The following is a 144,179-nucleotide window of genomic DNA, read 5'->3' as shown; positions in this document are numbered from 1 at the left end:
ACTATTCCATTTTCACCCATATGTTTATCTAATGACCATTTAAATGTCCTTAAAGTTGGTGAGTCTACTCCTGTTGCAGGCAGTGTGTTCCATGTCCTGACTACTCTCTGAGTAAAGACACTACCCCTGACATCTTTTCTACACCCATCACCCATCAATTTAAAGCTATGTCCCCTCATATCAGCCCATCACCATCCAAGGAAAAAGGCTCTTACTGTCCAACCTCTGATTATTTTGTATGTCTCGATTAAGTCACCTCTCAACCTCCTTCTCTCTAATGAAAACAGCCTCAAGACCCTCAGCCTTTCCTCATAAGACCTTCCTTCCATACCAGGCAAAGTCCTAGTAAATCTCCCCTGAACCCTTTCCAAAGCTTCCACATCCTTCCTATAACGTAATGACCAGAATTGTACACAATACTCCAAGTGCGGCCGCACCAGAGTTTTGTACAGCTGTGGCATGATCTCATGGTTCCTAAACTCAATCCCTCTACCAATAGTGTCATCCGCAAATTTACAAACTCATCCTTCTATGACCTCATTCAGGTCGTTTATAAAAATGACAAACAGCAGTGGCCCTAAAACAGATCCTTGCAGTACACCAGTAGTAACTGAACTCCAGGATAAACACTTCCCATCAAACACCACCCTCCGTGTTCTTTCAGCTAGCCAATTTCTGATCCAAACCATTAAATCACCCTCAATCCCATGTCTCTGTATTTTCTGCAACAGCCTACCATGGGGAATCTTATCAAACACCTTACTGAAATCCATATACACCACAACAACCGCTTTACCCTCATCTACCTGTTTGGTCACCTTCTCAAAGAACTCAATAAGGTTTGTGAGGCACAACCTACCCTTCACAAAACAGTGTTGACTATCCCAAATCAAATTATTCCTTTCTAGATTATTATAAATCCTCTTATAACCTTTTCCAACACCTCACCCACAACCAAAGTAAGGCTCACTGGTCTCTAATTACCTGGGTTGTCTCTACTCCTCTTCTTGAACAAGGGAACCACATTTGCTATCCTCCAGTCTTCTGGTGCAATTCCTGTAGACAATGGTGACACAGAGATCAAAGCAAAAGGTTTGGCAATCTCCTCCCTGGCTTCCCAGAGAATCTAAGGATAAATCCCCATCCAGGAGAAAGTGAGGACTGCAGATGCTGGAGATCAGAGCTGAAAATGTGTTGCTGGAAAAGCGCAGCAGGTCAGGCAGCATCCAAGGAGCAGGAGAATCGACGTTTTGGGCATAAGCCCTTCTTCAGGAATTCCTCAGTAGACGTATCCTCAAACGTCCTTTCTGCTACCGTAATACCGCCCTTGAGTAGCAATGCCTCACCTCCTCCTCTTTTACCACCTTCTCTGTTCTTACTGAAACATCTAAATCCCGGAACCTGCAACAACCATTCCTGTCCTTGCTCTATCTATGTCTCCGGAATAGCCACAAAATCGAAGTCCCAGGTATCAACCCATGATGTAAATTCCCCACCTTATTCCGGAAGCTCCTGGCATTAAAGTAGACACACGTCAATCCACCCTCCTGCTTGCTGCCGAACTCCTGCGACCTTGAGACCTTATTTCTGAACTCACTACTCACAATCTCCTGTGTACTCGAACTACCATTTAGGTTCCCATCCCCCTGCTGAATTAGTTTAACCCACCCCCCCAAAAGAGCATTAGCAAAATTTCCCCCCAGGATATTGATATTCCCTCCGTTTGTAGAGGTCCCACATATCCCAGGTATCCGAAAGCCTCCCTTCTGCACTTTCCCTGTAGCCACCTGTTCAACTCCTCTCTCTCCCTCTCCCTCGCCTCGCTAGCACATGGCACAGGTAACAACTCTGTTCGTCCTAGCACTAAGCTTCCATCCTAGCTCCCTGAATTTCAGCCTTAAATCCCATCTGTCTTCCTACCTATGTCGTTGGTGCTTATGTGGACCTCGACTTGGGGCTGCTCCCCCTCCCCCTTAAGGATCCCAAAAACACGATCAGCGACATCACAAACCCTGGCACCTGGGAGGCAACACATCAACTGTGAGTCTCTCTCGTTCCCACAGAACCTCCTATCTGTGCCCCGAACTTTGGAGTCCCCAATGACTAAACCTCTGCTCCCGCTCCCCCATTTCCCCTGAGTCACAGGGACAGACTTTGTGCCAGAGACCTTTAACCCACTGCTTTCCCCTTGTAAGACATCCCCCCCAACAGTATCCAAATGGTATACTTGTTATTGAGGGGAATGGCCACAGGGGATCCCCTCACTGCCTGCCGGTTCCCTTTCTATCCCCTGACTGTAACCCATCTGCCTTTTTCTTGTACTTGAGGAGTGACTACCTCCCTGTAACCCCTCTCAGTAACCCCCTCCGCCTCCCAAATGATCCGAAGTTCATCCAGCTCCAGTTCCAGTTCCCTAATGCGTCGGTATTCACCCAGGAGGAGGGTATAGAGGATAGTGAGATTTGTGTGGAACATGCTGATATGCTAGGCCATTTTGAGATCAAGAAGGAACTGCTGTTGGATCTCTTGAAGAACATTAATGTGGAGAAGTCCCTGGGGCCCAATAGTATCTACCCCAGGTTACTGAGTTGGGCAAGAGAGAAGACTGCTGGGGCCTTGACAAAGATCTTTGTAACCTCGCTAGGCATTGGAGAGGTCCCAGAGGACTAGCGAGTAGGTCATGTTGTTCCTCTGTTGAAGAAAGGAAATAGGAATAATCCAGGAAGCTATAGAACAGTGCGTCTCACCTCGGTGGTTGGGAAGCTAGTGGACAGAATTCCTAGGGATAGGATTTACGCACATTTGCAAGGGACAGTCTCTGCATGGCCTTGTGTGGGGTAGGTCGTGTCTTACTAACCTAATAACAAAAGTGATCGATGAGGGGGATAGAGCAGTGAATGTTGTTTACATGGATTTTAGTAAAACTTTCGACAAGATCCTCATGTTTGGCTCATCCAGAAGATGAAGATGCATGGGATCCAGGGTGACTTGGCCACGTGGGTTCAGAATTGGCTTGCCCATAGAAGACAGAGGGTGGTGGTGGAAGGTTGTTTCTCAGGCTGGGGTTCCATGACTAGTTCCACAGGGATTGGGACCTCTGCTGTTTGATACATATAAATAACTTGGATGAAAATATAGATGGATACATTTGCAGATGATACAAAGATCGGTGGAGGTGTAGAAAGTGTAGAAGGTTGTCAAAGGATACAGCGGGATATGGATCAATTGCAGATATGGGCAGAGAAATGGCAGTTGGAGTTTAATCTGGGTAAGTCTGATGTGTTGTACGGTTAACAGAACGACCCTGAGCAGCACTGATGTGCAGAGGGATCTTGAGGTTCAAGTCCATTGTTCCCTGATAGTGAGCATGCAAATAGATATGGTGGTAAAGAAGGCATATGACAAGCTTACCTTTATTGGTCAGGGAGTTGAGTACAAGAGTCAGGATGTCATGTTGCAGCTTTATAAGACTTTGGTTAGGCTGCACTAAGAGTATTGCATTCACCTCTGGTCGCCCATTACAGGAAGGATGTGGAGGCTTTGGGTCAGGTGCAGAAAAGGTTTACCAGGATGCTGCCTGGATTAGAGGGTATGAGCGATAAGGAGAGGCTAGAAAACCTCAGGTTATTTCCCCTGAAGCAGCGGAGGCTCAGGGGAGACCTGATAGAAGTTTGTAAAATTGTGAGATGCAGAGATAGGGTTGACAGTCAGAATCTTTTTCCTAGAGTTGAAATGTCTAAAACTAGGGGGCATACATTTAAGGTGAGAGGGGGAAAGTTCAAAAGAGATAGAGTCACAGAGTCATAGAGATGTACAGCAGGGAAACAGACCCTTCGGTCCAACCTGTCCATACCAACCAGATATCCCAACCCAATCTAGTCCCACCTGCTAGCACCCAGCCCATATCCCTCCAAACTCTTCCTATTCATATACCCATCCAGATGCCTTTCAAATGTTGCAATTGTACCAGCCTCCACCACTTCCTCTGGCAGCTCGTTCCATACACGTACCACCCTCTGTGTGAAAACGTTGCACCTTAGATCTCTTTTATACCTTTCCCCTCTCACCCTAAACCTATGCCCTCTAGTTCAGGACTCTCCAACCCCAGCGAAAAGACTTTGTCTATTTATCCTATCCATGCCCCTCATGACTTTGTAAAACTCCATAAGGTCATCCCTCAGTCTCCAATGCTCAGGGAAAAACAGCCCCAGCCTATTTAACCTCTTCCTATAGCTAAAATCCTCCAACCCTGGCAACATCCTTGTAAATCTTTTCTGAATCCTTTCAAGTTTCACAACATCTTTCTGATAGGAATATTCCAACAGTGGCCTAATCAATGTCCTGTACAACCGCAACATGACCTCCCAACTCCTGTACTCAATACTCTGACCAATAAAGAAAAGCATACCAAAAGCCTTCTTCACTATCCTATCTACCCGCAACTCCACCTTCAAGGAGCTATGAACCTGCACTCCAAGGTCTCTTTGTTCAGCAACACTCCCTAGGACCTTACCATTAAGTGTATAAGTTCTGCTAAATTTGCTTTCCCAAAATGCAGCACCTCACATTTATCTGAATTAAACTCCATCTGCCACTTCTCAGCCCATTGGCCCATGGGGTCAAGGTCCCATTATAATCTGAGGAAACCCTCTTTGCTGTCCACTACATCTCCAATTTTGGTGTCATCTGCAAACTTACCAACTATACCTCTTACGCTCACATCCCAATTATTTATGTAAATGACAAAAAGTAGAGGACCCAGCACCGATCCTTGTGGCACTCCACTGGTCCCAGGCCTCCAGTCTGAAAAACAACCCTCCACCACTACCCTCTGTCTTCTACCTTTGAGCCAGTTCTGTATCCAAATGGCTAGTTCTCCCTGTATTCCATGAGATCTAACCTTGCTAATCAGTCTCCCATGGGGAACCTTGTTGAATGCCTTACTGAAGTCCATATAGATCACGTCCACCAATCTACCCTCATCAATCCTCTTTGTTACTCCTTCAAAAAACTCAATCAAGTTTGTGAGACATGATTTCCCACGCACAAAGCTATGTTGACTATCCCTAATCAGTCCTTGCCTTTCCAAATACATGAACATCGTGTCCCTCAGGATTCCCTCCAAAACCTTGCCCACCACCGGCATCAGGCTAACTGGTCTATAGTTCCCTGGCTTGTCCTTGCCACCCTTCTTAAACAGTGGCACCACATTAGCCAACCTCCAGTCTTCCGGCACCTCACCTGTGACTATTGATGATACAAATATCTCAGCAAGAGGCCCAGCAATCACTTCTCTAGCTTCCCACATTGTTCGAGGGTTCACCTGATCAGGTTCTGGGGATATATCCACTTTTATGTGTTTCAAGATATCCAGCACTTCCTCCTCTGTAACATGGATATTTTTCATGATGTCACCAACTATTTCCCTACATTCTATATCTTCCATATCCTTTTCCACAGTAAATACTGATGCAAAATATTCGTTTAGTATCTCCTGCGGCTCTACACAAAGGCCGCCTTGCTGATCTTTGAGGGGCCCTATTCTCTCCCTAGTTACCCTTTTGTCCTTAACATATTTGTAAAAACCCTTTGGATTCTCCTGAACTCTATTTGCCAAAGCTATCTCATGTCCCCTTTTTGCCCTCCTGATTTCCTTCTTAAGTATACTCCTACTTCATTTATACTCTTCTAAGGATTCACTCAATCTATCCTGTCTATACCTGACATATGCTTCCTTCTTTTTAACCAAACCCTCAATCTCTTTAGTCATCCAGCATTCCCTATACCTACCAGCCCTTCTTTTCACCCTGACAGGAATACACTTTCTCTGGAATCTTGTTATCTCATTTCTGAAGGCTTCCCATTTTCCAGTCATCTCTTTACCTGCGAACATCTGCCCCCAATCAGGTTTTGAAAGTTCTTGCTTAATACCGTCAAAATTAGCCTTCCTCCAATTTCGAACTTCAACTTTTAGATCTGGTCTATTCTTTTCCATCACTATTTTGAAACTAATAGAATTATGGTCACTGGCCCCAAAGTGCTGACACCTCAGTCACCTGCCCTGCCTTACTTCCCAAGAGTAGGTCAAGTTTTGCACATTCTCTAGTCGGTACATCCACATACTGAATCAGAAAATTTTCTTGTACACACTTAAAAAATTCCTCTCCATCTAAATCCTTAACACTATGGCAGTCCCAGTCTATATTTGGAAAGTTAAAATCTCCTACCATAACCACCCTATTATTCTTCTTATTATTATGAGAGCTCCTTACAAATTTGTTTATCAATTTCCCTCTGACTATTGGGGGGTCTATAATACAATCCCAATAAGGTGATCATCCCTTTCTTATTTCTCAGTTCCACCCAAATAACCTCCCTGAATATATTTCCGGGAATATCCTCCCTCAGTGCAGCTGTAATGCTATCTCTTATTAAAAGCGCCACACCCTCTCCTCTCTTGCCTCCCTGTTTGTCCTTGTAGCATTTGTATCCTGGAACATTAAGCTGCCAGTCCTGCCCATCCCTGAGCCATGTTTCTATAATTGCTATGATACCCCAGTCCCATGTTTCTAACCATGCCTTGAGTTCATCTGCCTTCCCTGTTAGGCCCCTTGCATTGAAATAAATGCAGTTTAATTTATTACTCCTACCTTGTCCCTGCCTGCCCTGACTGTTTGACTGGCCTTTTTTCTCAACTGTACCAGTCTCAGATTGATCTCTTTCCCCACTATCTCCCTGGGTCCCACCCACCCACCTTACTAGCTAAGTCCTCCCGAGCAGCTCTAGCAAATTTCCCTGGAGTATATCAGTCCCCTTTTTTATTCAGGTGCAATCTGTCCCATTTGTACAGGTCACCTCTACCTCAAAACAGCTTCCAATGATCCAAAAATGTGAATCCTTCTCCCTTGCACCAACTCCTCAGCCATGCATTCAGCTGCTCTATCCTCCTATTCCTGCCCTCACTAGCTTGTAGCACCTGGAGTAATCCAGATATTACGACTCTCGAGGACCTCTTTTTAAAATTCCTGCCTAACTCTCTGTAATCTTCCTTCAGAATCGCATCCTTTTCCCTTCCTATGTCTTTGGTTCCAATGTGTACAATGACCTCTGGCTGGCCCCTCTCCCCCGTGAGAACATTCTGCACCCTCTCTGAGACATCCTTGATCCTGGCACCAGGGAAGCAACACACCATTCTGATTTCTCACAGCTGACCACAGAAACATCTGTCTGTACTTCTGACTAGAGAGTTCCCTAGCACAATCGATCGCTTGGAACCTGACTTACCCTTCGTTGCATTAGAGCCAGTCTCAATACCAGAAACTTGGCTGTTCGTGCTATGTTCCCCTGAGAATCCATCACCCCCTACATTTTCCAAAGCAGCATACCTGTTTGAAATGGGGATAGCCACAGAAGACTCCTGCACTACCTGCCTACTTCTCTTACCTTTCCTGGAGTTAACCCATCTATGTGACAGTATCTGAGACTTTTCTCCCTTCCTATAACTGCCATCCGTCATATCCCCTTGCTCTTGTAAATTCCTCATTGTCTCTGTCTGCCTCTCCAATTGATCCATTCGATCTGATACGATTCACAGACAATGACATTTATTGCAGATATAATCCTCAGTAATCCGTAAACTCTCCCTAAACTCCCACATCCGACAAGAAGAGCATATCACTCTCCTAAGGGCCATTTTTGTTTCTTGCTATCTACAGACCCAGAAAATAGCACCGTCTTATTCCTGTACAAAACACTGTTCCCAAGGTTAAATTAATACTTGTGGCTTACATTTTAAGTTTAATCAAGAGACATAGCTCAACAAAACATATAATCAAGAAATAACCCACTCTACTCACTAATGCAGACTTATTTTAAGGCCATGCTTAAAACATTCACTTATCTGTTTCTGTGCTGTGACCTCTCCCAAACAGGTTCTTCCAAGGTCAGTTGTGAATTTCACTGTTTTTGACTTTTCCCAGACACACTCTGATGTCCAGCGATACATCAATTCAAACAACAAAGGTGGTAATTGCACAGGTTCACTGTTCTGTCAGTTAGCAGTGTGGGTTTCCCCCTCTGTCTCTCTCTCTCTCTCTCCTGCAATGACCTCACTATGTGCTTCCTTTGTAGGGCTGTTCAAGGGGCTTTTAGAGAAGCACATGAATATACAAGGAATGGAGGGATATGGGCCAAGGGCAGGCAGAAGGGATTAGTTTAATTTGGCGTCGTCTTCAGCACAGCATGGTGGGCCGAAGGGCGCTTTCCTCTGCTGTACTCTCCTGTGTTCTCTGTATATTCTCTCATGCCATGTAAATGTTGGTTTTCCCGTTGACATGCTGTTCTTGCAATGTGTCCTGATCGATGCAAGACTAAAAGCTTCCACAAATTGTGCTCATTTTCAGCAACACTGAAACTGAATTTAAGTTATCCACCTTTCCATGCTGGGATTTGAAACATAGAAATATTGAAAACAGATGCAGGAGTCAGCCATTCGGCCCTTCGAGCCTGCTTCACCATTCAATATGATCATGGCTGATTGTGCAATCTAGTATCCCATTCCCACTCTCTCCTCATAACCTGTTAATCCCTTTAGCTGCAACGACCAGGTCTAGCTCCCCCTTGAATATATCTAATGAACTGGCCCCAGTAGCGTCCTGTGGAACACAATTCCACAGGTTCACAGCTCTCTGAGTGAAGACATTCTTCCTCATCTCAGTACGGAATGGCTTCTCCCTTATTAGACTGTGACACCTGGTTCTGGTCTTCCTCAATATCGGGAATGGTAATTGCGAGTCCGGTGGTGTTACTGGATGTTACTGCCTCTTGAGTAGTTTCACTCAAAAACAATCCAATTGTTTTCATGGAACCACCTCCTGATTACCTGCAGGTGAAAACGTGGAGGATGAACCTCTTCACCGTGATCCAGCTGCTCTGCATCGTTGTTCTTTGGGTGATCAAGTCCACCATTATCTCCCTAGCATTCCCGTTTTTCCTAATCCTGACGGTGCCTACACGGCGATACCTGCTGCCGAAAATTTTCAAAGAGCGGGAACTGATGGTGGTGAGTAATCTTCGTGAGTGAGTGTGTATTGTGAGGGAGTGTGTATTGTGAGGGAGTGTTTATTGTGAGGGAGTGTTTAATGTGAGGGAGTGTGTATTGTGAGGGAGTGTGTATTGTGAGGGAGTGTGTATTGTGAGGGAGTGTTTATTGTGAGGGAGTGTTTAATGTGAGGGAGTGTTTATTGTGAGGGAGTGTTTATTGTGAGGGAGTGTTTAATGTGAGGGAGTGTTTATTGTGAGTGAGTGTTTAATGTGAGGGAGTGTTTATTGTGAGGGAGTGTTTATTGTGAGTGAGTGTTTATTGTGAGGGAGTGTTTATTGTGAGGGAGTGTTTATTGTGAGGGAGTGTTTATTGTGAGGGAGTGTTTAATGTGAGGGAGTGTTTATTGTGAGGGAGTGTTTAATGTGAGGGAGTGTTTATTGTGAGTGAGTGTTTAATGTGAGGGAGTGTTTATTGTGAGGGAGTGTTTATTGTGAGTGAGTGTTTATTGTGAGGGAGTGTTTATTGTGAGGGAGTGTTTATTGTGAGGGAGTGTGTATTGTGAGGGAGTGTTTAATGTGAGGGAGTGTTTGTTGTGAGGGAGTGTTTATTGTGAGGGAGTGTTTATTGTGAGGGAGTGTTTATTGTGAGGGAGTGTTTATTGTGAGTGAGTGTTTAATGTGAGGGAGTGTATAATGTGAGGGAGTGTTTAATGTGAGGGAGTGTTTATTGTGAGGGAGTGTTTATTGTGAGGGAGTGTGTATTGTGAGGGAGTGTTTATTGTGAGTGAGTGTTTATTGTGAGTGAGTGTTTAATGTGAGGGAGTGTATAATGTGAGGGAGTGTTTATTGTGAGGGAGTGTTTATTGTGAGGGAGTGTTTATTGTGAGCGAGTGTTTATTGTGAGGGAGTGTTTATTGTGAGGGAGTGTTTAATGTGAGGGAGTGTTTATTTTGAGGGAGTGTTTATTGTGAGTGTTTAATGTGAGTGAGTGTTTATTGTGAGTGAGTGTTTATTGTGAGGGAGTGTTTAATGTGAGGGAGTGTTTATTGTGAGGGAGTGTATAATGTGAGTGTGTGTTTAATGTGAGGGAGTGTTTATTGTGAGGGAGTGTTTATTGTGAGGGAGTGTTTAATGTGAGGGAGTGTTTATTGTGAGGGAGTGTTTAATGTGAGGGAGTGTTTATTGTGAGGGAGTGTTTATTGTGAGGGAGTGTTTATTGTGAGGGAGTGTTTAATGTGAGGGAGTGTTTAATGTGAGGGAGTGTTTATTGTGAGGGAGTGTATAATGTGAGTGTGTGTTTATTGTGAGGGAGTGTTTATTGTGAGGGAGTGTTTATTGTGAGTGAGGGTTTATTGTGAGGGAGTGTTTATTGTGAGGGAGTGTTTAATGTGAGTGAGTGTTTATTGTGAGGGAGTGTGTATTGTGAGGGAGTGTTTAATGTGAGGGAGTGTTTATTGTGAGGGAGTGTTTATTGTGAGTGAGTGTTTATTGTGAGGGAGTGTTTATTGTGAGGGAGTGTTTAATGTGAGGGAGTGTTTAATGTGAGGGAGTGTTTATTGTGAGGGAGTGTTTAATGTGAGGGAGTGTTTATTGTGAGGGAGTGTTTATTGTGAGTGTTTAATGTGAGTGAGGGTTTATTGTGAGGGAGTGTTTATTGTGAGGGAGTGTTTAATGTGAGGGAGTGTTTATTGTGAGTGAGTGTTTAATGTGAGGGAGTGTTTATTGTGAGGGAGTGTTTATTGTGAGGGAGTGTTTAATGTGAGGGAGTGTTTATTGTGAGGGAGTGTTTATTGTGAGTGAGTGTTTATTGTGAGTGAGGGTTTATTGTGAGGGAGTGTTTAATGTGAGGGAGTGTTTATTGTGAGGGAGTGTTTATTGTGAGTGAGTGTTTATTGTGAGTGAGGGTTTATTGTGAGGGAGTGTTTAATGTGAGGGAGTGTTTATTGTGAGGGAGTGTTTAATGTGAGGGAGTGTTTAATGTGAGGGAGTGTTTATTGTGAGGGAGTGTTTAATGTGAGGGAGTGTTTATTGTGAGTGTTTAATGTGAGTGAGTGTATAATGTGAGGGAGTGTTTATTGTGAGGGAGTGTTTATTGTGAGGGAGTGTATAATGTGAGGGAGTGTTTATTGTGAGGGAGTGTTTATTGTGAGGGAGTGTTTAATGTGAGTGAGTGTTTATTGTGAGGGAGTGTTTATTGTGAGTGAGTGTTTATTGTGAGGGAGTGTTTATTGTGAGGGAGTGTGTATTGTGAGGGAGTGTTTATTGTGAGGGAGTGTTTATTGTGAGGGAGTGTTTAATGTGAGTGAGTGTATCATGAGAGTGTTTATTGTGAGGGAGTGTTTATTGTGAGTGAGTGTTTATTGTGAGGGAGTGTTTAATGTGAGGGAGTGTTTATTGTGAGGGAGTGTTCATTGTGAGGGAGTGTTTAATGTGAGTGAGTGTATCATGAGAGTGTTTATTGTGAGGGAGTGTTTAATGTGAGTGAGTGTTTATTGTGAGGGAGTGTTTATTGTGAGGGAGTGTTTAATGTGAGTGAGTGTATCATGAGAGTGTTTATTGTGAGGGAGTGTTTATTGTGAGTGAGTGTTTATTGTGAGGGAGTGTTTATTGTGAGTGAGTGTATCATGAGAGTGTTTAATGTGAGGGAGTGTTTATTGTGAGTGAGTGTTTATTGTGAGTGAGTGTTTAATTTGAGTGAGTGTTTAATGTGAGTGAGTGTTTATTGTGAGTGAGTGTTTATTGTGAGTCAGTGTTTAATGTGAGTGAGTGTTTATTGTGAGTGTTTATTGTGAGTGAGTGTTTATTGTGAGTGAGTGTTTAATGTGAGTGAGTGTTTATTGTGAGTGAGTGTTTATTGTGAGTGAGTGTTTAATGTGAGTGTTTATTGTGAGTGAGTGTTTATTGTGAGTATTTATTGTGAGTGAGTGTTTAATGTGAGTGAGTGTATCATGAGAGTGTTTAATGTGAGTGAGTGTTTATTGTGAGTGAGTATTTATTGTGAGTGAGTGTTTAATATGAGCGAGTGTTTATTGTGAGTGAATGTTTAATGTGAGTGAGTGTTTAATGTGAGTGAGTGTTGAATGTGAGTATTTATTGTGAGTGAGTGTTTAATGTAAGTGTTTATTGTGAGTGAGTGTTTATTGTGAGTGAGTGTTAAATGTGAGTGTGTTTATTGTGAGTGAGTTTTTAATGTGAGTGAGTGTTTAATGTGAGTGAGTGTTTAATGTGAGTGAGTGTTTATTGTGAGTGAGTGTTTAATGTGAGTGTGTGTTTATTGTGAGTGAGTGCTTATTGTGAGTGAGTGTTTCATGTGAGTGAGTGTTTATTGTGAGTGAGTGTTTAATGTGAGAGTGTTTTTTGTGAGTGAGTGTTTAATGTGAGTGTGTGTTTAATGTGAGTGAGTGTTTAATGTGAATGAGTGTTTAACGTGAGTGAGTGTTTATTGTGAGTGATTGTTTCATGTGAGTGAGTGTCTATTGTGAGTGAGGTTTTAATGTGAGTGTTTATTGTGAGGGAGTGTTTATTGTGAGTGAGTGTTTATTGTGAGTGAGGGCTTATTGTGAGGGAGTGTTTAATGTGAGGGAGTGTTTATTGTGAGGGAGTGTTTATTGTGAGTGAGTGTTTATTGTGAGTGAGGGTTTATTGTGAGGGAGTGTTTAATGTGAGGGAGTGTTTATTGTGAGGGAGTGTTTATTGTGAGGGAGTGTTTAATGTGAGGGAGTGTTTATTGTGAGGGAGTGTTTAATGTGAGGGAGTGTTTATTGTGAGGGAGTGTTTAATGTGAGTGAGTGTATAATGTGAGGGAGTGTTTATTGTGAGGGAGTGTTTATTGTGAGGGAGTGTTTATTGTGAGGGAGTGTATAATGTGAGGGAGTGTTTATTGTGAGGGAGTGTTTAATGTGAGTGAGTGTTTATTGTGAGGGAGTGTTTATTGTGAGTGAGTGTTTATTGTGAGGGAGTGTTTATTGTGAGGGAGTGTTTAATGTGAGGGAGTGTTTATTGTGAGGGAGTGTTTAATGTGAGTGAGTGTATCATGAGAGTGTTTATTGTGAGGGAGTGTTTATTGTGAGTGAGTGTTTATTGTGAGGGAGTGTTTATTGTGAGGGAGTGTTTAATGTGAGGGAGTGTTTATTGTGAGGGAGTGTTTATTGTGAGTGAGTGTTTAATGTGAGTGAGTGTATCATGAGAGTGTTTATTGTGAGGGAGTGTTTAATGTGAGTGAGTGTATCATGAGAGTGTTTATTGTGAGTGAGTGTTTATTGTGAGGGAGTGTTTATTGTGAGTGAGTGTATCATGAGAGTGTTTAATGTGAGGGAGTGTTTATTGTGAGTGAGTGTTTATTGTGAGTGAGTGTTTAATTTGAGTGAGTGTTTAATGTGAGTGTGTATTGTGAGTGAGTGTTTAATGTGAGTGAGTGTTTAATGTGAGTGTTTAATGTGAGTGTTTAATGTGAGTGAGTGTTTAATGTGAGTGAGTGTTTAATGTGAGTGTTTATTGTGAGTGAGTGTTTATTGTGAGTATTTATTGTGAGTGAGTGTTTAATGTGAGTGAGTGTATCATGAGAGTGTTTAATGTGAGTGAGTGTTTATTGTGAGTGAGTATTTATTGTGAGTGAGTGTTTAATATGAGCGAGTGTTTATTGTGAGTGAGTGTTTAATGTGAGTGTGTGTTTAATGTGAGTGTTTATTGTGAGTGAGTGTTTATTGTGAGTGAGTGTTTAATGTGAGTGAGTGTTGAATGTGAGTATTTATTGTGAGTGAGTGCTTAATGTAAGTGTTTTTTGTGAGTGAGTGTTTATTGTGAGTGAGTGTTAAATGTGAGTGTGTTTATTGTGAGTGAGTTTTTAATGTGAGTGAGTGTTTAATGTGAGTGAGTGTTTAATGTGAGTGAGTGTTTATTGTGAGTGAGTGTTTAATGTGAGTGAGAGTTTATTGTGAGTGAGTGTTTAATGTGAGGGAGTGTTTATTGTGAGGGAGTGTTTATTGTGAGTGAGTGTTTATTGTGAGTGAGGGTTTATTGTGAGGGAGTGTTTAATGTGAGGGAGTGTTTATTGTGAGGGAGTGTTTAATGTGAGGGAGTGTTTAATGTGAGGGAGTGTTTATTGTGAGGGAGTGTTTAATGTGAGGGAGTGTTTATTGTGAGTGTTTAATGTGAGTGAGTGTATAATGTGAGGGAGTGTTTATTGTGAGGGAGTGTTTATTGTGAGGGAGTGTATAATGTGAGGGAGTGTTTATTGTGAGGGAGTGTTTATTGTGAGGGAGTGTTTAATGTGAGTGAGTGTTTATTGTGAGGGAGTGTTTATTGTGAGTGAGTGTTTATTGTGAGGGAGTGTTTATTGTGAGGGAGTGTGTATTGTGAGGGAGTGTTTATTGTGAGGGAGTGTTTAATGTGAGTGAGTGTATCATGAGAGTGTTTATTGTGAGGGAGTGTTTATTGTGAGTGAGTGTTTATTGTGAGGGAGTGTTTAATGTGAGGGAGTGTTTATTGTGAGGGAGTGTTCATTGTGAGGGAGTGTTTAATGTGAGTGAGTGTATCATGAGAGTGTTTATTGTGAGGGAGTGTTTAATGTGAGTGAGTGTTTATTGTGAGGGAGTGTTTATTGTGAGGGAGTGTTTAATGTGAGTGAGTGTATCATGAGAGTGTTTATTGTGAGGGAGTGTTTATTGTGAGTGAGTGTTTATTGTGAGGGAGTGTTTATTGTGAGTGAGTGTATCATGAGAGTGTTTAATGTGAGGGAGTGTTTATTGTGAGTGAGTGTTTATTGTGAGTGAGTGTTTAATGTGAGTGAGTGTTTAATGTGAGTGAGTGTTTATTGTGAGTGAGTGTTTATTGTGAGTCAGTGTTTAATGTGAGTGAGTGTTTATTGTGAGTGTTTATTGTGAGTGAGTGTTTATTGTGAGTGAGTGTTTAATGTGAGTGAGTGTTTATTGTGAGTGAGTGTTTAATGTGAGTGTTTATTGTGAGTGAGTGTTTATTGTGAGTATTTATTGTGAGTGAGTGTTTAATGTGAGTGAGTGTATCATGAGAGTGTTTAATGTGAGTGAGTGTTTATTGTGAGTGAGTATTTATTGTGAGTGAGTGTTTAATATGAGCGAGTGTTTATTGTGAGTGAATGTTTAATGTGAGTGAGTGTTTAATGTGAGTGAGTGTTGAATGTGAGTATTTATTGTGAGTGAGTGTTTAATGTAAGTGTTTATTGTGAGTGAGTGTTTATTGTGAGTGAGTGTTAAATGTGAGTGTGTTTATTGTGAGTGAGTGTTTAATGTGAGTGAGTGTTTAATGTGAGTGAGTGTTTATTGTGAGTGAGTGTTTAATGTGAGTGTGTGTTTATTGTGAGTGAGTGCTTATTGTGAGTGAGTGTTTCATGTGAGTGAGTGTTTATTGTGAGTGAGTGTTTAATGTGAGAGTGTTTTTTGTGAGTGAGTGTTTAATGTGAGTGTGTGTTTAATGTGAGTGAGTGTTTAATGTGAGTGAGTGTTTAACGTGAGTGAGTGTTTATTGTGAGTGATTGTTTCATGTGAGTGAGTGTCTATTGTGAGTGAGGGTTTAATGTGAGTGTTTATTGTGAGGGAGTGTTTATTGTGAGTGAGTGTTTATTGTGAGTGAGGGCTTATTGTGAGGGAGTGTTTAATGTGAGGGAGTGTTTATTGTGAGGGAGTGTTTATTGTGAGTGAGTGTTTATTGTGAGTGAGGGTTTATTGTGAGGGAGTGTTTAATGTGAGGGAGTGTTTAATGTGAGGGAGTGTTTATTGTGAGGGAGTGTTTATTGTGAGGGAGTGTTTAATGTGAGGGAGTGTTTATTGTGAGGGAGTGTTTAATGTGAGGGAGTGTTTATTGTGAGGGAGTGTTTAATGTGAGTGAGTGTATAATGTGAGGGAGTGTTTATTGTGAGGGAGTGTTTATTGTGAGGGAGTGTTTATTGTGAGGGAGTGTATAATGTGAGGGAGTGTTTATTGTGAGGGAGTGTTTAATGTGAGTGAGTGTTTATTGTGAGGGAGTGTTTATTGTGAGTGAGTGTTTATTGTGAGGGAGTGTTTATTGTGAGGGAGTGTTTAATGTGAGGGAGTGTTTATTGTGAGGGAGTGTTTAATGTGAGTGAGTGTATCATGAGAGTGTTTATTGTGAGGGAGTGTTTATTGTGAGTGAGTGTTTATTGTGAGGGAGTGTTTATTGTGAGGGAGTGTTTAATGTGAGGGAGTGTTTATTGTGAGGGAGTGTTTATTGTGAGTGAGTGTTTAATGTGAGTGAGTGTATCATGAGAGTGTTTATTGTGAGGGAGTGTTTAATGTGAGTGAGTGTATCATGAGAGTGTTTATTGTGAGGGAGTGTTTATTGTGAGTGAGTGTTTATTGTGAGGGAGTGTTTATTGTGAGTGAGTGTATCATGAGAGTGTTTAATGTGAGGGAGTGTTTATTGTGAGTGAGTGTTTATTGTGAGTGAGTGTTTATTGTGAGTGAGTGTTTAATTTGAGTGAGTGTTTAATGTGAGTGTGTATTGTGAGTGAGTGTTTAATGTGAGTGAGTGTTTAATGTGAGTGTTTAATGTGAGTGTTTAATGTGAGTGAGTGTTTAATGTGAGTGAGTGTTTAATGTGAGTGTTTATTGTGAGTGAGTGTTTATTGTGAGTATTTATTGTGAGTGAGTGTTTAATGTGAGTGAGTGTATCATGAGAGTGTTTAATGTGAGTGAGTGTTTATTGTGAGTGAGTATTTATTGTGAGTGAGTGTTTAATATGAGCGAGTGTTTATTGTGAGTGAGTGTTTAATGTGAGTGTGTGTTTAATGTGAGTGTTTATTGTGAGTGAGTGTTTATTGTGAGTGAGTGTTTAATGTGAGTGAGTGTTTAATGTGAGTGTTTATTGTGAGTGAGTGTTTAATGTGAGTGAGTGTTTAATGTGAGTGAGTGTTGAATGTGAGTATTTATTGTGAGTGAGTGCTTAATGTAAGTGTTTATTGTGAGTGAGTGTTTATTGTGAGTGAGTGTTAAATGTGAGTGTGTTTATTGTGAGTGAGTTTTTAATGTGAGTGAGTGTTTAATGTGAGTGAGTGTTTAATGTGAGTGAGTGTTTATTGTGAGTGAGTGTTTAATGTGAGTGAGTGCTTATTGTGAGTGAGTGTTTCATGTGAGTGAGTGTTTATTGTGAGTGAGTGTTTAATGTGAGAGTGTTTTTTGTGAGTGAGTGTTAAATGTGAGTGTGTTTATTGTGAGTGAGTTTTTAATGTGAGTGAGTGTTTAATGTGAGTGAGTGTTTAATGTGAGTGAGTGTTTATTGTGAGTGAGTGTTTAATGTGAGTGAGAGTTTATTGTGAGTGAGTGTTTATTGTGAGTGAGTGCTTATTGTGAGTGAGTGTTTCATGTGAGTGAGTGTTTATTGTGAGTGAGTGTTCAATGTGAGAGTGTTTTTTGTGAGTGAGTGTTTTTTGTGAGTGAGTGTTTCATGTGAGTGAGTGTTTAATGTGAGTGAGTGTTTATTGTGAGTGAGTGTTTAATGTGAGTGTGTGTTTAATGTGAGTGTGTGTTTAATGTGAGTGAGTGTTTAATGTGAGTGATTGTTTCATGTGAGTGAGTGTCTATTGTGAGTGAGGGTTTAATGTGAGCGTTTATTGTGAGTGAGGGTTTAATGTGAGTGAATGTTTATTGTGAGTGAGCGTTTAGTGTGAGTGAGCGTTTATTTTGAGTCAGTATTTAGTGTGAGTGAGTGTTTATTGTGAGTGAGGGTTAATGTGAGTGAGTGTTTATTCTCAGTGAGCGTTTAATGAGAGTGAGTGTTTATTGTGAGTGAGTGTTTAATGCGAGTGAGCGTTTAGTGTGAGTGAGCGTTTATTTTGAGTCAGTATTTAGTGTGAGTGAGTGTTTATTGTGAGTGAGCGTTTAATGAGAGTGAGCGTTTAATAAGAGTGAGTGTTTATTGTGAGTGAGTGTTTATTGTGAGTGAGTGTTTAATGCGAGTGAGCGTTTAGTGTGAGTGAGCGTTTAATGCGAGTGATTGTTTATTCTGAGTGAGCGTTTAATGAGAGTGTTTATTGTGAGTGATTGTTTAATGCAAGTGAGTGTTTATTGTGTGAGTGTTTATTTTCAGTGAGTGTTTAATGCGAGTGATTGTTTAATGCAAGTGAGTGTTTATTGTGTGAGTGTTTATTGTGAGTGCGTGTTTAATGTGAGTGAGTGTTTATTGTGAGTGAGTGTTTAATGTGAGTGTTTATTGTGAGTGAGTGTTTAATGTGAGTGAGTGTTTATTGTGAGTGAGTGTTTATTGTGAGTGAGTGTTTATTGTGAGTGTGTTTAATGTGAGTGAGTTTTTAATGTGAGTATTTATTGTGAGTGAGTGTTTAATGTGAGTGAGTGTTTAATGTGAATGTTTAATGTGAGTGAGTGTTTATTGTGAGTGAGTGTTTATTGTGAGTGAGTGTTTATTGTGAGTGAGTGTTAAATGTGAGAGTGTTTAATGTGAGTGAGTTTTTAATGTGAGTGAGTGTTTAATGTGAGTGAGTGTTTAATGTGAGTGAGTGTTTATTGTGAGTGAGTGTTTCATGTGAGTGAGTGTTTCTTGTGAGTGAGTGTTTAATGTGAGAGTGTTTATTGTGAGTGAGTGTTTATTGTGAGTGAGTGTTTATTGTGAGTGAGTGTTTAATGTGAGTGTGTGTTTATTGTGAGTGAGGGTTTCATGTGAGTGAGTGTTTATTGTGAGTGAGCGTTTATTGTGAGTGAGCGTTTATTTTGAGTCAGTATTTAGTGTGAGTGAGTGTTTATTGTGAGTGAGGGTTTAATGTGAGTGAGTGTTTAATGTCAGTGAGTGTTTAATGCGAGTGAGCGTTTAGTGTGAGTGAGCATTTATTTTGAGTCAGTATTTAGTGTGAGTGAGTGTTTATTGTGAGTGAGTGTTTATTGTGAGTGAGTGTTTAATAAGAGTGAGTGTTTATTGTGAGTGAGTGTTTATTGTGACTGAGTGTTTGTTGTGAGTGAGTGTTTAATGTGAGTGAGTGTTTAATGTGAGTGAGTGTTTATTGTGAGTGAGTGTTTGTTGTGAGTGAGTGTTTAATGTTAGTGAGTGTTTATTGTGAGTGAGTGTTTATTGTGAGTGAGTGTTTATTGTGAGTGAGTGTTTATTGTGAGGGAGTGTTTAATGTGAGGGAGTGTTTATTGTGAGGGAGTGTTTAATGTGAGGGAGTGTTTATTGTGAGTGAGTGTTTAATGTGAGGGAGTGTTTATTGTGAGGGAGTGTTTATTGTGAGTGAGTGTTTATTGTGAGGGAGTGTTTATTGTGAGGGAGTGTTTATTGTGAGGGAGTGTGTATTGTGAGGGAGTGTTTAATGTGAGGGAGTGTTTGTTGTGAGGGAGTGTTTATTGTGAGGGAGTGTTTATTGTGAGGGAGTGTTTATTGTGAGGGAGTGTTTATTGTGAGTGAGTGTTTAATGTGAGGGAGTGTATAATGTGAGGGAGTGTTTAATGTGAGGGAGTGTTTATTGTGAGGGAGTGTTTATTGTGAGGGAGTGTGTATTGTGAGGGAGTGTTTATTGTGAGTGAGTGTTTATTGTGAGTGAGTGTTTAATGTGAGGGAGTGTATAATGTGAGGGAGTGTTTATTGTGAGGGAGTGTTTATTGTGAGGGAGTGTTTATTGTGAGCGAGTGTTTATTGTGAGGGAGTGTTTATTGTGAGGGAGTGTTTAATGTGAGGGAGTGTTTATTTTGAGGGAGTGTTTATTGTGAGTGTTTAATGTGAGTGAGTGTTTATTGTGAGTGAGTGTTTATTGTGAGGGAGTGTTTAATGTGAGGGAGTGTTTATTGTGAGGGAGTGTATAATGTGAGTGTGTGTTTAATGTGAGGGAGTGTTTATTGTGAGGGAGTGTTTATTGTGAGGGAGTGTTTAATGTGAGGGAGTGTTTATTGTGAGGGAGTGTTTAATGTGAGGGAGTGTTTATTGTGAGGGAGTGTTTATTGTGAGGGAGTGTTTATTGTGAGGGAGTGTTTAATGTGAGGGAGTGTTTATTGTGAGGGAGTGTATAATGTGAGTGTGTGTTTATTGTGAGGGAGTGTTTATTGTGAGGGAGTGTTTATTGTGAGTGAGGGTTTATTGTGAGGGAGTGTTTATTGTGAGGGAGTGTTTAATGTGAGTGAGTGTTTATTGTGAGGGAGTGTGTATTGTGAGGGAGTGTTTAATGTGAGGGAGTGTTTATTGTGAGGGAGTGTTTATTGTGAGTGAGTGTTTATTGTGAGGGAGTGTTTATTGTGAGGGAGTGTTTAATGTGAGGGAGTGTTTAATGTGAGGGAGTGTTTATTGTGAGGGAGTGTTTAATGTGAGGGAGTGTTTATTGTGAGGGAGTGTTTATTGTGAGTGTTTAATGTGAGTGAGGGTTTATTGTGAGGGAGTGTTTATTGTGAGGGAGTGTTTAATGTGAGGGAGTGTTTATTGTGAGTGAGTGTTTAATGTGAGGGAGTGTTTATTGTGAGGGAGTGTTTATTGTGAGGGAGTGTTTAATGTGAGGGAGTGTTTATTGTGAGGGAGTGTTTATTGTGAGTGAGTGTTTATTGTGAGTGAGGGTTTATTGTGAGGGAGTGTTTAATGTGAGGGAGTGTTTATTGTGAGGGAGTGTTTATTGTGAGTGAGTGTTTATTGTGAGTGAGGGTTTATTGTGAGGGAGTGTTTAATGTGAGGGAGTGTTTATTGTGAGGGAGTGTTTAATGTGAGGGAGTGTTTAATGTGAGGGAGTGTTTATTGTGAGGGAGTGTTTAATGTGAGGGAGTGTTTATTGTGAGTGTTTAATGTGAGTGAGTGTATAATGTGAGGGAGTGTTTATTGTGAGGGAGTGTTTATTGTGAGGGAGTGTATAATGTGAGGGAGTGTTTATTGTGAGGGAGTGTTTATTGTGAGGGAGTGTTTAATGTGAGTGAGTGTTTATTGTGAGGGAGTGTTTATTGTGAGTGAGTGTTTATTGTGAGGGAGTGTTTATTGTGAGGGAGTGTGTATTGTGAGGGAGTGTTTATTGTGAGGGAGTGTTTATTGTGAGGGAGTGTTTAATGTGAGTGAGTGTATCATGAGAGTGTTTATTGTGAGGGAGTGTTTATTGTGAGTGAGTGTTTATTGTGAGGGAGTGTTTAATGTGAGGGAGTGTTTATTGTGAGGGAGTGTTCATTGTGAGGGAGTGTTTAATGTGAGTGAGTGTATCATGAGAGTGTTTATTGTGAGGGAGTGTTTAATGTGAGTGAGTGTTTATTGTGAGGGAGTGTTTATTGTGAGGGAGTGTTTAATGTGAGTGAGTGTATCATGAGAGTGTTTATTGTGAGGGAGTGTTTATTGTGAGTGAGTGTTTATTGTGAGGGAGTGTTTATTGTGAGTGAGTGTATCATGAGAGTGTTTAATGTGAGGGAGTGTTTATTGTGAGTGAGTGTTTATTGTGAGTGAGTGTTTAATTTGAGTGAGTGTTTAATGTGAGTGAGTGTTTATTGTGAGTGAGTGTTTATTGTGAGTCAGTGTTTAATGTGAGTGAGTGTTTATTGTGAGTGTTTATTGTGAGTGAGTGTTTATTGTGAGTGAGTGTTTAATGTGAGTGAGTGTTTATTGTGAGTGAGTGTTTATTGTGAGTGAGTGTTTAATGTGAGTGTTTATTGTGAGTGAGTGTTTATTGTGAGTATTTATTGTGAGTGAGTGTTTAATGTGAGTGAGTGTATCATGAGAGTGTTTAATGTGAGTGAGTGTTTATTGTGAGTGAGTATTTATTGTGAGTGAGTGTTTAATATGAGCGAGTGTTTATTGTGAGTGAATGTTTAATGTGAGTGAGTGTTTAATGTGAGTGAGTGTTGAATGTGAGTATTTATTGTGAGTGAGTGTTTAATGTAAGTGTTTATTGTGAGTGAGTGTTTATTGTGAGTGAGTGTTAAATGTGAGTGTGTTTATTGTGAGTGAGTTTTTAATGTGAGTGAGTGTTTAATGTGAGTGAGTGTTTAATGTGAGTGAGTGTTTATTGTGAGTGAGTGTTTAATGTGAGTGTGTGTTTATTGTGAGTGAGTGCTTATTGTGAGTGAGTGTTTCATGTGAGTGAGTGTTTATTGTGAGTGAGTGTTTAATGTGAGAGTGTTTTTTGTGAGTGAGTGTTTAATGTGAGTGTGTGTTTAATGTGAGTGAGTGTTTAATGTGAATGAGTGTTTAACGTGAGTGAGTGTTTATTGTGAGTGATTGTTTCATGTGAGTGAGTGTCTATTGTGAGTGAGGGTTTAATGTGAGTGTTTATTGTGAGGGAGTGTTTATTGTGAGTGAGTGTTTATTGTGAGTGAGGGCTTATTGTGAGGGAGTGTTTAATGTGAGGGAGTGTTTATTGTGAGGGAGTGTTTATTGTGAGTGAGTGTTTATTGTGAGTGAGGGTTTATTGTGAGGGAGTGTTTAATGTGAGGGAGTGTTTATTGTGAGGGAGTGTTTATTGTGAGGGAGTGTTTAATGTGAGGGAGTGTTTATTGTGAGGGAGTGTTTAATGTGAGGGAGTGTTTATTGTGAGGGAGTGTTTAATGTGAGTGAGTGTATAATGTGAGGGAGTGTTTATTGTGAGGGAGTGTTTATTGTGAGGGAGTGTTTATTGTGAGGGAGTGTATAATGTGAGGGAGTGTTTATTGTGAGGGAGTGTTTAATGTGAGTGAGTGTTTATTGTGAGGGAGTGTTTATTGTGAGTGAGTGTTTATTGTGAGGGAGTGTTTATTGTGAGGGAGTGTTTAATGTGAGGGAGTGTTTATTGTGAGGGAGTGTTTAATGTGAGTGAGTGTATCATGAGAGTGTTTATTGTGAGGGAGTGTTTATTGTGAGTGAGTGTTTATTGTGAGGGAGTGTTTATTGTGAGGGAGTGTTTAATGTGAGGGAGTGTTTATTGTGAGGGAGTGTTTATTGTGAGTGAGTGTTTAATGTGAGTGAGTGTATCATGAGAGTGTTTATTGTGAGGGAGTGTTTAATGTGAGTGAGTGTATCATGAGAGTGTTTATTGTGAGTGAGTGTTTATTGTGAGGGAGTGTTTATTGTGAGTGAGTGTATCATGAGAGTGTTTAATGTGAGGGAGTGTTTATTGTGAGTGAGTGTTTATTGTGAGTGAGTGTTTAATTTGAGTGAGTGTTTAATGTGAGTGTGTATTGTGAGTGAGTGTTTAATGTGAGTGAGTGTTTAATGTGAGTGTTTAATGTGAGTGTTTAATGTGAGTGAGTGTTTAATGTGAGTGAGTGTTTAATGTGAGTGTTTATTGTGAGTGAGTGTTTATTGTGAGTATTTATTGTGAGTGAGTGTTTAATGTGAGTGAGTGTATCATGAGAGTGTTTAATGTGAGTGAGTGTTTATTGTGAGTGAGTATTTATTGTGAGTGAGTGTTTAATATGAGCGAGTGTTTATTGTGAGTGAGTGTTTAATGTGAGTGAGTGTATCATGAGAGTGTTTAATGTGAGTGAGTGTTTATTGTGAGTGAGTATTTATTGTGAGTGAGTGTTTATTGTGAGTGAGTGTTTATTGTGAGGGAGTGTTTAATGTGAGGGAGTGTTTATTGTGAGGGAGTGTATAATGTGAGTGTGTGTTTAATGTGAGGGAGTGTTTATTGTGAGGGAGTGTTTATTGTGAGGGAGTGTTTAATGTGAGGGAGTGTTTATTGTGAGGGAGTGTTTAATGTGAGGGAGTGTTTATTGTGAGGGAGTGTTTATTGTGAGGGAGTGTTTATTGTGAGGGAGTGTTTAATGTGAGGGAGTGTTTAATGTGAGGGAGTGTTTATTGTGAGGGAGTGTATAATGTGAGTGTGTGTTTATTGTGAGGGAGTGTTTATTGTGAGGGAGTGTTTATTGTGAGTGAGGGTTTATTGTGAGGGAGTGTTTATTGTGAGGGAGTGTTTAATGTGAGTGAGTGTTTATTGTGAGGGAGTGTGTATTGTGAGGGAGTGTTTAATGTGAGGGAGTGTTTATTGTGAGGGAGTGTTTATTGTGAGTGAGTGTTTATTGTGAGGGAGTGTTTATTGTGAGGGAGTGTTTAATGTGAGGGAGTGTTTAATGTGAGGGAGTGTTTATTGTGAGGGAGTGTTTAATGTGAGGGAGTGTTTATTGTGAGGGAGTGTTTATTGTGAGTGTTTAATGTGAGTGAGGGTTTATTGTGAGGGAGTGTTTATTGTGAGGGAGTGTTTAATGTGAGGGAGTGTTTATTGTGAGTGAGTGTTTAATGTGAGGGAGTGTTTATTGTGAGGGAGTGTTTATTGTGAGGGAGTGTTTAATGTGAGGGAGTGTTTATTGTGAGGGAGTGTTTATTGTGAGTGAGTGTTTATTGTGAGTGAGGGTTTATTGTGAGGGAGTGTTTAATGTGAGGGAGTGTTTATTGTGAGGGAGTGTTTATTGTGAGTGAGTGTTTATTGTGAGTGAGGGTTTATTGTGAGGGAGTGTTTAATGTGAGGGAGTGTTTATTGTGAGGGAGTGTTTAATGTGAGGGAGTGTTTAATGTGAGGGAGTGTTTATTGTGAGGGAGTGTTTAATGTGAGGGAGTGTTTATTGTGAGTGTTTAATGTGAGTGAGTGTATAATGTGAGGGAGTGTTTATTGTGAGGGAGTGTTTATTGTGAGGGAGTGTATAATGTGAGGGAGTGTTTATTGTGAGGGAGTGTTTATTGTGAGGGAGTGTTTAATGTGAGTGAGTGTTTATTGTGAGGGAGTGTTTATTGTGAGTGAGTGTTTATTGTGAGGGAGTGTTTATTGTGAGGGAGTGTGTATTGTGAGGGAGTGTTTATTGTGAGGGAGTGTTTATTGTGAGGGAGTGTTTAATGTGAGTGAGTGTATCATGAGAGTGTTTATTGTGAGGGAGTGTTTATTGTGAGTGAGTGTTTATTGTGAGGGAGTGTTTAATGTGAGGGAGTGTTTATTGTGAGGGAGTGTTCATTGTGAGGGAGTGTTTAATGTGAGTGAGTGTATCATGAGAGTGTTTATTGTGAGGGAGTGTTTAATGTGAGTGAGTGTTTATTGTGAGGGAGTGTTTATTGTGAGGGAGTGTTTAATGTGAGTGAGTGTATCATGAGAGTGTTTATTGTGAGGGAGTGTTTATTGTGAGTGAGTGTTTATTGTGAGGGAGTGTTTATTGTGAGTGAGTGTATCATGAGAGTGTTTAATGTGAGGGAGTGTTTATTGTGAGTGAGTGTTTATTGTGAGTGAGTGTTTAATTTGAGTGAGTGTTTAATGTGAGTGAGTGTTTATTGTGAGTGAGTGTTTATTGTGAGTCAGTGTTTAATGTGAGTGAGTGTTTATTGTGAGTGTTTATTGTGAGTGAGTGTTTATTGTGAGTGAGTGTTTAATGTGAGTGAGTGTTTATTGTGAGTGAGTGTTTATTGTGAGTGAGTGTTTAATGTGAGTGTTTATTGTGAGTGAGTGTTTATTGTGAGTATTTATTGTGAGTGAGTGTTTAATGTGAGTGAGTGTATCATGAGAGTGTTTAATGTGAGTGAGTGTTTATTGTGAGTGAGTATTTATTGTGAGTGAGTGTTTAATATGAGCGAGTGTTTATTGTGAGTGAATGTTTAATGTGAGTGAGTGTTTAATGTGAGTGAGTGTTGAATGTGAGTATTTATTGTGAGTGAGTGTTTAATGTAAGTGTTTATTGTGAGTGAGTGTTTATTGTGAGTGAGTGTTAAATGTGAGTGTGTTTATTGTGAGTGAGTTTTTAATGTGAGTGAGTGTTTAATGTGAGTGAGTGTTTAATGTGAGTGAGTGTTTATTGTGAGTGAGTGTTTAATGTGAGTGTGTGTTTATTGTGAGTGAGTGCTTATTGTGAGTGAGTGTTTCATGTGAGTGAGTGTTTATTGTGAGTGAGTGTTTAATGTGAGAGTGTTTTTTGTGAGTGAGTGTTTAATGTGAGTGTGTGTTTAATGTGAGTGAGTGTTTAATGTGAATGAGTGTTTAACGTGAGTGAGTGTTTATTGTGAGTGATTGTTTCATGTGAGTGAGTGTCTATTGTGAGTGAGGGTTTAATGTGAGTGTTTATTGTGAGGGAGTGTTTATTGTGAGTGAGTGTTTATTGTGAGTGAGGGCTTATTGTGAGGGAGTGTTTAATGTGAGGGAGTGTTTATTGTGAGGGAGTGTTTATTGTGAGTGAGTGTTTATTGTGAGTGAGGGTTTATTGTGAGGGAGTGTTTAATGTGAGGGAGTGTTTATTGTGAGGGAGTGTTTATTGTGAGGGAGTGTTTAATGTGAGGGAGTGTTTATTGTGAGGGAGTGTTTAATGTGAGGGAGTGTTTATTGTGAGGGAGTGTTTAATGTGAGTGAGTGTATAATGTGAGGGAGTGTTTATTGTGAGGGAGTGTTTATTGTGAGGGAGTGTTTATTGTGAGGGAGTGTATAATGTGAGGGAGTGTTTATTGTGAGGGAGTGTTTAATGTGAGTGAGTGTTTATTGTGAGGGAGTGTTTATTGTGAGTGAGTGTTTATTGTGAGGGAGTGTTTATTGTGAGGGAGTGTTTAATGTGAGGGAGTGTTTATTGTGAGGGAGTGTTTAATGTGAGTGAGTGTATCATGAGAGTGTTTATTGTGAGGGAGTGTTTATTGTGAGTGAGTGTTTATTGTGAGGGAGTGTTTATTGTGAGGGAGTGTTTAATGTGAGGGAGTGTTTATTGTGAGGGAGTGTTTATTGTGAGTGAGTGTTTAATGTGAGTGAGTGTATCATGAGAGTGTTTATTGTGAGGGAGTGTTTAATGTGAGTGAGTGTATCATGAGAGTGTTTATTGTGAGTGAGTGTTTATTGTGAGGGAGTGTTTATTGTGAGTGAGTGTATCATGAGAGTGTTTAATGTGAGGGAGTGTTTATTGTGAGTGAGTGTTTATTGTGAGTGAGTGTTTAATTTGAGTGAGTGTTTAATGTGAGTGTGTATTGTGAGTGAGTGTTTAATGTGAGTGAGTGTTTAATGTGAGTGTTTAATGTGAGTGTTTAATGTGAGTGAGTGTTTAATGTGAGTGAGTGTTTAATGTGAGTGTTTATTGTGAGTGAGTGTTTATTGTGAGTATTTATTGTGAGTGAGTGTTTAATGTGAGTGAGTGTATCATGAGAGTGTTTAATGTGAGTGAGTGTTTATTGTGAGTGAGTATTTATTGTGAGTGAGTGTTTAATATGAGCGAGTGTTTATTGTGAGTGAGTGTTTAATGTGAGTGTGTGTTTAATGTGAGTGTTTATTGTGAGTGAGTGTTTATTGTGAGTGAGTGTTTAATGTGAGTGAGTGTTGAATGTGAGTATTTATTGTGAGTGAGTGCTTAATGTAAGTGTTTTTTGTGAGTGAGTGTTTATTGTGAGTGAGTGTTAAATGTGAGTGTGTTTATTGTGAGTGAGTTTTTAATGTGAGTGAGTGTTTAATGTGAGTGAGTGTTTAATGTGAGTGAGTGTTTATTGTGAGTGAGTGTTTAATGTGAGTGAGAGTTTATTGTGAGTGAGTGTTTAATGTGAGGGAGTGTTTATTGTGAGGGAGTGTTTATTGTGAGTGAGTGTTTATTGTGAGTGAGGGTTTATTGTGAGGGAGTGTTTAATGTGAGGGAGTGTTTATTGTGAGGGAGTGTTTAATGTGAGGGAGTGTTTAATGTGAGGGAGTGTTTATTGTGAGGGAGTGTTTAATGTGAGGGAGTGTTTATTGTGAGTGTTTAATGTGAGTGAGTGTATAATGTGAGGGAGTGTTTATTGTGAGGGAGTGTTTATTGTGAGGGAGTGTATAATGTGAGGGAGTGTTTATTGTGAGGGAGTGTTTATTGTGAGGGAGTGTTTAATGTGAGTGAGTGTTTATTGTGAGGGAGTGTTTATTGTGAGTGAGTGTTTATTGTGAGGGAGTGTTTATTGTGAGGGAGTGTGTATTGTGAGGGAGTGTTTATTGTGAGGGAGTGTTTAATGTGAGTGAGTGTATCATGAGAGTGTTTATTGTGAGGGAGTGTTTATTGTGAGTGAGTGTTTATTGTGAGGGAGTGTTTAATGTGAGGGAGTGTTTATTGTGAGGGAGTGTTCATTGTGAGGGAGTGTTTAATGTGAGTGAGTGTATCATGAGAGTGTTTATTGTGAGGGAGTGTTTAATGTGAGTGAGTGTTTATTGTGAGGGAGTGTTTATTGTGAGGGAGTGTTTAATGTGAGTGAGTGTATCATGAGAGTGTTTATTGTGAGGGAGTGTTTATTGTGAGTGAGTGTTTATTGTGAGGGAGTGTTTATTGTGAGTGAGTGTATCATGAGAGTGTTTAATGTGAGGGAGTGTTTATTGTGAGTGAGTGTTTATTGTGAGTGAGTGTTTAATGTGAGTGAGTGTTTAATGTGAGTGAGTGTTTATTGTGAGTGAGTGTTTATTGTGAGTCAGTGTTTAATGTGAGTGAGTGTTTATTGTGAGTGTTTATTGTGAGTGAGTGTTTATTGTGAGTGAGTGTTTAATGTGAGTGAGTGTTTATTGTGAGTGAGTGTTTAATGTGAGTGTTTATTGTGAGTGAGTGTTTATTGTGAGTATTTATTGTGAGTGAGTGTTTAATGTGAGTGAGTGTATCATGAGAGTGTTTAATGTGAGTGAGTGTTTATTGTGAGTGAGTATTTATTGTGAGTGAGTGTTTAATATGAGCGAGTGTTTATTGTGAGTGAATGTTTAATGTGAGTGAGTGTTTAATGTGAGTGAGTGTTGAATGTGAGTATTTATTGTGAGTGAGTGTTTAATGTAAGTGTTTATTGTGAGTGAGTGTTTATTGTGAGTGAGTGTTAAATGTGAGTGTGTTTATTGTGAGTGAGTGTTTAATGTGAGTGAGTGTTTAATGTGAGTGAGTGTTTATTGTGAGTGAGTGTTTAATGTGAGTGTGTGTTTATTGTGAGTGAGTGCTTATTGTGAGTGAGTGTTTCATGTGAGTGAGTGTTTATTGTGAGTGAGTGTTTAATGTGAGAGTGTTTTTTGTGAGTGAGTGTTTAATGTGAGTGTGTGTTTAATGTGAGTGAGTGTTTAATGTGAGTGAGTGTTTAACGTGAGTGAGTGTTTATTGTGAGTGATTGTTTCATGTGAGTGAGTGTCTATTGTGAGTGAGGGTTTAATGTGAGTGTTTATTGTGAGGGAGTGTTTATTGTGAGTGAGTGTTTATTGTGAGTGAGGGCTTATTGTGAGGGAGTGTTTAATGTGAGGGAGTGTTTATTGTGAGGGAGTGTTTATTGTGAGTGAGTGTTTATTGTGAGTGAGGGTTTATTGTGAGGGAGTGTTTAATGTGAGGGAGTGTTTAATGTGAGGGAGTGTTTATTGTGAGGGAGTGTTTATTGTGAGGGAGTGTTTAATGTGAGGGAGTGTTTATTGTGAGGGAGTGTTTAATGTGAGGGGAGTGTTTATTGTGAGGGAGTGTTTAATGTGAGTGAGTGTATAATGTGAGGGAGTGTTTATTGTGAGGGAGTGTTTATTGTGAGGGAGTGTTTATTGTGAGGGAGTGTATAATGTGAGGGAGTGTTTATTGTGAGGGAGTGTTTAATGTGAGTGAGTGTTTATTGTGAGGGAGTGTTTATTGTGAGTGAGTGTTTATTGTGAGGGAGTGTTTATTGTGAGGGAGTGTTTAATGTGAGGGAGTGTTTATTGTGAGGGAGTGTTTAATGTGAGTGAGTGTATCATGAGAGTGTTTATTGTGAGGGAGTGTTTATTGTGAGTGAGTGTTTATTGTGAGGGAGTGTTTATTGTGAGGGAGTGTTTAATGTGAGGGAGTGTTTATTGTGAGGGAGTGTTTATTGTGAGTGAGTGTTTAATGTGAGTGAGTGTATCATGAGAGTGTTTATTGTGAGGGAGTGTTTAATGTGAGTGAGTGTATCATGAGAGTGTTTATTGTGAGGGAGTGTTTATTGTGAGTGAGTGTTTATTGTGAGGGAGTGTTTATTGTGAGTGAGTGTATCATGAGAGTGTTTAATGTGAGGGAGTGTTTATTGTGAGTGAGTGTTTATTGTGAGTGAGTGTTTATTGTGAGTGAGTGTTTAATTTGAGTGAGTGTTTAATGTGAGTGTGTATTGTGAGTGAGTGTTTAATGTGAGTGAGTGTTTAATGTGAGTGTTTAATGTGAGTGTTTAATGTGAGTGAGTGTTTAATGTGAGTGAGTGTTTAATGTGAGTGTTTATTGTGAGTGAGTGTTTATTGTGAGTATTTATTGTGAGTGAGTGTTTAATGTGAGTGAGTGTATCATGAGAGTGTTTAATGTGAGTGAGTGTTTATTGTGAGTGAGTATTTATTGTGAGTGAGTGTTTAATATGAGCGAGTGTTTATTGTGAGTGAGTGTTTAATGTGAGTGTGTGTTTAATGTGAGTGTTTATTGTGAGTGAGTGTTTATTGTGAGTGAGTGTTTAATGTGAGTGAGTGTTTAATGTGAGTGTTTATTGTGAGTGAGTGTTTAATGTGAGTGAGTGTTTAATGTGAGTGAGTGTTGAATGTGAGTATTTATTGTGAGTGAGTGCTTAATGTAAGTGTTTATTGTGAGTGAGTGTTTATTGTGAGTGAGTGTTAAATGTGAGTGTGTTTATTGTGAGTGAGTTTTTAATGTGAGTGAGTGTTTAATGTGAGTGAGTGTTTAATGTGAGTGAGTGTTTATTGTGAGTGAGTGTTTAATGTGAGTGAGTGCTTATTGTGAGTGAGTGTTTCATGTGAGTGAGTGTTTATTGTGAGTGAGTGTTTAATGTGAGAGTGTTTTTTGTGAGTGAGTGTTAAATGTGAGTGTGTTTATTGTGAGTGAGTTTTTAATGTGAGTGAGTGTTTAATGTGAGTGAGTGTTTAATGTGAGTGAGTGTTTATTGTGAGTGAGTGTTTAATGTGAGTGAGAGTTTATTGTGAGTGAGTGTTTATTGTGAGTGAGTGCTTATTGTGAGTGAGTGTTTCATGTGAGTGAGTGTTTATTGTGAGTGAGTGTTCAATGTGAGAGTGTTTTTTGTGAGTGAGTGTTTTTTGTGAGTGAGTGTTTCATGTGAGTGAGTGTTTAATGTGAGTGAGTGTTTATTGTGAGTGAGTGTTTAATGTGAGTGTGTGTTTAATGTGAGTGTGTGTTTAATGTGAGTGAGTGTTTAATGTGAGTGATTGTTTCATGTGAGTGAGTGTCTATTGTGAGTGAGGGTTTAATGTGAGCGTTTATTGTGAGTGAGGGTTTAATGTGAGTGAATGTTTATTGTGAGTGAGCGTTTAGTGTGAGTGAGCGTTTATTTTGAGTCAGTATTTAGTGTGAGTGAGTGTTTATTGTGAGTGAGGGTTAATGTGAGTGAGTGTTTATTCTCAGTGAGCGTTTAATGAGAGTGAGTGTTTATTGTGAGTGAGTGTTTAATGCGAGTGAGCGTTTAGTGTGAGTGAGCGTTTATTTTGAGTCAGTATTTAGTGTGAGTGAGTGTTTATTGTGAGTGAGCGTTTAATGAGAGTGAGCGTTTAATAAGAGTGAGTGTTTATTGTGAGTGAGTGTTTATTGTGAGTGAGTGTTTAATGCGAGTGAGCGTTTAGTGTGAGTGAGCGTTTAATGCGAGTGATTGTTTATTCTGAGTGAGCGTTTAATGAGAGTGTTTATTGTGAGTGATTGTTTAATGCAAGTGAGTGTTTATTGTGTGAGTGTTTATTTTCAGTGAGTGTTTAATGCGAGTGATTGTTTAATGCAAGTGAGTGTTTATTGTGTGAGTGTTTATTGTGAGTGCGTGTTTAATGTGAGTGAGTGTTTATTGTGAGTGAGTGTTTAATGTGAGTGTTTATTGTGAGTGAGTGTTTAATGTGAGTGAGTGTTTATTGTGAGTGTGTTTAATGTGAGTGAGTTTTTAATGTGAGTATTTATTGTGAGTGAGTGTTTAATGTGAGTGAGTGTTTAATGTGAATGTTTAATGTGAGTGAGTGTTTATTGTGAGTGAGTGTTTATTGTGAGTGAGTGTTTATTGTGAGTGAGTGTTAAATGTGAGAGTGTTTAATGTGAGTGAGTTTTTAATGTGAGTGAGTGTTTAATGTGAGTGAGTGTTTAATGTGAGTGAGTGTTTATTGTGAGTGAGTGTTTCATGTGAGTGAGTGTTTCTTGTGAGTGAGTGTTTAATGTGAGAGTGTTTATTGTGAGTGAGTGTTTATTGTGAGTGAGTGTTTATTGTGAGTGAGTGTTTAATGTGAGTGTGTGTTTATTGTGAGTGAGGGTTTCATGTGAGTGAGTGTTTATTGTGAGTGAGCGTTTATTGTGAGTGAGCGTTTATTTTGAGTCAGTATTTAGTGTGAGTGAGTGTTTATTGTGAGTGAGGGTTTAATGTGAGTGAGTGTTTAATGTCAGTGAGTGTTTAATGCGAGTGAGCGTTTAGTGTGAGTGAGCATTTATTTTGAGTCAGTATTTAGTGTGAGTGAGTGTTTATTGTGAGTGAGTGTTTATTGTGAGTGAGTGTTTAATAAGAGTGAGTGTTTATTGTGAGTGAGTGTTTATTGTGACTGAGTGTTTGTTGTGAGTGAGTGTTTAATGTGAGTGAGTGTTTAATGTGAGTGAGTGTTTATTGTGAGTGAGTGTTTGTTGTGAGTGAGTGTTTAATGTTAGTGAGTGTTTATTGTGAGTGAGTGTTTATTGTGAGTGAGTGTTTATTGTGAGTGAGTGTTAAATGTGAGTGTGTTTAATGTGTGAGTTTTTAATGTGAGTATTTATTGTGAGTGAGTGTTTAATGTGAGTGAGTGTTTAATGTGAATGTTTAATGTGAGTGAGTGTTTATTGTGAGTGAGTGTTTATTGTGAGTGAGTGTTTATTGTGAGTGAGTGTTAAATGTGAGTGTGTTTAATGTGAGTGAGTATTTAATGTGAGTGAGTGTTTAATGTGAGTGTGTGTTTATTGTGAGTGAGTGTTTCATGTGAGTGAGTGTTTATTGTGAGTGAGTGTTTAATGTGAGAGTGTTTATTGTGAGTGAGTGTTTATTGTGAGTGAGTGTTTATTGTGAGTGAGTGTTTAATGTGAGTGTGTGTTTATTGTGAGTGAGGGTTTCATGTGAGTGTGTGTTTATTGTGAGTGAGCGTTTATTGTGAGTGAGCGTTTATTTTGAGTCAGTATTTAGTGTGAGTGAGGGTTTAATGTGAGTGAGTGTTTAATGTCAGTGAGTGTTTAATGCGAGTGAGCGTTTAGTGTGAGTGAGCATTTATTTTGAGTCAGTATTTAGTGTGAGTGAGTGTTTATTGTGAGTGAGTGTTTATTCTGAGTGAGCGTTTAATAAGAGTGAGTGTTTATTGTGAGTGAGTGTTTATTGTGAGTGAGTGTTTGTTGTGAGTGAGTGTTTAATGTGAGTGAGTGTTTATTGTGAGTGAGTGTTTATTGTGAGTGAGTGTTTAATGTTAGTGAGTGTTTATTGTGAGCGAGTGTTTATTGTGAGCGAGTGTTTATTGTGAGTGAGTGTTTATTGTGAGTGAGTGTTTAATGTGAGTGAGTGTTTAATGTGAGTGAGCGTTTAGTGTGAGTGAGCATTTATTTTGAGTCAGTATTTAGTGTGAGTGAGTGTTTATTGTGAGTGAGTGTTTATTCTGAGTGTGCGTTTAATAAGAGTGAGTGTTTATTGTGAGTGAGTGTTTATTGTGAGTGAGTGATTATTGTGAGTGAGTGATTATTGTGAGTGAGTGTTTGTTGTGAGTGAGTGTTTAATGTGAGTGAGTGTTTATTGTGAGTGAGTGTTTATTGTGAGGGAGTGTTTATTGTGAGGGAGTGTTTAATGTGAGTGAGTGTTTATTGTGAGGGAGTGTTTATTGTGAGTGAGTGTTTATTGTGAGGGAGTGTTTATTGTGAGGGAGTGTGTATTGTGAGGGAGTGTTTATTGTGAGGGAGTGTTTATTGTGAGGGAGTGTTTAATGTGAGTGAGTGTATCATGAGAGTGTTTATTGTGAGGGAGTGTTTATTGTGAGTGAGTGTTTATTGTGAGGGAGTGTTTAATGTGAGGGAGTGTTTATTGTGAGGGAGTGTTCATTGTGAGGGAGTGTTTAATGTGAGTGAGTGTATCATGAGAGTGTTTATTGTGAGGGAGTGTTTAATGTGAGTGAGTGTTTATTGTGAGGGAGTGTTTATTGTGAGGGAGTGTTTAATGTGAGTGAGTGTATCATGAGAGTGTTTATTGTGAGGGAGTGTTTATTGTGAGTGAGTGTTTATTGTGAGGGAGTGTTTATTGTGAGTGAGTGTATCATGAGAGTGTTTAATGTGAGGGAGTGTTTATTGTGAGTGAGTGTTTATTGTGAGTGAGTGTTTAATGTGAGTGAGTGTTTATTGTGAGTGAGTGTTTATTGTGAGTCAGTGTTTAATGTGAGTGAGTGTTTATTGTGAGTGTTTATTGTGAGTGAGTGTTTATTGTGAGTGAGTGTTTAATGTGAGTGAGTGTTTATTGTGAGTGAGTGTTTATTGTGAGTGAGTGTTTAATGTGAGTGTTTATTGTGAGTGAGTGTTTATTGTGAGTATTTATTGTGAGTGAGTGTTTAATGTGAGTGAGTGTATCATGAGAGTGTTTAATGTGAGTGAGTGTTTATTGTGAGTGAGTATTTATTGTGAGTGAGTGTTTAATATGAGCGAGTGTTTATTGTGAGTGAATGTTTAATGTGAGTGAGTGTTTAATGTGAGTGAGTGTTGAATGTGAGTATTTATTGTGAGTGAGTGTTTAATGTAAGTGTTTATTGTGAGTGAGTGTTTATTGTGAGTGAGTGTTAAATGTGAGTGTGTTTATTGTGAGTGAGTTTTTAATGTGAGTGAGTGTTTAATGTGAGTGAGTGTTTAATGTGAGTGAGTGTTTAATGTGAGTGTGTGTTTATTGTGAGTGAGTGCTTATTGTGAGTGAGTGTTTCATGTGAGTGAGTGTTTATTGTGAGTGAGTGTTTAATGTGAGAGTGTTTTTTGTGAGTGAGTGTTTAATGTGAGTGTGTGTTTAATGTGAGTGAGTGTTTAATGTGAGTGAGTGTTTTACGTGAGTGAGTGTTTATTGTGAGTGATTGTTTCATGTGAGTGAGTGTCTATTGTGAGTGAGGGTTTAATGTGAGTGTTTATTGTGAGGGAGTGTTTATTGTGAGTGAGTGTTTATTGTGAGTGAGGGCTTATTGTGAGGGAGTGTTTAATGTGAGGGAGTGTTTATTGTGAGGGAGTGTTTATTGTGAGTGAGTGTTTATTGTGAGTGAGGGTTTATTGTGAGGGAGTGTTTAATGTGAGGGAGTGTTTAATGTGAGGGAGTGTTTATTGTGAGGGAGTGTTTATTGTGAGGGAGTGTTTAATGTGAGGGAGTGTTTATTGTGAGGGAGTGTTTAATGTGAGGGAGTGTTTATTGTGAGGGAGTGTTTAATGTGAGTGAGTGTATAATGTGAGGGAGTGTTTATTGTGAGGGAGTGTTTATTGTGAGGGAGTGTTTATTGTGAGGGAGTGTATAATGTGAGGGAGTGTTTATTGTGAGGGAGTGTTTAATGTGAGTGAGTGTTTATTGTGAGGGAGTGTTTATTGTGAGTGAGTGTTTATTGTGAGGGAGTGTTTATTGTGAGGGAGTGTTTAATGTGAGGGAGTGTTTATTGTGAGGGAGTGTTTAATGTGAGTGAGTGTATCATGAGAGTGTTTATTGTGAGGGAGTGTTTATTGTGAGTGAGTGTTTATTGTGAGGGAGTGTTTATTGTGAGGGAGTGTTTATTGTGAGTGAGTGTATCATGAGAGTGTTTATTGTGAGGGAGTGTTTAATGTGAGTGAGTGTATCATGAGAGTGTTTATTGTGAGGGAGTGTTTATTGTGAGTGAGTGTTTATTGTGAGGGAGTGTTTATTGTGAGTGAGTGTATCATGAGAGTGTTTATTGTGAGTGAGTGTTTATTGTGAGTGAGTGTTTATTGTGAGTGAGTGTTTAATTTGAGTGAGTGTTTAATGTGAGTGTGTATTGTGAGTGAGTGTTTAATGTGAGTGAGTGTTTAATGTGAGTGTTTAATGTGAGTGTTTAATGTGAGTGAGTGTTTAATGTGAGTGAGTGTTTATTGTGAGTGAGTGTTTATTGTGAGTCAGTGTTTAATGTGAGTGAGTGTTTATTGTGAGTGTTTATTGTGAGTGAGTGTTTATTGTGAGTGAGTGTTTAATGTGAGTGAGTGTTTAATGTGAGTGTTTATTGTGAGTGAGTGTTTATTGTGAGTATTTATTGTGAGTGAGTGTTTAATGTGAGTGAGTGTATCATGAGAGTGTTTAATGTGAGTGAGTGTTTATTGTGAGTGAGTATTTATTGTGAGTGAGTGTTTAATATGAGCGAGTGTTTATTGTGAGTGAGTGTTTAATGTGAGTGTGTGTTTAATGTGAGTGTTTATTGTGAGTGAGTGTTTATTGTGAGTGAGTGTTTAATGTGAGTGAGTGTTTAATGTGAGTGAGTGTTGAATGTGAGTATTTATTGTGAGTGAGTGCTTAATGTAAGTGTTTATTGTGAGTGAGTGTTTATTGTGAGTGAGTGTTAAATGTGAGTGTGTTTATTGTGAGTGAGTTTTTAATGTGAGTGAGTGTTTAATGTGAGTGAGTGTTTAATGTGAGTGAGTGTTTATTGTGAGTGAGTGTTTAATGTGAGTGAGAGTTTATTGTGAGTGAGTGTTTAATGTGAGTGTGTGTTTATTGTGAGTGAGTGCTTATTGTGAGTGAGTGTTTCATGTGAGTGAGTGTTTATTGTGAGTGAGTGTTTAATGTGAGAGTGTTTTTTGTGAGTGAGTGTTTTTTGTGAGTGAGTGTTTAATGTGAGTGAGTGTTTATTGTGAGTGAGTGTTTAATGTGAGTGTGTGTTTAATGTGAGTGTGTGTTTAATGTGAGTGAGTGTTTAATGTGAGTGAGTGTTTAACGTGAGTGAGTGTTTATTGTGAGTGATTGTTTCATGTGAGTGAGTGTCTATTGTGAGTGAGGGTTTAATGTGAGTGTTTATTGTGAGTGAGGGTTTAATGTGAGTGAATGTTTATTGTGAGTGAGCGTTTAGTGTGAGTGAGCGTTTATTTTGAGTCAGTATTTAGTGTGAGTGAGTGTTTATTGTGAGTGAGGGTTAATGTGAGTGAGTGTTTATTCTCAGTGAGCGTTTAATGAGAGTGAGTGTTTATTGTGAGTGAGTGTTTAATGCGAGTGAGCGTTTAGTGTGAGTGAGCGTTTATTTTGAGTCAGTATTTAGTGTGAGTGAGTGTTTATTGTGAGTGAGCGTTTAATGAGAGTGAGCGTTTAATATGAGTGAGTGTTTATTGTGAGTGAGTGTTTATTGTGAGTGAGTGTTTAATGCGAGTGAGCGTTTAGTGTGAGTGAGCGTTTAATGCGAGTGATTGTTTATTCTGAGTGAGCGTTTAATGAGAGTGTTTATTGTGAGTGATTGTTTAATGCAAGTGAGTGTTTATTGTGTGAGTGTTTATTTTCAGTGAGTGTTTAATGCGAGTGATTGTTTAATGCAAGTGAGTGTTTATTGTGTGAGTGTTTATTGTGAGTGAGTGTTTAATGTGAGTGAGTGTTTATTGTGAGTGAGTGTTTAATGTGAGTGTTTATTGTGAGTGAGTGTTTAATGTGAGTGAGTGTTTATTGTGAGTGAGTGTTTATTGTGAGTGAGTGTTTATTGTGAGTGAGTGTTTATTGTGAGTGTGTTTAATGTGAGTGAGTTTTTAATGTGAGTATTTATTGTGAGTGAGTGTTTAATGTGAGTGAATGTTTAATGTGAATGTTTAATGTGAGTGAGTGTTTATTGTGAGTGAGTGTTTATTGTGAGTGAGTGTTTATTGTGAGTGAGTGTTAAATGTGAGAGTGTTTAATGTGAGTGAGTTTTTAATGTGAGTGAGTGTTTAATGTGAGTGAGTGTTTAATGTGAGTGAGTGTTTATTGTGAGTGAGTGTTTCATGTGAGTGAGTGTTTCTTGTGAGTGAGTGTTTAATGTGAGAGTGTTTATTGTGAGTGAGTGTTTATTGTGAGTGAGTGTTTATTGTGAGTGAGTGTTTAATGTGAGTGTGTGTTTATTGTGAGTGAGGGTTTCATGTGAGTGAGTGTTTATTGTGAGTGAGCGTTTATTGTGAGTGAGCGTTTATTTTGAGTCAGTATTTAGTGTGAGTGAGTGTTTATTGTGAGTGAGGGTTTAATGTGAGTGAGTGTTTAATGTCAGTGAGTGTTTAATGCGAGTGAGCGTTTAGTGTGAGTGAGCATTTATTTTGAGTCAGTATTTAGTGTGAGTGAGTGTTTATTGTGAGTGAGTGTTTATTGTGAGTGAGTGTTTAATAAGAGTGAGTGTTTATTGTGAGTGAGTGTTTATTGTGAGTGAGTGTTTGTTGTGAGTGAGTGTTTAATGTGAGTGAGTGTTTAATGTGAGTGAGTGTTTATTGTGAGTGAGTGTTTGTTGTGAGTGAGTGTTTAATGTTAGTGAGTGTTTATTGTGAGTGAGTGTTTATTGTGAGTGAGTGTTTATTGTGAGTGAGTGTTAAATGTGAGTGTGTTTAATGTGTGAGTTTTTAATGTGAGTATTTATTGTGAGTGAGTGTTTAATGTGAGTGAGTGTTTAATGTGAATGTTTAATGTGAGTGAGTGTTTATTGTGAGTGAGTGTTTATTGTGAGTGAGTGTTTATTGTGAGTGAGTGTTAAATGTGAGTGTGTTTAATGTGAGTGAGTGTTTAATGTGAGTGAGTGTTTAATGTGAGTGTGTGTTTATTGTGAGTGAGTGTTTCATGTGAGTGAGTGTTTATTGTGAGTGAGTGTTTAATGTGAGAGTGTTTATTGTGAGTGAGTGTTTATTGTGAGTGAGTGTTTATTGTGAGTGAGTGTTTAATGTGAGTGTGTGTTTATTGTGAGTGAGGGTTTCATGTGAGTGTGTGTTTATTGTGAGTGAGCGTTTATTGTGAGTGAGCGTTTATTTTGAGTCAGTATTTAGTGTGAGTGAGGGTTTAATGTGAGTGAGTGTTTAATGTCAGTGAGTGTTTAATGCGAGTGAGCGTTTAGTGTGAGTGAGCATTTATTTTGAGTCAGTATTTAGTGTGAGTGAGTGTTTATTGTGAGTGAGTGTTTATTCTGAGTGAGCGTTTAATAAGAGTGAGTGTTTATTGTGAGTGAGTGTTTATTGTGAGTGAGTGTTTGTTGTGAGTGAGTGTTTAATGTGAGTGAGTGTTTATTGTGAGTGAGTGTTTATTGTGAGTGAGTGTTTAATGTTAGCGAGTGTTTATTGTGAGCGAGTGTTTATTGTGAGCGAGTGTTTATTGTGAGCGAGTGTTTATTGTGAGTGAGTGTTTAATGTGAGTGAGTGTTTAATGTGAGTGAGCGTTTAGTGTGAGTGAGCATTTATTTTGAGTCAGTATTTAGTGTGAGTGAGTGTTTATTGTGAGTGAGTGTTTATTCTGAGTGAGCGTTTAATAAGAGTGAGTGTTTATTGTGAGTGAGTGTTTATTGTGAGTGAGTGATTATTGTGAGTGAGTGATTATTGTGAGTGAGTGTTTGTTGTGAGTGAGTGTTTAATGTGAGTGAGTGTTTATTGTGAGTGAGTGTTTATTGTGAGTGAGTGTTTGTTGTGAGTGAGTGTTTCATGTTAGTGAGTGTTTATTGTGAGTGAGTGCTTATTGTGAGTGAGTGTTTATTGTGAGTGAGTGTTTATTGTGAGTGATTGTTTATTGTGAGTGAGTGTTTAATGTGAGTGAGTGTTTAATGTGAGTGAGCTTTTAGTGTGAGTGAGCATTTATTTTGAGTCAGTATTTAGTGTGAGTGTTTATTGTGAGTGAGCGTTTATTCTGAGTGAGCGTTTAATGAGAGTGAGTGTTTATTGTGAGTGAGTGTTTATTGTGAGTGAGTGTTTATTGTGAGTGAGTGTTTATTGCGAGTGAGCGTTTAATGCGAGTGAGTGTTTGTTGTGAGTGAGTATTTAATGTGAGTGAGTGTTTATTTTGAGTGAGTGTTTAGTGTGAGTGAGCGTTTATTGTGAGTGAGTGTTTATTGTGAGTGAGTGTTTAATGCGAGTGAGTGTTTAATGCGAGTGAGTGTTTAATGCGAGTGAGTGTTTAATGTGAGTGAGTGTTTAATGCAAGTGAGCGTTTAGTGTGAGTGAGCATTTATTTTGAGTCAGTATTTAGTGTGAGTGAGTGTTTATTTTGAGTCAGTGTTTAATGCAAGTGAGAATTTATTGTGTGAGTGTTTATTGTGAGTGAGGGTTTATTGTGAGTGAGGGTTTATTGTGAGTGAGGGTTTAATGTGAGTGAATGTTTAACGTGAGTGAGTGTTTAACGCGAGTGAGCATTTAGTGTGAGTGAGGGTTTAATGTGAGTGAGTGTTTATTGTGAGCGAGTGTTTATTGTGAGCGAGTGTTTATTGTGAGTGAGTGTTTTATGTTAGCGAGTGTTTAATGCGAGTGAGTGTTTATTGTGAATGAGTGTTTAATGTGAGTGAGTGTTTATTGTTAAGTGAGTGTTTATTGTGAGTGAGTGTTTAATGCAAGTGAGGATTTATTGTTAAGTGAGTGTTTATTGTGAGCGTGTGTTTAATGCGAGTGAGTGTTTGCGAGTGAGTTTTGATGCAAGTGAGTGTTTGATGTGAGTGAGTCTTTTATGTGGGTGAGTGTTTAATGTGAGTGAGTGTTTCATGTGATTGAGTGCTTATCGTGATTGAGTGCTTCATGTGAGTGTTTATTGTGAGTAAGTGTTTAATGTGAGTATGTTTAATGTGTGCGTGTGTTTAATGTGAGTGAGTGTTTGATGTGAGTGAGTGTTTATTGTAAGTGTTTATTGTGAGTGAGTGTTTAATGTGAGTGAGTGTTTATTGTGAGTGTTCATTGTGAGTGAGTGTTTATTGTGAGTGAGTGTTTAATGTGAGTGAGTGTTCATTGTGAGTGAGTGTTTAGTGTGAGTGAGTGTTTAATGTGAGTGAGTGATTAATGTGACTGAGTGTTTAGTGTGAGTGAGTGTTTAATGTGAGTGAGTGATGAATGTGACTGAGTGTTTATTGTGTGAGTGAGTGTTTATTGTGTGAGTGAGTGTTTATTGTGAGTGAGTGTTTATTGTGAGTGAGTGTTTATTGTGAATGAGCATTTAATGTGAGTGAGTGTTTATTGTGAGCGAATGTTTATTGTGAGTGAGTGTTTATTGTGAATGAGCGTTTAATGTGAGTGAGTGTTTATTGTGAGTGAATGTTTAATGTGAGTGAGCGTTTAATGTGAGTGAGCGCGTAATGCAAGTGAGCATTTAATGCGACTGAATGTTTATTGTGAGTGGGTGTTTAATGTGACTCAGTGTTTAATGCGAGTGAGTGTTTCATGTAAGTGATTAATGTGAGTTAGAGTTTAATGTGATTGTGTGTTTATTGTGAGTGACTGTTTAATGTGAGTGAGTATTTATTGTGAGTGTTTAATGTGAGAGTGTTTAATTTGAGTGAGTGTTTATTGTGAGTGAGTATTTATTATGAGCGAGTGTTTATTGTGAGTGAGTGTTTAATGCAGATCAGTTTTTAATATCAGCAATTTTGTGCGTGAGTGTTTAACGTGAGTGAGTGTTTAACGTGAGTGAGTGTTTGATGTGAGTGAGTGTTTTATGTGAGTAAGTGTTTAATGCGACTGAGTGTTTATTGTGTGAGTGAGCATTTAATGTGCGTGAGTGTTTATTGTGAGTGAGTGTTTAATGTGAGTGAGCGTTTAATGTGAGTGAGTGTTTAATGTGAGTGAACGTTTAATATGAGTGAGCATTTAATGCGAGTGAGCGTTTAATGTGAGTGAGCGTTTAATGTGAGTGAGCGTTTAATGTGAGTGTGTTTAAAGCGAGTGAGTGTTTAAAGCGAGTGAGTGTTTAATGTGAGTGAGCGTTTAATTTGAGTCAGTGTTTAATGCGACTGAGTGTTTAATGCGACTGAGAGTTTATTGTGAGTGAGTGTTTAATGTGAGTGAGTGTTTATTGTGAGTGAGTGTTTGTTGTGAGTGAGTGTTTATTGTGAGTGAGCATTTAATGCGAGTGAGCATTTAATGCGACTGAGTGTTTATTGTGAGTGGGTGTTTAATGTGAATCAGTGTTTAATGTGAGTGAGCGTTTAAAGCGACTGAGTGTTTATTGTGTGAGTGTTTAATGTGAGTGTGTTTAATGTGAGTGAGCGTTTATCACGAGTGAGTGTTTGATGCGAGTGTGTGTTTAATGCGAGTGAGTGTTTAATGTGAGTCAGTGTTTAATGTGAGTGAGCGTTTAATGCGAGTGTGTGTTAAATGTGAGTGAGTGTTTGATGTGGGTGTTTAATGCGAGTCAGTTTTTAATGTAAGTTTTGTGAGTGAGTGTTTAACGTGAGTGAGTGTTCAATGTGAGTGAGCGTTTAACATGAGTGTTTAATGTGAGTGTTTAATGTGAGTGTTTTTGATGTAACTCAGCGTTTAATGTGAGTGTGTGTTTAATGCGAGTGAGTGTTTCATGTAAGTGATTAATGTGAGTTAGAGTTTAATGTGATTGAGTGTTTATTGTGAGTGACTGTTTAATGTGAGTGAGTATTTATTGTGAGTGAGTGTTTAATGTGAGAGTGTTTAATTTGAGTGAGTGTTTAATGTGAGTATTTATTGTGAGCGAGTGTTTATTGTGAGTGAGGGTTTAATGCAGATCAGTTTTTAATATCAGCAATTTTGTGAGTGAGTGTTTAACGTGAGTGAGTGTTTAACGTGAGTGAGTGTTTAATGCGACTGAGTGTTTATTGTGTGAGTGAGCATTTATTGTGAGTGAGTGTTTAATGTGAGTGAGCGTTTAATGTGAGTGAGCGTTTAATGTGAGTGAGTGTTTAATGTGAGTGAACGTTTAATATGAGTGTGTGTTTATTGTGAGTGAATGTTTAATGTGAGTGAGTGTTTAATATGAGTGAGCATTTAATGCGAGTGAGCGTTTAATGTGAGTGAGCGTTTAATGTGAGTGAGCGTTTAATATGAGTGAGTGTTTAAAGCGAGTGAGTGTTTAAAGCGAGTGAGTGTTTAAAGCGAGTGAGTGTTTAATTTGAGTCAGTGTTTAATGCGACTGAGTGTTTAATGCGACTGAGTGTTTATTGTGAGTGAGTGTTTAATGTGAGTGAGTGTTTATTGTGAGTGAGTGTTTGTTGTGAGTAAGCGTTTATTGTGAGTGAGCGTTTAATGCGAGTGAGCATTTAATGCGACTGAGTGTTTATTGTGAGTGGGTGTTTAATGTGAATCAGTGTTTAATGTGAGTGAGCGTTTAATGCGAGTGAGTGTTTAATGTGAGTGTGTGTTAAATGTGAATCAGTGTTTAATGTGAGTGAGCGTTTAATGCGAGTGAGTGTTTAATGTGAGTGTGTGTTAAATGTGAGTGAGTGTTTGATGTGGGTGTTTAATGCGAGTCAGTTTTTAATGTAAGTTTTGTGAGTGAGTGTTTAACGTGAGTGAGTGTTCAATGTGAGTGAGCGTTTAACGTGAGTGAGTGTTTAATGTGAGTGTTTAATGTGAGTGTTTATGATGTAACTCAGCGTTTAATGTGAGTGTGTGTTTAATGTGAGTGAGTGTTTATTGTGAATGTTTAATGTGAGTCAGTTTTTAATGTGAGTAAGTTATGTGCGTGTTTAACGTGAGTGAGCATTTATTGTGAGTGTTTAATGCGAATCAGTGTTTAATGGGAGTAAGTTTTGTGAATGAGTGTTTAACACGAGTGAGCTTTTAACGCGAGTGAGTGTTTAATGTGAGTGAGTGTTTGATGTGAGTGAGTGTGTAATGCGAGTCAGTGTTTAACGCGAATCAGTGTTTAACGCGAATCAGTATTTAACGCGAGTCAGTGTTTAACGCTAGTCAGTGTTTAACCTGAGTCAGTGTTTTACGTGAGTGTGTTTAATGCGAGTGAGTGTTTATCCCGAGTGAGTGTTTTACACGAGTGTTTAACATTTGCTGGGTGTGCCCTCACTGGGAAGGATGATCCGATCACTGGGTTTGAACTGGACTGGTAACTATGGTCCCAGGAGCCAGGACCTTTCACCTGGGCCAGAGCTGCAGAGTCAGAGATCACGGTCTGTCCTCAAAGGAAGGGGAATTCAGACTAATCTATGGGAATATATGTGAGAGGGACAAAATGGAAGCAGGACTCGGCCACTTGGCCCCTCGAGCCTACCCCAGCATTTAAAAGCTTGGTCTGTTTTTGGGCACGACACCATTTTCCATGTCATTTTCCATGGTGCTGCTTTTGAGGGAACTGGAAACAGGAGGGGGCGTCTGTGGCTATGGGAATGTTTGTATCTCCTTGACAGAATTTCTCTCTCTCTCTCTCTCTCTCTGATTGTACCTGCCCACCTCCCCCCCCAGCTGGATTCTGAAGAAACACACCCCAACCTCGATGAGGATGGACATGACGAATACAGTGAGCTGCATATGCCCCTGTGACATGGAGCATGAGATGGAACATCCAACTCTCCTCTTCCCCCACACCTCCCCCTCCTCCCCCACACCTCCCCCTCCTCCCCCACACCTCCCCCTCCTCCCCCACACCTCCCCCTCTCCCCCACACCTCCCCCTCCTCCCCCACACCTCTCCCTCCTCCCCCACACCTCCCCCTCCTCCCCCACACCTCCCCCTCCTCCCCCACACCTCCCCCTCCTCCCCCACACCTCCCCCTCTTCCCCCACACCTCCCCCTCCTCCCCCACACCTCCCCCTCCTCCCCCACACCTCCCCCTCCTCCCCCACACCTCCCCCTCTTCCCCCACACCTCCCCCTCCTCCCCCACACCTCCCCCTCCTCATCTCTCTCCACCTCCTACATCTCTCTGTTTCTCCTCTTCCCCACCCATCCTCCTGTGTTTCCCTCACTGCTGCCCCCTCCCCCTCCTACTCCCCCCTCCTTCACGTACTGTCGTTCCTCTTCTGACTCTGCCCTTTCTGCCCCCCCAAACAAGCCCCTACCTTGCCCCACTATTCCTCCTTCTCAATTCCTCCCTCCCTCTTCCTACTGCTCCCTCCCCTGCTGATCCTTCCCAACACCCACCCATGGGTGCTAACCCAGTGGTGGAGGGTGGCTGCAGGAGCTTTGGGGTGTCCTTCTCCCTTGCCCCTGGGATGGGAGAAAGGGGGCGAAGAGTTTGAGAGGGAGGGAGTGAGGAACCTGCCAGTGCTGAGCAGTAGTCACCCCCAGAGGCAGTCTGTCCCGGTATGAGAAAGGATCAGGAAGATACCGAAACAATAGCCAAGACAGATTGCAGTTGTGTTTTCCAAACGTGGCCATTGGGTTATTTTATATTAAGTACACAATCAACAAAACCGAACAAATTTTACTTGATATAAAAATATAACTGAATGTCTTTTACAATTAACAGTCATGTCTGTTCAGGTCAGTCCTGTGGGGGGAATGGGGTCTGACAGCTGGTAGGTGGGGGAGCAGTGAGGGTGAGATGTAGGTGGGTGTGCGGTGTTGGGGGGGGTTGTGGGTGTGAGAGGTTGATGGGATGGGGTGGGGTGGTGTGGGTGAGTGTTGCTGTAGGTGGGTGGGGGTGGGGATGTGGTGTGGGCAGGGGGGCAGTGTGGTATGAGGGTGGGGATGGGGTCTGTCAGGGGGTGCAATGTGGGTGGGGGTGAGGGAGAGGTGCACTGGGGTTAGGGGGTGGGTGTAGGTGGGGTGAGGTGTGATGGGGTGTGGTGTGTGACTGTTGGTATATGTGGGCGGGAATGTGGTTTGGGTGGGGGTGCAGTAGGTGGGATGGGGTAAGGGTGTAGCTGGGAAGTGGGGGAGGGGTCACTGACTGAGGTGTTACCCAATTCAGTGGAAAAACTCTGATTTTCCAACAAAACCTGCCCTTACTCAACAACCTTTGATAAGTCAGCCGATCAGAGGGTTCCACACTGACAAGGACTGGCTATTGGCTCTGTGTCTGTACTGAACAGGACAAGGCCCTGGGACAGAATCCAATAAGTACTGAGGATACTGAGACCAGGAATTGACCAAACAGCAGCTACTGACAAATCAGGTTAAATTTGATCCTGGAAACATCCCCGAAACAATAATTCAGAGCAAAATAAACAGCCACTTGGAAGAAGACAGGTTAATGAAGGAGAGCCAGCATAGATTTCTCAAAGACAAAAAACATGTTTTACTACTTTACTGGAGCTTTTTGATGAGGTAACTGCGAAGCCCTTTATACCTCATGTGTAACAGGAATGATCAACCACATTCTGTTCATTATCTGTGTCCTTGAGACGCTTTACTCTTGAAAAAGACATTTATTAAAGGGGTGTGATAGTTTGTCATGTGACGATTCCAGTGTTCCCCTGGTTGGTCTTTGATTTTGCACTCTGTAAATTTGAACACATCCCAAACTCTGTCGCCTTTAGCCCAACTTGCACTGAGACCCATTCGGCCCATCGAGTCTGTTCTGTCATTCAATATGGTTGTGGTTGGTCTAATCATCCTCCGCTCCACCTTCCTGCCTTTTCCTCATAACCTTCGATTCCCTTGAGAACGTACAACGTAGAACAGTACACGCCCTCTGGCCCACCATGTGGTGTTGAGCATTTACCTTAATCTAAGATCAGCCTAACCTACACACCCCTCAATTTACTGCCATCCATGTGCTTCTCCAGCAGTTGCTTAAATGCCCCTATTACCACCACTGGCAGTGCATTCTGATTAAAATCTCTCTCAGCTTTGAACACTCTTAATGACCCAGCCTCGACAACCCTCTGTAGTAAAGAATTCCACAGATTCACTCCCCTCTGAGAGAAGAAATTCCTCCCCATCTCTATTTAAAATGGGTCACCCCCACATGCTTTCCTGTCCTAGACTTTTGTACAAGGGGGAAACAACTTCTCCATATTTTCCCTGTCAAATCTCCTCAGATGTGTGTTTATTTCCATGAGGCCACCTCTCATTCTAATGAGTAATAGAATGAGTAATAGAATGAGTAATAGAATTGGACTCTCTCTCCAATGAGTAAAGGCCTAACCGACTCAACGTCTCCTCAGAAGAGAGGCCCTTTGGATCAGCCGAGTGAACCCTCTCTGGACTGGCCCCAATGTCAGTCTACCTTTCCCCAGATAAGGAGTATAAAAGGTTAGGTGTGGTTAGAAAATGCTTCTAAACCTTTGGTAGAGGAGGCAAAAAGGTTGAACTAGTGCATGGGCGCTGTGCAAAAAGACAGAGGAGGAGGTAAAAGAGAGAAAAGTGAAATGGGTGTAAATTAAAGTGTGGAAAGGAGAGAACGAGTTCTCTGCACTCAGCCCAAAGTAACCAAGGCAGAAACAAGGTAAGATTGCAGGGGTGGAGTTTGATGACTGCAAACTAAATGGAGGACAGACATCAGGCAGCCAGTTTCTGGAGTTATCTCTTATCTGTCTGTCCACAGATGCTGCCAGACCCTCAGCTTCTCCAGCATTCTCTGTGTTTGCATTATAAACTCGTTGTGACCATCTGGGTGACATGTAGAGCACAAGCAGCCAGCATTGACCATTGGGCTGAATGGCCTGTCTCCATGCTGGTGTAATCTTAATTAGTCGGATCAATGGGCTGAGGAGTGGCAGATGGAGCTTAATTTGGATAAATGCCAGGTTCTGCGTTTTGGTAAAACAAACAATTGCAGGACTTATACAGTTAATGGTAGGGCCTTGGGGGGTGTTGAGAGCGTGTTGCTGGAAAAGCACAGCAGGTCAGGCAGCATCCGAGGAGCAAGAGAATCAGCGTTTCAGGCCGGAACCTTTCATCAGGAAATTCCTGATTCCTGATGAAGGGCTCTGGACTGAAATGTCGCTTTTCCTGCTCCTCGGATGCTGCCTGACCTGCTGTGCTTTTCCAGCCCCACTCTACTCTTGACTCTAATCTCCAGCATCTGCAGTACCCACTCTCGCCTGGTTAAGAAAGTGTTTAGCACACCTGTGTTCATTGCTCAGACCATTGAGAACAGGAGTTGGGACATTCATGTTGAGCTTGTACAGGTAACTTTTGGAATATTGTTGGTTGCCCTGCTTTTGGAAGGATGTTATCAAACTGGAAAGTGTTCTGAAATGATTTACCAGGATGTAGCTGGGACTGGAGTGTTTGAGTTATAACAACAGACTGGAAAGGCCGGGACATTTTTCATTGGAGCGTAGGAGGCTGAGGGATGACTGACCTTATTGAAGTTTATCAAATCATGAGAGGCATACATAAGGTGACTGACAAGATCTTTTCCCTCGGGTGAGGGAGTTCAAAACTAGAGGTCATCTTTTTAAGATGAGAGGAGAAAGATTTGAAAAGACATGAGGGGCAACACTTTTACACAGCAGGTGGTTCGTGTGTGGAATGAACATCCAGAGAATGTGGTGGATGCAGGTTCAGTTACAACGTTTAAAAGACATTTGGATGAGTACATGAATAGGAAAGGTTTGGAGGGATATGGGCCAAGCGCAGGGAGGTGGGACTGGTGTAGTTTGGGAACAAGGTCTGCATAGACTGGGTGGACTGAAGGGTCTGTTTCTGTGCTGTATGACTCTATGACTCTAATGGATATCATTTCAGTCCGGCGAAAATAAAGGCTGTTCAAGGACAGATGACGACATTTAATCGCAAAGCCTGCCACAAATCACTGTACAAACTGATAGGAAGTGCCCCATCTATACCCCAGGCCAGCAGCCTCCACATCCACACTGTCACCAATGAATAGAGCAGTGTCCCTTAGCCAACCGGGGTACCAGGCAGCATTACAGAACGGGTGGGCGTTACAGCTGGTTCCTTGGTTCATTGACAGGGCGAGGGTCGATAGTTGGCTCAGCAGGGGTATGGGGGCTGAGGGTGAACATTAACAACGGCTGATGAAACAAACAGGACAGAATTAATCCCACGCTCCTGAGAACATTGAACAGTATAGCAACAGGCCCTTCGGCCCACTGTGTCTGTGCTGACCATAACACCGTACTAATCCCATCTGCCTGCAGATGGTCCATATCCCTCCATTCCATGCCCGTTCCTAAATGCCTCTTAAAAGTTGCTGTTGTATCTGCTTCGACCAATTCCCAGGCACCTACCATTGTTTGCATAAAAGAATTACCTCGCACATCTCCTTTAAAAGTTACACACTCAACTTTAACCTACACTCCCTAATATTTGACATCTCCACCCTGGGAAAATGACTCCGACCATCCACCCTGTCCGTGCCACTCATAATTTTATAAACTTCTATCAGGATGCCCCTTAGCCCCTGACTCTAGTGAAGACAATCCAAGTTTGCCCAACCTCTCCTTCCAGCTAATACACTGTATTCCAGGCAACATCCTGGTAAACCTCTTCTGCACCCTCTTGAAAGCCTGCACATTCCTTCCTGCAATGTGGGGACCAGAACTGCACTCAATATTCCAAATATACCTGTGTATGACTGGATGAAATCTTAGCTGAGACGGGAAGGAGGGGAACCTTGCAATTTTATTGCAAACTAATTGTTCTATTTTTTGATAAATGGTTCACTAGAGTTCTCGATAATTACAGGAGTATCATTCCCTCTAATTGCTCAGAACCCTGCACCCTGCTTGCTGCACTGCGTGGCCCCTTTAAGACAGCTGTGTTATCAAGCTTGGGTGCATCTTCGAACCAATGAATACTCTGAAGAAGAGCAGAGGTAGTCCATTCGGTCGGCCCCTTGAGCTTGCTCTGTTATTTTATAAGATCCTGACTGACCTATTTGTGTTTTGAATTCCCTACTCCACTTTACCCTTCTCTGCCCAATAATCATAGACTTTTCCCAAACACGTTATCTCCATTGTTTTCAGGAAATTCCAACATCACGTGAACCCTCCGAGAGGAAAGGTTTCTCCCCCCACTCCCGTCTCTGTCTTAAAGGGGTGACTGCTCATTTTAAGAAGGTGCCCTGTCATTTTGGACTATCCCACAACAAGAAACGTCATTTCCCCCTCGAACCTTGTCAAGCTCATTCAGGATCTGATACACTTCAAACACATTGTCCCTCGAGGCATTGTGAGCTGTTGGGGCTTGCTCCCTCCTTGTGGATAGTCTTAATGAACCTGTTCAGTGGGTCACCTCTGGAGCAGGTAGGACTTGAACCCATGCCTCCTGGTCCAGAGATAGGGGCACCACCACAAGAACCCCAGGTTAGCTCCATGTGCAGTACATTGCAAAACCTTATAGGGATTGATAAAATCATGAGAGGCATGGATAAGGTAGATAGCCAACAGCGTTTCCCGAGGATAGGGGAGCCGAAAACTAGAGGGGATAGGTTAAGGTGAGAGGGAAGACATACAAAAGGAGTTGGGGGGGGAAACAAAAGATATACAGGACGGGCAATTTTTTTGGGTGGCGAGTATTTGGAATGGGATACCAGAGATAGTGCTGGAAGCAATTTTGTCATTTAAGAAACATTTGTACAGGTACATGGATGGGATAAGTATGGAGGAATATGGGCCAAACACAGGAAAATGTTGTACATCTTTACAACTCTGACTCTAAATGGGACTAGATTAATTGTGAAAATAGGCTAGCATGGACAAGTTGGGCCGAAGGGCCTGTTTGCATGCTGCAAATCTCTATCACTCTATGACTGTAAATGCTGTGCAGTTAGGGAAGGTTACTGAACGGGGCTTGCTATTCCCTATGATCAGAGGCTGCTGATACACTGGACTAGATGGGGAGGTGGAGGGGTCTGTGAGAGGGAGAAGGCCCGAGAAGAGGGGAGGTGAGTGAGTCAGATTGTGCATTTCAGACCTCGGACACCCGGGATTTTTTTTACCTTACCCGCTCGGTGGTCTCTGTTTTGTAACCTGTTAAAATCATCTGCCTTTGTGTTTCGAATCTTGCACTTTGCACTGTGTACGGTAACAGACTTTTTTATATCCCCTGCTCCCACAGCTGCCTGGGGGACGGGTGTCGGGGTTTTATGTATATGAATATACATTTATAAATTATTTTATTGAGAATTAATGTAATAATTTAAAAAGTGAAGCAAAAATAAAAAAAATATTGATAAGATGTTCCCTGGCAAATTTGAATTGCAAGGAACGAGATATATGAAAGTGACCTTCTTGCATCAATAATTTTACAGTTTTCTGATCCCTCTGTATGTTAAGCTGTGTCATTCAGTGTGAGCTGTCTGCTTTATATTCTAACTACAAGAAGTGTTCCTTTTTTTCCACTCTGATCCAGCACATTCAACTTTAATAAAATTTAATGTGTTACAATTTCTGGCTCCCTGGGATCTCATTTTAATAATTACAACAAGGATATCTTGCTGCAATTAGAAATCACACAACACCAGGTTATAGTCCAACAGGTTTATTTGGAAGCACTAGCTTTCGGAGTGCTGCTCTTTCATCAGGTGGTTGTGGGGTATAAGATTTAAGACACAGAATTTATAGCAAAACTTTTGCTATAAATTCTGTGTCTTACAATCTTATTCTCCACTATCACCTAATGAAGGAGCAGCGCTCCGAAAGCTAGTGCTTCCAAATAAACCTGTTGGACTTTAACCTGGTGTTGTGTGATTTTTAAATTTGTCCACCCCAATCCAACACCGGTGTCTCCAAATCATTGCCGCAATTATGCAGGGCATTGGTGAGACCCACAGCAGGAGTAGTGCACAGTGTTGGTCTCCCGGACTGAGGAGGGACGTTCTGGTGATGGAGGGAGTGCAGCGAACATTTCCCAGAGTGAACCCTGGGATGGCAAGCCTGACGTATGAGGAGAGATTGAGTTGGTTAGTATTATATTCAGTGGGGCTTAGAAGATCAAAGGGAGGGATCTCATTAGAAGCTATAAAATTCTACTGGATGGGTTAAGTGGAGGAAGGACATTCCTGCTGATCATGGAGTCTGGAACCAGGGGGGTCATAGTTGAAGGGTAAGGGGCAAATCTTTTAAGACTGAGCTGAGGAGAAATGTCTCCGTCCAGAGAGTGGGGAGAATGTGGAATTCACTAGCACAGAAAGTGATTAAGGCCAAAACATAATGCATTTTCAAGAGGGAGGTAAGTATAGCTCTTGTGGCTGAAGGGATTGGGGGAGGAGGATGGGGTTAGGGTATTGAGCTCAATGATCAGCCATGATCATATTGACTGTGGAGCAGGCTGAGGGGCCGAATGACCTACTCCTGCTCCTATTTTCCATGTTCTCTTGGATATATATTTGAACATGATGAATTTACAGGGCAATGGAGAGTGGGAGTGGATGGGTACAGCCACAATGGGCTGAATGGCCTCTTTCTGTCCTGTAAAATTCAGTGATTTCTATGTTTCTATGACTTGCGTTCAACATGAATGTGTTCACCCATAGGGATGGCCCCCCTCAATGCAGTGCCTGAGCTGCTCGTGTTTCCTCTGCATTGTCCTTTACTTACACATGGCACCAGGGACTCACTGGCAAGGCCTGCATTTGTCACTGATCACTAATTGCCTTTGATCCGAGCTCATTAGAGTCAACCCCATTACTGTGGGTCTAGAGTCACGTGTAGGTCAGACCAGGTAAGGATGACAATCTCCTTCCCTAAAGGACATTAATGAATCAGATGGGGTTTTCCCAACAATCGATGATGGCTTTTCATGATTTGAATTCTTCTGCTGGTATGATAATAATCTGTTTGCTTCCCTCGATGTTAGCCATTGTAACATCTATCATAAAAACTGGGTTCTGTTTGAGACAGATCTTGAAGTTGATTAGCAACGCAATCTATTCACAGTGTTAGAAAATCTCAGATCTACATATAGCCTAGTTCTTGTGTCACTGATGTTATAGCTACATTACGTGACTGTAAGACTACACAATGCATTGAATCCAGTGCACTGTGATTGTAGAAGGGGAGGGGAGGACCACTATGTTGAATATCGCATGTCATGATGGCATCCAATTTCTTAAAAGTAACTGCCTTTCTGGAATGCATGCAATAATACAACAGCCATGATCATCATGAGCAGCACGGTGGCACAGTGGTTAGCACTGCTGCCTCACAGCGCCAGAGACCTGGGTTCAATTCCTGCCTCAGGCAACTGTCTGTGTGGTGTTTGCACATTCTCCCCGTGTCTGCGTGGGTTTCCTCCGGGTGCTCCGGTTTCCTCCCACACTCCAAAGACGTGCAGGTCAGGTGAATTGGCCATGCTAAATTGCCCGTAGTGTTAGGTGAAGGGATAGCTGTTGGGGAATGGGTCGGTGTGGACTTGTTGGGCTGAAGGGCCTGTTTCCACACTGTAAGTAATCTAATCAAATTACTGAGACCATCTGTCTATTCTAGGCTTAGTAACTGCAGTCAAACTTACAGCAGAGTGGGATGGCACCCAGGAGCTGTGACAGTGAGGTTCAAAGGAGCAGCGAGAGCAAAGAGCTGCCAGAAACAGAGAGGCTGGTGGGAGACCTGTGGGAATGGGAAGGTTAAAAGCAGAAGCAAGAGTGGAGCATTCCCAGATGCAGACAGACTGGAGGTCGATCAGTACAGAACTCAGGAGCAGGCACTGAGACGTTTATCGGAGCAGTGAGAGAGGAGAGCTCCCAGACTCAGATGGAATGGCATTTGAGTTGTTTCAACAATATTTCACTCGATAGAGTTCAGTGGGTTCTATTGTTTGACTTATACAAGAATAAGATTTTATTCTTATTCTTGAATGAGAATGAGGTCAGGATTGTTTTTGCTGGAGTTCGGGCCAACGAGGGGCATCTCAGAGACTTATAAAATGCTAATGGCACTAGGCAGGGTGGATGCACGGAGGATGTTCCCAACGGTGGGTGTCTCCAGAACCAGGGGTCACAGTCTGAGGATTTGGGGTGGACCATTTAGGACAGAGATGAGAGACATTTCTTCACTCAAAGAGTGGAGAGCCTGTGGAATTCATTACACAGAAAGTAGATGATGCCAAAACGTTGAATGTATTCAAGAGGCGGCTAGATATAGCACTTGGGGCGAATGGGATCAAAGGTTATGGGAAGAAAGGAGGATTCGGCTATTGCATTGGATGATCAGCCATGATTGTGATAAATGGTAGAGCAGGCTTGATGGGCTGAATGGCCACCTCCTGCTCCTATCTTCTATGTTTCAATGTTTGTATGAGAAGGAGATCCCTTTACGATAACCTGAGCCTATGCTGTTCACGTCATTCTGCACCACAAACCAGCCGTCCAGCCAACTGAGCTAACTGATCCCCTTAAGACTGTAAGAAATGGGAACAGGAGTTGCCCTTGAGCCTGCTCTGTCATTCAATAGGATCATGGTTGATCTGACATTCCTTAAGGAGGACTAAGTGTTGAAATAAATACAAGTGTCTGTATTCCATATATTTAAGGTAGGTTGGGGGAAGCTCAAGCCTGTCTTTTGCCCACCCTGCCGTGTGTGGGAAATCTGAAAACCCTATGGTGGAGTGGATGACCTTGCATGTAGGGCGTGCCTCCAGCTGGAGCAACTCAAACCCCAACCTTTGGAGCAGCTGGAGGTAAATGACGGAGTATTGACCAAGCTGAGGTCTTTGTGGTGAGCGGGGTTTCAGGAGGTGGTCACCCTGCACCTGTAGGATGTACAGGCAGAGAAAGAAAATGGGTGACAGCCAGATAGAGAAACGAGACCAGGCATGATGGTGAGAGAATTCCCTTCAGTGCACCTTGCTCCTAAACTACTCTCCAAACTTGGAAAGAAGTGAGGGTGATGGTTCCTTTGTGGAGGTGAGCCAGACCTGAGGCCAGGACGCTGTGGGTGTGTAAATGCCAACTTCTTGTACAAAAATACCCAAATCCCTCTGCAAGCTTCTTTTTGCTGGGAAAACAAAATCTGCTTTTGTTGGACTCAGATCACCAGAGAACTAACATCTCAAGGAATTCAATTCCATTTTATTCCACCTTTAATCTGCAGCAGGGAACAGTCAATTTGAAATTGTTCACTTTAATAATGACAAGCAAATTTTCACAAGGAAGCTATGATCAATTAAACACAAATTGATCTAACCAGGACCAGGTGTTTGAGAGTATTAATAGCAGGTTGTGGGGTTGGAGTAAGCTCAGTTGTGGAGTTTTTGGGGGAAAACTAGTGAATGATGAAGTCTGTAGTTCCTATTATCAAGCCACTCTCCGAGTTGGGTAGAACTGAGAAAAGGAAGATTCTCTTTAAAAGGAAAAGCAGATACTCTTCCTACATCTATAAGATGCTGAAGCAGGTAAGGTGTGACTCTATTCTGCTTTGAAATTGTTTTGATCTTTATGTAACTTTGTCTATTTCATCATGGAGCATAACTGGCTAATTTCTAACTCTAGAAAGCTTGTGAAATACTTTACCTTCTAATTGCTAGAAATGTTAATCTTTCACTTTTCTCCCTCTGTTTATCATTCTATCTTACACACTACTCAATTATAACTATTGACAGCATGATTGACTGCCCCTTAATGTGGATGTTCTAAATGTTTTGGTATTAATAATACTTCATGCAGCTGCTCCAGGTCCATCTGAACAGAAGATGGCCTTTGACCTACTGAGTCTGTGCTGATTAGTTCTAGAACTATCCTACAGTGTAGAAAGAGGCATTTGGCCTATCAAGTCTTCACTTTTTTGTTTTGAAGAATATCCCACTCGCCACCAGATGAAATGGTAGCAGAAACCCAAGCAGACATTGGCTTAATATCTAAATTCTATTACCCAAAGCTGGAAATGCCTGCAGCTGTGATATAACAGCTAATCACCAGTTCTACTGTAGTCCTAATTTCCATAGTTGGTTGGAAAGTTTAAGTTAACATACTAAAGTGCTCACCCAACTTCAGGAAAGCTGTTTCCTGCTTCAAATGCCCTCAAGCAGGGTATTCAGGATGAGTTTCCTTCAATCCCTTCTAAACACCTGCCTTTCAACTTCACTCTCTGTCAGACATACAGCATGCTTGTCCATGCTGACTAAATATCTCAAGCTAACAGTCTCATTTGTCAGCACTAGTATCCCTACAAACCTTTCCTATTCATGTACACATCCAGATGCCTCTGTATTTGAACCAGCCTCTACCTTCTGGTAGCTCATTCCATACATACGCCACCCTCTGCATAAAAAATGTTGCCTGTTAGGTCCCTGTTTGAATCTTGTCCCTCTCCCTAAACTCAACTGACTGAGGTTTATTGGATCTGTGACTCCCAATTTCTCTCCTTCCATTGCTGCAGCATTTATCCCTCAACAGTCTTTATTACTTGAAGTCTCTCTGATCCTCTTCAACTTGGCATTCCTATGCAGAATTAAACTCTTCTATGGGCTGGGTACTTATCCAGTCAGTGCTGCCTCTAGTTAGAGTATCTGTACCTCACTAATACCTTCATGGGCAATATAATCTGTGCAGAAACATACCCAACAGCCCAAGTTTTCTAAACTAGCTCTACTTGGCCCATATCTCTCTCCTGCCATTCACTCAACAAACTATTTAAAATTTTCCCTAGTATCCCCTCTTCCTAGGGTGGAGAGGTCAAAACTAGAATATTAAGACCCTTGCTATTTGCCTCTTTATCTATGTCCCATGACCTTGATAAACACTTAAGGTCACCCCTTGACCTTTGCTCCAGTGGAATAAGTCCCAGCTTCTCATAATTCCAACCTTCCATTCCTGCCAAATTTGAAGGGGATTCAGAAAAGATTAATAGCCTGCTTTCTATAGAAGGGCAATCTGAACTGCATGCAGTACTGCAGAAGAGGCCTCATGTCCTGGACAAAACATGTCTTAATTCCATTAGAGTAAGGAGGGCTACTGTTAATCATCTGCACCACCCTCTACCTGTGATGCAAATATTAGAAATAGGTATAACCACGTTACCTTGGACCCCCACAAGTCCTGTTTTTATTTTGTCAAAATAAAATCTCTTATCCAAACTAAACTCTACCTGATACCACTATTTTGACCCAACAAATGTGTGCCCAGGTAAAAACAAGACTGCAATTACTGGAAACCAGATTTGGGATTAGAGGTGCTGGAAAAGCTCCTCAGTTCAGGCAGCATCTGAGGAGCAGGAAAACTTTTTTTTGGGCAAAAGCCCTTCATCAGGAATACAGGCAGAGAGCCTGAAGGGTGGGGAGAAAGTAGCATAGAGTACAATAGATGGTTGGGGGGGGGTGAGCTCTGGGAGGAGTGGCTAAGATGGGCAGGTAGCTCAGCTCATGGGGACAGTGCTGAGTTGGGAGTTTGAAGTAAGGTTGGGGGGGGGGGGGGGGGGTGGCGGCGGAAGAAAGGAAATGAAGAAACTGAAGTCCACATTGATGCCCTGGGGTTGAAGCTTCCTGAGGCAGAAGATGTGGTCTTCCTCCAGGTATTGGGTGGTGGAGGTCCAGGACCTCCATCTCCTCAGAGTGGGGGGGGGGGGGGAGTTGGAATATTGGGCCACAGGGTGGTGTGGTTGGTGCAGATGTCCCCAAGATGTTCCTTAAAGCACTCTGCTAGGAGGTGTCCAGTCTCTCCAATGTAGAGAAGACTGCATCAGGAGCAACAGATACAATAAATTATATTGGTGGATGTGGAAACTCCTTTAGGGCATTGGGAGGAGTTGAGTGCAGGCTTTGCAATTTCTGCAGGGGAAGGTGCCAGGATGGGAGGGTGGGTTGTAGGGGTGTGGACCTCACCAGGTAGTCATGGAGGAATGGCCTTTGTGGAAAGGGGTGGGGAAGGAAATAACTCCCTGGTGGTGGGGTCTGTTTGGAGGTGGAAATGTTGGTGGATGATTTGGCTTATGTGGAAGGTGAGCACCAGGGGTTCTGTCCTTGTTATGGTTGGAGGGGTGGGGTCTGAGGGTGGATGCATGGGATTTGGATGAGATGTGTTGGAGGGCATCTTTAACCATGTGGGAAAGGAAATTGCAGTCTGTGACTAGGCAGTGATGGCCACATAAGAAACATCTTCCTCATCCTGTGACTGTTTTTGTAGAATTTCTGAATGACTGAGCTGCTTCAGCCAGGCACTTTCTATTTTGACACTAGATGGAGTCACCTAATTGGCTCTTCTGTTTTCCCAAGAAAAGCTGCCTAAAATAGACCAAGGGGTGATCAATAGAATCCCTGATTCTTCAGGGATATTATTTCTATACTAATTTAAACTACCATCTAAATCACTAAGTCAAAGATACACCACTTTGAGGAACAAGTGCAACTGTATAAAGTCTTAGCTAAATAAAAAAACTTGCATAGTGTTTTGCATCAGGATTCAATTTGAGCAAATGAAGTGTCCCTCCCAGGATGGGAACAAGGCTTCCTCCTTTAGACATGGAAGATGAAAGGTCTTTTGTCCTGCAAAGATAAAATCCTAATAGTAATGTGCTCGGAAGTGAGGAACTTAGTGAATTTTATTTTTCAAGGGAAATAATGGGCAAATGGAAGTCTAGACTGACACTTCTGGTCTAGACAGACTTCATCCAGATCTTTAATTACTAATGAGGACATAGAGACACTGAACTTTGGTTTCCTGGATGCAGGAATATGCCCTCAAACTAATATCCCCTACCCACTTTGAGGGAGACAAACATTCAGTAACTTGGTCTTCCCTGTAATGGGAAGGTGCCCTGTCCCTGAAAAGTCTTTAGTAAAAGTTTGCAATTAACAAACCTTCTGAAGGTACTGTACAGTTCAACCTTATTAGGTCATTTGTGCTGCCTGCTGCCATAGCAGGCAGGTGGCCAACGTAGAGTGCCTTTTGGCACGTACAGATTTACTCCTGGGTTGTCCTTGGGGGTTTTCCAGGATGTGGACACTATTCTGAGAAAGTGAGGACTGGAGATCAGCTGAAAAATGCTACACTTTTCCAGCAACACATTTTTCAACCCACCAATCTATCAATGACTTGCATGAGGGGAGTACAAGCAGAATTACTGAAGGCACATGACATGTGGGGAAAATATATTGAAGACATGAATTTGCAGAAGTTGATGGTCTGTTTTCATCACATCTGGCTTTACCCAGTCACCTATCACTGACCAGAAGAATAAACCACTGAACTACATAACTGATTCTGAAGAGATCTTGGTATTTTAGTGCACAAAACAACTTTTGCAAGTGACTAATTCAAATGAATGTTTTAAACAGTATTAAACAAGGATGTTTCCCTTTTACAAGTGCAGGTGCAAACATCTCAGTATGCAGCTTCTCATTTTGAAGGAGGTAAATGTACCAGTGACCCACCTTGATCAGCTAAATTATGCTGAGTTAAAGGTTTACTTGACTTGAATGATTCCAGATCCTGCATGTACATAAATGTCAGCATGGATGAGTTGGACCAAAGGGCTTCTTTCCATGCTGTACAAGAGATCTCAACCCAACCTTGTCCCACCTGTCAGTGAGCCTGTATCCCTCAACATTTTCTATTCATCCTCCTCCAATGTGCCTCAAATGTTTAATTGTACCAGCCTCTGGCAGCTCATTCCACATACATCCACACTCTGCATGTAAAAGGGCAACCTTTTATTTCCCCTCTCTAAACCTATACCCTCTAGTTCTGGACTTTCTACCCCAGGGAAAATACCCTGTCTATTTAACATGTACCTCCATGATTTATAAACCTCTACAAGGTCACACCTGTTTCCCTGCAACATCAGTCTCATCCCCCTCCCTGTAGCTCAAATCCTCCAACCCTGGCATCATTCTCAATCTTTTCTGAACCCTTTCAAGTTTCATGACATCCTTCTGATAGGATTGCACACAATATTCCACCAATGTCCTGTACAGCTGCAACATAACCTCCCAACACCTGTACTCAATACTCTGACCAATAAAGGAAAGTCTACTAAATGCCACCTTCACTATCCTATTTATCTGCAACTCCACTTTCAAGGAGCTATGAACCTGCACTCCAAGGTCTTTGTTCAGTAACACTCCCTAGGACCTTACCATTAAGTGTATATGTCCTGCTAAGATTTGATTTCCCAAAATGCAGCACCTTGCATTTATCTGAATTAAACTCCATCTGCCACTTCTCAGCCCACTGGCCCATCTGGTGCAGATCCTGTTGTAACTGTTGCTGTCCTTTGGGTGCAGAAAAGTTGAGGCTCCTTGTCTGGGAGTAATGAGCACTTTAAAGAGGGGTCCCATTTGGGACCAAATTGACATAACTATCATTGTCTCCAGACAATAGAAATTGGATGGATCTTTGGAAGGGCAGAGTTCAGGGATTGATAGGTATGTGGCTTTTGAGGAGAGTTGATCTTGGTGAACATAGCAGGCATAAATAGTGAAATGGCTCCATCCCTAACTTTTCCACCTGGCATACAATACCAGAAAGCTACATAAACTTGGGAGTATGTGAAGGTCCCTCTGATGCATAAACATAATGACCCTTCTGAACAGAAATAGGAAAGCTCCACTTCCCCTTCCCAAAGGGGAAACCACCTCCATTTGACTGGTTTCAGCAAGTGTTTTCTGTAGTCTACACTAATCTCAGGCCAGGCACTCTTCCCCTCAACCTAGTGACTTTTCTTTAGGCTCCCCAGTACCTGCCTTTTGTACTTAGTTTTTTTTAAAAAAACTCTTCACTATTTGTGTACTCTGGCCAGTACTTGGGACACCCTAGTTACTCTAGGCCCTCACAGTGCATGACTGACTAGCATTACCTATCAGCACTAGGTACAATTCCAACCTCATGACTCTGGCTTACCCTGGTGCTCAGGTTTCCTTCCACAGTCCAAAGATGCTAATCTTAAATGGACTAGATATAATGCAGGGATTAGGGGAGGAGGGTGTGGGGGGACTGGATTTGCTGCTTGGCAGAATCTAGAGTGACCACTTGGCCCATTCAGTCGTCATTGTTTATAGTGCCAATTTGTGGAGGGGTTGGACTGGGATGGGCAAAGGGTTAAAAATAACACCAGGTCATAGTTCACAGGCTTATTTGGACATAACCACCTTTTGGGTGGTGCTCATTCCTGTAACTGGTGGAACAGGATCATATGAACCACTACTTGTAGTAAAAGATGGTTTAATTGCATGATGTATTGAACAAACCTAGGTTCAATCAATATTTTTATAGCAGATTGGTGTTATGCAATTGGAACATAGAGCAATGCAGCACAGAACAGGCCCTTTGGCCCTCAGTGTTGTACCAACCTGTGAACTATTCTCAGCTTATCCTTACACTGTCCTAAAATCATCCATGTGCTTGTCTAAGGATTTTGTCCCTAATGTGGCTGAGTTGACTACATTACCAGGTAGGACATTCCACACCCATACCAATCTGAAGAACCTGCCTCTGACATCTGTCTTAAATCTATCTCCTCAATTTGTAGTTATGCCCCTCCTCTACCCTGACATCACAGGGTAGACAGTGAAAGACTTTCCTATCTAATCCTCTGATCATGTATCTATCAAATCCCCTCTTAGCTGCCTTCTTGCCAATGAGAACAGACCAAAGTCTCTGCCTTTCCTCAAAGACCTCCCCTCCAGACCTAGCAACATCTTGGTAAATCTCCTCTGCACCTTTTTCCAATGCTTCCACATCCTTCCTGAAATATGGGAACCAGAACTGTACACAATATTCCAAGTGTGGCCACACCAGTGTTTTATATAGCTGCAGCATGATATTGTGGCTCAAACTCCAGCCCTCTACCAATGAAACATAGCACACCATATACCTTAACAGCACTAGCCACCTGGGTGGCAACTTTCAGGGATCTATGCACATGGATTCCAAGATCCCTCTGCACATCTTTTCTTCTTTCTCTTTAGCCCCCCCCCCCCCCCCCCCCCCCATATCAAGAATCTTTCCATTGACCCAGTACTCTGCCATCCTATAGTCTTCTCCAAGTGTATGACCTCTCATTTAGCGGCATTTGCCACCTCTCAGCCTAATTTTGGACTTAATCCAAGTCCCCCTGTAACATTCTTCCACACTCCACTGGCTTTAGTGTCACCTGCAAATTTATTAACCTATCTGCCTTAGTCATTTTATAGAAATGATTAACTGCAGTGATCCCAAACCAGATCCTTGTGGCACACCACTAGTAACCAGACTCTAGGCTTAATATTTTCAATCAACCACCACTTGCTGCTACCTTTCAGAAAGCCAGTTCCTAATCCAGACTGCTAAATCACTCTCCATGCCTCTGTATTTTCTCCAACAGCCTATCATGTGGAACCATATCAAAGGCTTTACTGAAGTCCATATATAACATGTCAAATGCCCTACCTTCATCTATATGCTTGGTTACCTTCTCAGACTCAGGTTTGAGACATGACCTGCTCTTGATAAAACCATGTTGACTATCTGAAATCAAATTGTTGGTTGCTAGATGATGAATCTTATCTCTTATCCTTTATAAAACCCTGCCTACAAATGTAAGACTCGCAGGTCTATAATTACCTGGGTCATTTCTACTGCCCTCAAACAAGGGCACAACAGTTGCAATCCTACAGTCCTGTCTACAAATTTGGTACCAATGATGACTCCAATATCAAAGCCAAGGCTCTATCTCTCTAGCTTTCCAGAGAATCCTCAGAAATCCCATCCAGCCCAGGGGACTTGTCTACCTCCACTCCTAGAATTGATAACACCTGTGCATAACAAATCTTAATCCTTTCTAGTCTAATCTCATACATAATTCTTCTCTACAATATTCTCCTCTTTCCTGAGTGAAAACCAATGAGAAATGTTTGTTTCGCACCTCTAATCTCCACAGGGTCCACAACTTCCCACTTCTCTCTGGCCCTATTCCTACCCTAATCATTCTTTTATTTCTCATGTCAATAGAAAACTTGCAGATTCTTTTATTCTATTTGCTAAGGACTGTTCATATCCTCTGATTTTTAACTCCCTTTAAATAGTTCCAGCTGATCTGTAATACTCTATCACCTCCTCTGAACCAACTTGCCCCTCAACACAAGCCTCCTTAACAAAATATGCAATTTCTGTAGTAATAATGGTTCCCTACCTTATCACTTTTTTCTCCCTGCCTGACAGGGACATGCCTATCAAAGGAGACAATACCTGTTCCTTAAACCAGCTCCACATTTCCTTTGTCTGCATCCCCTGCATTTTTGCTACCCCATTCTAAGCATCCTAATGGCATAATTACCCTTGACCTGTGGCATGTAATTATCCTTTCCACTGTTAAACTAATGTAACTGAATTATGGTCACTCTCTAGGGTTCACTGACCACTAAATCAAACACCTGATCTGTTCACTACCAAGCACCAGATCCAGTGTGGCCTCTTATCAGCCCTTCAACATATGTCAGGAAACCCTCCTATACACATTAGACAAACTGATCTGTCTTCCACACTGGAGTTATAGCATTTCCAATGTTGGGAAAGTCCTCCATAATGACCATCCTGTTCCTTTCACCCTACTCAATTTTGCTAATCCTTTCTTCCACCTCCATGGAACTCTGCAGAAACCTATTTTTATAACTCCAAGCAGTGTGACCTCTCCTGTTTCTAACCTCAGCCCACTACCTCATTAAGTCCTGTCAAGGCTACTATAACAGTGGCTGACAAGGCCACACCTCTCCCTCTGTTACCACCTTGCCTGTTCTTAATGAAAGATCCATTCCTCACCCTGCTCTAGCCATGTCTCCAAAATGGCCATAACATAGTCCCAGGTACCTATCCAATTAATTCTTGTCCCACTCCTTTATCTGAAGGTTTAGTGCTCTAAAGCAGTACTTCCAAATAGATCTGTTGGACTTGATTTTTGATGTGATTTTTCTATGCCACTATTCAAGTCCTGGTCTACAAATTCATCTGTAGCTGATAGCTAACCTTGAGTTCCAGTATAATGCTGCAACTCTACATTACTGCACTAAAACTTTTTTCACAGGTACATCCAGGAAATGGGAGCTCCAAGGAGTTGATGCAGATGAAGCTGTCGTCATCCCTATTTGACCAGATAGCTGTTGAGGCTGCCAGGCTTTCTCTCTACAACAAAAGACGCACCATCACCAGCCAAGAAGTTCAGAACGCTGCAGCATTTTGTCTCCAGAGGGCCCACTAAAACACCATTCAATGACCCCTCTATTGTGAATTCTGTTAACTTAATGAAATGTTTTTATTTTTGAATAAAGCTTTGATATCCATGTTGGTTAGTGATGTTCTTAAAACAATTCTGGCTCCCTATATATGCACCTATCTAATCAACACCTGAAGTTGGCACAGGGTTACTATCATGCTCTGGGGTTTGTACTATCACTTTAAGACAAGTGACCAAACTTGGTTTAATTTTGGTACCTATTTTAATTTGGATTCCCTACAATGGAAATAGGGTCTCTGGCTCAGCCAGTCCACTCTGACCCTCAATAACCCACCCCCCCCCCCCCCCCCCCCCCGACTAATGCACTGAACACTATAGGCAATTTAGCAAGGTCAAGTCACCTGACCTGCACCTTTGGACTGTGGGAGGAAACCTGCACAGGCACTGGAGACTGCAAACTCCACACAGACTGAGGCTGGAATCAAACCTCGCCCCCTGCTGCTGATGCAGCCATGCTAGCCACTGTGTGCTGTCCTAACCACTTCAGCAAATGTGTTTTCTGGTCTAACTGCATTTAATCTTTAATTCACTTAATGCCAAGCAAGCTGGCAGAAAACTAATGGCCAATTACAATCAAACTCCCCCACTATACCTGGGGAGTAAAAGCCTCCCCCAGGGGCACAATGTGGACATGACAGCAGGTTTGTTACCACCCTTGCCTGGGTAGCTCCTTCACTAAGGAAGTGTAAAGGTCCTCAACAGCATGGACCTTCTTAGACCCATGACCTCCTTCCTCTTTAGGAGGATGACAGCAATAGTCTCCATGTGGGGCCATTGCCATGCCCACTTGCCTAGTTGGTTACCCACTGCAAATTAATTGAAGCAGGTAAAGGCAAATGACTTTAGTTTCCAAATAACCTAGTACAATCCCACTGACTATCTGAGCAGGTGGGACCTGAAACCAGGTCCTTTAAGAAAACTATCCAACCATCACAGGCTACATAACACAGGAACAGGCAATTCAGCCCTGCAAGCCTGCAGTAACACTGTCCTTCTATATTAAAACCATTTTCACTTGCAGCATCTATAATCCCTCTATTCCCTTCCTGTGGTGTCCAGGTGCTGCTATGAATGCTATTATCTACTTCCACCTCCAGCAGCATATTCTACCCACCCCTCTCTTTTGGTGGGAGAGGGAACTTTCCTTCTAAACTCTTCCTGCCCCTCAATCCTGATGAGAAAAGACTCATACTTCCCACTATTGTACCATTCAAATCTCTTACACTTTTCCAATCACCTATCAACCTCCTGCATTCTAGTGACATTTAAGCCCAGTCTATCCAACACTACTCTGTAGCTAAAATCCCCTATACCAAGAAATATCCTGAAATGTTTTTCAATACCCTCCAACATCTTAAACCCTTCTGGTTTGGTAGTGACCTGAACTGTATGCAATTCAGTAACAAACACTGACCCAATGTGACTTTCATTTCAAGAATGAATTTTTTTAAGTCTAGATTCACTTGAGAATATTAGTGAAATGAAACTAACTGAATCAGAAATATTTGTCCTTAGCTTAAAATTTGCTTGAAGCACTGTTAATAATGGCCCTTTCCTCCTCCAATTAACCCCTACCCTTCTGACAAAGGTTACTTCCCAGTTGAATCCTGGGAAATTTCAGGATCCTTGGCCCCAGCGTCTAAGTGCTGGTCATAAATGAACCAGAAATCAAGGTATAATCCACTTCCATTTATGAGCATATTCACCTCCCTTGCTGGTGTAAGCGTTGAGTAACACGGTCACAGTATATCAACCCAGTTTCAAGTCTTTTTCATCAGAATGAAAGTCTAGTTGGGTTAGACACAGGTCTCTTCTACGATGACTAGAAGAAAGTGAGGATTGGAGATCAGAAGTTTGTTTTGTGCAGGTGTATTGGTTGGGTCAACAGGAGAGGAAGGACTGATGAAGATCTTCTACTGAAACATAGACTCTCTGCTGCTACCTGACCTGTGCTGTTCCAGTGCCACACATTTTAAAATTCTTTCAAAGAGCAAGGAAATTTTTTTTCAAAAGGCAGCAATGACCTAATTACCAATTTCATCAAATAATTAAGGTGTCAAGTGCATTGTTTTCACCTATTTAAAAATCATCCCACAATAGGCCATGGCTTTTGATTCCCTTCCAATGGGCTTTTATAGGGATTAATGTAAGTACCTCATGGTTTATCTACACTCTGGTCCCAAGAACCTGGGAGAAAGCGCAGATCTCAGTGGATTGCAGCTGTTCCACATTAACCCTGGACTGGTAATGTCTTAACTAAAACTCTCATCTTTGGTTGCCCCCCACTAGCCCTTGTAACTGTTTACAAATCTTGGCGCACATTCACTTCTGAATTTTTTTGCACCTTTTGATTTTGAGACTTGCAGCTGTGCATTGAGCAAGAGCAAACATTTTGGATATCGTGTGGCATTCTGCCAAATTGCACGTGAAGTAAAAAGCACTTTGGACTACTTTAATGTGTTGAGGTGCTACATAAATGTCAATTTGTATATCAACAAACGTTTCATTTTGAATCTCCCTGTTCTTTGAAGGGGCTTGACTTGTTTGAGGTCAGGAAGGTGTTTTGTTCTGTGTGCAAGGTGGAGAAAGGGGCAAAATATTCTGCAGCAAAGGTAACGACATCTTCTGGTTTCTGGAGGAGGAGAAACTCTAGGAAGTCAGCCATCAAGGATCTCAACTCTGGGTGGTGCCTTAGGTAGCTATTGTAGTCAGCCTTCAGTGCCTCCTGAAAGACAAGAGATGTGTTAACCAGCCATTTGGAGACATTAAATAATCCTACATTCTCAAAAATACATGCATGTGGAGGTTGAGGCAGAATTAGGACTGGAGTAGGCTATTCAGCCCATCAGGTCAGGCAGCATCCAAGAAACAAGGATATTGACATTTCGGGCAAAAGCTCTTCATCATTCCTGATGAAGGGCTTTTGCCCGAAACGTCGATTTTCCTGCTCCTCGGATGCTGCCTGATCTGCTGTGCTTTTCCAGCACCACTCCAGTCTAGACTCTGATTTCCAGCATCTGCAGTCCTCACTTTTGCCTATTCAGCCCATCAAACCTGTTCCACTAGAAGGCCACAAGTGTAAAAATGAGCCATTTGGCCCTACTGGTCTGGTCTGCCACTCGATCATGGCTGATATCTTTCTTTAGGAGAAAGTGAGGACTGCAGATGCTGGAGATCAGAGTCAAGAGTGTGGTGCTGGAGAACTGCAGCATATCTAGCTCCTTGGATGCCGCCTGAACTACTGTGCTTTTCCAGCATCACACTCTCGATATCTTTCTTAACCCTATTCTCCTGCCTTCCTCCTGTATCCCTTGATCCCTTTACCAATTATTATGTATCAGATCAAAACACATCAAGGATATAGCCTGACCCTAATGATAGTGGGTCATGTCTTTTGGTGGCAAGTTGGTGTTCGTGTATCCTGGTGGCTAGTTTTCTGCCTGTCTGTCCGATGTAGTGTTTGTTACAGTTCTTGCATGGTATTTTGTAAATCACATTCATTTTGTTGGTTGTTTGTATAGGGTTTTTCAGGTTCATCAGCCGCTATTTAAGCGTGTTGGTAGGTTTGTGGACTACCATGATGCCAAGGGGTCAGAGTAACCTGGTGGTCGTTTCAGGGATGTCTTTGACGTATGGTATTGTGGCTAGAGTTTCTGGGTATGTTGTGTCTGCTTGTTTGGGTTTGTACCCATTGTTATTGAATATGCTGTCTAGGTATTTTTCTTCTACTGAGCTGCTCGTAGTTTCTGGGCTGCAGTGTGTTGTGGTCCGCTTAAATAATGTCCTGTTGCAGCTCTGGTTGTGGGTGTTGGGATGATTGCTTCCGTCATTAAATATCTGCTCTGTGTGTGTCGCTTTCCTGTAGACGCTGGTCTGAAGTTCTCCATTAATTGTTTGTTTCACTGTAACATCTAGGAAGGGGAGTCTGTTTTGTTCTCCTCTTTTGTGATTTATTTGTACTGGCATAAAATTGGCATAATGCAACAGAGCCGTTACATTGACCATTACTGGCATAATGCAACAGAGCCGTTACATTGACCATTACTGGCATAATGCAACAGAGCCGTTACATTGACCATTACTGGCATAATGCAACAGAGCCGTTACATTGACCATTACTGGCATAATGCAACAGAGCCGTTACACTGACCATTACTGGCATAATGCAACAGAGCCGTTACATTGACCATTACTGGCATAATGTAACAGAGCCGTTACATTGACCATTACTGGCATAATGTAACAGAGCCGTTACATTGACCATTACTGGCATAATGTAACAGAGCCGTTACATTGACCATTACTGGCATAATGCAACAGAGCCGTTACACTGACCATTACTGGCATAATGCAACAGAGCCGTTACATTGACCATTACTGGCATAATGCAACAGAGCCGTTACACTGACCATTACTGGCATAATGCAACAGAGCCGTTACATTGACCATTACTGGCATAATGCAACAGAGTTGTTACACTGACCATTACTGGCATAATGTAACAGAGCCGTTCCATTGACCATTACTGGCATAATGTAACAGAGCCGTTACATTGACCATTACTGGCATAATGCAACAGAGCCGTTACACTGACCATTACTGGCATAATGCAACAGAGCCGTTACATTGACCATTACTGGCATAATGTAACAGAGCCGTTACACTGACCATTACTGGCATAATGTAACAGAGCCGTTCCATTGACCATTACTGGCATAATGCAACAGAGCCGTTACACTGACCATTACTGGCATAATGTAACAGAGCCGTTACATTGACCATTTTTCAGTCCTCTCCACTGATTCTGAAAAATCACCACCAATGCCTCTACAATCTCCTCAATTATCACCTTCAGAACCCTGGGATGCAGTCTGTCTGGTCTGGATAATTTATCTACCTTCAGACCTTTCAACATACCCAGCACCTCCTCCTTGGTGATGGTCACTACACTCATCTCTTCCCTCTGACTCTTTTGAAGTTCTGGTATGCTGCTGGTCTCTTCCACTGTGAAGACTGATGCAAAGTACCTTTTCAGTTCCTCTGCCATTTCTTTGTTTCCTATTTCTATCTCTCCAGCCTCATTTTCCGGTGGTCCAATCTTGCCTCCCTCTCACTTTTTAGTATCTAAAAAAGCTCTTGTCATCTTCTTTTAGATTATTAGCTTATTCTCAAATTTAATCTTTTCCACTCCCCACCACCATATTGCTTTCTTAATTACCTTCTGCTGGTTTTTGAAGGCTTCCCACTAATCCTCACCACATTGTATGATTTTTCTTTCATCCCAACTTCCCTTGTCAGTCATGGTTGCTTCATCTCACAGTGACAGAGACCCGGGTTCAATTCCCACCTCAGGCAACTGACTGTGTGGAGTTTGCACATTCTCCCCGTGTCTGCGTGGGTTTCCTCCGGGTGCTCTGGTTTCCTCCCACAGTCCAAAAATGTGCAGGTTAGGTGAATTGGCCACACTAAATTGCGCGTAGTGTTAGGTGCAGGGGTAAACGTAGGGGAATGGGTCTGGGTGGGTTGTGCTTTGGTGGGTCGGTGTGGACTAGTTGGGCCGAAGGGCCTGTTTCCACACTGTAAGTAATCTAAGTAATCTTCCCCTTCATATGTTTCTTTTTCTTTGTGATAAATTTCTGCCGTGCATCCTGAATTATTCTCAGAAACTGCTGCCACTGCTGCTCCACCATCTTCCCTGCTATGCTCCCATTCCAATCAACTCTGGTCAGCTCCTCCCCATGTCTTTGTAGTTATAGAGTCATAGAGATGTACAGCACCAGATATCCCAACCCAATCTAGTCCCACCTGCCAGCACCCGACCCATATCCCTCTCAACCTTTCCTATTCACATACCCATCCAGATGCCTTTTAAATGTTGTAATTGTACCAGCCTCCATGACTTCCTCTGGCAGCTCATTCCATACCCCTACCACCCTCTGTGTGAAAAAGTTGCCCCTTAGGTCTCTTTTATATCTTTCCCCTCTCACCCTAAACCTATGTCCCTCTAGTTCTGGACTCCCCACCCCAGGGAAAAGGCTTTGTCTATGTATCATATCAATGCCCCTCGTGATTTTATAAACCTCTACAGGGTCACCCCTCAGCCTCCGACGCTCCAGGGAAAACAGTTCTAGCCTATTCAGCCTCTCCCTGTAGCTCAAATCCTCCAACCCTGGCAACATCCTTATAAATCTCTGAACCGTTTCAAGTTTCACAACATCTTTACTCAATTGTAATACCATTACAGCTGACTCAGTCTTCTCTCTCAAACTACAGGGTGAATTCTATGATACTGATCATTGTTCCCTAGGAGTATTTTTTACTTCCACAGCCTAATCAAGTTTGCATCATTGCATTTCACCAAATCCAGAATTGCGTGTTCCTTAGTGGCTTTACCACAAGCTACTCCAAAAAAGCATCCCGTAGACATTCTACGAATCTCTTTCCTTGAGATCCACTACCAATCTGACTTTCCCAGTCCACCTGTGTACTGAAGTCCTTCATGATTATTGTAATAGTGCCTTTTTACATGTCTTTTCTATCTCCTGATTTATGTTCCTCCCCACATCCTGTCTTCCATGAGCAGGCCTGTACACAACTCCCATTGGGTCTTTCTCGACTTTTCCCGCACAGATTCTACACCTTCCAACTCTATTTCACTTTGTGCTATTGATTTAATTTCATTTCTTACCAACCCCTTTGCCCATCTGCCTGCCCTTTCGATAGGATGTGTCTCCTTGGATATTTCGCTCCCAGCTCTGATCTCCTCACAGCCACATCTCCATGATACCCACAACATCATGCCTGCCAGTTTCAATCTGTGTTACAAGCTCATTCACCTTGTTTCATATAATGCTTGGCATTTAAGTACAGCACCCTCAGTCCTGTATCAAAAAGTGTGGTGCTGAAAAAACACAGCCGGTCAGGCAGCATCCGAAGAGCAGGAGAGTGAACATGTTGAGCATAAGCTCTTTACCCCCATTCTCCTGCCTTATCGCTTGTTATGGACCAGACCCCCTCAATTTATTTTAAGATTGTACTCTATACCCTAACTTTTTTTTGTTTTAAAGGTAGATGGCAAGTGCCATGGTTCCAGATACGATGCGACTGGTCAAACTACCCGATGTTAAGCAAAACACAATTTATTTAAACGCTTTAGTTAACATACAAACAAAAGAAAGAGGAATTTGGAATAACAACTATTGGAAAACTTAACAGGATAACAGATACAATACCTATTACTAATTAACCGTTCCAATATAGTAACGTCCCATAACCACACTCCTCAGCAAAAAGGCAAACTCAGACACAGATTCTCACATGCAGTTCTCCAATCCAGGAGGAAAAAGCATTAAGAGAATTAAACCTAAAAAATGACTAGAAATCCTGGTCTGTAAGAGATGAGCCCTCCCATGCTGCATCCATTGTTCCAACTTTAAAACAAACACCAACCCCTCGCAAATTGGTCTCCTTCCTATCAGAAAGATGTTGTGAAATTTGAAAGGGTTCAGAAAAGATTTACAAAGATGTTGCCAGGGTTGGAGGATTTGATCTATAGGGAGAGGATGAACAGGCTAGAACTGTTTTCCCTGGAGCGTCAGTGGCTGAGGGGTGACCTTATAGAGATTTACAAAATTATGAGGGGCATGGATAGGGTAAATAGGCAAAGTCTTTTCCCTGAGTCCAGAACTAGAGGGCATAGGTTTAGGGTGAGAGGGGAAAGATAGAAAAGAGACTTATGGGACAACTTTTTCACACAGAGGGTGGTGGTACGTGTATGGAATGAGCTGCCAGAGGATGTGGTGGAGGCTGGTACAATTGCAACATTTAAGAGGTATTTGGATAGGTATATGAATAGGAAGGGTTTGGAGGGATATGGGCCAGGTGCTAGCAGGTGGGACTAGATTGGGTTGGGATATCTGGTCGGCATGGACGGGTTGGAGTGAAGGGTCAGTTTTCGTGCTGTACATCTCTATGACTCTATGACTAAATTATTTACTTTCTTAGAGACAGCTCCTTACCTCTACCTTACAACATCAATTATATAAAAAAAAGCAGGACAAAATAACTTCGAATCTGACAGTATCATCATACAACATATACCCTCGACTCCAATATCAATCAAGTATAATCAAGTTTAACTTTGCTTTGAACATTATAAATGACTCATTGGGAAAGAGAATTCCAGAGGCTAATAACCCTTTACGAAAAGAATTTCCTCTCAGCTCTATCTCAAATGGAGGATCCATTATCTTTGATCTTTCCTTCAATTTCTATATTCCTCCAGTGGAGGATATATACTCCAACATCTTCCCTGTTGAACCTCACAGAACCCTACATATTACTATCACCACTTGTTTATCTAAACTGTAATGGTCATTGGCTCAATCTTTCCTTGTGAGCTAATCCTTTCAGCCCAGGAGCTATTCTAGTGAATCTATTCTGATCTACTTCTAAAGCAAGCATATCCTTCCTTTGAAACCAAAACCATACACAGAACGTCCGGTGTTGTCTCAGACAAGGATATGATAATATCATGTGAAATCATCTAATGCCATCCTTGAATACCTTGATTAAACTCGCCATCACCATACTGCCAGGCAGTGCACTCCAGACCCTAACTACTTGTTTGTATAATAGAGTCCAATCGTATCCCTCTTGATTTTGAACTTTTTATGAACGGGAACAGTTTCTCCTTATCTATTTAGTCCAGAACCCTTGTGATGTTGGAAACTGTCAAATTTTTTTTAGCCTCCTCATTTCCAAGGAACAGTTCCACTCTCTCCACCTTCATGATTGAAGTTTATCACTCCTGTAGAATGATCAAGGCTCCTTCAACAGCACCTTCTAAACCTACAACCTTTACCATCTAGAAGGACAAAGACAGCAGATATATGGGAACATTACCACCTGCAGGTTCCCTTCCAAACCACACAGTCCTGACTTGGAAAAATAACACCATTCCTTTAGTGTCACTGAGCACCAATGCAGCATTCGGTAAGTCAATGCACTGAGCAGTGAATCAGTGTTGAACAGCAATAAAGCATACTGTGATTGAATGCACTGAACACCAATGCAGCATTCTGTGACTGAATGCACTGAGCAGCAATGCAGCATTCTGTGAGTCAATGCACTGAGCAGCAATGCAGCATGTGAGTCAATGTATTGTGACACAGCACATGGCTGATTTTTCATCAGTTTTGCAGATAGGCAAGAGCTAAAAATGACAAAATTTCAGCAATTTAAGTCGGATTGAGTGCAGGCCCCAGTACAAGTAGCTATAAATTGGTACCGTTCTGTCAATAAATTTAGAATACAGCTGCAGGTCTTCTTCCCAAATCAAGGGCTTCTTCTCAAAGACTGGTTTAGGTTCCTCTTCATCTGCAAAAGTTCAGAAACAAAAGAAAATTATCTTTAAATTGATCATAATTTTAAGGTCTCCTATAAATCCATTTGATGGTACAATGAGGATTGGGGCCACTGAAGGGGGTAAGTCAATCATAAGGAGGGGAGATCTATCTGAAGCAATACTGAAGGTTAATGAGGTGGGAATGTGGGAGGATAAGGGGAGGGTGGGAATGTGTTATCTTGTGGAAGAGGGTTGGGCGGGGGAGGGAGGAGCGAGGATACTGAGATGACGGTGGCAGTCAGTGTTAAACAATGGAACTCATTTCCCTTTCCCTTTTGCATTCAGTTAGACCATTAGACCATAAGGTGTAGGAGCAGAAGTAGGTCCATCAAGTCTGCTCCACTATTTGATGGAATCATGGCTGATCTGATAATCATCAACTCTACTCTTCCACTTTTCCCCGTAACACTTGATTCCCTTAATGGTTAAGAATTTGTCTGTTTAAACTTTGAATGTATTTAATGACTCAGTCTCAACAGCCCTCGTTGGTAAAGAATTCCACAGATCCACTACTGATGAGAGAAGAAATTCCTCTTTATCTCCGCACTAAATGGGCAACTCCTTATTCTGAGATTATACCCTTTAATCCACAACTTTCCCACAAGGGGAAACAAACTTTCCACATCTATCCTGTCAAGCCCCCTAAGAAACTTATACCTTTCAATAACGGCATCTCCTGTTCTTCTGAACTCCAGTGAGCACAAACCCAACCTCCTCAACCTCTCCTCATAAGACAACCTCACCACACCAGGGATCAATCTGGTGAACCTTCTCTGGTCTGCATCCAATGTCAGTGTATCTTGCCTTAGAAAAAGTGCCCAAAACTGTTTACGGTATTCCACCTGCGGCCAACAAATGTCTTTAGCAGAGTCTCCATCTGAAATAAAGGTCAACATTTCATTTGCTTTCTCTAATACCTGCTGAACATTTAAGATAGCTTTATGTGACTAGTGTGCAAGGAATCCCAAATCCCATGTATTTCTCAGAAAAGATCTCTCAGTCTCAAGGTTTGGAATTTTTAATTGATCCCCCAGCTTCAACAGCTCTGTTGGGAGTCAGCGTTCTAGATCTTTAATCCACTGTGGGTGAAGAAGTGTGTCCTAACGGGTTTTGAGAAGATTTGTAGCTCAGGTTGAAGTTTTGGATGTAGGATTGCTTACTGGAAATGAACCTTCCAGCTCAGCGAGCAAACCTATATCCAGTGCTTCCTAACATCACCTTTGAACAGCCTGGCTCTAATTTCATCTGGAACATCTTTTGTCAATTCACTGCCACCACTCCTTCCTATTGCTATTGGTCAAAGCTAGGGGATGGTTAGCTAGAGTTAGGGGCAAAGTCTAAACATTACAGATGAGGTCATTCAGGAGAGATACTTAAGGGTGGTAGATGTTTGGAAATCTCTTCCACATATGGGAGTGGATCCTAGATCAGTTATTAATTTTAAAGCTGAGATAGATACCTTTTTTGTTAAGCAAAGGTGTTAGGGACAAAAGCAGAAATTGCTGTAAAAACTCAGCAGGTCTGGCAGCACCTGAGCTTTACCAGCAGTTTGTTTTCATTTCTGATTTCCAGCATCCGCAGTTCTTTTGGTTTTTTGAAAGGTACTAGGGATATGAACCAAAGATAGGTTTATAGAGTTGGACTACAGGTTACAAGGGTCCCATCTCTCAGCTTTGTACCTGAACTGAGGGGTGGTAACCCTCAGGTTATACTGACCACCAGCCATCTCTTCCTAATGAGAGTGGGACTATGGAAACTTTACCTGAGCATAAGCTGTTAAGTGGGGAGAGATGCCCACATTGTGTCATAGGTAGAAGATAGGCCCAATTACTGATGAACAGTAAATAGGTTTATCACACATTAAAGCTCAAGGTAAGGGTAAATTTTCCATAGTCCTATCGGACCAGTGGGCTGCTCTCTTATTACAGTAAGTGCGAGATGACTGGTGGTAAAATTACCTATTACTTAGCAACTATTCACAATATACTACCAGTACTTCAAATCTGAAATAACTACAGAAAGTGCTGGTGAAACTCAGTAGATCAGTTAGAATCTTTGGAGAAAGAAGCAGAGTTAACATTTCGAGTCCAATGCAACTCGGGTTTTTAAAAAATGGTCACATCAGATGTGACCTTTTATTTAGAACCAGAGTTGTATTGCACTCAAAATGTTAATTCAGCTTCTCTCTCCACAGATTCTGACGGAGGTCCTGAGTTTCTCCAACACTTACTGGTTTTATTTACTTAATAACTAACTATTAAGGTGACATTGAAGATATAGATGTTGTCTTGTCTTGTGAGACATCAGACCCACCTGAAGAATAAGTTTACATTACCGCTTTAGCTTCATGCTATTAGCACAAAGGATAATAATTGAAGCACTGACAGAGCACATGGAGAAAGCCCTTAGCTTCCCATCAGGAACAGCCCTTCATATCATGGATGCAGTTTATCTCATGATGCCAGTTAACTCTTTCAAGCACAACATGAAACACTCCTATTATATCAGGAACAAACCTCCAAAACTCAAGAAAATCCAGCATGCAACCTCTTTACCCTCCCTTATCACTTGCATCCTCTGCAAGATCAATATATCATTCCTGTGATGTGGTACCCAGAACTGAATGCAGTCACTCCAGACACAGGCTGACTACAGCAGTATACATCTGTAGCATGACTTCATCCTTTTGCATTCTATCCTGTTGAGACAAAGTCCAACATTTCATTTGCCTTTGCATCTGTGCATTTATTTTTAATAATTACTGTAAACATAATCCTAAATCTGTCTGCTCCCAGACTGTTCCTTGGTATTTAAAACCAGCTTGATTTATTCTCATTCAACCTATGAATTAGGACTTGGATTACAGGACGCCACTCAGCCCCTCAAGCCTGCTTTGCCATTCAATAAAATTGCGGCTGATCTGATTCTACCCCTGAGGCTCCCAGCCTCATTCCTGATGAAGGGCTTTTGCCTGAAACATCAATTCTCCTGCTCCTCGGATTCTGCCTGACCTGCTGTGCTCACCAGCTCAGTGGTTAGCACTGCTGCCTCACAGCGCCAGGGTTTGAGTTTGGGTTTGAGTCCCACCTCGGGCACCGAGTCTGTGTGGTGTTTGCACATTCTCCCCGCGTCTGCGTGGGTTTCCCCCGGGTGCTCCAGTTTCCTTCCACAATCCAAAGATGTGCAGGTCAGGTGAACTGGCCATGCTAAATTGCCCATAGTGTTAGGTGGTGGTGCTAGAAGAGCACAGCAGTTCAGGCAGCATCCAAGTAGCTTCGAAATCGAAGTTTCGGGCAAAAGAATCAGGATGAGGGCTTTTGCCCAAAACGTCGATTTTGAAGCTACTTGGATGCTGCCTGAACTGCTGTGCTCTTCCAGCACCACTAATCCAGAATCTGGTTTCCAGCATCTGCAGTCATTGTTTTTACCTCATAGTGTAAGGTGATTTAGTCAGGGGTAAATATAGGGGTGGGGAGTGGGTCTGGGGGGTTATTCTTCAGAGTGTCGGTGTGGACTTATTGGGCCGGAGGGCCTGTTTCCATACAGCAGGGAATGGAATCTAATCTTTCCAGCACCACACTCTCGACTCCTCTCCATTCCAGTCTACCCTCAAATAACCTTTCACCCTTTGCTCACTCGGGTCTATCTACCTCTGCCGTTAAAAAAAGACTTAAAGTCTCTGTTTCTACCATCTTTTAAGGAAGAGAATTCTAAAGAATCATGACCCACAATGAGAAAAATTTCTCCTCATCTATTTCTTACATGGGCAGCCTCTTATTTTTAAAAAAAAAGATCCCAAGTTCTCGGTTCTGTCACAAAAGGAAACTTCCTTTCAACATCCACCCAGTCAACACCCCTCAGGACTTTTCTGTATCAATCACATTTTGTTTCCTTTTTCTTCTGAACTCCACAACTTTTCTAAAAAACAGGATTCCATTCAGCCCATCAAGACTGTGCTAGCTCTTTGAAGGAGCTGTCCAATTGGAGCCACTTCTCAGTTTTATAGAAGTGCAAATTAGCCCTTTTCAAACACGACTTTTTTTTGGGATCTGTGAATGAGCTCCTGTACGCAGTTACCCCTGTGTGAAACATTCCCAGAGCAATGTCACAGGTATATAAATTACGGTACCTGCTTCTCTCAGGTGAGGTAACTGGGTCAGCACCATTGTAGCTGGGGAGCCCACTTGCACTCTGCTTGTTAAATGCCTACAAAAAGAATGGATTGAACCATGAACATCAGTGATGAGTGAGCGGAGACAATGTCAAACTTGTAGAAACAGTAACACACTATAAAAAAGTCTTGAAGTGCTTCATTGACACTGAGCTACAGAAGGAACTATTACTATTAGATTAGATTAGGAGAAAGTGAGGACTGCAGATGCTGGAGATCAGAGCTGAAAATGTGTTGCTGGAAAAGCGCAGCAGGTCAGGCAGCATCCAAGGAGCAGGAGAATTGACGTTTCGGGCATATGCCCGAAATGTCGATTCTCCTGCTCCTTGGATGCTGCCTGACCTGCTGCGCTTTTCCAGCAACACATTTTTCAGTATTAGATTAGATTCCCAACAGTATGGAAACAGGTCATTTGGCACAAAAAGTCCACACTGATTCTCCAGAGAGTAACCCATCCAGACCTTATATTTACCCCTGACTAATGCACCTAACACTATGGGCAATTTAGCATGGCCAATTCACCTGACCTACATATCTTTGAACTGTGGGAGGAAACCCACACAGACACAGGTAGAATATGCAAACTCCACACAGTCACCTGAGGCAGGAATTGAACCTGGGTCCCTGATGCTGTGAGACAGTTGAGCTAACCACAGAGCCACCTACTATGTTGAGAAGGAAATGAAAGAACACCTTTAAAATAGTGGAGAAGAGGATTACAGGAAAGTTCACATCCCTATTTTTACCTATATTTCTGCATCCCACTCCTTAGGGCCAGTCTTCTAATCGCATGCCCTGTTGCAGAATCTAGGAAATGCTAGCTAGTAAACTGGGGACATTGCAACAGGATGTGAGATTGTGACCCACAAACGTCTGATTATTGTTTGCAGCACCTCCCTCTCCTTCTGTGACCCTGCCCAATGGCAGAATCTGTTGGGCTTTTGCCTGAAGCGTTGATTTTCCTGCTCCTCGGATGCTGCCTGACCTGCTGTGCTTTTCCTGAACCACTCTAATCTTGACTCTAATCTCCAGCATCTGCACTCCTCACTTTCTCCCAGAATCTCTTAAATTCCCACTGAAGTAACTGAGTGGACATGTTGAACACAAGTTGTGGCACAATGGCAATGACAGTGAATTAGTAATGTAAAGCCTCAGGCTAATGTTCTGGGGACATGGGATTTAATCCCATAATAGCAGGTGGTCAAGTTTGAATTCAATATTTTTAAAAAATACGCGAGTCTAATGGTGACCATGTCACCAGTGTTGGTTATGGATGGGATGCCAATTAAATTGCTGCTTTGTCCTGGACGGTAACTAAACTATCTTCATGAAGGCTGGTATCACATCACCAAGTCACCCTTTAGTTATACACGCACATTACATGACACTGACCCAGCTAGCTCAGAGATGACTCCGAATGTGAACAGAACCACTGAACGTCCTGCTTATGTCTGTCAGCCAGGGGTCCTTGATTAGATAATGTCATCAGCCCCAATCAGGGAACTCATATCCCATAAGATTTACTTCAATCCAATCCTACAGTGTCATGCTCCTTGAGTGTTGTTGGAGCTGCACTCATCTAGGCAAGTGGGGAGTATTCAATCACACCAGAACAAAGATTGCTGGAAACTCAGCATCTATGGAGAGAATGAAGAGTTAATGCTTTGAGTCCAGTGACCTTTCTTGCTTGTGGTCAGTGGTAGCCCCAGGATGTTGACTGTACGGGATTCAGTGAAGGTAATATCATGGGGCGACAGTCAGATTCTCTCTTGTTGGAGTGATCATTGCCTGACATTTGTGAGGCACAAATATTTGCTACTTTTCAGCCCAATTTTGGATCTCGTCCGGATATGCCTTTCATTTGGACACAGACTGCTTCAATACCTGAGGAGTTACAAAGGGTGCTCAACATTGTAATTGGGGAAGCAGTCGTGGAGTGGTAATGTCAATGGTTTAGCAACCCAGGATCCAGGTTAGTGTGTTGGGGATGTGGATTTGAATCTCACAGTAGCAGATGGTGAAACTGGATAAAAGTATTGAATGGAAAGAACGTCCAGTCTCGTGGTGACCGCATAACCACTTTCAATTATCATAACTACTGATCTGGTTCACTAACATTCCTCAGGGAAGAAAGCTGCTGGTCTTGCCTACATACAACTCCAAACCCACAGCAATGTGGTTGACTCTTAACTGTCCTCTGGCTGATTATGAGCAGGCAAAAAAATGCTAGCTAGCTTTACCCACATCCCACAAATGAACTTTTAAAAAAATCTAACTGACTTCAATTTTGCTAGCACTCTTTGATACCTGAAAACATACTCAGTCAAAACCAACCTTGATAATAGGGGTAGTCACTCTCACCTCACTTCGAAAGTTCAGCTTTTTTGTCCATGTCTACACCAAGGCTGGACAGAGACCAGGAGCTGAGTGGCCCTGGCAGAATACCAAATGAACATCAGTGAGCAGGTTATTGCAAAGTGCTGTTTGTTAACACTGCTCATGATATCTCCCTTCCATCATTTTACCAATGATCAAGAGCAGACTGATGGGGCCAGACTGAATTGTCCTGCTTTTGTGTTCAGGACGTACCTGGGCATTTTTCCACAGGTTGTTTCCACTGGTGGGTGAAACTAGAACTAGAGGGAACAGCCTCAAAATAACGGGGCCCAGATCTCGGACTGAGTTGTGGAGGGTCTTCTTTCCATGAATGGGTTGTGAATCTGTGAAATTCCCTGCCCAGTGAAGCAGTTGAAATTACCTTGATGAATGTTTTTAAGGCATAGATAGATTTTGAACAATAAAGGAATGAAGGATTATGGTGGGTTGGGAGGTAAGTCAAGCTGGGTCCACAAAAAGATCAGACATGATCTTACCGAATGGCAAAGCAGGGTCAACAGGTCAGATGGCCTACTAGTTCTTATGTTGCCAGGTAGATGTTTGTAATGGAGCTGTACTGGAACAGCTTGACTAGGGACACAGCAAGTTCACAAACACCAGACTTCGTCTGCAATATTTTCAGGGCCCATAGACTTTTCAGTATCCAGTTTTTTCAGACGTTTCTTGATATCACATGGAATGCATTGATTTGGCTGAAGGAGGAAGGGATGCAGATGCTGGAGATCAGAGTCGAGTGTGTGTTGCTGGAAAAGTACAGCAGGTCAGGCAGCATCCGAGGAGCAGGAGAATCGAAGTTTCGGGCATAATAGAACATAGAACATTGAACGTTACAGCTCAGTACAGGCCCTTCGATGTTGCATCAATCTGGGACACAATCTGAAGCCCATCAATCCTACACTATTCCATTTTCATCCATATGTTTATCCAATGAGTCTACAACTGTTGCAGGCAAGATGTTCCCCGCCCCTACTACTCTCTGACTAAAGAAACTCCTTCTGACATCTGTCCTATACCTATCACCCCTCAATTTAAAGCTATGTCCCCTCGTGCTAGCCATCTCCATCCAAGGAAAAAGGCTCTCACTGTTTACCCTATCTAACCCTCTGATTATCTTACATGTCTCAATTAAGTCACCTCTCAATCTTCTCTCTAACGAAAACAAGTCCCACAGCCTTTCCTCACAAGATCTTCCCTCCATACCAGGCAACATCCCAGTAAATCTCCTCTGAACCCTTTCCAAAGCTTCCACATCCTTCTTATTATGCGGCGACCAGAACTGTACACAATACTCCAAGTGCGGCCGCACCAGAGTTTTGTACAACTGCAGCATGACCTTGTGGCTCCGAAACTCAATCCCTCTACCAATAAAAGCTAACACACCATATGCCTTCTCAATAACCCGATCAACCTGGGCGGCAACTTTCAGGGATATATGCACATGGGCACCGAGATCTCTCTGCTCATCTACACTACCAAGAATCTTACCATTAGCCCAATACTCTGCATTCCTGTTACTCTTTTCAAAGTGAATCACCTCACACTTTTCCGCATTAAACTCCATCTGCCACCTCTCAGCCCAGCTCTGAAGCTTATCTGTGGCCCTCTGTAAATTACAACATCCTTCGTCACTATCCACAACTCTACCGACCTTAGTGTCATCTGCAAATTTACTAACCCATCCTTCTATGACCTCATCTAGGCCATTTATAAAAATGACAAACAGCAGTGGCCCCAAAATAGATCCTTGAGGTACACCACAAGTAACTGAACTCCAGGATGAATATTTCCCATCAACCACCACCTCTGTCTTCTTTCAGCTCGCCAATTTCTGATCCAAACTGTTAAATCACCCTCAATCCCATGCCTCCATATTTTGTACAATAGCCTACTGTTGAGGATCTTATCAAACACCTTACTGAAATCCATATGCACCACATCAACCACTTTACCCTCATTCAACTGTTTGGTCATCATCTCAAAGAACTCAATAAGGTTTGTGAGGCATGACCTACCCTTCACAAAACTGTGTTGACTCTCTCTAATCAACTTATTCCTTTCTAGGTGATGGTAAATCCTAAGTCTTATAACCCTTTCCAACACTTTACCCATAGCCGAAGTAAAGCTCACTGGTCTATAATTACCAGGGTTGTCTCTACTCCCCTTCTTGAACAAGGGGACTGCATTTGCTATTCTCCAGTCTTCTGGCACTATTCCTGTAGACAATGACGACATCAAGATCAAAGCCAAAGGCTCAGCAATCTCCTCCCTGGCTTTCCAGAGAATCCTAGGATAAATCCCATCCGGCCCAGGGACTTATCTATTTTTACACTTCCCAGAATTGCTAACACCTCTTCCTTGTGAACCTCAATCCCATCTAGTCTAGTAGCCAGTATCTCAGTATTCTCCTCGACAACATTGTCTTTTTCCAGTATGAATACTGACGAAAAGTATTCATTTAGCCCTTCCCCTATCTTCTCTGACTCCACACCCAACTTCCCACTATTGCTCTTGATTGGCTCTAATCTTACTCTAATAATTCTTTTTTCCGGACATGCCTACAGAAGGCATTAGGGTTTTCCTTGATCCTATTTGCCAACGACTTCTCATGTCCCCTCCTGGCTCTTAACTCTCTCTTTAGGTCTTTCCTGGCTAACCTGTAACTCTCAAACACCCTAACTGAGCCATTGCATCTCATCCTAGCATAAGCCTTCTTCTTCTCTCTTGACTAGATATTCAACTTCCTTAGTAAACCACTGTTCCTGCGCTCAACAACTTCCTTTCTGCCTGACAGGTATATACTTATCAAGGATCTGCAATAGCTGTTCCCTGAATAAGCTCCACATTTCAATTGTGTCCATCCCCTGCAGTTTCCTTCCCTATCCAATGCATCCTAAATCTTGCCTAATCACACCATAATTGCCTTTCCCCCAGCTATAACCCTTGCCCTGCGGTATATACCTATCCCTTTCCATCGCTAAAGTAAACATAACTGAATTGTGGTCACTATCACCAAAGTGCTCAACTACCTCCAAATCTAACACCTGTCCAGGCTCATTACCCAGTACCAAATCTAATATGGCCTCGTCCCTTGTTGGCCTGTCTACGTACTGTGTCAGGAAACCACCCTGTAGAAATTGGACAAAAACTGACCCATCTAAAGTATTTGAACTGTAGTATTCCCAGTCAATATTTGGAAAGTTAAAGTCCCCCATAACAACCACCCTGTCACTCTCGCTCCTATCCAGGATCATCCTTGCTCTCCTGTCAAATTTGGAGGCCTATTGAAAACTCCCTAACAGGGTGACCTCTCCTTTCCTGTTTCTAACCTCAGTCCATACTACCTCAGTAGACAAGTCCTCCTTTCTGCCACCATAATACTGTCCTTGACTAACAATTCCACACCTCGCCCTGGCCCTTTTACCATCTTCTCTGTTCTTACTGAAACATCTAAATCCAGGAACGTGCAATAACCATTCCTGTCCCTGCTCTATCCATGTCTCTGAAATGGCCACAACATCGAAGTCCCAGGTACCAACCCATGATGTAAATTCCCCCACCTTATTCCGGATGCTCCTGGCATTGAAGTAGGCACACTTTAAACCAACTTCCTGCTTGCTGGTGCATTCTTGCGACCTTGAAACCTTATTTCTGACCTCACTACTCTCAACCTCCTGTGTACTCGAACTACCATTTAGGTTCCCATCCCCCTGCTGAATTAGTTTAAATTCACCCAAAGAGCATTAGCAAATGTCCACCCCCCCCCGGATTATGGTACTCCTCTGGTTCCGGTGAAGACCATCCTGTTTGCAGAGGTCCCACCTACCCCAGAAAGAGCCCCAATTATCCAAAACCCTCCCTCCTGCATCATCCCTGTAGCCACGTGTTCAACTCCTCTCTCTCCTGTTCCTCACTTCACTAGCACGTGGCATGGGCAACAAACCAGAGATGGATTAGTGGTGCTGGAAAAGCACAGCAGTTCAGGCAGCATCCTCGGATACTGCCTGAACTGCTGTGCTTTTCCAGCACCACTAATCCAGAATCTGGTTTCCAGCATCTGCAGTCATTGTTTTTACCTAACAAACCAGAGATAACAACTCTGTTTGTTCTAGCTCTACGCTTCCACCCTAGCTCCCTGAATTTCTGCCTTAAATCCCCATCTCTCTTCCTGTCTACGTCATTGGTGCCTATGTGGACCATGACTTGGGGTGCTCCCCCTCCCCCTCAAGGATCCCGGAAACACAATCAGAGACAACACGAGCACTGCCACCTGGGAGGCAAGGCACCAACCGTGAGTCTCTCTCTTTCCCTGAGTACCTCCTATCTGTCCCCCTAACTATGGAGTCCCCAGTGACTAATGCTCTGCTCCTCTTCCCCCTTCCCTTCATAAGGCCTTCATCAGGAATCCTGATAAAGCTCCTGAGATGCTGCTGTGATTTTCCAGCACCACATCTCGACATTAGTTTGGCTGAAGACTGGCAACTATGAGGTTAAGGCCAAGACAGATCATCCTCTCAGCATATCCAGCTGAAGGTTCTAACTATTTCAGTCTTATCTGTTGCACTAATGTGCTGGGCTCCCCTTTCATTAAGCATAGGAATATTTGTAGAGTCTCCTCCTCTGATTACTTGTTTAATTGCTCTCCTTTATCACAAGACAACTTGAACATAAAAGGAAAGAGGTTATGCTTCAGTTCTGTAGGGCTCTGGCAAGCTTGCATCTTGAAAACAGTGGTTTGGTCTCCTTATGTAAGGAAGGATGAAAATGCATTGCAGAGGTTCAGTGGAGGTTGACTAGATTGGAATGAGTAATATATTGTCCTATGGTACAGCCTGGACTGGCTGGGCCTGTTCGCACTGGAGTTAGGCAATGTGAGAGATGATTTGATTGAAGTGTATAAGATACTGAATGGTCTTGACCAAGTAGACGTGGAAAATATGTTTCCTCTTGTGAGTGTGTCCAGAATTAAGGGGCACAGTTTTAAAGTGAGAGTGGATCCTTTCAGGAAATAAATGAAGGAATTTCTTTCCCCTCAGAGGATTGTGCAACTTTGGAACTCTTTACCTCAGAAGACAGTAGAGGTGGAGTCATTGCATACCTATAAGAAGAGTAACAGGCAGGTGCAGCAGATGGCAAAGAAGGCAGCTTGTATATTGGCCTTTAATAGCAAGAAGATTCTAGAACATGAATAAGGATGTCTGATACAATTACATAAGGCTTGGGTCAGGCCGCACCTGGAGTATCGTGTACAGTGTTGGTCTCCGTATCTAAGGAAGGATGTTCTTGCTATAGAGGAAGTGCAGCAAAGGTTTACCAAGTTCTTTCCAAGGTTAGCAGGAATGACCGTAAGAGAAGAGATTGAGTCAGTTAGGATTGTATTTACTAGAGTTTGGAAGAATGAAGGGTATTCATAGAAATATATAAAATTTGCGCAGGACTAGAAGGTTTGATGCAGGAAAATGTTCCCAAAGATGGGGGAGTCAAGAACCAGGGGTTATAGTTTAAGGGTAAGGGATAAACCTTTTAGGACTGAGTTGAGGAGAAATTTCTTCCCTCAGAGAGTGGTGAGCCTGCAAAATTCACGATTGCAGAAGGTGCTTGAGGCTAAAACGTTATGTGGCGAAAGGAATCAAGAAATTGGGGCGGAGTGGGCAGGCGAGATTAGAGTCTTGAGCTTGATCAGCCATGATCTTATTGAACAGCAGAGCAGGCATGAATGGTCAAATGGCCGACTGCTGTTCCAACCTTCTATGTTTCAAATGAAGAGGTAGATAGATTTGTGTAGGCAAATAAATCAAATGTTGTCAGGGCTGAGTGGGAATATAGAACTCAAAACACAAACAGATGGGCCATGGTCTTATAGAATGACTCAAGCACTTAAACTGGCAAATAAAGAAATACTGAAATATGTGCATACAAGATGAGCTAAATGGCTTTGTTCTTCAACACAACATGTCTGTGATACAATGACGGGGCCTCTCTAGTACTCACCCAGATGACAGGAAGTTGGACTGCCAGTTCATGGGGCCACTTGTCTCTGAGTGAATTGTCCTTTGGATGCCAAGAACTTGCCTTTCCTCTTTCCCGATCTTCATTGTTCTGTGTCCGAGATTCATCTGTTAAAGGAAAGATTGTTACAGGACAAGGAAAAATCAAATATCCAGAAGTTGCTGCAACCAGTGATCCATGAGATTATTAGCCAATTCCAGACAGAGGTATAATTCAACAAATGAAAGCATGTAAAATCTTGTACTTACAGCTGCCTTTCAAAACCCCCAGGGGGTTCTGAAGTTTTGCATATTAGCAATTGCTCCACTGCAAGTAGACATAGCAAGCTCCCATAAACAGCAATGGATCTGAAGATGCATTTATCAATTTAATGTTGGTTGAGACCAGGAAATGTATGCCTGCTGTTGTTTAATACTGCCTGATTCTCCTCCATCTGATTGTTTTACCAGCTCCTCTACGTAATGGCACTTTCAGCACTCGGAAGATACTGCATTGCAATTGTCAATTCACACTTTGTATTCAAACTGTTGAAGTGTCGTTATTAACTCAGGGGTTAGAGTGCAAGAGTGCTAATTTTTGACACATTGTACAATCACAGAAAAACTATCTGAGGGAGATAATTGGACCCATAACACCTGGACTGGCTCTTTGGTTGGTCAAACAAATTAGGAGCAGGAATGGGTCATTCAGCCCTTTAAGCCTGAGTCACAGAATCATAGAATCGTACAGTTCAGAACAGGCCCTTTAGCCTGTATTACCAAAAGTACACTATTCCTACACTCATCCCACCTTCCAGCATCTGGCCTGTTCTCTTGAATGTTATGACATTTCAAGTGTTCTTCCAAGTACTTTTTAAAGATTGTGAGGTTTCCTATCTTAACTACCTCCCCAGGCAGTACTTTCCAGACACCCGCCATCCTCTGGCTGAATTTCATTTTCCTCAAATTCCCTCTAAACCACCTGCCTTTCACGTTAAAAGTGTGCTCCTGTGTTCATGACCCTTCAACTAAGGGGAAGAGCTGCTTTCTATTCATCCTGTCCATGCCCCTCAAAATCTTATATACCTCTATCTGGTCTCCCCTCAATCATCCCTGCTCCAAAGAAAACAACCTGAGCTTATCTAGCCTCTTTTCATAGCTGAAATATTCCATCCCAGGCAGCATCCCGGTGAATCTCCTCTGCACCCACTCCAGTGCAATCACATCTTTCCTATACTGCAGCACCATAGCTTTAGACTGAGGGGTGATCGATATAGGACAGATGTCAGTGGTAGTTTCTTTACTCTGAGAGTAGTAGGGACGTGGAACACACTGCCTGCAACAGTAGTAGACTCGCCAACCTTATGGGCATTTAAATAGTCATTGGATAGATGTAGGGACAAGAATGGAATAGTGTAGGTTAGATGGACTTCCGATTGGTTTCACAGGGCTCCACAACATCGAGAGCCAATGGGTCTGTACTGCGCTGTAATGTTCTTGAGCAAGGTCATGGCTGATCTGATTATTCCACATTCACTCCTGTCCCCTTGCCTATCAAGAGTCAATCCATTCTGCCTTCAAAATACTCAAAGACTCTGCTTCCATCACACTTAACTAGAAATCCCCAAGACTAATAACCCTCTGTGAAAAAAAAAATTTCATCTTCTCTCTTTCTTAGACAGGAAACCTCTTACTTTGGAACAGTGATTCCCACTGTCTAATTAGTCCCATTCTCTTGCTGCCTATCCTTGGCACTGCTTCTAACCAAATAACTACAGACACAGATATGACTTTTATAGGAGATCATTGTAAAATCAAAAAAAAAAATCCCTTTTTCTTATTTTTTTATGAATTCCACCTTTGTCCACCTTTCCCTGACAATTACAACCCCAGTTATGGCAGGGGGTTAGTTTACAAAAAACTCAAAGCCACATTAGCTTTGGCGTGGGCGATTAAAATTGTTGATAGCCCACACTGTGCTCCACCCTCACTCTGCTGGTTAAAGGACCCCAGACATAGGACTTACATAAGTAGAAGTAGAAAGCTTCATGTCACTGTCAAAAGAGAGAAAGACCATGTTGTCGGAGAATTTGTTTCTTTGGGCCAGGATCCGTAAAAGAGCCAGATTACTGGCCTCTGACACAAATCCGTGCAGTTCTTCCGGTTTGAAGGTCAAGGTCTCGGTTGTCACAATCTGGTTAAATACAGATTAAAAGTTAAGAATCTTTAACATGGAATTACATAACATCAAAATACATTGAGGAAAAAGTGAGGACTGCAGATGCTGGAGATCAGAGTCAAAATGTGTGGCGCTGGAAAAGCACAGTGGTTATGGGTGGCACGGTGGCACAGTGGTTAGCACTGCTGCCTCACAGCGCCAGAGACCCGGGTTCAATTCCCACCTCAGGCAATCTCTCCCACTGTTTGTATGAGCCAGCTGACATGGTCTGTGCTGGGAAAAGGAATTTGTCAAGTTAGAGATTGTCATTCAGACATTGTCGTAGACAACAGGAAACATGGAGTGTGGAGGAGTCACAGCACTGATTATTCACTCCAAAATATGTCCTTGTTTTACCCCAAACATGTTCAAAATAAATTGGAAATCCTGGATAAAAACCTCACAATACCCACCACTGCTCTGTTAAATCTTTCACTGCAGGGGCAATATCAGCAGTTCCTCCACTATTACTGGGTCAAAAGCCTGGCTCTCCCTACCCTGGTCCCATCCAGTTTACTCTGGATATCAGGATCCCAGGGCAGTTCTAACCCAACGGCCTTTATTAAAGCAAACTTCAAAACAAAACACTGCAAAACTCTTACCCTTAACAGAGCTCGCAGTCACAAGTGAACCAGTCCACGTGGATTTTTCTCGGATCAGTCAGAAGCAAGTGATCAGCTCACTCCATCTGAACCTTCAGCCATTGCTCAGAGCACCCTCTGAGCTAATTAGCTACACTCTGAGGGAAAGCTTCCTTAAACTGATACAAAACAGTCCACGTGATCACACTGTGTGTTTTTAAACAAGACTCCACTCTTTTCAGAGTTACAGTGACATGTGTGGAGTTTGCACATTCTCCCCGTGTCTGCGTGGGTTTCCTCCGGGTGCTCCGGTTTCCTCCCACATTCCAAAGATGTGCAGGTCAGGTGAATTGGTCGTAGTGTTAGGTAAGGGGTAGATGTAGGGATATGGGTTGGTTGCGCTTCGGCGGGGCGGTGTGGACTTGTTGGGCCAAAGGGCCTGTTTCCACACTGTAAGTAATCTAATCACAGCCAGTCAGGCAGCATCAGAGGAGCAGGCGAGTCAATGTTTCGGGCATAAGCCCTTCCTAATGTGCTTCCCCAGTGCCACCCTTTTTGAATCAAAGTACATTGAGCCTATAGCATATATACAGACCAACTCTGATCCCTCTTTAGCTCTCCCCATCAACATATTCCTTACTCCCACATGCTTTTAGCTGATTTTCCTTTAAATGCATGTCTGCTACTTGCCTCAACTGTTTTTTGTGGGAGTGAGTTACACATTTTTGTCAGTCTCTGGCTACAGATGTCTCACTTGAAATTTCTTATTAGATTAAGTAAAGACCACCTTACCCTTCTCGCCCATAGCCGTAGACCACCTGCAAGAGAGAATATCTTCTATACATCGACTCTTTCGGAATTGTAAACATCTCCATTAGGTGATGCTTCAGTCTTCTCTCAGGAGCTCCAACCTCTCCAGCCTTTACTGATTAGCACATTATCTCAATATCTTGAGGGTATTAAGCAAGGAATTTGCTTATGTGATAAACTGTCACATTGAGAGGGTGTGGTGTGGAAGTCCTGTGAGTCTGCTTTCTTCAGAATGTTACAGAGACCTTACCATCCCAGCTTCAGTACCTAGTCAATTAGCCAGGGAATTCTAATCTGCTCCCAACATCTGTGAGTGTGGAGGGTGGAATCCTCACTTTGAAATTAATTTCCAGGCCCATGGAAGGAGTACAATGTAGGTTTACAAGAATGAGTAGAGTAGCATTTCTACCATATACAACTGACACAGTAATTAAAGACCAGTGAGCCTTACTTCTGTTGTAGGAAAAGTTTTGGAAAGGATTATAAGAGATAGGATTTATAATCATCTAGCAAGCAACAATTTGATTTCAGATAGTCAACATGGTTACATCAAGGGCAGGTCATATCTCACAAACCTCATTGAGTTTTTTGAGAAGGTGACCAAGCATGTAGATGAAGGTAAGGCAGTTGATGTGGTGTACATGGACTTCACTTAAGTCTTTGATAAGGTTCCACATGGTAGGCTGTTGGAGAAAATGCAGAGGCATGGGATTGAGGGTGATTTAGCAGTTTGGATTAGAAACTGACTTTCTGTAAGAAGGCAGCGAGTGGTGGTTGATGGAAAACATTCAGCCTGGAGTTTGGTTACTATTGGTGTGCCACAAGGATCTGTTTTGGGACCACTGCTGTTTGTCATTTTTATAAATGACTTAGACGCAGGCATAGGTGAATGGGTTAGTACATTTGCAGATGACACTAAAGTTGGTGGAGAGTGGACAGTGTGGAAGAATGTTACAGGTTGCAGTGGGACTTGGATAAACTGCAGAATTAGGCTGTGAGGTGGCAAATGGAGTTCAATGCAGATAAATATGAGGTGATTCACTTTGGGAAGAATAACAGGAAGGCAGAGTACTGGGTCAATGGAAAGATTCTTCGTAGTGTGGATGTGCAGAGGCATCTTGGGAGTCCATGTACATAGATACCTGAAAGTTGCCACCCAGGTTGATAGTGCTGTTAAGAAGACATACATTATGTTAGGTTTTATTAGTAGAGAAATTGAGTTCTGGAGCCATAATGTCATGCTGTAACTAGACAAAATGTTAGTGTGGGGCCGCACTTGGAATATTGTGCACAATCCTGGTCGCCGCATTATAGGAAGGAGGTGGAAGCATTGAAAAAGGTGCAGAGGAGATTTACCAGGATGTTGCCTGGTCTGGAGGGAAGGTCTTATGAGGAAAGGCTGAGAGACTTGGGTCTGTTCTTATTGGAGAGAAGAAGTCTAAGAGGGGATTTAATAGAGACATACAAGATGATCAGAGGATTAGACAGGGTAGACAGTGAAAGTCTTTTTCCTAGGATGATGATGTCAGCTTGTACGAGGGGATGATGGATTTAAGACAGATGTCAGAGGCAGGTTTTTACTCAGAGAGTGGTAAGGGCATGGAATGCCCTGCCTGCCAATGTAGTTAACTCAGCCACATTAGGGACATTTAAACAATCCTTGGATAGGCACATGGATGATTATGGGATAGTGTAGGGGGCTGGCCTTAGATTAGTTCACAGGTTGGTGCAACATCGAGGGCTGAAGGATCTGTTCTGCGCTGTATTGCTCTATGTTCTAAGAAGTGCAAAACACACATGTTACAGTGTAATAGAAGAATGATAAGTAATAGACATTTTTTCGAGCAGCAATTTGAAGTCTTGCAAAGAATTTCAGATGGGAAAGAGTTGATCAGACTGTGTTAAGGAGCCTGATGGTTTTGGGGAAGAAACTGTTGCACAGTCTGACCACAACAGACTGAATGCTCTGGTATCTTCTGCCAGATAGCGGGAGGGAGAAGAGTTTGAGTGAGGGGTGTGTGGGGTCTTCCACAATACTCTTAGCCTTTAGGATGCAGCGTGTGGTGTAAATGTCTGTAATAGAGGGAAGAGAGACCCCGATGATCTTCTCAGCTGTTCTCACTGTCCGTGGTAGGGTCTTACCATCTGAGACGGTGCAATTCCTGAACCAGGCAGTGATGCAGTAGCTCAGGGTACTCTTACTGAACCCTCTGTAGGATGTGGTGAGGATGGGGGTGTGTGGGAGGAGGGCTTTCCTCAGCCTGTGCAGAACATAGAGACGCTGCTGGGCTTTCTTGGCAATGGAGCTGGTGTTGAGAGTCCTGGTGAGATTCTCTGCCAGGTGTACGGCAACAAATTTGGTGCTCTTCACGATCTCCACGTCCATGTCCAGCCGAGAGTGGTCAATCCATGCCCTCCTGAAGTCAACAACCATCTCTTTCATCTTATCCACGTTCAGAGACAGATTGTTGGCTCTGCACCAGTCCATTAGCAGGACTTCAAGAGTTAGGTTTTGAGGAGAGATTCTGCAATTATGGCTTGCTTTCTCTAGAATTTAGAAAGTTAAAGGGTGATCTGATCGAAAAACTTGTACTTCCAGATAAACCTGTTGGACTATAATCTGGTGTTGTGTGATTTTTAACTTGGATGATCACAACCTTGACGCTGGTTCTTCAAGAACATTGATGTTAGGTCACCTGTCCTTCAGGCTATTAATATCAGCTGATTAATATCAGCTGGGATTAGAACTGTACCAGTAACAGAAATGTTTAGCACTCAACATCTCTTAACCATCTTCATGTTATTTTCATCAAGTTTTAAGTGAAGCCTGAGACCTAATGGTGCAAGGGAACAGACAACTGATACCTTAAGGGTTAATTGGGTGAGAATTGGTTGCATAAATATGGAATGTAGTAATCTGTGGGGTGTGAGTTTTATGCTGTGTGATTAACTGAAATAAAGTTCTCACTAAAAGTGTGGACTTGGACTCTTTAAATACATTTTTCTCATTGCCCATTTGTTTACTGAAATTAATGCATAATGGAATTCTGAACCAAAAACAGAAATTGCTGGAAAATCTCAGCAAGCATCTCTGGAGAGAAATCAGAGTTAATGTTTTGGGTACAGTGACCCTTCTTCCGAACTAAGAATGAAACTGCTGGATTGTTATAAAAACCCATTTGGCTTATTCATGTTCCCAGTCTACCCATTGTGAGCAGCAAATGCAGTAGACTGCCACTCACTTCACTGCTCAAAATGTGGTCTCCTCTACATTGGAGAAACGAAATGTCGACTGAGTGACCACTTCACAGAACATCTATATTCTACCCGCAAAAATGACCCTGAGCTTCCAGTCGCCTGCCACTTCAACACCCCACCCTGTTCCCTGGCCAGCATCTCCGTCTTAGGCTTGTTGCAGTGCTCCAATGAAGCTCAGCAGAAGCTGGAAGAACAACTCTTCATTTTCGACTTGAGGACCATGCAGCCTTCTGGATTTAATATTGATTTCATTAAATTTAGGGTCTGAACTCTTCTATGTTCTCGCCTCAATTCCCAAACACCAGGCCTTTTAAAATGGCAAGAGGATGGGAGTCCAGGCAGAAAGGCAGAAGGAAACAATGTAGAGGCCAGATCAAAAGGTAGAAAAGAAAACGTAAAACTGAGTGACAAAATCATTTGCAAAAGACAGGGAGACTGCTAGATTCTAAAGGGACAATGAGTATAAGGGTACTTTATCTGAATGTCTGTAGTATTTGAAACAAGGTTGATGTGTTGTGCAAATCAGTACAAAGTTGGTTGCAAGGTGGTGATGACATATCCAAGGGTATCAGGTGATTAGGAAGGATAGGCAGGAGAGTAAGGGAGGTGGGGTTGCACTCTTAATTAAGGATGAGATTAAGGCGATAGGGAGAGATGATATAGGATCTGAGGAGCAAAATGTTGAATCCATTTGGGTGGAGATCAGAAATAGTAAAGGGAAGAATTCACTGGTGGGGGTAGACTATAGGCCACAATGCCACAGATGATTAATCAAGAAATATTTGACACATGTAAGAATGGAACGGCAGTAGTCATAGGGGACCTTAACATGCACATTGATTGGCTGAATCAAGTCGGTAGAGGAAGTTCTTAAAGAGGAGTTCACTGAACTCATCCATGATAACTTTCTTGAACAGCATGTTACCTAACCTACAAGGGATTGAGCAATCTTAGATCTGATCCTGTATAACGAGACAGGTAAAATTAATGGTCTCATAGTTAAGGATCGTCATGGAAAAGGTGATCACAGTATGATCTAATTTTGGATACAAATGGAGGGTGAAATAATATAATTTAAATCCAGGGTGTTATGCTTAAACAAGGGAGACTATAATGGGATGAGGAAGGAGTTGGCTAAATTACACTGGGGAACACAAGCTATATGGTGGAACAGTTGAGGATAAGTGGAGGACCTTCAAAGAGATTTTTCAGTGTGCAAGGAAAGTATATTCCAGTCAAGAACAAGGATAGCTAGGGTAGGAAGAGCCACTCTTGGATAACCAAGGAAATAAAGGAAGGCATCCAATTAAAAGCTCAGGCTTACAAAGTAACCAAGAGTACTGGGAAACAGGAAGATTGGGAAAACTTTAAAAAGTAGTAAAGAACAATGAAGCAAGAAATAAAGAAAGGAAAGATAGATTATGAATGCAAACTAGCACACAATATGACAACAGGTAGGAAAAGATTTTATAAATATATGAAACAGAAAAGGCTGGCTAAAGTGGACGTAGATCCCTTGCAGGATAAGAAAGGGAATTAATATTGGTTAATGCTGAAACGGCTGAGGACTGGAATAACTATTTTATGTTAGTCTTCACAGTGGAAGATGTGTCTCACATGCCAAAGAATGATGTTAAGGAGACGATGGGAGTGAGGACCTCAATTAAATTGTTACCGCTAAAGGGGTAGTGTTGAGCAAACTTGAGGGTCTAAATGTTTGATAAGTCCCCTGGTCCTGATGGAATGTATCCCAGGGTGATAAAGGAAATGGTGGAAGTTATAGTAGATGTGTTAGTGGTAATTGACCAAAATTCACTGGACTCCAGACAGGTCCAGGTGGACTGAAATACCGTGAATGTCATGTGGCTGTTTAAAAAAGGCTGTAGGCAAAAGGCAGGTAACTATAGGCCTGTTAGCTTAACATCTGTAGTCAGAAAAATGCTGGAGGCGATCATTAAAGAAGAAATAATGAGACATCTGGATGGAAAAGGTTCCATCAGGCAGACACAGCATGGATTCAGGAAGGGAAGGTCGTGTCTGACAAACTTACTGGAGTTCTTTGAGGATGTAGCAAATGAGGTGAATGGAGGGGTACAGGTGGATGTTGTGTACTTGGATTTCCAGAAGACATTCGATAAGCTGCCACATAAAAGACTCATTCATAAGATAGGAATGCATAGAGTTGCAGGGAATGCACTAGCATGGATAGAGGACTTTTCTTTTTATTCATTTGTGGGACTTGGGCATTGCCGCTTGGCCAGCATTGATAGCCCATTCCAGTTTGCCCTTGAGAAGGTGGTGGTGAGTGCCTTCTTAAATCACTGCAGTCCACTTGCTGTGGGTTGACCCACAATGCCGGTAGGCAAGGAATCCAAGATTTTGACCCAACGACTGTGAAGGAATGGCCATATATTTCCAAGTCAGGATGGTAAGTGGCTTGGAGGGAACTTGCAGAGGGTGGTGTTCCCATATATCTGCTGCCCTTATCCTTCTAGATGGAAGTGGTCGTGGGCTTGGAAAGCGCTATCAAAGGATCTTTGGTGAATTTTGCAATGCATCTTGTAAATAGTACGCACCAATAGAAAACAGAGAGTTGGGATAAATGGGTATTTCTCTGGTTGGAGATCAGAGGTGAGTGGGGTTCCACAGGGATCAGCATTGGGCCTGTAACTGTTCATGATATATATAAATGATTTGGAAGAGAAGACTGAGTGTAAGCAGCTTCATATCCAGGTTTGCTGATGACACTAAGTTGAAAGGCAAACTGTGCAGAGGATGTGGAGGGTCTGCAGAGAGATTTAAATAGCTTAGATTCCCCACAGTGTGGAAACAGGCTCTTCGGCCCAACAAGTCCACACTAACCCTCCAAAGACTAACCCACCCAGACCCATTCCCCTACGTTTACCCCTGACTAATGTGCCTAACACTGTGGCAAATTCCCATGGCCAGCATATCTTTGGATTGTGGGAGGAAACCAGAGTACCCAGAGGAAACTCACACAGATGCAGGGAGAATGTGCAAACTCCATACATACAGTCACCTGAGGGCAGGAATTGAACCTAGGTCCCCGGCACTGTGAGGCAGCAGTGCTAACCACTGAGCCACCCTGCCACCCCAATAGGTTAAGTGAGTGAGCAAGGGTCTGGCAGAAGGAGTACAATGTTGGTAAATGTGAGGTTATGCACTTTGGAAGTATAAGTAGTAGGTCAGTATTATTTAAATGGTGAAAGATTGCAGCATGATGTCATGCAGAGGGACTTAGGAGTGCTCACACATGAATTACTACAAGTTGATTTGCAGGTGCAACAGGTCATCAGGAAGGCAAATGGAATATTGGCTTTCATTGCTAGAGGGATTGAATTTAAGGTTAGGGATTCTGCTGCAATTGTACAAGGTGTTGGTGAGGCCACACCTGGAGTATTGTGCACAGTTCTGGTCTCCTTACTTGAGGAGGGATACACTGACTTTGGAGGTGATGCAGAGGAGGGTCACCAGGTTGATTCCAGGGATGAGGGGGGTTACCCTATAAGGAGAAGTTGAGCACCTGGGACTGTACTTCCTAGAATCTAGAAGATTGAGAGGGGATCTTATAGAAATATATAAAATTATCAAAGGAATAGATAAAGTAGAGAGAGGCAAGTTGTTTTCATGGTGGGTGAGACTAGGACTAGGGGACCTGGCCTCAAGATTAGGGGAGTAGATACAGGACAGAGATGAGAAGGCACTGCTTTCCCAGAGAGTAGTGAATCTATGGAATTCTCTGCTCAAGGAAGCAGTCGAGGCAGCTTCATTAAATATATTCAAGACACAGTTGGATGGGTTTTTGCATGATAGTGGAATGAAGGATTATGAGGATAATGCAGGTCGGAGGAGCTGAGACGATGGATAGATCAGCCATGATCTTAACGAATGGTGGAGCAGGCTCGATGGGCCAAATGGCCTACTCCTGCTTCTATTAATATGAAACTATGATCATATAGTCTGCTATTACACACAATCCAGTGTTAGCCACTAACAGTCTCCATTAACAGCTATTGACTCTCCTAGCCAGATCACTAACCATTCCTTTGTCTATCCAAATGCTTTTCTCTCTCTTTGGGCTCTATCCCCACCTATCATTTCTCCTTATCCCATCCCAATCCTATCTTCTGCATAAAAACCCACACTTTCCTAGCTACTATCAGTTCTGAGGAAAGGTCACCGGACCCGAAACGTTAACTCTGATTTCTCTTTACAGATGCTGCCAGACCTGCTGAGCTCGTCTGATTTACAGCATCTGCAGATCTTTTTGGTTTTTATTTAACTCTTAACAAGCCTCTATAATGGCTGAACAATTAAAACACCCATGAAGGTGCCCCACTAGCCCAGCAGTTGGGGACGGATAATAAATCCTGGCCTTGCCAGGTTTGCTCAAATCCTGTAAATAACAAAGCCACAGTGTCAAACATTCATAATTTATGAGATTAATATTTCTGTCCTTATGCCACAGTGGAATCTTTGATATTCAATGCTGGACCCTTTTATATGTGAGCACAGCTAATCCTCTCATGATTTACCTGTTTGGATGTGACTTCCCTCGTCACAACATAACCATGTGGTCCTCTTTTTATATCCGTCTTCTTCGACAGTGGTTGATCCTTCAGCTGTAACCAAAAATAAAACAACCCCCCGCCCCAAGGAATGAACAGAATACAGGTGAGACAATTGCTGTCAACAATGGTAAATCATGTACAGACCTTCTCAGGCATCTTTAATACTTTAGAGGTTACGTTTATGAGTTAAAAACTTCACAGGTCTGTAAAATTAAAAATCACAGGACACCAGGTGTATTTGTAACTAAAAGCTTTTGGAGCGCTGCTCTTTCATCAGGTAGCTAGTGAAAGATCATAGTGTCATAGGCTGATGCGATATATCCAACAAACTCAGATTGCTGTTAAGTCTTTCATCTTTTAGTATAGTTTGCAGGTTTTGATTCATTAAGATGTAAATCCCAGAACCTCTTCCAATCACATTCCCAAGATTACTTCAGGTTTTATAAAAAAAAAAGTGACATTTCAGCTCAGACAATGCATTAAAGGTGTGAGGTTAGAATCTGCCATCGTGGGAATATGAGTTGAAAGAAGTTCTGTGATTTACATATTAATGAATCGAAACCTACAACCTTTTCTAAAAGATGAAAGACTTAACAGCAATCTAGGTTTGTTCAATGTGTCACGTCAGTATATGACACTATGATCTTTCACTATAAATTCTGTGTCCTATGATCTTACTCCACTAGCTGCCTGATGAAGGAGCAGCGCTCCGAAAGCTAGTGCTTCCAAATAAACCTTTTGGACTATAACCTGGAGTTGTGTGATTTTTAACTTTGTCCACCCCAGACCAACACTGGCACCTCCACATCAAAGGTCCGTAAATCAGAGAGCAATGTATAAACTGCAAATTTTCCCCACTGAACAGCAATTACCCTCCTGATTTACCTCAGTTTTTACAAGGTATTCTTTCATGAGAAGTGAACATCTTTGTCAAGGCCCATCCCTAATCGAATGGCCTGCTCAGTTCTTTCAGAGGAGTGTCAATCACATTGCTCTTGAATCTCCTCTGTGTTAGGACAGGGAAGGATATTTCATTTCCTAAAGAATATTAGAGAACCTGATGGATTGATCAGATAATCAATGCTAATTTCATGGTTACCATTAATGAGCCTGTCTTTCAATTCCAGTTTTATAATAGAATTTAAGTTCTTCTAGCTGCCATGGTAGGATCCATCTCATTGGACTGGATCCCTGGATTACCAATGTAATAGAATTATCCTGCAAAGTCATCTCCATCATAGGATCACCCATAATCCCAGTCCAAAGGCTGGATCACACAAAGCAATCCTGACACACTCATATGGAGAGTGTTGCACATTAGGATAAACTGACTTTCAGAAGGCACATTAAACTGAGGATCCACTTGCCCTCTCAGGTGGATGTAAAAGAACCCAGGGCCCCTATTCCAAATTAGAGCAAGGTGCTTCTCCTTGGTGTATTAAACCCTGGATTGGTGACATGGTGGCTCAGTGGTTAGCACTGCTGCCTTACAGCGCCAGGGACCTGGGTTCGATTCCAGCCTCAGGCGACTGTCTGTGTGGGTTTCCTCCTACAGTCCAAAGATGTGCAGGTTAGGGTGGGTTGGCCATGCTCAATAGCTCATAGTGTTCAGGGATGTGTAGGTTAGGCACATTAGTCAGGGGTAAATATAAAGTAATATAAACTTGCGGACTCAGAGATGGGCTCAAGTGCGAATACTTCAACGCAAGGAGTATCAGAAATAAGGTGGGTGAACTTAAGGCGTGGATCGGTACCTGGGACTACGATGTTGTGGCCATCACGGAAACATGGATAGATGAGGGACAGGAATGGCTGTTGGAGGTTCCTGGTTACAGATGTTTCAGTAAGATTAGGGAGGGTGGTAAAAAAGGAGGGGGGGTGGCATTGCTAAGTAGAAATGGTATAACGGCTGCAGAAAGGAAGTTTGAGGGGGATCTGCCTCTGGAGGTAGTATGGGCTGAAGTCAGAAATAGGAAAGGTGCAGTCACCTTGTTGGGTGTTTATTATAGGCCCCCCAATAGCAGCAGAGATGTGGAGAAACAGATTGGGAAACAGATTTTGGAAAGGTGCAGAAGCCACAGGGTCGTAGTCATGGGCGACTTCAACTTCCCAAATATTAATTGGAAGCTCTTTAGATCAAGTAGATTGGATGGGGCGGTGTTTGTGCAGTGTGTCCAGGAAGCTTTTCTAACGCAGTATGTAGAGTGTCCAACCAGAGGGGAGGCCATATTGGATTTGGTACTCGGTAATGAACCGGGACAAGTGGTGGGCTTGTTAGTGGGTGAACATTTTGGTGATGGTGACCACAATTCTGTGACTTTCACCTTGGTTATGGAGAGAGATAGGTGCGCACAACAAGGAAGATTTTACAATTGGGGGAAGGGAAATTACGATGCTGTAAGACAGGATTTGAGGAGCATACGTTGGGAGCATAGGCTGTCAGGGAAGGATGTGGTGGAAATGTGGAACTTTTTCAAGGAGCAGATACGACGTGTCCTTGATATGTATGTACCGATCAGGCAGGAAAGAAATGGTCGTGTGAGGGAGCCTTGGTTGACGAGGGAGGTTGAATGTCTAGTAAAGAGGAAGAAGGAGGCTTACATAAGGTTGAGGAAACAGGGTTCAGACAGAGCAGTGGAGGGATACAGGATAGCCAGAAGGGACCTGAAGAAAGGGATTAGGAGAGCTAAGAGAGGGCATGAAAAATCCTTGGCGGATAGGATCAAGGATAACCCCAAGGCATTCTATGAGTATGTGAGAAACCTGAGAATGACGAGAACGAGGGTAGGTCCGATCAAGGACAGTAGTGGGAGACTGTGTATTGAGTCGGAAGAGATAGGAGAGGTCTTGAACAAGTACTTCTCTTCAGTATTTACGAACGAGAGGGACCGTATTGTTGAAGAGGAGAGTGTGAAACGGACTGATAAGCTAGAAGAGATACCTGTTAGGAAGGAAGATGTGTTGGACATTTTGAACAACTTGAGGATAGACAAGTCCCCCGGGCTTGACGGGATATATCCTAGGATTATGTGGGAAGCAAGAGAGGAAATTGCAGTACCGTTGGCAATGATCTTCTCGTCTTCACTGGCAACTGGGGTGGTACCAGGGGACTGGAGAGTAGCGAATGTTGTGCCCCTGTTCAAAAAAGGGAATAGGGATAACCCCGGGAATTACAGGCCAGTTAGTCTTACTTCTGTGGTAGGCAAAGTAATGGAAAGGGTACTGAGGGATAGGATTTACGAGTATCTGGAAAGACACTGCTTGATTAGGGACAGCCAGCACGGATTTGTGAAGGGTAGGTCTTGCCTTACAAGTCTTATTGAATTCTTCGAGGAGGTGACCAAGCATGTGGATGAGGGTAGAGTAGTGGATGTAGTGTACATGGATTTTAGTAAGGCATTTGATAAGGTTCCCCATGGTAGGCTTATGCAGAAAGTCAGGAGGCATGGGATAGAGGGAAATTTGGCCAATTGGATAGAAAACTGGCTAACTGGTCGAAGGCAGAGAGTGGTGGTAGATGGTAAATATTCAGCCTGGAGCCCAGTTACAAGTGGAGTTCCGCAGGGTTCAGTTCTGGGTCCTCTGCTGTTTGTAATTTTTATTAATGACTTAGATGAGGGAGTCGAAGGGTGGGTCAGTAAATTTGCAGATGATACGAAGATAGGTGGAGTTGTGGACAGTGAGGAGGGCTGTTGTCGGCTGCAGAGGGACTTAGATATGATGCAGAGCTGGGCTGAGGAGTGGCAGATGGAGTTCAACCCTGCCAAGTGTGAGGTTGTCCATTTTGGAAGAACAAATAAGAATGCGGAATACAGGGTTAATGGTAGGGTTCTTAGTCAGGCGGAGGAACAGAGGGATCTTGGGGTATATGTACATAGATCTTTGAAGGTTGCCACTCAGGTGGATAGAGTTTGTAAGAAGGCCTATGGAGTATTATCGTTCATTAGCAGAGGGATTGAATTCAAGAGTCGTGAAGTGATGTTGCAGCTGTACAGGACTTTGGTTAGGCCACAGTTGGAGTACTGTGTGCAGTTCTGGTCGCCTCACTTTAGGAAAGATGTGGAAGCTTTGGAGAGGGTGCAGAGAAGATTTACCAGGATGTTGCCTGGAATGGAGAGTAGGTCGTACGAGGATAGGTTGAGAGTTCTCGGCCTTTTCTCGTTGGAACGGCGAAGGATGAGGGGTGACTTGATAGAGGTTTATAAGATGATCAGAGGAATAGATAGAGTAGACAGTCAGAAACTTTTTCCCCGGGTACAACAGAGTGTTACAAGGGGACATAAATTTAAGGTGAAGGGTGGAAGGTATAGGGGAGATGTCAGGGGTGGGTTCTTTACCCAGAGAGTGGTGGGGGCATGGAATGCGCTGCCCGTGGGAGTGGTAGTGGCAGAATCATTGGCGACCTTTAAGTGGCATTTGGATAGGTACATGGATGGGTGCTTAATCTAGGTTAGAAGTTCGGCACAACATCGTGGGCCGAAGGGCCTGTTCTGTGCTGTATTGTTCTATGTTCTATGTTCTATTGTTCTAGGTTAGGGGAATGGGTCTGAGTGGGTTATTCTTTGGAGGATCGGTGTGGACCTGTTGGACCAAATGGCCTGTTTCCACACTGTAGGGATTCTATAAGATCTTGAGAGTCTTGACTTAGTGGATGTGGCAAGGATGTTTCCTCTTTGGGCGATGCTAATCATAGAACGTATAGAACAGTGAAGGAACAGACCCTTTGGCCCACCATATCTGTGCCAATCATGATGCCATCCTAAATTAATCCCATCTTTACCCTGCCTGTTCATGTGTCTGTCTAAATGCCTTTTAAACCTTACTGTAATATCTGCTTCTACCCTGGGGTTCCAGTCAAACTTCACAACAATGCCCTCAGTTCCTTCACTCAGATCATTCATGTATAACGTAAATACTTGTGGTCCCAACATGGACCCAGTGAGACTCCACTAGTCACCAACTGCCATCTTGAAAATGACCCCTTTATCCCCACTCTCTGCTTTCTGTCAGTCTGCCAATCCTCTATCCATGCCACTGCCTTGCCCTTACACCATAGGCTGTTATCTTACTTAGCAGCCTCTATGCGGCACCTTGTCAAAGGTCTTCTAGAAATCCAAATAGATCCCAACTTGCTCATTACATCCTCAAAGGATTCTAACCAGACTTGTCAGTTGAAGGTTGTGCGGACTAAGCCCTATTGTGCAATGCACTTCCAAGTACTCCACAATCTCATTCTTAATAATGGATTCTAAAGTCTTACCAATGCCCAAGATCAGGTTAACCTGCCTCCCTCCTTTCTTAAACAGGGCTGTTATATTAGTCATTTTCCAGTCCTCTGGGACACTGCCTGACTCCATTGATTCCTGAAAGATCACCACCAATGCCTCCACAATCTCCTCAGTTCTCTCCTTCTGAATGTTGGACTGTATTCCATCTGGTCTGTGTGTTTGATCCACCTTCAGACCTTTCAGCTTCCCCAGCGTCTTCTCTTCACTGTTGGCCACTACATTCACCCCTGTCCCCTGAGTCTCATGAAGTTCTGGTACGCTGCTAGTGTCTTCCACTGTGAAAACTGATACAAAGTACCTGTTCAGTTCCTCTGCTATTTCTTTGTTCCCCTACTACTTCACCAGCCTCATTTCCCCATGATCCAATGTCCATTCTTGATGTTCTCTTACATTCTAAATACCTGAAAAAAACTTACATTCCTCTTTTATATTACTAGCAAGCTTACTCTCACATTTCATCTTTTCCTCCCCTTATTGCTTTTTTGGTTATTCTCTGCTGGTTTTTAAAGGCTTCCCAATCCTCTAGCTTCCCACTAATCCCACCAAAATTGTATAGTTTTTCTTTTGCTTTTATGCTGTCCCTGACTTCCCTTGACGGGCACAATTGCCTCACCCTTCCCACCCTCAGCCTTAAACATCTCATTTGAGACAGAAATGAGAGAATTTTTTTTTCTCACAGATAGTCATGACTCTTTGGAACTTCCTTCCACTAAAGGTGATGTAAGCAGTGTCCTTGAATATTTTTGAGGCAGTTGTGAATAGATATTTGATAAGAAGCAGGTGAGATGTGATGGAGGAATGTGGAGGAATCAGATCATGCATGAACTTAGTGAATGGTGGAGCAGCTCAAGGGGCAAATGGCTTTCTCCACCCCAATTCATTTGCTTGTATGTCAATATATGTCCCTCAATCCATGCCACTAGCACAGATTATCTGGTTACTTTTACATTGCTGTGCTTGTAGGAAATCACAGTTTGTGTGGTTCATTCTCCCCATAATAACAAAGACTTGGTGTCAGTTAGCTCAGCTCACTGAATGGCCAGTTTGTGATGTAAAGAAATACCAGTGATGTGGGTTCCATTTCTGCACCAGCTGAAATTGTCTTGTTAACATTGCTCTTGCTTAGCGCATGCCCTGTGCAATGTAACCTGGATGCTTTTGTCTATGTTTTTTTGATCTGTACATCCCTGCTTACTATGATCTGCCTGTACTTCTTGTAAACAAAGCTTTTCACTGTACTGCAGTGCACATGACAGTAAATCAATCAATCAATCGGGAATAAACTTCTCAACCTGTCCCTTTACCTGAGTGGTGACCGTCAGGTTAAAACATTGCCGGTCCATCAGGCCATAAGAGCAGAATTAGGCCTTTTGGCCCATCGATTTGCTCCATCATTCAATCAATATGTTTCTCAACCCCATTCCCCTGTCTTCTCTCTGTAGCCCTCGATACTCTTACCAATCAAGAACCTATCTATCCCTGTCTTAAACACACTCAATTACTTGGTCTCCACAGCTCTCTGCAGCAATAAATTGCACAGATTCACTACCCTCTGGCTCTCAGTTCTAAAGAGTTGTCCCTTCATTCCGAGGCTGTTGCTTGGGTTCTAGTCTCTCCGATTAGTGGAAACTGAAATAACTGCACAGAGGCCAGTATCCCACTACCAAGACACACTTTATTTACAAGTGGTGAATCCTTGACACTGATCCAGCTCCCTCAGAGCCAGCTCTCAGAGTGAACAAGAAATCTGACACTCTTATTCCTATCTATCAGCCAGGACTCCCTGATTGGACCAAATTGATAGCCCTAATCAGGGATCTCATTGTCTATGTTGTCCACCTGGCTGACATCATTACAATCACTACAAAAACATCCCACGTCCTCTCTATCCAGAACTCTCAGTATTCTCTAAATTTCAATCAGATCCCCCCTCATCCTCCTAAACTCCACTGAGTACAGACCCAGAGTCCTCAACTCTGGTCTGGTCTGAGTTATCGGGAGAGGTTAGACAAGCGAGGACTTTTCTCTTTAGAGCATAGGAGACTGAAGTGGGGGGAGCATTATAGAAGTGTATAAGATGATGAGAGGCATGGATATGGTGAATGCACTCAGTCTTTTTCCCAGGGTTGGGGAATCGAGGACTAGAGGGCATCGGTTGAAGGTTAGAAGGGAAAGAATAATGAGGGGCAACGTTTTTACACAGAGGGTGGTACGCATATGGAATAGGTTGCCAGTGGAAATGGTTGAGGTGGGTACATTAACAACATTTAAGGGGCATTTGGACAAATGCATGGCTAGGAAAGGATGAGAAGGATATTCTAGGAGGCAGCCACACTTCTTAGGGAAGTGTCTTGTGATTTGATCAGTGATTAGGGACAGGAGCATGTGACTCTGGGTGAGGCAGGTAAAGGGACACAGAGTCAGGAGCATCAGTTCTTGAAATTGCCTAATAGGTTTAAGGTTTTCTCAGCTTGTTTGGATGAAAGGCTCCAGGGAGGATGTGCAAACTGACTGTGGTACTGTTATATGGACATCATTGAAGAGGAGGGAATAAGAAGGAATGCAGTGGTTGGAGGGGACTAAGGTAGTGAGTGGGATTGACACTGTTCTCTGCAACACAGAGTTTAAGCTCAGAAGGCAGCCTGGAGTCAAGGTTTGGGATACTGCTCCAGGCTGGAGAAAGAACTTGTAATGGGAAGAGGAGGATCTGTCGGTTGTGGTCAACATTGGTACCAAAGACATAGGTAGAACTAGAAAAGACATTCCACGTATATACGAAATTACATGCTAATTTTCAAAGCAGAACCTCAAAGGTAATCATTTCCACATTACTTCCTCGGCCACATGCAAATTGGCAGTTGATAAAATAAAATTACAGATGTGAATGTACGACTCACAGCCTGGTGGGGAGAAGTGTGTTCCAGTTGGAACACTAGTGCCAGTACTGAGGAAAATGGGACCTGTACCACTGGGACCATCTACATATAAGCCATGGTGGTACTGATTCTCATGCAAGCCACATAACTCAGGAACTCGGTTTGAATGAAACAAGGGGCCAAGGAGGATCAAGCTTGCGTCAATGTAGCAAATCAAGGGACAGTCAAAGCAGGACAGGAAGATACTAATAAGGAAAATGAAGATGAGAATGGCAGGATGGGACAGAGAGGTAAAAACTTAAGACAGTCAAGACGAAATACTACAAAAATAACAAAATAAAATGCAAAAGACTCTATCTAAATCTGAGTGGCATTCATAATAAAACAAATGAACACACTGAAGTGAATAAATATGATCTGATAGACATTACAGGGACATGGTTACAGGATAACAAGGATTAGATATTGAGAGGTATAAAAGATTCAAGAATAGGAAGCTAGGTAATGGCAGAGGGGCACCAGTCCTAATCAAAGATGATATTGGTACAACAGTTAGAGATGATCTTGGTTTGGGAGATCAGTATGTAGAATCTGTTGTGATGGAGATGAGAAACAGCAGGAGAAAGAAATCACTAGAGAGAATGATCTACAGGCCTTTAAATATTAACCTTGATGTAGAAAAAAATATACACAAACAAATATTGGCGCTTGTGATGAAGAGAAAGCAAAAGTTATGAGTTATTTTAGTTTGCATAAAAGCTGGAAGAATCAGGTTGACAATAACAGTCTAGCTGGAGAGTTAATACGATGCTGTCAAAAGAAGTTCTCTCAGCAGCAAATTCTGGAATCAATCAGAGAGCAAGCTATATTAGATTTGGTATTGTGTAATGCACCAAGATTAATTAATGACCTCAGAGAGAAGACACATCTAAGTAGCAGTAACCATAATATGATTGAATTTTAATCCAGTCTGAAAGGGAGAAGAGGGAATCTAAGACTAGTATTTTGAAGTTAAATAAGGGCAACTGAGTAGTACAAAAGCTGGGCTAGCTGAAGTAAACTGAGATATTAGGCTAGAGGATAGATCAATAGAGAAGTTGTAGCAGTCATTTGAAAGCATAGTTCAGAATATTCAGAGTAAATACATTTCTATAATAAAGAAAAATTCCAAAGGGAGGTCTCACCATCTATGGTTAACTAAGAAAATTAAGGATAGCACCAAACATAAGGAAAAAGCATATCATTTTGCAAAAATGGGTGGCAGGTCAGATGACTGGTCAGAATACAAGGAATGGCAGAAAATGACTAAAAGGTAAATCAGGATAAATAAATTAGAGCACGAGAGGAAGCTTGCTAAAAATGTAAAAACAGATAGGGAAAGATACTTTCCTTTATTGGTCAGAGTATTGAGTACAGGAGTTGGGAGGTCATATTGCAGTTGTACAGGACATTGGTTAGGCCACTTTTGGAATATTGCATGCAATTCTGGTCTCCTTCCTATCAGAAGGATGTTGTGAAACTTGAAAAGGTTTAGAAAGGATTTACAAGGATGTTGCCAGGGTTGGAGGATTTGAGCTACAAGGAGAGGCTGAACAGGCTGGGACTGTTTCCCCTGAAATGACAAAGGCTGAGAGGTGACCTTATACAGGTTTATAAAATCATGAGGGGCATGGTTAGGATAAATAGACAAGGCCTTTTCCCTGGGGTGGGGGAGTCCAGAACTAGAGGGCGTAGGTTTAGGGTGAGAGGGAAAAGATACAAAAGAGACTTAAGGCGCAACCTTTTCACGCAGAGGGTGGTACGTGTATGGAATGAGCTGCCAGAGGAAGTGGTGGAGGATGGTACAATTACAACATTTAAAAGGCATCTAGATGGGTATATGAATAGGAAGGGTTTGGAGGGATATGGGCCGGGTGCTGGCAGGTGGGACTAGACTGGGTTGGGATATCTGGTCGGCGTGGACGAATTGGATCGAAGGGTCTGTTTCCATGCTGTACATCTCTATCACTCTATGACTCTAAGATTCTGTGGATATCTATGACAGGAAGAGAATAAGTAAAATAAGTGTTGGTCTTCCAGGAGTGAGAATGGGAAGTTAATAATAAATAATAAAGAAATACTGGATGAAATGAATAAATAATTTTGATCTGACTTCACTATAGAGGATACAAAAGACATCCCAATAATAACTATAAATCAGAAGGTTGAAGGAAGTGAGGAAGTGATTGAAATTACAATCACTAAGGAAGCAGTGCTGAGCAAATTGATGGAGTTGTAGACTGACAAGTCTCTGGGTCCACATGAACTTTATCATAGTATCTTAAAAGAGATGGCTTAGGAGGGAATACATCTGCGGGTATTAGCCTTGCAAAATTTGTTAGATTGTGGAAAAGTTCTATCAGACTAGGAAGTGGCAAATATAACCCCTATTCAAGATGGGAGGGATGTGGAAAAGAGAACACTTTAGGCCAGTTGGCTTTATTGGAATTCTGTCAAGGAGTAACATGCACAGTGGATAAAGGGGAGCCTGTTAATGTACTGTACTTGGATTGTAAGAAGGCATGTGGCAAGATTTCACATAAAAGGTTATTGTATAAAGTGGGACTTCGTGGTGTATTGGTTGGGGGGGGGGGTCACATAATTGCATGAATAGAATATTGGCTAGCTGGCAAAAACATTTTAGATTAGATTATTTACAGTGTGGAAACAGGCCCTTTGGCCCAACAAGTCCACACCGACCCGCCGAAGCACAACTCACCCAGACCCGGGTCTCTGGCGCTGTGAGGCAGCAGTACTAACCAATGTGCCACCATGCCGCCCACAAAGAGAGAGCTAAGAAGAGCCAGGAGGGGACATGAGAAGTCGTTGGCAGATATGATTAGATTAGATTACTTACAGTGTGGAAACAGGCCCTTCGCCCACAATTCCACACTGACCCTCCGAAGAGCAACCCACCCAGACCCATTCCCCTACATTTACCCCTTCACCTAACACTACGGACAATTTAGCATGGCCAATTCACCTGACCTGCACATCTTTGGACTGTGGGAGGAAACCGGAGCAAACCCACGCAGACACAGGGAGAGTGTGCAAACTCCACACAGACAGTTGCCTGAGGCGGGAATTGAACCCGGGTCTCTGGCGCTGTGAGGCAGCAGTGCTAACCACTGTGTCACCGTGCCACCCGGCAGAATGGCAACATGTGACAAGTGGGAACTCACAGATATCTATACTGGGCCCCCAACTTTTAAAAATTTTTATCACTGTTTTAGATGAGAGGATGAAAGACATATTGGGCATCCATGGCAATTGGGGAGTATTCCATCATACTCCTGATTTGTGCCTTGTAGATGGTGAACAGGCCTTTGGGAGATGGAACCTGAGTTACTTGTCACAGAATCCCTAGCCATAATTACTTCATGTGCACATTCTAAACATACACAAAATTGTTGGATTGCTGTTAAAAACTGAACTGGCTTTCTGATGTCCTTGAGGAGAAGGAACCCTGTAGTCCTGCTGTGCAGCCTATGCCTTTAGATGACACCCATCTTATACTAATGTGGGACTCCTGAGCAGTGTGATGTGGAACTGTAAGGCACTCAGTGGCACTGTAATCCAACAGGTCACAGTCATTGACACCTCCTCAGTGTAACTAAAGGAGAAATGCTGGTGTTGTCTACATCAGGAAAGTTAATTTTTAAAAGCTGATCAATCATTGAATCAACAAAACAATTACCTTGCAGAAGATTGCTGAGGACAAGCTATCATTCAGGCAGTGAACACAATTTGTCAGGGGAGAGAATTCATGGAATATAATGCACATATTTTCACCACTGTCTGGATAAAGATGTTTCTGCTGAATCCCCTTCTGGATTTATTTGCAACTATAGCCCCTAGTTTTAGAGTCTACCATACAAGTGCAAACATCAAAGTCAAAAGTAGTAAGACAATAAAGTACCTTGATATACTCCTGGTGATATTGTTCCAATGTTTCAAGCTCAAGAGAGACGTAAGCTACAAAATAAATCAAAGCCATGTGAAAGAAGTTAATTGAGAGAGTTTTAAAAATTCTTTCATGGGATGTGGCATTGCTGGCAAGGTGGAAAATTGTTGTCGCTCCCTTAATGCTTTGAACTGAGTGGCTTGTACAACCATTTCAGAGGGCGGTTTTGAGTCAATCATGTTACTGTGGGTCTGTGGTCACATGCAGGCCAGTTCAGATATGGACAGCAGATTTCCTTCCCTAAACGGCATTAGTAAATCACATAAGTTTTCACAACAATCAATGATTGTTTTATGCTGACCATCTTCATTTTCCATATATTAAATGGATTTACATTCAAATTTGCTACCATAGCGTGGTTTGCATCCAGAACTTTGGCCTGGGTTTCTAGATGACTAGTCCAATGCCATGATCAATATGCCATCATCTTCCCCAAGGTTAATACACAGTGTTGCTTCACACCGATAATAAAAGCTCACTGGTTCTGCTTCCTAAGCTGGGAGAAACCAAACAAATTGGTTGTAGTTCCAATTTTGGCTCAAAAGCAGCAATCTGGCATTCTGTTCAAAGATCCCTGAAATTAAAAATGTCTTGGCAGGAAATAGACCACAAAACTGTTGGACTGCTGTTAAAAACTGAACTGGCTTTCTGATGTCCTTGAGGAGAAGGTCCTGCTGCGCAGTCTATGCCTTCGAGATGCTTGAACTATATCATTGGGGTTGACTCCCGAGCACTGTTAACAGGTCACAGTCATCGACACCTCCTCAGGACAACTAAAATTATGCCCCCATTTCTGCCTGGGGTAAAAAGGCTATCCTCTCTATCTATGCCTCCCATCATCTTGTACATCTCTATCAAGTCACCTGTCATCCTTCTTCGCTCCAATGAGAAAAGCCCTAGCTCCCTCAACCTTTATTCATAAGACATGCCCTCCAGTCCAGGCAGCATCCTGGTAAAACTCCTCTGCACCCTCTCTAAAGCTTCCACATCCTTCCTATAATGTGGCGACCAGAACTGGACACAATATTCCAAGTGTGGACTAACCAGGGCTTTATAGAGCTGCAGCATAACCTCGTGGCTCTTAAACTCAATCCTCCTGCTAATGAAAGTCAACTCACTATACACCTTCTTAACAACCTTATTGACTTGAGTGGCAACTTTGAGGGAATTGTGGACGTGGATCCCAAGAACCCTCTGTTCTTCCACACTGCCAAGAATCCTGCCTTTAACCCTGCAAGCTGCATTCAAATTTGACCTTCCAAAATGAATCACTTCACACTTTTCCAGTTAAACTCCATCTGCCACTTATCAGCCCAGTTCTGCATCCTATCAATGTCCTGTTGCAACCTACAATAGCCCTCCACACTATCCACAATTCCACCAACTTTCATATCATCACCAAAATTACTAACCCACTCTTCCACTTCCTCATCCAAGTCATTTATAAAAATCACAAAAAGCAGAGGTCCCAGAACCGATCCCTGCAGAACACCACTGGTCACCGAGCTCCAGGCTGAATACTTTCTATCTACTACCATCCTCTGTCTGCTATGGGCTAGCCAATTCTGTGTCCAAACAGACAAATTTCCCTGTGTCCAATGCCACGTTACTTTCTGAATGAGCTTACCGTGGGGAGCTTTGTCAAACGCCTTGCTAAAATCCATGCATACTGCATCCACTGCCCTACCTTCATCCAATGTGTTTTGTCACATCCTCAAAGAATTCAATAAGGCTTGTGATGTTTGATCTGCCCCTCACAAAGCTGTGCTGATTATCTCTAATCAAGCTATGCTTTTCCAAATAATCATAAATCCTGTCTCTCTGAATCTCTCCAATAATTTACCCACCTCCAACATTAAGACTGACTGATCTATAATTCCCAGGATTATTCCTATTCCTTTTCTTGAACAAGGGAATATCATTTGGTACCCTCCAATCATCTGGCACTACTCCAGTGGACAGTGATGACATAAAGATCATGGCCAAAGGCTCAATAATCTCTTCCCTCACTTCCTATAGTAACCTTGGGTATATCCCATCCGACCCAGGGGACTTATCTATCCTCATGTTTTTCAAAATTATCAGCACATCTTCCTTCTTAACATCAACCTGTTTCATGCTGTCCTCAGAAACGTCAAGATCCCTCTCACTAGTGAATATTGAAGCAATGTCTGATTTAGATTAGACTAGATTACTTACAGTGTGGAAACAGGCTCTTCAGCCCAATGAGTCCACACCGACCCGCCGAAGCGCAAACCACCCTACACTCCCCTATATTTACCCCTTCATCTAACACTAAGGGCAATTTAGCATGGCCAATCCACCGAACTTGCACATTTTTGGACTGTGGGAGGAAACCGGAGCACACGGAGGAAACCCATGCAGACACGGGGAGAATGTGCAAGATCCACACAGACTGTCACCTGAGGTGGGAATTGAACCCGGGTCTCTGGCGCTGTGAGGCAGCAGTTCTAACCACTGTGCCACCGTGCCGCCCTACCTCCTCTGACTCCAGACACAAGTTCTCTCCACTATCCCTGATCAACCCTACCCTCATTGTGGCCATCTTCATGTTCCTCATATAAGTGTAGAACACCTTGAGGTTTTCCTTTAATCCTATCTACCAAAGCTTTTTCATGCCTCCTTCTAGCTCTCCTAAGTCCATTCTTCAGTTCCTTCCTGGCTACCTTGTAACCCTCTAGAGCCTTGTCTGATTCTTGCATCTTCGACCTTAAGTAAGCTTCTTTCTTCCTCTTGACTAGATGTTCCACATCTCTTGTCATCCAAGGTTCCTTCACCCTACCATCCCTTCTTTGCCTCAGTGGGACAAACCTATCCAACACTCACAGCAAGTGCTGCTTAAATAACCTCCACATTTCTGATGCGCATTTCCCTGAGAATATCTGTTCACAATTTATGTTCCTGCCGAATAGCACTGAATATCCCCCCTCCCCCAATTGGATACGTCCCCATACCGTCTGCTCCTACCCTCTCCATGACTATAGTAAAGGTCAGGGAGTTGTGATCACTATCACCGAAATGCTCCCCTACCGAGAAAACTGACACCTGACCTGGCTCGTTGCTAAATCCAATATGGCCTCCCCTCTAGCTGGCCTATCTACATATTGAATCAGGAATCCTTCCTGCACACCTGACAAAGACTGCTCTATCCAAACTATTTGCACTAAGAAGGTTCTAATCAATATGAAGGAAGTGAAGTCACAGGCAACAACAACCCTGTTACTTCTGCACCTTCCCAGAATCTGCCTGTCAATCTGCTCCTCCATGTCTCTGTTCCTATTGGGGGGCCTGTAGAAAACTCCCAATGAAGTGACTGCTCCGTTCCTGCTTCTGACTTCCACCCATACTGACCCAGGAGACAAATGCTCCTCGACGACCTCCCTTTCTGTGGCTGTGATACTATTCCTGATTAGCAATGCCACTCTTCCTCCTCTTTTACCTCCCACTCTATTCCTTTTGAAAAATCTAAACCCCAAAACATCCAATAACCATTCCTGCCCATGTGATATTCATGTCTCTGCTATCTCGTAGAAGATTGCTGAGGACAAGTTCAATGTTCATTGTCCAGGCAATGAACAGGGATTTGTCAGGGAGAGAATTCAGAATTTTTACAGCACGGAAGGAGGCCATTCTATCCATCAAATATGCACTGGCTCTCTGAATGGATTATTCACTTAACGTCATTCCCCCACCTTCTCCCCATGAACGTGTACATTGTTCTTTTCCAGACAACAGTCCCTTTTGAAAACCTGTAATGCATTTGTTGCCCTGTACTCAGAGGGCAGTGTATTCCACATCCCAGCCACTCATTCGACAAAACACAACTTTTTCTCGTCATGCCACTTTTGCTTGTTTTACCAATTGTTTTAATTCTCTGTCCTCTCATTCTTAATTCTTTCTCAATTGGAAACAGTTTCCCCTGTCCACTCTGTCCTTTTTCCTCCTGATTTCGTACACCTATATTAAATATATTTTATTGAATTCTTCAGATTTAATTCTTGTTAAAGAAAGAATAAATTCACCTTTCTGTAGTCCTTTTCACAGCCTTGGGCAATCCCAAGGTGATTCAAAGCCAATTAAATACTTTTGAAACGGAAATTATGTTGTAATATGGGAAAATAAAGTAGTCAATTCACGCTCAGTAAGCCCCAGGCCACAGGAATGCGATAAATGACCTGATAATATCCAGGAATTATTTAGTTGAGGGATAAATATTGGCCAGTTTACCGTTGAGAAATCCCTTGCACTTCTTCAAAATAACTACTTGGGTTCTCTTATACTGGCCCTATATGGGCTTATGTTTCATCAGAAAGGTGGCAGCTCTGACAGTGCAGCATTACCTCAGTACTGCGCTGGAGAGTCAGCATGGAGAATATGCTGAAGTCTTTGCTGTTGCACTTGTAGACCAAATCTACCAACTGATTATTAACATTATCAATCTCACCTTGCTAACGATATCATTACTAATGAAAATAAAGAACAAAAAGACTGCGGATGCTGAAATCAGAAACAACAGAGATTGAACATAGAACGTAGAACAATACAGCGCAGAACAGGCCCTTCGGCCCTCGATGTTGTGCCAACCTTTGAACTATTCTCAGCCCATCCCCCTACACTATCCCATCATCATCCATGTGCTTATCTAAAGATTGTTTAAATCTCCCTAATGTGGCTGAGTTAACTACATTGGCAGGCAGGGCATTCCACACCCTTACCACTCTCTGAGAAAAGAAGCTGCCTCTGATATCTGTCTTAAATCTATCACCCCTCAATTTGTAGTTATGCCCCTTTGTACAAGCTGACGTCATCATCCTAGGAAAAAGACTTTCACTGTCTACCCTATCTAATCCTCTGATCATCTTGTATGTCTCTATTAAATCCCCTCTTAGCCTTCTTCTTTCCAAGAGTTCAGACCCAAGTCTCTCAGCCTTTCCTCACAAGACCTTCTCTCCAGACCAAGCAACATCCTGGTAAATCTCCTTTGCACCTTTTCCAATGCTTCCACATCCTTCCCGTAATATGGCAACCAGTACACCATACTCCAAATACAGCTGACTAGCGTTTTATACAGGTACAGCATGACACTACGGCTCAGGAACTTAATCCTTCTACCAATGAAACCTAACACACCGTATGCCTTCTTAACAGCACTATCAACCTGGATGGCAACTTTCAGGGATCTATGTACATCCACACTACCAAGAATCTTTCCATTGACCCAGTATTCTGCCTTCCTGTTATTCTTCCCAAAGTGAATCACCTCATATTAATCTGCATTGAACTCCATTTGTCACCTCTCAGCCCAATTCTGCAGTTTATCCAAGTCCCACTGCAACCTGTAACATTCTTCCACACTGTCTACTCTCCACCAACTTTAGTGTCATCTGCAAACTTACTAACCCATCTATCTATGCCTGTGTCTAAGTCATTTATAAAAATGACAAACAGCAGTGGTCCCAAAACAGATCCTTGAGGCACACCAATAGTAACCAGACTCCAGGCTGAATATTTTCCATCAACCACCACTCACTGCCTTCTTTCAGAAAGCTAGTTTCTAATCCAAACTGCTAAATCACCCTCAATTACATGCCTCTACATTTTTTCCATCAGCTTACCATGTGGAACCTTATCAAAGGCTTTACTGAAGTTCATGTATACCACATCAACTGCCTTACCCTCATCCACCTGCTTGGTCACCTTCTCAAAAAAACTCAATTAGGTTTTGTGGGACATGACCTGCCCTTGACGAAACCATGTTGACTATCTGCAATCAAATTGTTGCTTGCTAGATGACCATAAATCCTATCTCTCATAATCCTTTGCAAAATGTTTTCTACAACAAGGCACAGTGGTTAGCAGTGCTGCCTCACAGCGCCAGGGACCCAGGTTTGATTCCCGCCTCGGGTGACTGTCTGTGTGGGTTTCCTCCGGGTGTTCCAGTTTCTTCCCACAATCCAAAGATGCGCAGATCAGGTGAATTGGTCATGTTAAATTGCCCATGGTGTTAGGTGCATTATTCAAGGGTAAATGTAGGGGAATTGGCCTGGGTGGGTTACTTTTTGCAGGGTCAGTGTGGACTTGTTTGTCGAATGACCTGTTTCCACACTGTAGGGAATCTAATCAAACAGATGTAAGGCTCACTGGTCTATTGCTGGAAAAGCTCTGCAGGTCTGGCAGCATTTGTGAACAGAAATCAGAATTAAAGTTCCAGGTTGAGTGACCCTTCCTCAGAACTGATGGTAGCTAGGAAAATGTCTATTTATATGCAGAATAGGATGGGGGGAGGTAGTGAGGAGTAAACAATAGGTGAGATAGAGACCAAAGAAACAGAACAAAGAAGTGGATAATAGTCTGGCTGGGAGGGTGAATAGCTGTTAATGGAGACTTTTAGAGGCTAACTATAGGTTAGACCCTCCTCCCACCCTGTCTTCTCCATAAAAACCACCATTTTCCTACCTACCATCAGTTCTGAGGAAGGGTCACTTGACCTGAAACATTAACTTTGATTTCCCTTCACAGAGGCTGCCAGGCCTGCTGAACTTTTTGATTAATTTCTGTTTTTGTTATTGATAATGAAAATAAACTTTGACACATGTTTGATACTGGCCTTTCACCAATGGGGCGTTGCTGTTTGTGGGATCTTGCTGTGACATGTTTCCTACAGCACAACAGTAATGGAACTTCCACTGCACCTTATTTGCTGTGAATCATTTTAGGGTAGACCAAGACATAGGAGTAGAAATTAGGCAATTCAGCCCATTGAGTCTGCTCCACAATTCAATCATGTCTGACAAGTTTCTCAACCCCATTCACCTGCTTTGTCCCTGTAACCCTTGCTCCCCTTGATATTCAAGAACTTATCTCAGTCTTAAATTTACACAATGACCTGGCCCCCCACAGCTGTCTGTGGCAATGAATTCCATAGATTCACCACACTCTGACTGAAGATGTTTCTCCTTATCTCCATTCTAAAAGGTCATCCCTTTATTCCAAGGCTGTGCCCTCAGGCCCTGGTCTCCCCTACCATAGAGTCATAGAGATGTACAGCATGGAAACAGACCCTTCGGTCCAACCCGACCATGCCGACCAGATATCCCAACCCAATCGAGTCCCACCTGCCAGCACCCGGCCCATATCCCTCCAAACCCTTCCTATTCATATACCCATCCAAATGCCTCTTAAATGTTGCAAACTTCCACTCTGTCCAGGCCATTCAGTATTCTGTGTGTTTCAATTAGATCCCCCCTCATCCTTCTAAATTCCAACGAGTATAAACCCAGGGTCCTCAAACAGTCCTCATATGTTAAGCTTTTCATTCCTGGGGCCATTCTCATGAACCTCCTCTTGACACGGTTCAGGGCCAGTACATCCTTCCTGAGATATGAGGCCCAAAACTGCGCACAATACTCCAAATGTGGGCTAACCAGAGCCTTATAGAGCCTCAGAATTACATCCCTGCTTTTATATTCAAGTCCTCTCAAAATAACTGCCATCATTGCATTTGCCTTCCTAACTACTTGACTTAACTTGCAAGTTTACCTTGACAGAATCCTATCCTAGAACTCCCAAGTCTCCTTGCATTTCAGACTTTAGAAAATAGCCCATGCCTCTATTCTTCCGACCAAAGTGCATGACCTCATACTTTCCCACATTGTACGCCATCTGTCACTTCTTTGCCCACTCTCCTAACTTGTCCAACTCCTTCTGCAGCCTCTCACCTCCTCACTGCTACATGTCCCTCTATCTATCTTTGTATCATCTGCAAACCTATCCAGAATGTCTTCATCTGGATTGTTAATGCATAAAGTAAAAAGTTGTGGTCCCTACACTGAGCCTTGTGGAATACCACTTGTCACCAGCTGCCATCCTGAGAAGGATCCTTTTATCCCCACTCTCTGCTTTCTGCCAGACAGCCAAGCTTCTATCCATGCTAGCACCTTACCTCTAACACCATGGGCCCTCACCTTACTCAGTAGTTTCCTGTGAGGCACCTTGTCAAAGGTCTTCTTGAAGTCCAGGTAGATAACATCCATTGGCTCTCCTTGAACTAACCTGCTCATTACTTGGATCCATAGAGTCCTAGAGATGTACAGCATGGAAACAGACCCTTCAGTCCAACTCATCCATGCCGACCAGATATCCCAACCCAATCTAGCCCCACCTGCCAGCACCCGGCCCATATCCCTCCAAACCCTTCCTATTCATATACCCATCCAAATACCTTTTAAAAGTTGCAATTGTATTAGCCTCCTCCACTTCCTCTGGCAGCTTATTCCATACACATACCACCCTCTGTGTGAAAAAGTTGCCCCTTAGGTCTCTTTTATATCTTTCCCATCTCACCCTCAATCTATGCCGTCTAGTTCTGAACTCCCATACCCCAGGAAAAAAAGACTGTCTGTTTATCCTATCCACGTCCTTCATGATTTTATAAACCTCTGTAAGGTCACCCCTCAGCCTCCGACGCTCCAGGGAAAACAGCCCCAGCCTGTTCAGCCTCTCCCGATATGTCAAATCCTCCAACCCTGGCAACGTCCTTGTAAATCTTTTCTGAACCCTTTCAAGTTTCACAACATCTTTCTGATAGGAAGGAGACCAGAATTGCACGCAATATTCCAACAGTGGCCTAACCAATATCCTGTACAGCCGCAGCATGACCTCCCAACTCCTGTACTCAATACTCTGACCAATAAAGGAAAGCATACCAAATGCCTTCTTCACTATCCTATCTACCTGCGACTCCACTTTCAAGGAATTATGAACCTGCACTCCAAGGTCTCTTTGTTCAGCAACACTCCCTAGGACCTTACCATTAAGTATATAAGTCCTGCTAAGATTTAATCTCCCAAAATGCAGCACCTTGCATTTATCTGAATTAAACTCCATCTGCCACTTCTCAGCCCATTGGCCCATCTGGTCAAGATCCTGAGTTAATCTGAGGTAACCCTCTTCACTGTCCACTACACCTCCAATTTTGGTGCCATCTGCAAACTTACTAACTGTACCTCTTTTGCTCGCATCCAAATCATTTATATAAATGATGAAAAGCAGTGGACCCAGCACCGATCCTTGTGGCACTCCACTGGTCACAGGCCTTCAGTTTGAAAAACTACCCTCCACCACCACACTCTGTCTTCTGCCTTTGAGCTAGTTCTGTATCCAAATGGCTAGTTCTCCCTGTATTCCGTGAGATCTAACCTTGCTAACCGGTCTCTCATGGAGAATCTTGTCGATCAGATCAATCAGATCTGCCTCTCTGCCCTCATCAATCCTCTTTGTTATTTCTTCAAAAATCTCAATCTCCTCAATGGATTCTAGCAGATTTGACAGGCATGAATTCCCCTTGATGAAACCATGCTGATTTTGCCCTGTTTTACCGTGCACTTGCAAACATTCAGAAGTCTCAACCTTCACAATGGATTCCAGGATCTTACCCACAATCGAGGTTAGGCTAATCGGTCTGTAATTTTCCATGTTTTGCCTTACTCCATTTTTAAACAAGGGTGTCAGGTTAGTGATTTTCCAGTCCTCTAGGACCCTTCCTGATTCTAGCGATTCCTGGAAGATTACCACTAATGCCTCCGCTATGTCTTCAGCTATCTCCCTTAGAACTCTGAGGTGTAGTCCATCTGGTCAAGGTCATTTATCCACCTTCAGGCCATTCAGCTTTTCTCACGCTTTCTTCTTGGTCATGGCCACCATACTCAGCTCTGCCTCCTCACTTTCTTGAATCTTTGAGATATTATTTGTGTCTTCCACCGTGAAGACTGACATGAAGTAATTATTCAGTTCCTCAGCTATTTCCTTGTTCCTACTACTATCTATCCTGCATCATTTTGGGTGGCACGGTGGCACAGTGGTTAGTACTGCTGCCTCACAGCGCCAGAGACCCAGGTTCAATTCCCGGCAACTGTCTGTGTGGAGTTTGCACATTCTCCCCGTGTCTGCGTGGATTTCCTCCGGGTGCTCCAGTTTCCTCCCACAGTCCACAAATGTGCAGGTTAGGTGAACTGGCTATGTTAAATTGCCCGTAGTGTTAGGTGAAGGGGTAAGTGTAGGGGAATGGATCTGGGTGAGTTGCTCTTCGGAGGGTCGGTGTGGACTTGCTGGGCTGAAGGGCCTGTTTCCACACTGTAAGTAATCTAAGTATTTTCCAGTGGCCCAATGTCCATTTTTGCCTCTCTTCTACCCTCTAAAGAAACCCTTAGAGTCTTCCTTGATATTACTAGCTAGTTTACCCTCGTATTTAATCTTCTCCCTCCTTATTTCTTTTTTCATTGGTCTTTGTAGGCTTTGTAATCCTCTGGTTTCCCACTGCCCTTCATCATATTATATGCTTTCTCTTTTGCTGTTATGCTATCCCTGACTTCCCTAGTCAGCCACGGTTGCCTCATCATCCCTGTACAATGATTCTTTTTCTCTAGGATGAATCTCTGCCGTGTCTCCTGAATTACTCCCAGAAAGTCCTGCAATTGCTGTTCCACTGTCTTTCCTGCTAGGTTCCTCTCCCAGTCAATTCTGCCCAGCTCCTCCCTCATGCCTTTATTCAGCTATAATATATTACCTCCAATTCTATCTTCTCCCTCTCAAATTGCAGTGTAAGTTCAATCATGTTATGATCACTGCCTCCTAAGGGTTCCTTCACCTTAAGCTCCCTTATCAAGTCTGCCTCACTGCACAACACTAAATCCAGGGAACTGCCTGTTCCCTAGTGGGCTCCACCACAAGCTGCTCCAAAAGGCCATCTTGTAGTCATTCCACAAATTCCTTTTCTTGCATTCCATGACCAACCTGATTTTCACAGTCCAACTGGATATTGAAATCCCTCCTGATCACAGTAACTTTACCTTTCTCACACATCTCTTCTATTTGCGGATGTATCTTGCACCCCAGCTCCTGACTACAATTTGGAGGCCTGTAAATAACCCCAACTATGTTTTTTTTTTACTTTTGCAGTTCCTCAATTCTACCCACACAGATTCTATACCATCTGACTATGGTTCATTTCTTACTATTGATTTAATTTTAATTGATTTAATTACTAATAAGGCAACCCCAATCCCTCTGCCCACCTGCCTATCTTTACAATAGGATGTATATCCTTGAATATTCAGCTCCCAGTCCTGATCCTCTTGCAGCCAGGTCTCTGTGATACCCACCATGTCATACCTGCCTATTTCGATCTGGGCCACAAGCTCATTTACCTTATTCCCTATACTGCCTGCATTCAGATAGAATACCTTCAACCCTGTATCAATTGTCCCTCTGCTCATTGTCATCTGTTTGTCCAGTGTGCTTGAAGTTTGATTGCTAACCCTTTCCATACATTGTCCTATTTGTATGTGTGCTGGTGATTTTAATAACCTCTCCTGAGTTCTGCACTCTTGCCTCCTCCTCTAGGGTACCCTGAGGCTCTGAAAAGTTCTACTAAGTTCTACATTGGATAAACATATGGAACATATGGATGAAAATGGAACAGTGTTGGATAGATATGCTTCAGATTGGTTCCACAGGTCAGCACAACATTGAGGGCCAAATGACCTGTACTGTGCCGTAATGTTCCATGGTCAATGTTCTCAAAATGTAAGGCGTCCTTTCTTTGATAGAGATCTGAATCAGGATTCTGCAACACTGGATTTGCAAATAATGGCTCTGGGAGAAGCAGGCTTTATTTTAGTCTTCGAGATCCCACAGTTTCTCCCAGTGTAGCAACATGGTTACAACACACCAAGTATGTAAATGCATTGGAAGCAGCTCAGAAGAGTTTACTAGACTGATGCCTGGAATGAGGGAGTTGTCTTATGAGGAAAGGCTTTACAAGCTGGGTTTGTTTCCACTGGGGTTTAGAAAAGGGTGGGATGGCTTGATTGAAGTGTATAAGATCGTGAATGGTTTTGACAAGGTAGATGTGGAAACAATGTTTTCTGTCGTGGGTCAGTCCAGAACTAGGGGCCACTGTTTCCAAAATAGAAGTAACTCTTTCAGGTCAGAGGGTTGTGCAACTTTGGAACTGCCTGGCTCAGAAGGTGGTGTCACTGAATATTTTGGTGGCAAAAAACAGATTGTGTTTTTATTCATTAATGGATGTGGACATCTCCAGCACTTATGGCCTGTCTCTAATTGCCACTCGACCTGGCTGGCTTTCTCGGGTCATTTCAGAGGGCAGTTAAGATCCAACCCACATCGTTCTAGGTCTGCTGTCCAATATGTAAGGACAGCAGATTTCCTTCCCTAAAGGCCATTAGAAAACCAGATGGTTACGTTACAACAATAAATTTAACACATTTGAAACAAAGACACCAGCCTGTGTCTCTAAATGACTGGTCCAGTTACAGTACCACTACCCCATCACCTCCCTTCTTGTTAGGCAAGGGAGTCAAGAGTCATTGGGTATGATGGGAATCTAGAATCCAAAATACAAACTGATTAACCATGATGATATTGAATGGTGGAGCTAGCTCCAGGTCTACTTCTGCTCTTCCTTCATAAGCTTGTGTCATGTGGTTCTGCACCAAACCAGTCAGAACAGTATTCTTGGTCTGTATTGATCTCAGCCAGGGTACTATCAGTTGGCACTAACTCTGAGTCACAGGAAAATAATGAACCAGGATTTCTGCTCCTGAGTATTATCCAGTGAGCGTTTGGTAACAGACACGTTATTTTTCAGAATCTGACTTGTGCATTACTAACATCAACTGGAAGTTACTGTATAATAATTGGTGCCACTGAATCATAGCACTATGGAGTCAAATGGCCTCCTGACTTCTCCAGACTAAACTAGCACATAAATAACTGTTAGAATGAAGATGGTTTCCCAATGCTAATGGAAGTGCAATGTTTACAGGAGAGGAGAAGGAAAATTAGGAAAGAAAGACAGTTGAGCTGAGTTATAAATTCAGGCATGCAATAGTGACTTACCTGAGATAGATGTTCCACATGGGATAGAGTCAATGGTTCCATGGCTGTTGGCATGAATATTAAGACATGGGAAACTATGATACAGGATAGGTTGTATGGTGACAGTAAATTCACCAATCTCTTTCCCTGTATCAGAAACCGTCATCAGGGAGTCTGTGAAGTAAATATTGTTGAATTCCTCGGGCACTGAAACACACAATTCATCAGCAGTGTTATTAAAAATAGTCAAAACAGTGCTCTTCTCCTCAGGGGCATCGGAATTGAATTTCAAGCCCCTGAGTGAGACAACGGCATATTCCATTTATGTGGGAAAATACAACAAACAATTGAGGGAGCTGGAAATCTGAAACAAACACAGCAAATGCTCGAGAAACTCAGCAGTCTGGTAAAACCTGTGGAGAGAAAATAGAGTAAATGTTTTGAGACCAGTGACCCTTCTTCAGAGCTGTTCTTTAGTCAAAGAGTCATAGAGGTGTACAGCACAGAAACAGACCCTTCGGTCCAACTCATCCATCCTGACCAGATATCCTAAATTAATCTAGTCCCATTTGTAAGAACGTGGCCCATATCACTCTAAACCTTTCCTACTTATATACCCATGCAGATGATTTTTAAATGTTATAATTGTACCAGCCTCCTCCACTTCCTCTGGCAGCTCATTGCATACATGTACCACTCTCTGCATGAAAACGTTGTCGCTTTGGTACCTTTTAAATCTTTCCCCTCTCACCCTTAACCCTTCCCCTCTAATTCTGACTCCCCCAATCCAAGGAAAATTTCTTGTCTATTTACCCTATCCTTGTCCCCATGATGTTAAAAACCATTATAAAGTCACCTTTCAGCCTCTGACACTCCAGGGAAAACAGTCCCAGCCTATTCAGCCTTTCCCTGTAGTTCAAACCCTCCAACCCTGGCAACACCCTTGTAAATCTTTTCTGAACCCTTTCAAGGTTCACAATATCCTTCCTATAGGATGGAGACCAGAATTGCACACAATATTCCAAAAGTCCTGTACAATGTCCTGTACAGCCACAACATGACCTCCAACTCCTATACTCAATACTCTGACCAATAAAGGAAAGCACATCAAACACCTTCTTCACTATCCTATCTACCTGCGACTCCACTTTTAAGAAACTATGAACCTGCACTCCAAGGTCTCTTTGTTCAGTAGCAGAAGCAGAACCAAATAAATTCCAGAAGAACAGCACAGCAGCACTTCACAGGAGGCTCCAAAGTGCTGAAAATGTTACCTAGACAGGAGACAAAATGTCTGCAAATCAACTTCCATTAAACTCCATCTCCCACTCCTCAGTCCATTGGCCCATCTGATCAAGATACTGTTGTACTTTGCAGTAAACTTCTTCGCTGTCCACTACACTTCCAATTTAGGTTTCATCTGCAAACTTAATGACTATGCCGACTATGTTCACATCCAAATCATTTATATAAATGACAAAAAGCAATGGACCCAGCACCGATCCTTGTGACACACTGCTGGCCTCCAGTCTGAAAATCAACCCTCCACCACCACCCTCTGTCTTCTACCTTTGAACCAGTTCTGTATCCAAATGGTTAGTTCTCCCTGTATTGCATGTGATCTAATTTTATAACCAGGCCCACATGAGGAACCTTGTCGAACGCCTTACTGAAGTCCATATAGATCACATCCACCGTTCTGCCCTCATCAATCCCATTCGGTATTTCTTCAAAAATCTCAACCAAGTTTGTGAGACGTGATTTCCCACTCACAGAGCCATGCTGACTATCCCTAATCAGTTCTTGCCTTTCCAAATGCATGCAAATCCTGTCCCTCTGGATTCCTTCCAACAACGTCCCACCACCAACATCAGGCTCACTGGTCTGTAGTTCCCTGGCTTTTCCTTACCACCTTTCTTAGATAGTGGTACCACGTTAGCCAACCTCCAGTCTTCTGGCACCTCTCCTCAGACTGTCAATGATGCAAATGTCTCAGCAAGGGGTCTAGCAATCACTTTCCTTGCTTCCCACAGATTTCTAGAGTACACCTGATCGGGTCCAAGACATCCAGCACCTCCTCCTCTGTAATATGGACATTTTTTTCATCTATTTCCCCACATTCTATATCTTCCATATCCTTCTCCACAGTAAACACTGATACAAAATACTTGTTTCGTATCTCCCCCATCTCCTGCGGTTCCACACAGAGGCTTCCTTGCTGATCTTTGAGGAACCTATTGTCTCCCTAGTTATTATTTTGTCTTTAATGTATTTATAAAATCCTTTTGGATTCTCCTCCACCCTATTTGCCAAAGCTATTTCATGTCCCCTTTTCACCCTCTTCACTGGACTCAAATTGTTAACTCTATTTTCTCTCCACAGTTGTTGCCAGACCTACTGATTTTCTCTAGCAAATTCCTGTTTCAGATCTCCAGCAACCACACTTCTTTGTTTAATAAAAAAGATAGTTTTCACAGACTAAATACCAAGTTGTGCTTCACCTGCACTTGGAATGTATAATTAGGACAAGCCTTACTCTTTATCTAACCCTATGCTGTCACTCTTCTGGTATTTGATGAGGTAGCTTTACTCTGTATCTAATCTCATACTGTCCCTGTCCTGAAGTGTGTAATGCAAACAGTGTAGAGAGAGTAGAGGGGGATCCAATGTATGCTGTACCTATCCTGGGAATGTTTGGTGGGGACAGTGCAGAGGTTCTTTACTTTCAGTTTAAAAGAGTAGAGAAGGCCTTACACTGTATCCAACCCCATGTCGTACATGTCTTGGGAATGGCTGATGGGGACAGAAGAGGTGGCTTTACTCTGTATCTCACTCTATTCTGTACCTGTGCTGGGAGTGTTTTTGTGAAGATAGTGTCGAGAGAGTTACATTCTACATCTAACTCCATGCTGTACGGGTCCTGTGAGTGTTTGTTTGGGATGGTGTTGAGTGAGCTTTACTGTATATCTAATCCCATGATGTACCTGTCCAGAGGATGTTTTATTGGACTGTGTTGAAGAAGCCTTACTTTTAGTTTAAAAGAGTAGAAAGAGCTTCATTCTATATCTAATCCCATGCTGAATCGCTCCTATTAGCGTTTGAAGGGCACACTGGAGGGACTTTACTTTCAATTTAAAAGAGGAACTTTACTCTACATTTGCCCCCATACCATACCTTCCATGGGAGTATTTGATAGGGACAGTATAGTGGAAGCTTAATTTTCACTTTAAAGGCATATGAAGCTTTACTCTGCACTTAAACTCCATGAAATAGCTGCACTGGAAGTGTTTGATCGGGCAGTGTACAAAGGGTCAACCATATTCCTCTGGAATCGGACCAGACCAGATAAGATCGGCAGACTTCCTTCCCTAAAGGACATTTGTGATCCAGATGTTTTTAAAGAAATAATCAACAATAGTTACAAGGTCACCAATAGGCTAGCTTTTTAATCCAGAATTTTTTTTTCGTTAATTCAAATTTCACTATCAACCATGGTGGGATTCAACTGATGTCCCAAGAACATCTGGATTGCTAATCCAGTGACATTATCACTACAGTACCACTGACCAAAATGTTCTGCTTTGTGTACATAGGACAAAAGTGGGCAATTTTCCAACCAATTGTCAGGTTTATGTTAATGTTGTGTCTTTACTGGAACATCTTGGCTCGGGGCATGGCTTGTTCTGGAGCACATATTTTCAGTGATACTGCCAGGTTATTGTCAGTGCCCATAGCCTTTGGTTTACATTAGGATCAGATTCAGCTCTGGAAATCAAACACTTACCAAGTGAAGCCAGGAAATGAATAGCTTCTTGATTGGCTGTTGGCAAAGGCTCTAGTAGTCCTGAAGGTTGTGAGACGGTCTCCGGAGTTGTCAACGCTCCAGGCGTACCCGGAGATTCAATATGATTCAGCTCATTCGGGGAGGTATTCAGGTCTGAGTTTCCGAGCTGTCCCAAGGGTGGTGATATTCCTGAGGATAATGCCTCAGTGGCCAATTCTCTTGAGGAATCTGGGAATTCTGATGTTGACATCGCGCAGTGTGCTTCCCTACAAAACAAAATGAAAACCTCAGGAGGATGAAGGCACATGTCTGACTTGTCTAGCTAAATTAAGCAATTAAATCTTAAACTCTCATGAAAGCATTATTGCATGTCTCTCCATCCCTGAAAAGGACACGTGCCCTTCACACTTGCTCTCCTTTGTAGAAGGCACTGTTAAACACTAGGCTCTGTATCTACAGTAATTCACTATTGCCCACCTGCTCACCAGAATGAAACAAGTATGCTTTTTAAAAATTTGTTTCTGGAATGAGGCTAAAAGGATTAAAAACAAATTGCACAGACTAGGTTTGTAATTGTTTTGTGTATTCATTCCCAGAATGCAGGCTTTGCTGGCTGGGCCAGTGTTTATTGCCCATCCTAATTGACCTTGAGAAGGAGTGCTGAGCTGATGTCTTGAACTACTCAGTCCATTGCATAGTGCTGTTGGGAAGGGTGTTCCAGGATTTTAAACTAGTGGCAATGAAGATATGGCAATACAGTTCCAAGTCAGGATAGTGTACGACATGGATGGTAACTTGCAGGTGGTGATGTTTCCACATTTTGCTGCCCTTGTCCTTCTATGTGATAGAGGTGCAAGTTTGAAAGGTGCTGTCGAATGAAGATTGGTGGGTTAATCTTATAGATCAGGACTTCTCAAAGTGGGGACCGTGAATTCACATGGAGTCACAAGCTCCATGGCAGCAATGAATGCCATTGACCCTCTGCTCTCCCATGTTCTCTTACTTACCCACCCTCCCCTCAAGTTGCAACAATTTTCATGACTTGAAATAGGGTCCAGTGAGGAAGAGTTGGGAATCATTGTTATTAATCATACACACTGCTGTCTTCGTGCATTGGTGGTGTAAGGAGTGTATGTTAAGATGATGGATTGAGGGCTAATCAAGTGGGACACTTTGTTCCAGCTGGTACTGAGCCTCATGAGTATTGTTAAAGTTGTACTCATCCAGGCAACTGAGGAGTGTTCCATCATACACCTGTCAGACTTGGGGTTTCAGGAACTGAATCACTTGCTACAGAATTCCAAGCCTCTGGTCTGCTCTTGCAGCTCCTATATTAGCGTTTACATGGCTGGTCTGGTTTAATTTCTTGTTAAGATACTGATGCTCGGAGATACAATTGACTGAATGTCAAGGATGCAAAGGTTAGATTTTCTCTTGTTGGAAATGGTTATTGTGGCACTTGTGTGACATGCATCTTATGTGCCATTTATCAGGCTGGATGTTTTCCAGGTCTTGCTATATATGAATACAGATGATTTCAGTAGCTGAGGAATCTCAAATTTTGCTGAACATTGTGCAATGACCAATGGACATCCCTACTTCTGACCTTTTTGATAGATAGAAGGTTATTGATGAAGCAACTGATGATTGTTGACCTCAAACATGATCCTGACAATTTCCTGCAGTGATGATTGAATCCCCAAACACCACAACCATCTTCACTCGTAAAACTCCAACGAGTGGAGAACTTTTGTTCTAGTTTCCAGTGATGGCACTTTTGCTCGGGCTCCTTGATGCCATATTCAGTCAAATGTTTCATTGATGACAAGGGCAGTCACTGCCATCTTACCTCTGGACATCAGCTCTTTTGTCCACGCTTGGAAGGTGGAAGGTTTAATTGTCTACCACTATGCATGACTCAATGTGGTACAGTTGGCAGACCTTTGAGCTAATCCCATTGTTTGTGGGATTGTTTTTCCCTTGTCTATTACATGCTGCTCCCACTGTTTGGCATGCATGTAGTGCATGAAGGTTGTAGCTTCACCAGGTTGACACCTCATTTTTAATTTCAACTCCCCCTCCCACTCTGCCGAAGACATGGAGGTCCTGGGCCTCCTTCACCGCCGCTCCCTCACCACCAGATGCCTGGAGGAAGAACGCCTCATCTTCCGCCTCGGAACACTTCAACCCCAGGGCATCAATGTGGACTTCAACAGCTTCCTCATTTCCCCTTCCCCCACCTCATCCTAGTTTCAAACTTCCAGCTCAGTTACTGTCTCCTTGACTTGTCCTACCTGCCTATCTTCTTTTCCACCTATCCATTCCACCCTCTCCTCCTTGACCTATCACCTTCATCTCCTCCCCCACTCACCCATTGTACTCTATGCTACTCTCTCCCCACCCCCACCCTCCTCTAGCTTATCTCTCCATGCTTCAGGCTCACTGCCTTTATTCCTGATGAAGGGCTTTTGCCTGAAACGTCGATTTCGCTGCTCGTTGGATGCTGCCTGAACTGCTGTGCTCTTCCAGCATTACCAATCCAGTATTTGGTTTTCAGCATCTGCAGTCATTGTTTTTACCTCATTTTTAAGTTTGCCTGGTGCTGGTCCCTTCTGCACTGTTTGTTGAATCAAAGTTGCTCCCCTGGTTTGTTGGTAATGGAACACAGATGCATCTATGACAGGTAGATGATTAGGACAAGGTTAAATACGTTTTTCCCTCTTATTGTTTCCCCACCTGCTGCAGACTCAGTATATCAGTTATATCCTTTATGACTCTGCCAGAGTATTTAATACCAGTGTTACTGAGCCATTCTTCATCACTGGCATTCAGGTTTCTCACTCAGAGTACACTCTGTGCATCTTTCAAAGCATTCTCCAAATTGTGCTCAGTATGGAGAAGAACTAAATCAGCAGCAGTGGATGGTAATCAGCTCTCTTGCCCTGATGCTATAAGACTTCACGGCACCTGCAGCCAATGTTGAGGAGTGCCAGGGAAACTCCTTCCTAACTATATGCTACTGTGCTGCAATCTCTGCCCAATCTGTACTGTTGATGAACCCAAGATGTTTGAAATAAGCACTTTGTCGAGTTGACAGGGCTGTACTGACGTTTTGGTTTTATTGTTTACTGTCGTTACTCTTGCAGTTTGATTCCACTGGGTGCTGGATTAGTGGTGTTGGAAGAGCACAGCAGTTCAGGCAGCATCCGAGGAGCAGGAGAATCGACGTTTCGGGCATGAGCCCTTCTTCAGGAATGGCTCCTGAAGAAGGGCTCATGCCCGAAACGTCGATTCTCCTGCTCCTTGGATGCTGCCTGACCTGCTGCGCTTTTCCAGCAACACATTTTCAGCTCTGATCTCCAGCATCTGCAGTCCTCACTTTCTCCTAGAGGTTTCTTGGATCCAATTTTACCAATTTGGACTCAAAATGGGGGAGGGTCAAGTACAAATACAAATGGGCCAGCTGACACAGACATGACCCTCCACCGCCAAAGGTGAGGGTCAAATGGTCCAAAGAAGACCTCTCCTATCCCAAAAAGGGGAGGCTTAAAGACCTGGGAGCAACTGGAATGGCTGCAAAGGGAAAAGGAACAGTGACAGAGGGAGAGAGAGAGAGACCAGCTTTTGGTGCTGCATTCACTGAACTAAGTGTGAACTCTTTGTGGTCTGGTTTGAAAAACCTTTGTTCATTGCCAGTTAAATGTTGTGTAATATTTGTGTTTTTATTCCCTCGAGCTCGTGATCTGGGAATACTTTGAACTTTATTTATATTTGGGGAATGTATTGTAAATTGAAAGTGTGATGTATCAGTATGGAACATGCATGGTTAATGTAATGCCCTTTAGATTACATTCCCTACAGTATAGAAACAGGCCCTTCAGCCCAACAAGTCCACGCCGCCCCTCTGAAGAGTAACCCACCCAGACCCTATATTTACCCCTGACTAATACACCTAACATTATGGACAATTTAGCATGGCCCATCTTTGGATTGTAGGAGGAAACCCCACGCAGACACGAGGAGAATATGTAAACTCCACACAGTCAGTCATCTGAGGCTGGAATTGAACCCAGGACCCTGGTGCTGTGAGGCAGCAGTGTTAACCACTGAGCCACCATGCTGCCCCGTGCTTATGCAAGTCAAAAAGTCTGCAACAAAATGTTGCTTTAAAAATTGGGTCATAAAGCTTGGTAAAACATTATCTCTTGGAATTGGAAATTATCATGTTTGGAATTTCATTTTCTGGCCAGAGTTAAATTCCAAACATTGTTTTAACGCATGAGTAAATCTGTAATTCAGGAAGACAAGATTTGCTCATTGTAATTGGAATTTTAGAAATGCAATTCTCTTTAAATAAAATTCTGATGAAACTGATATCAAGGAGTTTTAAAAAGGAGAGTATAATCTAACAAAGGAGGTGGGCTTTCCCTTTGTCAATTATAACACACATTTCTATATAGGAGGAAGAGAGATGGTTGACATAATTATATCCAGGAGTTTTCAATCCACCCCTTAAACCACTACTAATTAACCTATTCTGCTTGAAGTGGAATGGGTGGATGTTGTTTTGTTTTTCAGTGAGTGAAAGATACTGAAGGCTTTCACAGATGGCTATGAACTTCTGAACCTGTCTGCAGACTTGCAACACAGTATGGATGAAGCACCCTCAACCCATCAAACCACTTGGTAAAAACAATGACTGCAGATGCTGGAAACCAGATTCTGGATTAGTGGTGCTGGAAGAGCACAGCAGTTCAGGCAGCATCCAAGGAGCTTCGAAATCGACGTTTCGGGCAAAAGCCCTGCATCAGGAATACAGGAAGTGAGCCTGAAGCGTGGAGAGATAAGCTAGAGGAGGGTGGGTGTGGGGAGAAAGTAGCATAGAGTACAATGGGTGAGTGGGAGAGGGGATGAAGGTGATAGGTCAGGGAGGAGAGGGTGGAGTGGATAGGTGGAAAAGGAGATAGGCAGGAAGGACAAGTCTGGACAAGTCATGGGGACAGTGCTGAGCTGGAAGTTTCAAACTAGGGTGAGGTGGGGGGAAGGGGAAATGAGGAAACTGTTGAAGTCCACATTGATGCCCTGGGGTTGAAGCGTTCAGAGGTGGAAGATGAGGCGTTCTTCCTCCAGGCGTCTGGTGGTGAGGAAGTGGCGGTGAAGGAGGCCCAGGACTCCCCCTCCCACTCTGCCGAGGACATGGAGGTCCTGGGCCTCCTTCACCGCCGCTCCCTCACCACCAGACCACCACGAAGAACATGCTCTGGTCTATTTGCTTGCTCTCTTAGCTCTCAGTCACTTTGAGCCTACCTGGACGATCACAGCCCCATGTCTTCACGTGCATCATGTTACATAATAGCCTACTTCGTGATACTGAATAAAAACATATAAATGATGAGCAGGTACAGGTCACTAGTCCCTTGAGCTTGCTGCACTATTCATTAATGGTGCTCCACATTCTTGCCTATCCCTGATAACCTTTCACCCTCTTGCTTTCAAGAATCTACCTTTCTCTGCCTTCAACATATTCAAAGGTGCTGCTTCCAGCACCTTTTCAGGAAGAGATTTCCACAGACTCACTCTGAGAGAAAAGGTTCTCCTCACCTCTGTCTTAAATAGGTAACCCCTGAATTTTAAACCGTGACCTCTCCTGTCAGATTCTCCCACAAGAGGGAGCTCCTTCATCACATCTCAACTAAAACAAAGAACTGTGGGTGCTGGAGATCTGAAACAAAAATAAAACTTGCTGGAGAAACTCAGCAGATCTGGCAGTGTTTGTAGGGAGAAAACTGTTAACGTGCCCAGTCCAGTGACTATTCATCGAGCTTTGATGATGAGTCACCACATTCAAAAAACCAACTCTGTTTTCTCCCTACAGATGCTGCCAGACCTGATGAATTTCTCCAGCAATTTCAGTTGTCCATATTTACTCTGTCAGTGATCGCCAATACCAGTGCCCCTCAAGGCTGCATACTTAGCCTCTTACTGTGCTCCTTATGGACTCATGACTGTGTGGCCACATTCTGCTCTAACGCTATTAAAAGTTTGCTGATGACGCTACCGTGGTGAACATAGACCATAGAACAGTACAGGCCTTTTGGCCCTTGATGTTGTGTGGACCTTTATCCTACTCTAAGATCAGACTAACCTACATACCCTTCATTATACTATCTTCCAATGTACCTATTCAGGAATCACTTGAATGTCCCGAATGTATCTGACTCTACTACCACTGCTGGGAGTGTATTCGACACCCACCACCCTCTGAGTGAAGGACCTACCTCTGATGTCTCCCCTAAACCTTCCTCCAATCACTGTAAGATTACGTCCCCTCATGAAAGACATTTCTGCCATGGGAGAAGTCTCTGGCTATCCACCCTATCTATGCTTCTCAAAATCCTGTATACCTCTATCAAGTCACTTCTCATCCTTCTTCACTCCAACGAGAAAAGCCCTAGCTCTCTCAACCTTTCTTCATAAGACACACCCTCCAGTCCAGGCAGCATCCTGGTAAAACTCCTCTACACCCTCTCTAAAGCTTCCACATCCTTCCTATTATGAGGCGACCAGAACTGAACACAATATTCCAAGTGTAGTCTAACCAGGGCTTTATAGAGCTGCAGCATAACCTCATGGCTCTTAAACTCATCCCCCTGCTAATGAAAGCCAGCACACCATACGCCTTCTTAACAACCCTATCAACCTGGGTGGCAACTTTGAGGAATCTATGAACATGGACACCAAGAGCCCTCTGTTCTTCCACACTGCCACGAATCATGCCTTTAACCCTGCAATCTGCATTCAAATCTGACCTACCCAAAGTGAATGATGTCACATTTTTTCCAGTTGAACTCCATCTGCCACTTATCAGCCTAGTTCTGCATCCTGTCAATGTCTCATTACAACTTACACCAGCCCTCCATACCATTCCACAACTCCACCAACCTTTGGGTCATTGGCAAAATTACTAATTCACTATTCCACTTCCTCATCCAAGTCATTTATAAATATCACAAAGGGCAGAGGTCCCAGAACCGATCCCTGCGGAACACCACCGGTCACTGAGCACAAGGCTGAATACTTTCCATTTACCACCACCATCTGGGACAATGGGCCAGCCAATTCTGTATCCTGAATGACAGATTTCCCTGTATCCCATACCTCCTTACTTTTTGAATGAGTCTATCATGGGGAACCTTATCAAATGCCTTGCTAAAATGCATGTACACCACATCCACTGCTCAACCTTCATCAATGTTTTTTGTCACATCCTCAAAGAATTCAAAAAGGTTTGTAAGAGGTGACCTGCCCCTCACAAAGCCATAATGGCTATCTCTAGTCAAACTATGGTTTTCCAAATAATCATAAATCCTGTCTCTCAGAAGCCTCTCCAATACTTTGCCAACCACTGACGTGAGACTGACTCGTCTGTAATTCCCAGGTTTATCCCTATTCCCCTTCTTGAACAAGGGAATAACATTTTCTACCCTCCAATCATCTAGCACTACTCCCATGGACAGGGAAGGCGCAAAGATCATCGCCAAAGGTGCAGCAATCTCTTCCCCTCTTCCTGTAGTAACCTAGGGTATATCTGTCTGACCCTGGGGTCTTATCTATCCTTGTATTTTTCAAAATTTTCAGCACCTTCTCCTTCCTAACATCAACCTGTTCTAGCATACCAGCCTGTTCCACCATGTCCTCACATACATCAAGGTCCCTCTCAGTAGTGAATACTGAAGCAAAGTATTCATTAAAGACCTCCCCTACTTCTTCCAACTCCAGGCACAGGTTCTCTCCACTAACTCTGAGCAGCCCTACCTTCACTCTGGCCATTCTCTTGTTCCTCACATAAGTGTAGAACACCTTAGGGTTTTCCTTAATCCTATCCGCGAAAGCTTTTTCATGCTCCCTCCTAGCTCTCCAAAGTCCAATCTTCAGTTCCTTCCTAGCTACCTTGTAACCCTCTCCTCAACCTTAAGTAAGCTTCCTTCTTCCTCTTGACTTAGATGTTCCACATTCCTTGTCACCCAAGGTTCCTTCACCCTACATCCCTTCCTTGCCTCAGTGGGACAAACCTGTCCAGCACTCTCAGCAAATGCTTCCTAAACAACCTCCACATTTCTGTCATGCAGTTCCCTGAGAATATCTGTTCCCAATTTAGGTGCCCCAGTTCCTGCCTCATAGCATTGTAAGTCCCTCTCCCCCATTAAATACTTTCCCATACCGTCTGCTCCTATCCCTCTCCATGACTATAGTAAAGGTCATGGAGTTGTGATCGCTATCAACAAAATGCTCTCCTACTAAGGGATCTCACATCTGGCATGGTTCATTGCCAAGCGCCAAATCCAATATGGCCTCTACTCTTGTCAGCTTATCTACATATTGCATCAGGAACCCTTCCTGGATACACCTACCTGACAAAAACTGCTCCATCCAAACTATTTGAATTAAGAAGGTTCCAATCAATATTACAGAAGTTAAAGTCACCCATGACAACAACACTGTTACTTCTGCACATTTCCAGAATCTGCCTCCCAATCTGCTCCTCCGTGTCTCTGTTGCTACTGGGGGGGCCTGTAGAAAACTCCCAATAAAGTTCCTGTCCCTTTCCTGAATATGGGTCAGATTTTAAACAACAACGAGACAGAGTCCAGGAAAGAGATAGACAGCTTAGTGGTATGGTGTAAAGACAAGTTATGCCTCAATGTCAGCAAAACAAAGGAGCTGGTCATCAACTTCAGGAAGCGGAGTGGAGGACACGCCCCTGTCTGTATCAATGGGGTTGAGGTGGAGATGATGGGGAGCTTCAAGTTCCTAGGAGTAAATATCACCAACAATCTATCCTGGTCCATCCACATCAACGTTACAATCAAGAAAGCACACTGACACCTCTACTTCCTCACAAAGCTAAGGAAATTCTGCATGTCCACAATGACACTTATCAATGTTCATAAATGCACCATAGAAAGCATCCTAGCTGGATGCATTACTCCTTGGTATGGCAGCTGGTCTGCCTGAGACAGCAAGAAATTATAGAGAATTGCGAACACAGCCTACTCCATCACACAAACCAGCCTTCCATCCATTGACTCTGTCTATACTCCTCACTGCTTCAGGAAAGCAACTGACATAATCAAGACCTCTCCCACCCTGGTTGTACACTCCTGCATCCTTTTCTGTTGGGCAAAGATACAAAAGTTTGAAAACACGTACCAAAAAATTCTAGAACAGCTTCTTCCCTGCTGTTATCAGACTTTGGAACAGACCTCTTGTATACTAGAGTTGACTTTTCTCTGCATCCTCTCATTAGCTATACTTCTGCATTCTATTCTATTTCCTGATGTACTTATGGCAGGTATGATTTGCAATGGATTGCATGCAAAACAATACTTTTCACTGTATCTTGGTACATGTGACAATAATAAATCAAATCAAGTCAATACTCATCAGTGGTTTCATATATTTCAATTGAATCACCTCTTACTGTTCTAAACTCCAGCAGATACAAGCCTAGCCTGTCCAACCTTTCCTCTTAACTAAACCCATCACATTCCATGCATTAGTTTCATGGCCCTTGTGTGAACTGTTTCCAATGCATTTATATCTTTTCTTCAAAAAGGAGAACAATACTGTGCACAGTACTCCAGGTGAGTGTAAGTGAAACATAACCTCCCTATTTTGGTGTTTAATTCCCTTTGTGATAAATTATAACATTCTGTTAGCTTTCCTAATTTTTTGCTAAATTGATCTGAAGAACTCAATTGGGAGCAAATGTGCCGTAACATTTTTGTTTGAAATTGCAGACATACCTTTAAGCAATTGTTTCTGTGCTTGCAGTGAGTGAGTGAGTGAAGCCCATGGGCTGCAGAAGTGCTGAAATTGTTCAAGCAGAAATAATTGTTTCAGGTTGAGATCGGCCTCAGAATCAGTGGCTGGCCTCCTGGAATATTCCTCTGCATTCAGTGCACATTAATCTGGTATGTTATTTTAACAACTGGTTCAGATTTAGTTAATGCACACTACTGCCACAGTCATTGACTTACAAGTAATTTTGTAATCAATGCTGTTACACATGTCTGGAGCAGGAGGGACTTGAACACTGGCTACCTGGTACAGACGTAGAGTCATTATAACTTTTTTTGCACAGTTATTGACTTGTAATTTTTAATTTATTTTCTTAAGTAACCTATTCAGCCAAGTTATTACACACCTCTGGAGGAGGTGAGGCTTGTTCCTGGTCCATGGTAGGGACAATACCACTGCTTCACAAAAGGGTCTCAGTTATTGACTTGTATTTTTTTTACTGTTTATTAACGTATTATTTTAATCACTCTGTTCAAAGATGTTATTACACACCTCTGGAGTAGGTGGGACCTGAACCTAGGCCTCCTGATCTGGGGTGGGGGGGGCGAGGGGAGAGGCACTACCAGTGCACCACAAGAGGGTCCCAAGTTGTTGGCTTGTAATCTTTCAAAGTGGATGGTCTTTCTCTGCCAGCACCTTCCAAATTCACAACATCTGTCATCTAGAAGGCCAAGAGGAGCTGCCACGTTGGAACAACACCAGCTACAACTCACATCCAAGCATCAGGTGCAGCTCCAAAGGTAGCAGCAATCTTAAGCACAAGATCCTGCTTTAAAGTCCTACTCTAGGCACATAAAAACCAACACTGACACTACAGTGTGGTACTGGGGAGTGCTGCATTGTCAGAGGTACCTTCTCTCAGATAAGACATTAAACCTGGTTCTATTTGCCTCTTCAGGTGAATGTGGAACATTCAGTAGCAGTGTTACAAAGACCTCAGGACACACCTCCTTCAGTCAACATCACAAAACCAGATAATCTGGTCATGACCACATTCAAAGTTAAAATAAAAAGCTGCATCTGGAATGGTGAGATACAGAAACAGAACCAGAAGACACACCATTCTGAGGTAAAAACAATGACTGCAGATGCTGGAAACCAGATTCTGGATTAGTGGTGCTGGAAGAGCACAGCAGTTCAGGCAGCATCCAAGGAGCTCCTCGGATGCTGCCTGAACTGCTGCGCTCTTCCAGCACCACTAATCTAGAACACGCCATTCTGACTTGGAACCAAATCACCATTCTTTTTATTAATTCATTCACCAGTCAATGGCATTGCTGGCAATGTCAGTGTTTATTGCCCACTCCTAATTGTCCAGAGGGCAGCTAAGAGCCAACCACACTGCTGTAGGTCTAGAGTCACATGTAGGCCAGACCAGGTAAGGAAGGCAGTCTCCTTCCTGAGTGAATCATATGGGCTTTTCCCCTCAACAATTAGCACTGGTTTCATAGTCATTTTTGGAGTCTTAATCCCAGATTTTGTTTTTACTGAACTCAAATTCCACCACAGCAGGTGGTGGGAATCAAAACCAGTCCCCAGAACATTACCTTGGTCTCTAGTTTAATAGTAGGGAAAATTTTATAGAACAGTATGGTCGGATCACATGCAGCGTGACATAAACCCAAGATCACAGCTGAGACTGTCTTTTTGGGTATCAGTTTCTGCTCGGTGATTCTGCGAACAATTGCCAGACAGGAATGTTTCCTCCCGATCAGGGAACACTTCAGCTGTCAAGGACATTCAGCCCTGGTACACAACCATTAAAGACACCTACTGCTCCATCTCCCCACCTACGGAAAATCAGATCACGATGCTTTGTTCCTCCACCCAGTTTACAAACAGAAGCTGAAACGGGAGAACCCTTCACAAAAGGTAGTGCAATGCTGGTCCAAAGCTGTGCACGATCATTTCTGGGACTGTTTGGAATCGATAGACTGGACCGTGTTCAAATACTCAGTGGAAAACCTAACGAGTACGCCACTGCCTTCACAGACTTCATTAGCAAATGCTTTGGGGCCTGCAACCAAAGCAGTTCAATCTGAGTGTTGCCCAAATGGAAATCTTGGATGAACCAGGAAATCCACTCCCTATTGAAGACCAGACGTGCAGCACTCAAGCCTTTGACCCAGACCAATATGGGGAATCCTGATATGATCTCCACAAAGCCAAGAGGCAGTATCGGACCAGGTCAGAGACTCAAACCAACCAAACAGACTCCTGACGTCTGTGGTGAGGCCTAAACATCATTATGGGGATACAAAATGAAGCAGAACAAGATAACAAACAAAGACACATCACCCTGTGAAGTGCTCAATGCTTTCTACGCTCAGTTTGAGCAGATATGTTGTCACCTGCCCTGAAAGCCTCGGACGCACTTGTGCCCACTGTCACTACTGCAGATGTCAGATTGATCTTCCTGGGAGGCAAACTCGGATCCTGTGCAGACCAACTGGTGGAGGTATTCACCAACTGCTTCAACCTCTCCTTCTAACAGCCGAAGTCCACCCCTACTTCAAGAAGACCACCATCACCCGCGTACCTAAGAAAGCACAAGCGATATGCCTTAATGACCAATATGCCTTGATTGATGTATTGTCACATATTTTGAAGTAGAGTGAAAAGCTTTGTTTACGAGTAGTGCAGGCAGACCATAGTAAGCAAGGATGTACAGATCAGAAGTTGTGACCTCTATAATCATGGAGTGCTTCGAGAGGCTGGTCATGGACTCCATCAACTCCAGTCTCCCAGCCTGCTTTGATCCCCTGCAATTTGCCTATCAATGTAACAGGTCCACAATGGATGCTATATCCCTCGTCCTGCATTCATCCCTGGTACATCTGGACAACAAGGACACCTATATCAGACTCCTACTCATTGACTACAGCTCTGCCTTCAACACCATTATCTGTCCAGGCTGATCTCAAACTCTGTGACCTTGCTCTTGCCTCGGCCCTCTGCAACTGAATCATCAGTTTTCTGACCCACAGACTGCAATCGGTGAAGATAGGCAACAGCACCTCCTCCACAATAACACTCAACACTGGAGCCTTCCTTGGATGCATCCTCAACCCTCTACTGTACTCTATACCCACACTTGTGTTGCCAAATTCTAAATGAATGCCATGTATAAGCTCTCTGATGACACCACCGTAATTGGACAGATATGTTAAATTACAGAAAAGATATCGAGGGCTTGATGACGTGGTGCGATGAGAACAACCTCTCTCAGTATGGGCAAAACTAAAGAAATGATCGTAAAAAGAAAGGAGGGGAACACGCACCCCCCCACCCGCCATCTACATCAACAGAACTGAGGTTGAGAGGGTGAAGAGCGTCAAGTTCCTTGGAGTGATAATATCAACAACCTGTCCATAGATGCAATGGCCAAGAGGTACAACAACGCCTCTTCTTCCTCAGGTGGCTCAGGAAATTCTGCATGTCCATAAGGACCTCACCAACTGCTACAGGTGCACCAGTGAAAACATACTGTCTGGGTGCATAACGGCCTGGTACTACAACTGCTCCGTGCAAGACCATAAGAAACAACAGAATGTTGTGTTCACACCTCAGACCATCACGGAAGAAAGTGAGGACTGCAGATGCTGGAGACCAGAGTTGAAAAGTGTGGTGCTGGAAAAACACAGCAGGCCAGGCAGCATCCGAGGAGCAGGAGGATCGATGTTTCAGGCATAAGGCCGGAAGCCAACCTTCCACTCATAGACTCCATTTACATAGCTCGCTGCCGTGGAAAGGCTGCCAACATCATCAAAGATCCATCCCACCCCAATAATGATCTCCTGCAACGTCTTCTGTCAGGCAGAAGGTAGAGAAGCCTGAACACATGCACCAGCAGGTTCAGGAACAGCTCCTTCCTGGCCATTATAAGACTGATGAATGGACTCTCTCGCCTAAAATAATGCTGATCTTGCCTAGCGCACATCGTGTGGAATGTAACCTGAATGCCTCGTCTAAGTCTTTTTATGACCTCTGTTCTGTACATCCTTGCTTAATATGGTCTGCCTGCACTACTCGTAAACAAAGCTTTTCACTCTACTTCAGAATACCTGACAATACATCAATCAATCAATCAGTCAATCAATTGGGTAAGCATCCTCCAAGGCAGCCCTTGAGATACACAACAACACAGAATAACTGAGCGGAAACAGATAGTCATGTTCCGTGATCTTGGGTTCATGTCGTACTACATGTAGCCCATGACACTGTTCATTTTCTGTAAAATAGAACATAGAACATTACAGCGCAGTACTGGCCCTTTGGCCCTCAATGTTGCGCGAACCTGTGAAACTAATTTGAATCCCATCTAACCAACACTTTTCCATTATCATCCATATGTTTAGCCAATGACCATTTAAATGCCCTTAAAGTTAGCGAGTCTACTACTGTTGCAGGCAGGGCATTCCATGTCCTTACTACTCTCTGAGTAAAGAACCTACCTCTGACATCTGTCCTATATCTATCATCCCTCAATTTAAAGCTACATCCCCTCATGCTAGCCATCACCATCCGAAGAAAAAGGCTCTTACTGTTCACCCTATCTAACCCTCTGATTATCTCGTATGTCTCTATTAAGTTACCTCTCAACCTTCTTCTCTTTAATGAAAACAGCCTCAAATTCTTCAGCTTTTGCTCATAAGACCTTCCCTTCATACCAGGTAACATTCTCGTAAATCTCCTTTGCACACTTTCCAATCCTTCCACATCTTTCCTATAGTGTGGTGACCAGAACTGTATGCACACCAGAGCTTTGTGCAGCTGCAACATGACCTCAAGGCTCTGAAAAGCAATCCCTCTACCAATAAAACCTAACACACCTTATACCTTCTTAACAACCCTACCAACCTGTGAGGCAACTTTCAGGGATCTATGGACATGGACACAGAGATCTCTCTGCTCATCCACAGTACCGAGAATCTTACCATTAGCCCGGTACTCTGTATTCCTGTTACTCCTTCCAAAGTGTATCAACTTACACTTTTTTGCATTAAACTCCATTTGCCACCTCTCAGCCCAGCTCTGTAGCTTAGCTATGTTCCTCTGTAACCTGCAACATCCTTCCGCACTCTCCACAATCCACTGACTTTAGTATCACCCGCAAATTTACTAACCGATCCTTTTACGCCCTCATCCAGGTCATTTATAAAAATGAAAAACAGCCCCAAAACAGATCCTTATGATACACCACTACTAACTGAACACCAAGATGAATATTTCCCATCAACCACCTTTCTTCTTACAGCTGGCCAATTTCTGATCCAAACCGCTAAATCACCCTTAATCCTATGCCCCTGTATTTTCTGCAATATCCCACCATGGGGAACCTTGTCAAATGCTTTACTGAAATCCATATACACCACATTGACCGCTTTAATCTCATCCACCTGTTTGGTCACCATCTCAAAGAACTCAGTAAGGTTTGTGAGGCACAACCTGCCCTTCAAAAAACCATGTTGACTATCCCGAATCAACTTATTCCTTTCTAGATCTTCCTTCCGTTCTGTTCTGACACCGTAACTTGTTATGATCTCTCTACCTTAATTAGCTTGTGCAGTTTTAGATTATTTCTGAAGAAGGGCTCATGCCCAAAACGTCGATTCTCCTGCTCCTTGGATGCTGCCTGACCTGCTGCGCTTTTCCAGCAACACATTTTCAGCGCAGATGGAATTTTAATGCAATAATAAAAATCTGGAAGCCAGACAATAATAACGACCATCTAATTACAATCGCTAGGTGGCTGCTTTTGTCCAACTAGGAGAAAGTGAGGACTGCAGATGTTGGAGATCAGAGTCAAAAACTCTGGCACTGGAAAAGCACTGCCCATCAGGCAGAATTTGAGTAGCTGGAGAGTCGACGCTTTGAGCATAAACTTGTCCAGCAGTGACGAAGTAGACCGAAGATCCTTTTTCTGGCTTTAGATCTCTAGGACACCATGGCCAAACAGACTTCTTCAACCTGGACAAAAGGTAGCCCTCAAGGGAACATCATTGAGAGAGGCGGGACATTACTTCACATTCCCACCAATCAGATGCTGGGCAAAATGACAGACCGCCAGTTTGACCAATAATCTCCCAGATCTGGGCCCGCCCACGTGATGGAAACCAGTTTGGACAGTGGATTGGTCTAAGCTACATGAAGGCTAGCTTATTCAGCCAATGGGAGCTCCAGACGCGCTCACTAAGTATGGTGGACAGCAAACCAAAACAGGACCCGCCCTTTGATGGACACCACTTTGCACCGATAGACAGTGGGAACTGCACTGATGGACAGTTGACCTAACCAACCTGGAGGCGAGTACTGCCACTCCGAAGCCAACCCACCCACTTCCCGTCAAAGCCAATCCATGCGTGCGTGAGGGCGGTACCGACCTTGACAGACAGCCTGATGGACCAATTAGTGAAGGGATCCAGTCGCCTAAACAACCGAATATACCAATCGGGAAACGTCCGATGGCGGAGACCAACCTCACTCCCCTTCGCGGTGAACGACGAATGAACAACGTAATTTATTACTATTCGCGTGACAGAGGTCGAGGTGAAACGTTCGAATTTGGCAGGCAGGAAGTTTGACTTCGCGTTGAGCGGTAGGAGTTTCTCGCCGCCGGTTTGTTGAGGAGTCCCCTCCTGCTGCGGGCAAACGGCCTCAGCTCGAGTTCCGCGGCGGCGGTTACCATGGAGATGCAGCGGCCTGCGCCCCAGGACCCCGCCTCCAGCATAGCCCTCCTGCACACTGCCTGCAGTCACCATGGCAACGAACGCCTAGGCAGGCCATTCAGCCCATCTCCCCCGGGGACAGTTCGGACCGAGGTGGAGAAATCAGTTGATTTTTTAAAAAAAATAACAGGTTATAGTCCAACAGGTTTATTTGGACCACCTAGCGTACGGGAGGCTGCTGCATCTTCAGGTTTTTTTGATTAATAGTGACTTTTTGCAGAAGAAAATACAATTTTAACAATTTTGGAACATGAACACATCATTCTTTGACTATTATCCATCATTACATCTGTTATTATACTCTGTCATGACATGGGTTGCCTTTAGTGCAGTCCATAAGACAAAGCAGCAGACTTAGGCCATTCAGCCCATCAAGGCAGATCCACCATTGGATCATGGCTGATATGTCCAATTTCCTCCCTGCTCCCCTAACCTCTGATCTCCTTACCATCAAGAACCTATCCATCTATCATGAATTCCATAGATACACCACCTTCTGGCTAAAGAGAAAGGGTTTGTTGATAATAAGCCAGGGAAGATAGATAAGTCATAATGGAATGGAGAGGTGAGAATGGGTTGGGCATATAGAAAGCAACCTATTTAACCACAGAAACCCTACAGTGTCGAAACAGGCCATTACACACATCAAGTCCACACTGAACCCTCCAAAGAGCATTCCACAAGACACACCCCAACTCTATCCCTGTAACTGTGCATTTCCCATGGCTAATCCACCTAGCCTGCACATCATTGGACACTATGGGTAATTTTGCACAGCCGATCCCCCAACCTGCACATCTTTGGACTATGGGAAGAAACCCACACAGACACTGGGAGAATATACAAACAGTCACCCAAAGATGGAATCGAACCCAGGTCCCTGGATATGTGAGGCAGTAGTGCTAACCACTGAGCTACCATGCTGCCCCCTTGGATGATGGAAATAGCAGTGAGCAGTTTTGGTCTCCTTATTGATGGAAAGATATACACGATTGGAGGCAGTCCAGAGAAGATTGACTAGGTTGATGTCAGATATGGAGGGATTTTATGAGCACTTTTAGCTTGGAGAGTAGGAGAATGAGATTAAACCGTATTGAAATATAAAGATTGTTAGGGGGCTTGACAGGGTAGATGTGGAGAGTCTAAGATGAGAGAGTAGAATCTCAGAACAAGGGGTTCACACATTTAATGCAGAAATGCGGAGGATGTTTTCACCAAGAGCAGTGAATCTATGGAACCCTTTACGATAGAAAATGTTGAGGCTGCGTCATTAGGTATATTCAACGCTGAGATTAATGTTTATTTTTGGGTGAATAAAGTGTTACAGGGAAAAGGCAGGAAAGTGGAGTGGAACTCTGAATTCTGAAGAAGTCAAACTGATTTCAAAATGTTAACTGTTTCTCTTTCTCACTAAAGATGCTGTCAGACCTGCTAGGTTTCTTGACCATTTTGTTTCTAAGGCAAACATTCTATTACTGGTATCTACAGGACCAGGAGTGCATTGTTGATCGAATATTCTGGATAATCAAGAGG

General features: G+C 42.5%; 2 protein-coding genes across 6 annotated transcripts in view; one reads left to right on the top strand and one right to left on the bottom strand.

Moving 5' to 3' along the window:
* LOC140482465 (anion exchange protein 3-like) overlaps nt 1-44,324 on the top strand; it is a 227,358-nt gene extending 183,034 nt beyond the window's left edge. For all 4 annotated transcript variants that reach the window (XM_072579984.1, XM_072579986.1, XM_072579985.1 and 1 more), the window contains 2 exons: nt 8,888-9,061; nt 44,181-44,324. In XM_072579984.1, the coding sequence (XP_072436085.1) occupies nt 8,888-9,061; nt 44,181-44,258 (252 nt within the window). In that variant the 3' untranslated portion in view covers nt 44,259-44,324. The remainder of the gene's footprint in view (nt 1-8,887; nt 9,062-44,180) is intronic.
* A 19,961-nt stretch (nt 44,325-64,285) lies between these two features.
* catip (ciliogenesis associated TTC17 interacting protein) lies at nt 64,286-142,600 on the bottom strand. Of its 2 annotated transcripts, XM_072579983.1 has the most exons (11): nt 142,302-142,600; nt 138,294-138,457; nt 126,058-126,323; nt 122,295-122,480; nt 109,311-109,366; nt 97,153-97,239; nt 87,756-87,923; nt 85,734-85,858; nt 77,307-77,383; nt 73,061-73,149; nt 64,286-66,496 (listed from the first exon to the last, which is right to left on the bottom strand). In XM_072579983.1, exons 3-11 carry the CDS (start codon nt 126,305-126,307, stop codon nt 66,275-66,277), a joined length of 1,260 nt encoding a protein of 419 aa, XP_072436084.1. In that variant the 5' UTR covers nt 126,308-126,323; nt 138,294-138,457; nt 142,302-142,600; the 3' UTR covers nt 64,286-66,274. The 2 variants fall into 2 exon arrangements, with proteins under 2 accessions (XP_072436084.1, XP_072436083.1); XM_072579982.1 differs by lacking the exon at nt 138,294-138,457.
* Between the last annotated feature and the right edge of the window lie 1,579 nt (nt 142,601-144,179).

Source organism: Chiloscyllium punctatum, chromosome 10 (assembly GCF_047496795.1).
Source record: "Chiloscyllium punctatum isolate Juve2018m chromosome 10, sChiPun1.3, whole genome shotgun sequence".
Lineage (NCBI taxonomy): Eukaryota > Metazoa > Chordata > Chondrichthyes > Orectolobiformes > Hemiscylliidae > Chiloscyllium > Chiloscyllium punctatum.
The sequence above is the reverse complement of the archived record's forward strand: the minus strand, read 5'-3'. Positions and strand labels throughout refer to the sequence as shown.

What these genes read in the sequence shown, in the direction of transcription:
- catip (XM_072579983.1), bottom strand. Translation starts at nt 126,307, where the DNA reads ATGTCAACATCAGAATTCCCAGATTCCTCAAGAGAATTGGCCACTGAG. An exon ending in ATGTGGAACATCTATCTCAG is followed by an intron (nt 109,367 to 122,294) that starts GTAAGTCACTAT and finishes TTTATTTTGTAG; the next exon opens with CTTACGTCTCTCTTGAGCTT. An exon ending in ATCACCAGGAGTATATCAAG is followed by an intron (nt 97,240 to 109,310) that starts GTACTTTATTGT and finishes TTTTGGTTACAG; the next exon opens with CTGAAGGATCAACCACTGTC.